The sequence below is a fragment of the Triturus cristatus genome, chromosome 4_1 (genome assembly GCF_964204655.1).
Source record: "Triturus cristatus chromosome 4_1, aTriCri1.1, whole genome shotgun sequence".
NCBI lineage: Eukaryota > Metazoa > Chordata > Amphibia > Caudata > Salamandridae > Triturus > Triturus cristatus.
This window is the reverse complement of record NC_140585.1, coordinates 198,270,247-198,414,425: the sequence shown is the minus strand read 5'-3', so window position 1 is coordinate 198,414,425 and position 144,179 is coordinate 198,270,247. Positions and strand designations below refer to the sequence as shown.

At 46.0% G+C, this 144,179-nt stretch overlaps 2 protein-coding genes and 1 pseudogene across 3 annotated transcripts; all 3 read right to left on the bottom strand.

Annotated features, from left to right (window-relative positions):
* Window positions 1–36,595: 36,595 nt before the first annotated feature.
* On the bottom strand, window positions 36,596–81,060 carry LOC146854017 (proto-oncogene Mas-like). Its single transcript, XM_085650472.1, has 2 exons — window positions 80,851–81,060; window positions 36,596–38,466 (listed from the first exon to the last, which is right to left on the bottom strand). Exons 1-2 carry the CDS (start codon window positions 81,042–81,044, stop codon window positions 37,470–37,472), a joined length of 1,191 nt encoding a protein of 396 aa, XP_085506598.1. The 5' UTR covers window positions 81,045–81,060; the 3' UTR covers window positions 36,596–37,469.
* A 2,398-nt stretch (window positions 81,061–83,458) lies between these two features.
* On the bottom strand, window positions 83,459–128,668 carry LOC146854015 (mas-related G protein-coupled receptor member H-like). Of its 2 annotated transcripts, none has more exons than XM_085651877.1 (2): window positions 128,426–128,668; window positions 83,459–86,739 (listed from the first exon to the last, which is right to left on the bottom strand). In XM_085651877.1, the coding sequence occupies exon 2, from the start codon at window positions 86,718–86,720 to the stop codon at window positions 85,707–85,709; it is 1,014 nt and encodes a 337-aa protein (XP_085508003.1). In that variant the 5' UTR covers window positions 86,721–86,739; window positions 128,426–128,668; the 3' UTR covers window positions 83,459–85,706. The 2 variants fall into 2 exon arrangements, with proteins under 2 accessions (XP_085508003.1, XP_085508004.1); XM_085651878.1 differs by lacking the exon at window positions 128,426–128,668 and adding an exon at window positions 111,457–111,542.
* LOC146854016 (proto-oncogene Mas-like) lies at window positions 115,851–116,847 on the bottom strand (annotated as a pseudogene).
* Window positions 128,669–144,179: the final 15,511 nt, after the last annotated feature.

Below are 144,179 nucleotides of genomic sequence, written 5' to 3'. Positions count from 1 at the left end.
AGGAGTGCAAGGGGAGTGACGGGGTGCTTGCTGGAGTGTATGGATACTGACTAGGGAATTGAAGGTGTGAAAGACAAGTGTGTAGGTTTTTACAGGACTGCATGCATAGTGGATAGGCGTATGAAGCAGTCCATGTGCTAAGGCCTGGCTCGTTGCATGAGTAGTTGGAACCTGACTGAATGATTAGAGTACGGCAAGGAAGGTGCCTGGGTGAATTTATAAGTATTTGTGTTTTGGCGCAGTGAGTGGATTAGTACACTGTGCTGAATGGGTCACTAGAGGAGTGCAAGGGGAGTGACAGGGTGTTTCCTGGAAGTGTATGGTTACTGACTGGGGAATTGAAGGTGTGAACGACAAGTGTGTAGGTGGTTAGAGGACTGCATGCATAGTGAATAGGGGTTTGAAGCAGTCCACGTGCTAAGGCCTGGCACACTGCATGAGTACTTGGGTACTGACTGAATGATTAGAGTAGTGCAAGGAGAGTGCCTGGGTGAATTTATAAGTGGTTGGGTTTTGGCACAGTGAATGGATTAGTACATGGTGCTGAATGGGTCACTGGAGGAGTGCAAGGGGAGTGACAGGGTGTTTGCTGGAGTGTATGGATACTGACTAGGGAATTGAAGGTGTGAAAGACAAGTGTGTAGGTAGTTACATGACTGCATGCATAGTGGATAGGCGTTTGAAGCAGTCCATGTGCTAAGGCCTGGCTCGCTGCATGAGTACTTGGAACCTGACTGAATGATTAGAGCACTGCAAGGAGAGTGCCTGGGTGAATTTATAAGTGGTTGGGTTTTGGCGCAGTGAATGGTTTAGTACTTGGTACTAAATGGGTCACTAGAGGAGTGCAAGGGGAGTGACGGAGTGCTTGCTGGAGTGTATGGATACTGACTAGGGAATTGAAGGTGTGAAAGACAAGTGTGTAGGTTTTTACAGGACTGCATGCATAGTGGATAGGAGTTTGAAGCAGTCCATGTGCTAAGGCCTGGCTCGCTGCCTGAGTACTTGGATACTGACTGAATGATTAGAGTACTGCAAGGAGAGTGCCTGGGTGAATTCATAAGTGTTTGGGTTTTGGCGCAGTGAATGGATTGGTACATGGTGCTGAATGGGTCACTGGAGGAGTGCAAGGGGAATGACAGAGTGTTTGCTGGAGTGTATGGATACTGACTAGGGAATTGAAGGTGTGAAAGACAAGTGTGTAGGTTTTTACAGGACTGCATGCATAGTGGATAGGAGTTTGAAGCAGTCCATGTGCTAAGGCCTGGCTCGCTGCCTGAGTACTTGGATACTGACTGAATGATTAGAGTACTGCAAGGAGAGTGCCTGGGTGAATTCATAAGTGTTTGGGTTTTGGCGCAGTGAATGGATTGGTACATGGTGCTGAATGGGTCACTGGAGGAGTGCAAGGGGAATGACAGGGTGTTTGCTGGAGTGTATGGATACTGACTAGGGAATTGAAGTTGTGAAATATAAGTGTGTAGGTGGTTAGAGGACTGCATGCATAGTTGATAGGGGTTTGAAGCAGTCCATGTGCTAAGGCCTGGCTCGCTGCATGAGTACTTGGATACTGACTGAATGATAAGAGTACTGCATGGAGAGTGCCTGGGTGAATTTATAAGTGGTTGGGTTTTGGCGCAGTGCATGGTTTAGTACTTGGTACTAAATGGGTCACTAGAGGAGTGCAAGGGGAGTGACAGGGTGCTTGCTGGAGTGTATAGATACTGACTAGGGAATTGAAGGTGTGAAAGACAAGTGTGTAGGTTTTTACAGGACTGCATGTATAGTGGATAGGCGTTTGAAGCAGTCCATGTGCCAAGGTCTGGCTCACTGCATAGGTAATTGGGTTTTGACTGAATGATTAGAGTACTGCCAGGAGAGTGCCTGGGTGAATTTATAAGGGGTTGGGTTTTGGCGCAGTGAATGGATTAGTACATGGTGCTGAATGGGTCACTGGAGGAGTGCAAGTGGAGTGACAGGGTGTTTGCTGGAATGTATGTATACTGACTGGGGAATTCAAGGTATGAAATACAAGTGTGTAGGTGGTTAGAGGACTGCATGAATAGTGGATAGGCGTTTGAAGCAGTCCATGTGCTAAGGCCTGGCTCGCTGCAGAAGTACTTGGGTACTGACTGAATGATTAGAGTACTGCAAGGAGAGTGCCTGGGTGAATTTATAAGTGGTTGGGTTTTGGCGCAGTGAATGGATTAGTACATGGTGCCAAATGGGTCACTAGAGGAGTGCAAGGGGAGTGACAGGGTGTTTGCTGGAGTGTATGGATACTGACTAGGGAATTGAAGGTGTGAAAAAGAAGTGTTTAGGTGGTTAGAGGACAGCATGCAGAGTAGATAGGGGGTTGAAGCAGTCCATGTGCTAAGGCCTGGCTCAGTGCATGAGTACTTGGGTACTGACTGAATGATTAGAATACCTCAAGGAGAGTGCCTGGGTGAATTTATAAGTCGTTGACTTTTGGCGCTGTGAATGGATTAGTACATGGTGCTGAATGTGTCACTGGAGGAGTGAAAGGGGAGTGACACGGTGTTTGCTGGAGTGTATGTATACTGACTAGGGAATTGAAGGAGTGAAAGACAAGTGTGTTGGTGGTTAGAAGACTGCATGCATAGTGGATAGGGGTTTGAAGCAGTCCATGTGCTAAGGCCTGGCTCACTGCGTGAGTACATTGAGTACTGACTGAATGATTAGAGTACTGCAAGGATAATGCCTGGGTGAATTTATAAGTGTTTGGGTTTTGGCGCAGTGAATGGATTAATACATGGTGCTGAATTGGTCACTAGAGGAGTGCAAGGTGAGTGACAGGGTGTTTGCTGGAAGTGTATGGATACTGACTGGGGAATTGAAGGTGTGAAAGACAAGTGTGTAGGTGGTTAGAGGACTGCATGCATAGTGGATATGGGTTGGAAGCAGTCAATGTGCTGAGGCCTGGCTCACTACATAAGTACTTGGGTACTGACTGAATGATTAGAGTACTGCAAGGAGAGTGCCTGGGTGAATTTATAAGTGGTTGGGTTTTCGTGCAGTGAATAGATTAGTACATGGTGCTGAATGGGTCACTGGAGGAGTGCAAGAGGAGTGACAGGGTGTTTGCTGGAAGTGTATGGATACTGACTGGGGAATTGAAGGTGTTAAAGACAAGTGTGTAGTTGGTTAGAGGACTGCATGCATAGTGGTTAGGCGTTTGAAGCAGTGTATGTGGTATGGCCTGGCTCACTGCATAAGTACTTGGGTACTGACTGAATGATTAGAATACTGCAAGGAGAGTGCCTAGGTGAATTTATAAGGGGTTGGGTTTTGGTGCAGTGAATAGATTAGTACATGGTGCTGAATGGGTCACTGGAGGAGTGCAAGAGGAGTGACAGGGTGTTTGCTGGAGTGTATGGATACTGACTAGGGAATTGAAGGTGTGAAAGACAAGTGTGTAGGTGGTTACAGGACTGCATGCATAGTGGATAGGCGTTTGAAGCAGTCCATGTGCTAAGGCCTGGCTCGCTGCATGAGTACTTGGAACCTGACTGAATGATTAGAGCACTGCAAGGAGAGTGCCTGGGTGAATTTATAAGTGGTTGGGTTTTGGCGCAGTGAATGGTTTAGTACTTGGTACTAAATGGGTCACTAGAGGAGTGCAAGGGGAGTGACGGGGTGCTTGCTGGAGTGTATGGATACTGACTAGGGAATTGAAGGTGTGAAAGACAAGTGTGTAGGTTTTTACAGGACTGCATGCATAGTGGATAGGAGTTTGAAGCAGTCCATGTGCTAAGGCCTGGCTCGCTGCCTGAGTACTTGGATACTGACTGAATGATTAGAGTACTGCAAGGAGAGTGCCTGGGTGAATTCATAAGTGTTTGGGTTTTGGCGCAGTGAATGGATTAGTACATGGTGCTGAATGGGTCACTGGAGGAGTGCAAGGGGAATGACAGGGTGTTTGCTGGAGTGTATGGATACTGACTAGGGAATTGAAGTTGTGAAATATAAGTGTGTAGGTGGTTAGAGGACTGCATGCATAGTTGATAGGGGTTTGAAGCAGTCCATGTGCTAAGGCCTGGCTCGCTGCATGAGTACTTGGATACTGACTGAATGATCAGAGTACTGCATGGAGAGTGCCTGGGTGAATTTATAAGTGGTTGGGTTTTGGCGCAGTGAATGGTTTAGTACTTGGTACTAAATGGGTCACTAGAGGAGTGCAAGGGGAGTGACGGGGTGCTTGCTGGAGTGTATGGATACTGACAAGGGAATTGAAGGTGTGAAAGACAAGTGTGTAGGTTTTTACAGGACTGCATGCATAGTGGATAGGCGTTTGAAGCAGTCCATGTGCCAAGGTCTGGCTCACTGCATAGGTACTTGGGTTTTGACTGAATGATTAGAGTACTGCCAGGAGAGTGCCTGGGTGAATTTATAAGGGGTTGGGTTTTGGCGCAGTGAATGGATTAGTACATGGTGCTGAATGGGTCACTGGAGGAGTGCAAGTGGAGTGACAGGGTGTTTGCTGGAATGTATGTATACTGACTGGGGAATTCAAGGTATGAAATATAAGTGTGTAGGTGGTTAGAGGACTGCATGAATAGTGGATAGGCGTTTGAAGCAGTCCATGTGCTAAGGCCTGGCTCGCTGCATAAGTACTTGGGTACTGACTGAATGATTAGAGTACTGCAAGGAGAGTGCCTGGGTGAATTTATAAGTGGTTGGGTTTTGGCGCAGTGAATGGTTTAGTACTTGGTACTAAATGGGTCACTAGAGGAGTGCAAGGGGAGTGACGGGGTGCTTGCTGGAGTGTATGGATACTGACTAGGGAATTGAAGGTGTGAAAGACAAGTGTGTAGGTTTTTACAGGACTGCATGCATAGTGGATAGGAGTTTGAAGCAGTCCATGTGCTAAGGCCTGGCTCGCTGCCTGAGTACTTGGATACTGACTGAATGATTAGAGTACTGCAAGGAGAGTGCCTGGGTGAATTCATAAGTGTTTGGGTTTTGGCGCAGTGAATGGATTAGTACATGGTGCTGAATGGGTCACTGGAGGAGTGCAAGGGGAATGACAGGGTGTTTGCTGGAGTGTATGGATACTGACTAGGGAATTGAAGTTGTGAAATATAAGTGTGTAGGTGGTTAGAGGACTGCATGAATAGTTGATAGGGGTTTGAAGCAGTCCATGTGCTAAGGCCTGGCTCGCTGCATGAGTACTTGGATACTGACTGAATGATCAGAGTACTGCATGGAGAGTGCCTGGGTGAATTTATAAGTGGTTGGGTTTTGGCGCAGTGAATGGTTTAGTACTTGGTACTAAATGGGTCACTAGAGGAGTGCAAGGGGAGTGACGGGGTGCTTGCTGGAGTGTATGGATACTGACTAGGGAATTGAAGGTGTGAAAGACAAGTGTGTAGGTTTTTACAGGACTGCATGCATAGTGGATAGGCGTTTGAAGCAGTCCATGTGCCAAGGTCTGGCTCACTGCATAGGTACTTGGGTTTCGACTGAATGATTAGAGTACTGCCAGGAGAGTGCCTGGGTGAATTTATAAGGGGTTGGGTTTTGGCGCAGTGAATGGATTAGTACATGGTGCTGAATGGGTCACTGGAGGAGTGCAAGTGGAGTGACAGGGTGTTTGCTGGAATGTATTTATACTGACTGGGGAATTCAAGGTATGAAATACAAGTGTGTAGGTGGTTAGAGGACTGCATGAATAGTGGATAGGCGTTTGAAGCAGTCCATGTGCTAAGGCCTGGCTCGCTGCAGAAGTACTTGGGTACTGACTGAATGATTAGAGTACTGCAAGGAGAGTGCCTGGGTGAATTTATAAGTGGTTGGGTTTTGGCGCAGTGAATGGATTAGTACATGGTGCCAAATGGGTCACTAGAGGAGTGCAAGGGGAGTGACGGAGTGCTTGCTGGAGTGTATGGATACTGACTAGGGAATTGAAGGTGTGAAAGACAAGTGTGTAGGTTTTTACAGGACTGCATGCATAGTGGATAGGAGTTTGAAGCAGTCCATGTGCTAAGGCCTGGCTCGCTGCCTGAGTACTTGGATACTGACTGAATGATTAGAGTACTGCAAGGAGAGTGCCTGGGTGAATTCATAAGTGTTTGGGTTTTGGCGCAGTGAATGGATTGGTACATGGTGCTGAATGGGTCACTGGAGGAGTGCAAGGGGAATGACAGGGTGTTTGCTGGAGTGTATGGATACTGACTAGGGAATTGAAGGTGTGAAAGACAAGTGTGTAGGTTTTTACAGGACTGCATGCATAGTGGATAGGAGTTTGAAGCAGTCCATGTGCTAAGGCCTGGCTCGCTGCCTGAGTACTTGGATACTGACTGAATGATTAGAGTACTGCAAGGAGAGTGCCTGGGTGAATTCATAAGTGTTTGGGTTTTGGCGCAGTGAATGGATTGGTACATGGTGCTGAATGGGTCACTGGAGGAGTGCAAGGGGAATGACAGGGTGTTTGCTGGAGTGTATGGATACTGACTAGGGAATTGAAGTTGTGAAATATAAGTGTGTAGGTGGTTAGAGGACTGCATGCATAGTTGATAGGGGTTTGAAGCAGTCCATGTGCTAAGGCCTGGCTCGCTGCATGAGTACTTGGATACTGACTGAATGATAAGAGTACTGCATGGAGAGTGCCTGGGTGAATTTATAAGTGGTTGGGTTTTGGCGCAGTGAATGGTTTAGTACTTGGTACTAAATGGGTCACTGGAGGAGTGCAAGGGGAGTGACGGGGTGCTTGCTGGGGTGTATGGATACTGACTAGGGAATTGAAGGTGTGAAAGACAAGTGTGTAGGTTTTTACAGGTCTGCATGCATAGTGGATAGGCGTTTGAAGCAGTCCATGTGCCAAGGTCTGGCTCACTGCATAGGTACTTAGGTTTCGACTGAATGATTAGAGTACTGCCAGGAGAGTGCCTGGGTGAATTTATAAGGGGTTGGGTTTTGGCGCAGTGAATGGATTAGTACATGGTGCTGAATGGGTCACTGGAGGAGTGCAAGTGGAGTGACAGGGTGTTTGCTGGAATGTATGTATACTGACTGGGGAATTCAAGGTATGAAATACAAGTGTGTAGGTGGTTAGAGGACTGCATGAATAGTGGATAGGCGTTTGAAGCAGTCCATGTGCTAAGGCCTGGCTCGCTGCAGAAGTACTTGGGTACTGACTGAATGATTAGAGTACTGCAAGGAGAGTGCCTGGGTGAATTTATAAGTGGTTGGGTTTTGGCGCAGTGAATGGATTAGTACATGGTGCCAAATGGGTCACTAGAGGAGTGCAAGGGGAGTGACGGAGTGCTTGCTGGAGTGTATGGATACTGACTAGGGAATTGAAGGTGTGAAAGACAAGTGTGTAGGTTTTTACAGGACTGCATGCATAGTGGATAGGAGTTTGAAGCAGTCCATGTGCTAAGGCCTGGCTCGCTGCCTGAGTACTTGGATACTGACTGAATGATTAGAGTACTGCAAGGAGAGTGCCTGGGTGAATTCATAAGTGTTTGGGTTTTGGCGCAGTGAATGGATTGGTACATGGTGCTGAATGGGTCACTGGAGGAGTGCAAGGGGAATGACAGGGTGTTTGCTGGAGTGTATGGATACTGACTAGGGAATTGAAGGTGTGAAAGACAAGTGTGTAGGTTTTTACAGGACTGCATGCATAGTGGATAGGAGTTTGAAGCAGTCCATGTGCTAAGGCCTGGCTCGCTGCCTGAGTACTTGGATACTGACTGAATGATTAGAGTACTGCAAGGAGAGTGCCTGGGTGAATTCATAAGTGTTTGGGTTTTGGCGCAGTGAATGGATTGGTACATGGTGCTGAATGGGTCACTGGAGGAGTGCAAGGGGAATGACAGGGTGTTTGCTGGAGTGTATGGATACTGACTAGGGAATTGAAGTTGTGAAATATAAGTGTGTAGGTGGTTAGAGGACTGCATGCATAGTTGATAGGGGTTTGAAGCAGTCCATGTGCTAAGGCCTGGCTCGCTGCATGAGTACTTGGATACTGACTGAATGATAAGAGTACTGCATGGAGAGTGCCTGGGTGAATTTATAAGTGGTTGGGTTTTGGCGCAGTGCATGGTTTAGTACTTGGTACTAAATGGGTCACTAGAGGAGTGCAAGGGGAGTGACAGGGTGCTTGCTGGAGTGTATAGATACTGACTAGGGAATTGAAGGTGTGAAAGACAAGTGTGTAGGTTTTTACAGGACTGCATGTATAGTGGATAGGCGTTTGAAGCAGTCCATGTGCCAAGGTCTGGCTCACTGCATAGGTAATTGGGTTTTGACTGAATGATTAGAGTACTGCCAGGAGAGTGCCTGGGTGAATTTATAAGGGGTTGGGTTTTGGCGCAGTGAATGGATTAGTACATGGTGCTGAATGGGTCACTGGAGGAGTGCAAGTGGAGTGACAGGGTGTTTGCTGGAATGTATGTATACTGACTGGGGAATTCAAGGTATGAAATACAAGTGTGTAGGTGGTTAGAGGACTGCATGAATAGTGGATAGGCGTTTGAAGCAGTCCATGTGCTAAGGCCTGGCTCGCTGCAGAAGTACTTGGGTACTGACTGAATGATTAGAGTACTGCAAGGAGAGTGCCTGGGTGAATTTATAAGTGGTTGGGTTTTGGCGCAGTGAATGGATTAGTACATGGTGCCAAATGGGTCACTAGAGGAGTGCAAGGGGAGTGACAGGGTGTTTGCTGGAGTGTATGGATACTGACTAGGGAATTGAAGGTGTGAAAAAGAAGTGTTTAGGTGGTTAGAGGACTGCATGCAGAGTAGATAGGGGGTTGAAGCAGTCCATGTGCTAAGGCCTGGCTCAGTGCATGAGTACTTGGGTACTGACTGAATGATTAGAATACCTCAAGGAGAGTGCCTGGGTGAATTTATAAGTCGTTGACTTTTGGCGCTGTGAATGGATTAGTACATGGTGCTGAATGTGTCACTGGAGGAGTGAAAGGGGAGTGACACGGTGTTTGCTGGAGTGTATGTATACTGACTAGGGAATTGAAGGAGTGAAAGACAAGTGTGTTGGTGGTTAGAAGACTGCATGCATAGTGGATAGGGGTTTGAAGCAGTCCATGTGCTAAGGCCTGGCTCACTGCGTGAGTACATTGAGTACTGACTGAATGATTAGAGTACTGCAAGGATAATGCCTGGGTGAATTTATAAGTGTTTGGGTTTTGGCGCAGTGAATGGATTAGTACATGGTGCTGAATTGGTCACTAGAGGAGTGCAAGGTGAGTGACAGGGTGTTTGCTGGAAGTGTATGGATACTGACTGGGGAATTGAAGGTGTGAAAGACAAGTGTGTAGGTGGTTAGAGGACTGCATGCATAGTGGATATGGGTTGGAAGCAGTCAATGTGCTGAGGCCTGGCTCACTACATAAGTACTTGGGTACTGACTGAATGATTAGAGTACTGCAAGGAGAGTGCCTGGGTGAATTTATAAGTGGTTGGGTTTTCGTGCAGTGAATAGATTAGTACATGGTGCTGAATGGGTCACTGGAGGAGTGCAAGAGGAGTGACAGGGTGTTTGCTGGAAGTGTATGGATACTGACTGGGGAATTGAAGGTGTTAAAGACAAGTGTGTAGTTGGTTAGAGGACTGCATGCATAGTGGTTAGGCGTTTGAAGCAGTGTATGTGGTATGGCCTGGCTCACTGCATAAGTACTTGGGTACTGACTGAATGATTAGAATACTGCAAGGAGAGTGCCTGGGTGAATTTATAAGTGGTTGGGTTTTGGTGCAGTGAATAGATTAGTACATGGTGCTGAATGGGTCACTGGAGGAGTGCAAGAGGAGTGACAGGGTGTTTGCTGGAGTGTATGGATCATGACTAGGGAATTGAAGGTGTGAAAGACAAGTGTGTTTTAGTGGTTACAGGACTGCATGCATAGTGGATAGGCGTTTGAAGCAGTCCATGTGCTAAGGCCTGGCTCGCTGCATGAGTACTTGGAACCTGACTGAATGATTAGAGCACTGCAAGGAGAGTGCCTGGGTGAATTTATAAGTGGTTGGGTTTTGGCGCAGTGAATGGTTTAGTACTTGGTACTAAATGGGTCACTAGAGGAGTGCAAGGGGAGTGACGGGGTGCTTGCTGGAGTGTATGGATACTGACTAGGGAATTGAAGGTGTGAAAGACAAGTGTGTAGGTTTTTACAGGACTGCATGCATAGTGGATAGGAGTTTGAAGCAGTCCATGTGCTAAGGCCTGGCTCGCTGCCTGAGTACTTGGATACTGACTGAATGATTAGAGTACTGCAAGGAGAGTGCCTGGGTGAATTCATAAGTGTTTGGGTTTTGGCGCAGTGAATGGATTAGTACATGGTGCTGAATGGGTCACTGGAGGAGTGCAAGGGGAATGACAGGGTGTTTGCTGGAGTGTATGGATACTGACTAGGGAATTGAAGTTGTGAAATATAAGTGTGTAGGTGGTTAGAGGACTGCATGCATAGTTGATAGGGGTTTGAAGCAGTCCATGTGCTAAGGCCTGGCTCGCTGCATGAGTACTTGGATACTGACTGAATGATCAGAGTACTGCATGGAGAGTGCCTGGGTGAATTTATAAGTGGTTGGGTTTTGGCGCAGTGAATGGTTTAGTACTTGGTACTAAATGGGTCACTAGAGGAGTGCAAGGGGAGTGACGGGGTGCTTGCTGGAGTGTATGGATACTGACTAGGGAATTGAAGGTGTGAAAGACAAGTGTGTAGGTTTTTACAGGACTGCATGCATAGTGGATAGGCGTTTGAAGCAGTCCATGTGCCAAGGTCTGGCTCACTGCATAGGTACTTGGGTTTTGACTGAATGATTAGAGTACTGCCAGGAGAGTGCCTGGGTGAATTTATAAGGGGTTGGGTTTTGGCACAGTGAATGGATTAGTACATGGTGCTGAATGGGTCACTGGAGGAGTGCAAGTGGAGTGACAGGGTGTTTGCTGGAATGTATGTATACTGACTGGGGAATTCAAGGTATGAAATATAAGTGTGTAGGTGGTTAGAGGACTGCATGAATAGTGGATAGGCGTTTGAAGCAGTCCATGTGCTAAGGCCTGGCTCGCTGCATAAGTACTTGGGTACTGACTGAATGATTAGAGTACTGCAAGGAGAGTGCCTGGGTGAATTTATAAGTGGTTGGGTTTTGGCGCAGTGAATGGATTAGTACATGGTGCCAAATGGGTCACTAGAGGAGTGCAAGGGGAGTGACAGGGTGTTTGCTGGAGTGTATGGATACTGACTAGGGAATTGAAGGTGTGAAAGAGAAGTGTTTAGGTGGTTAGAGGACTGCATGCAGAGTAGATAGGGGGTTGAAGCAGTCCATGTGCTAAGGCCTGGCTCAGTGCATGAGTACTTGGGTACTGACTGAATGATTAGAATACCTCAAGGAGAGTGCCTGGGTGAATTTATAAGCCGTTGACTTTGGCGCTGTGAATGGATTAGTACATGGTGCTGAATGTGTCACTGGAGGAGTGAAAGGGGAGTGACACGGTGTTTGCTGGAGTGTATGTATACTGACTAGGGAATTGAAGGAGTGAAAGACAAGTGTGTTGGTGGTTAGAAGACTGCATGCATAGTGGATAGGGGTTTGAAGCAGTCCATGTGCTAAGGTCTGGCTCACTGCGTGAGTACATTGAGTACTGACTGAATGATTAGAGTACTGCAAGGATAATGCCTGGGTGAATTTATAAGTGTTTGGGTTTTGGCGCAGTGAATGGATTAGTACATGGTGCTGAATTGGTCACTAGAGGAGTGCAAGGTGAGTGACAGGGTGTTTGCTGGAAGTGTATGGATACTGACTGGGGAATTGAAGGTGTGAAAGACAAGTGTGTAGGTGGTTAGAGGACTGCATGCATAGTGGATATGGGTTGGAAGCAGTCAATGTGCTGAGGCCTGGCTCACTACATAAGTACTTGGGTACTGACTGAATGATTAGAGTACTGCAAGGAGAGTGCCTGGGTGAATTGATAAGTGGTTGGGTTTTGGTGCAGTGAATAGATTAGTACATGGTGCTGAATGGGTCACTGGAGGAGTGCAAGAGGAGTGACAGGGTGTTTGCTGGAAGTGTATGGATACTGACTGGGGAATTGAAGGTGTTAAAGACAAGTGTGTAGGTGGTTAGAGGACTGCATGCATAGTGGTTAGGCGTTTGAAGCAGTGTATGTGGTATGGCCTGGCTCACTGCATAAGTACTTGGGTACTGACTGAATGATTAGAATACTGCAAGGAGAGTGCCTGGATGAATTTATAAATTGTTGGCTTTTGGCGCAGTGAATGGATTAGTACATGGTGCTGAATGGGTCACTGGAGGAGTGCAAGAGGAGTGACACGGTGTTTGCTGGAGTGTATGTATACTGACTGGGGAATTGAAGGTGTGAAAGACAAGTGTGTAGGTGGTTAGAGGACTGCATGCATAGTGAATAGGGGTTTGAAGCAGTCCACGTGCTAAGGCCTGGCACACTGTATGAGTACTTGGGTACTGACTGAATGATTAGAGTACTGCAAGGAGAGTGCCTGGGTAAATTTATAAGTGTTTAAGTTTTGGCGCAGTGAATGGATTAGTACATGGTGCTGAATCGGTCACTGGAGGAGTGAAGGGGGAGTGACAGGGTGTTTGCTGGAGTGTATGGATACTGACTAGGGAATTGAAGGTGTGAAAGATAAGTGTGTAGGTGGTTAGCGGATTGCATGCATAGTGGATAGGGGTTTGAATCAGTCCATGTGCTAAGGCCTGGCTCGCTGCATGAGTACTTGGATATTGACTGAATGATTAGAGTACTGCAAGGAAGGTGCCTGGGTGAATTTATAAGTGTTTGGGTTTTGGCGCAGTGAGTGGATTAGTACATGGTGCTGAATGGGTCACTGGAGGAGTGCAAGAGGAGTGACACGGTGTTTGCTGGAGTGTATGTATACTGACTGGGGAATTGAAGGAGTGAAAGACAAGTGTGTCGGTGGTTAGAGGACTGCATGCATAGTGGATAGGGGTTTGAAGCAGTCCATGTGCTAAGGGCTGGCTCACTGCTTGAGTCCTTGGGTACTGACTGAATGATTAGAGTACTGCAAGGAGAGTGCCTGGGTAAATTTATAAGTGTTTAAGTTTTGGCGCAGTGAATGGATTAGTACATGGTGCTGAATGGGTCACTGGAGGAGTGCAAGGGGAGTGACAGGGTGTTTGCTGGAAGTGTATGGATACTGACTGGGGAATTGAAGGTGTGAAAGACAAGTGTGTAGATGGTTAGAGGACTGCATGCATAGTGGATAGGTGTTTGAAGCAGTCAATGTGCTAAGGCCTGGCTCACTACGTAAGTACTTGGGTACTGACTGAATGATTAGAGTACTGCAAGGAGAGTGCCTGGGTAAATTTATAAGTGTTTAAGTTTTGGCACAGTGAATGGATTAGTACATGGTGCTGAATGGGTCACTGGAGGATTGAAAGGGGAGTGACAGGGTGTTTGCTGGAGTATATGGATACTGACTAGGGAATTGAAGGTGTGAAAGATAAGTGTGTAGGTGGTTAGAGGATTGCATGCATAGTGGATAAGGGTTTGAAGCAGTCCATGTGCTAAGGCCTGGCTCGCTGCATGAGTACTTGGATATTGACTGAATGATTAGAGTACTGCAAGGAGAGTGCCTGGGTGAATTTATAGGTGGTTGGGTTTTGGCAGAGTGAATGGATTAGTACATGGTGCTGAATGGGTCACTGGAGGAGTGCAAGGGGAGTGGCAGGGTGTTTGCTGGAGTTTATGGATATTGATTGGGGAATTAAAGGTGTGAAAGACAAGTGTGTAGGTGGTTAGAGGACTACATGCATTGTGGATAGGCATTTGAAGCAGTCCATGCGCTAAGACCTGGGTCGCTGCATGAGTACTTGGAACCTGACTGAATGATTAGAGTACTGCAAGGAGAGTGCCTGGGTGAATTTATAAGTGGTTGGGTTTTGGCGCAGTGAATGGTTTAGTACTTGGTACTGAATGGGTCACTAGAGTAGTGCAAGGGGAGTGACAGGGTGCTTGCTGGAGTGTATGGATACTGACTAGGGAATTGAAGGTGTGAAAGACAAGTGTGTAGGTGGTTACAGGACTGCATGCATAGTGGATAGGCGTTTGAAGAAGTCCATGTGCTAAGGCCTGGCTCGCTGCATGAGTACTTGGAACCTGACTGAATGATTAGAGTACTGCAAGGAAGGTGCCTGGGTGAATTTATAAGTGTTTGGGTTTTGGCGCAGTGAGTGGATTAGTACATGGTGCTGAATGGGTCACTAGAGGAGTGCAAGGGGAGTGACAGGGTGTTTCCTGGAAGTGTATGTATACTGACTGGGAAATTGAAGGTGTGAAAGACAAGTGTGTAGGTGGTTAGAGGACTGCATGCATAGTGAATAGGGGTTTGAAGCAGTCCACGTGCTAAGGCCTGGCTGTCGTGTACCCCACAATGCTTACCTCGGCTTGTGGAGTGATTCCGCAGAGACGACAAGAGCGCCCGCCCCTGTACCCACCTACCCCTTAAGGACAGTAGAACCCAGCGGGGATGAGATGGACGCAGGGAAGGGAGCCAGTGGGAAAGTAGAAGGCGGTGAGTTGGGTCTTTGGACAGTGGCTGGAAGACAGGGAAAAGACCTAGTTAGCAGGTAACCCCCGCTACCTCTTGTTCCACACCCCGTTATCCACACACAAAGAAGAACCCCGTGTTCCTCTTCTGAGGACTCACCAGCGCTGGACAGGCTACGGGCTTCAGTCCTGATGTCGCTCCGGGCGAAGAAGGTGAGGGGCTGTAACGCTTGTCACTCCCAAATGCCCTCCAACTGTACCTCGCTTCTGAAGGCGCACGACGGCGCTAGGGGAACAAGTAAGAATGGGCACTTCCCCTTAGGTTGTGGTGAAGCTAGAGGATCCTTCAGCGCTCCTGCGTGGTGGATACGGAAGGTCTATCGAAGGCGTAGCCACACCACTGTAAGGCGCATGCAGCGCGAAGCAAAATAAGTAAATAACCAGAAAGCGCTCCTGCGCGGTACTAACAAAATAACTACGAGGTGCTCCTGCGCGGTTCTAACAAAATAACTATGAGGCGCTCCTGCACGGTGATAAAACAAAACAACCTGAAGGCGCTCTTGCGCGGTGAAAGCAAAAACAAGCCCCGCAACACTCCTGTGTCTGCCAGACTCCAGGTGCGAGGTAGAAGAAATACCTCGCCTTGATGTTCGGCGTCGAGCTGTCAGAAGGCTTCCCCAACGGTTCTCCAGCAGGAAGGGTCAGCTCTTGATCGACGCGGCTGGGCTCCGGAAACAATCCCCACTCCTCGGGAATCATGGAGGAATTCGAAGCAGTGAGTCGGCGGGAAGACGCGATGATATGCGTTTTCCCCGGAAGTGTTTCCCATGACCTTACGTCCGTGGTGAGGACTAGACCGGGACCCTACTTCCAACTGGAAGTGAGTCTCCCGATCGTTTCTGTGTGTGTGGATGCGGGAGCACCGGCAAACGCCGCGAACACGACAGCACCCCCCACCGAAACAGGTCCCCCACCCGTACCTCCGGAAACCCCAAAAGAGGAAGCAGGACGGGGGCTCAAGGGGTGACCCAGATGGAAAGCACGGACTAGATCGGGAGCATGGCGAACATGAGACAAAGGCTCCCAAGACCGTTCGTCCGGGCCATAACCTTTCCAGTCTACCTGGTAGTACAGCTTACCCTTTGTACGACGGGACCCCAGGATGGCCCTGACCTCGTACTCAACATGATCCTCCACTACCACCGGAGATGGAGGAGAGAGATCAGCTCCACCCGGGTGGACCGGCTGAAGAAGGGACACATGGAAGACTGGGTGGATCCTCATGTGCGGAGGCAACGAGAGCCGCATAGCCACGGGGTTAACCACTCTCTCAATGAAAAAGGGACCCACGAAACGGGGTAACAGTTTCTTGGGACCATGCACGTTGAGGTGCCGAACAGAGAGCCACACCTGATCTCCCACGCTGTACACAGGTTCTTTTTGACGATGAGCGTCGGCATGAGTCTTGTATGTGTCCTTCGCCTTGGCCAACTCAAACCGTGCTTGCTGCCAAAGGCTGCGCAGGGCATCGTGGTAGGCACGCACTGTCGGCAACAAGCTGGCCCGGGGCACCTCCCACGATGAGGTGCGGGGGTGATGGCCGTGGAGACAAAAGAAGGGCGACATGCCGATGGCTGAATGTTTTCCGTTGTTGTAGGCGTATTCCGCCATACAGAGTACTTCGGACCATTCCTTCTCGACCGTTAGTAGCAAACAATGGAGGTACTGCTCCATGGTGTGATTCGTTCTTTCGGCCTGACCGTCGGTCTGGGGGTGGTACGCAGAGGACAAGCGCACCTCCATGTCGAGGATCTTGCACACCTCCCTCCAAAAGCGGGACACAAATTGCGAACCCCGGTCCGTTATAACGGACGAAGGGATGCCATGGAGGAGCACCACCTCCTGTACGAATATCAAAGCCAGCTCTGCCGCCGTGGGTACCTTTGCCAAGGGCACGAAATGCGCCATCTTTGATAGGGGATCGACAATGGTGAGTACCGTGGTATGCCCTGTCTTGGTGAGGGGTAGGTCCACCACGAAGTCCATGGAGATCGTGTGCCACGGGTATGGTGGCACAGGGATGGAACGCAGAAGACCAACCGGGGGTTCTGATCTGTTTTTACTCAAGAGACAAATGGTACAGTTCTTTACATGGTTCTTTGTGTCAGACACCATAGACGGCCACCAGAACTGTCTCCGCACGAGCTCAAGCGTCCTATGGAAGCCGGGGTGGCCAGATAAGACATGATCATGGCACAGACTGACCGCCGTCTGCTGGCTGGAACACCCAGGAAGGTATAACCTGGCTTCTCGGTACAGCAATCCGTCCACGCACGTTACCCCATCGTGTTCTGCCACCAGAGCTTCCCGGTTTGACTGCTCCGTGTCCTTTTCCACCTGAGCCAGGAACTCCGAGGATGTCACAACTCCCTGGAAGCGATCCTCCGAGAGTATGGGACCCGGCTCGATGTGGTCGGGTTCCTCGTCGGACTCCCCTAGGCGTGATAGGGCATCGGCTTTGGCGTTTTCCCTCCCGGGGCGAAACGTGATGACGAAGTCGTATTCATTGAAGAATAAGGTCCACCGAAGCTGTACGGCAGTGAGGGCACGTGCCGATCGTAGGAACTGGAGGTTCCTGTGGTCCGTGTAGATGGTTACCGTGTGTTTTGCGTCTTTCAGGAAGTGGCGCCATTCCTCGAACGCGGTTTTGATAGCCAGAAGTTCCCGGTCGGACACTGTGTAGTTGCGTTCCGCGGGTTGGAGTTTCTTGGAATAAAAAGCCACCGGATGTAATAGTCCTGTGCTGGTGTTCCGTTGGGAGAGGACCCCTCCTAAGGCGTCTTTTGAGGCGTCTGCTTCCACCACGAAGGGCTGTTCGGTGTCAGGGTGCATCAGAACAGGGGCTAGGGTGAAACGTCTCTTTAGTTCCCGGAACGCGTTGTCCGCTTCCTGATCCCAACCAAACAGCACACCTTTGTGCAACAAGCGTGTAATCGGGGCTACCATCTCCGAGAAACCTGTGATAAACCTCCGGTAGTAGTTTGAGAAACCGAGGAACCGTTGAACCCCCTTTACGGATTCAGGAGGGGGCCACGATAGGATGGCGTCCACCTTCTTGTCGTCCATATGGATACCTGCAGGAGTGATGATGTGCCCCAGGAACTCAACAGAGGTGACAAGGAAAGCGGATTTTTCCAGTTTAACGTAAAGACGGTGTTTCCTCAGTTGTTGAAGGACGGAACGGACATGCTGGACGTGTTCTGCGGTGGACTGGGAAAAAATCAGGATGTCGTCTATGTAGACAATACAGAAGATGTCTATGAAGTCCCTCAACACCTCATCTATGAAGTACTGGAATGCTGCGGGGGTGTTACAGAGTCCGAAAGGCATGACCTGGTATTCGAACAGACCAAACTTCGTCCGAAAGGCGGTTTTCCATTCGTCACCCTTTCGGACTCTGACAAGATGGTAAGCACCCCGCAGGTCCAGCTTCGTGTATATGGTGGCGTTTTTCACCTGTTCCAGTAGGTTGGTAATCAAAGGCAGCGGGTAACGGTTTTTCACAGTAATGGTGTTCATTGCTCGAAAGTCAATGCAGGTTCTTAAATCACCCTCCTTCTTCGACACGAAGAAAAGAGGAGAGGAAACCGGGGACCTGGAATGGCGAATGAACCCGTTGTCCAGATACTCGTCCAAGTATGACCGTAGGTGGCGATTCTCTTTCTCTGCAAGGGAGTACATTCTGCTGCATGGCAGCGTAGAGCCGGGAATCAGGTCTATTCGGCAATCGAATGACCGATGTGGTGGCAGAGTGTTGGCCCCCTTTTTGTCAAACACATCGGCTAGGTCCAGGTATTCCTCTGGTATCGCTGCTTGGGACACCACCCCCATACCTTGTAACGGCAGCGAGCGTGCTTGTATGGAGCGATCTCCCAGGATGTTGTCCGTAACAAGTTCCACAACAATGTTCTGAATCCAAACGTATCACTCTGGTCACCCAATCAATGCGGGGGATGTGTTTCACCAACCATGGTAAACCCAATATCACCTTGAATTGAGGTGCGTCAATGACGTCAAAGCTGATGGACTCAGCGTGGTGATTTGCAAAGGACATAGTCATGGGCTCGGTTTGATGTCTGATAGGGCCGGAGGTCAGGTCCGTTCCATCAACAGCCTTAACGTTTTCGGGTTGGGCCTTCGACACCTTGTTCATGCCCAAGGCCCTCGAGTAAACGGCATCAATAAAACAGCCCGTAGCACCGGAATCCACCATAGCAGTTACCTGCCAGGTTCTGCCCGCCTGATTCTGTAATGAAACTTCCACCCCCACGTGGTGGCTACCGTCGAAAACGGCAGGGATCGCTATGGAGCAATACTGAGAACCCAGAGGACGGATCCCTTTGTCTACTGGGTTACCTCGTTTCCCTTCTGGTCAACCTTGGTGATGGGCAGGGCAAAGGGCCTTCGACCCCGAGGTTTTGATGGCTTTACGGGACATTTCCTGACGAAATGTCCGCTTTTGCCGCAGTATAGGCATTGGTCCTGCTTCCTCCTCCGTTCTCGTTCTTGACTAGTCAAGGGCCCTCTTACGCCCCCGATCTGCATGGGTTCCGTCGCCTCTCCCTGGGGAACGGGTTCCTCTCTGGTTTTGTCCGTTCCTCTGTCTCCAAGGGCCAAGAACCGGTTGTCACTGCCCTTTCCCTTCTCTGATCTTCGTTCCTGGAGTCGGAAATTCATTTTCACTACAAGATCGATGAAGGGGCCGATTTCGTCCGGTGGGTTGGGTAAATGTGAGATGAGATCCTTCAGGTCATCGCGTAGTCCCCGATAGAACACCGATACCTTTTTATCCTCGGGCCAGTGGGACTCAATCACCAGTCTGCTGAACATGGTGATGTAGTGAAGCAAATCCTGGTTGCCTTGCTTTAGGTTCAGCAACTCATTGTCCGCTGCTTGCACAAAGGTGTGACGAGCGAACATACGTCGCATGGCTTCCTTGAACGTTGGCAGATGGTGTAGCATGGGATCATCATGTTCAACCAGCGCTATGGACCATTGAGCAGCGTCTCCACCCATGTACGACAGGATGTAGGCAACCTTGGACGTGTCGTCAGGAAAGGTTGCGTTTCTGGCCATGAAATGAAGGTGGCATTGATGGATGAAGATACCATACTTGGTGCTGTCACCGTAGAAACGTTCGGGTGGTGCCAGCTGTACGGGATGTGGGGCAATGACTTGAATGGCACTGTTCGGGTTGGTGGTAGTGGAGGACCCCCCAAAGGTGAACGTGGGCTGTCTCAAAAGGCCTTCTTGCACGACCCTAGGACTAGGGGTGGTTCCCCACGGGTTGGTGACCCCAGCTGCCACCTGGCCCTGTAGTAATTTGAGGTTTGCTGCCTGCATGGCAGCCAACATAATGGCTATGTTGTTTAACGTAACCTCCGGGTCGCCCATGTCGTCCAGGTGGAATGGTAAACGTGGGCTTCGAATTCTGTCGTGTACCCCACAATGCTTACCTCAGGCTTGTGGAGTGATTCCGCAGAGACGACAAGAGCGCCTGCCCCTGTACCCACCTACCCCTTAAGGACAGTAGAACCCAGCGGGGATGAGATGGACGCAGGGAAGGGAGCCATTGGGAAAGCAGAAGGCGGTGAGTTGGGTCTTTGGACGGTGGCTGGAAGACAGGGAAAAGACCTAGTTAGCAGGTAACCCCCGCTACCTCTTGTTCCACACCCCGTTATCCACACACAAAGAAGAACCCCGTGTTCCTCTTCTGAGGACTCACCAGCGCTGGACAGGCTATGGGCTTCAGTCCTGATGTCGCTCCGGGCGAAGAAGGTGAGGGGCTGTAACGCTTGTCACTCCCAAATGCCCTCCAACTGTACCTCGCTTCTGAAGGCGCACAACGGTGCTAGGGGAACAAGTAAGAATGGCCACTTCCCCTTAGGTTGTGGTGAAGCTAGAGGATCCTTCAGCGCTCCTGCGTGGGGGATACGGAAGGTCTACCAAAGGCGTAGCCACACCACTGTAAGGCGCATGCAGCGCGAAGCAAAATAAGTAAATAACCAGAAAGCGCTCCTGCGCGGTACTAACAAAATAACTACGAGGCGCTCCTGCGCGGTTCTAACAAAATAACTATGAGGCGCTCCTGCGCGGTGATAAAACAAAACAACCTGAAGGCGCTCTTGCACGGTGAAAGCAAAAACAAGCCCCGCAACACTCCTGTGTCTGCAAGGCTCCAGGTGCGAGGTAGAAGAAATACCTCGCCTTGATGTTCGGCGTCGAGCTGTCAGAAGGCTTCCCCAACGGTTCTCCAGCAGGAAGGGTCGGCTCTTGATCGACGCGGCTGGGCTGCGGAAACAATCCCCACTCCTCGGGAATCATGGAGGAATTCGAAGCAGTGAGTCGGCGGGAAGACGCGATGATATGCGTTTTCCCCGGAAGTGTTTCCCATGACCTTACGTCCGTGGTGAGGACTAGACCGGGACCCTACTTCCAACCGGAAGTGAGTCTCCCGATCGTTTCTGTGTGTGTGGATGTGGGAGCGCCGGCAAACGCCGTGAACATGACACTGGCACACTGTATGAGTACTTGGGCACTGACTGAATGATTAGAGTACTGCAAGGAGAGTGCCTTGGCGAATTTATCAGTGTTTAGGTTTTGGCGCAGTGAATGGATTAGTACATGGTGCTGAATGGGTCACTGGTGGAGTGAAAGGAGATTGACAGGGTGTTTGCTGGAGTGTATGGATATTGACTAGGGAATTGAAGGTGTGAAAGACAAGTGTGTATGTGGTTAGAGGACTGCATGCATAGTGGATGGGGGTTGAAGCAGTCCATGTGCTAAGGCCTGGTTCGCTGCATGAGTACTTGGAACCTGACTGAATGATTAGAGTACTGAAAGGAAGGTGCCTGGGTGAATTTATAAGTGTTTGGGATTTGGCGCAGTGAGTGGATTAGTACATGGTGCTGAATGGGTCGGGAGTGCAAGGGGAGTGACAGGGTGTTTCCTGGAAGTGTATGGATACTGACTGGGGAATTGAAGGTGTGAAAGACAAGTGTGTAGGTGGTTAGAGGACTGCATGCATAGTGAATAGGGGTTTGAAGCAGTCCACGTGCTAAGGCCTGGCACACTGCATGAGTACTTGGGACCTGACTGAATGATTAGAGTACTGCAAGGAGAGTGCCTTGGTGAATTTATAAGTGTTTAGGTTTTGGCGCAGTGAATGGATTAGTACATGGTGCTGAATGGGTCACTGGAGGAGTGAAAGGAGAGTGACAGGGTGTTTGCTGGAGTGTATGGATATTGACTAGGGAATTGAAGGTGTGAAAGACAAGTGTGTATGTGGTTAGAGGACTGCATGCATAGTGGATAGGGGTTTGAAGCAGTCTATGTGCTAAAGCATGGCTCGCTGCATGAGTACTTGGATATTGACTGAATGATTAGAGGACTGCAAGGAGAGTGTCTGGGTGAATTTATAAGTGGTTGAGTTTTGGCGCAGTGAATGGATTAGTAAATGGTGCTGAATGGGTCACTGGAGGAGTGCAAGGGGAGTGACAGGGTGTTTGCTGGAGTGTATGGATACTGACTAGGGAATTGAAGGTGTGAAAGACAAGTGTGTAGGTGGTTAGAGGACTGCATGCATATTGAATAGGGGTTTGAAGCAGTCCACGTGCTAAGGCCTGGCACACTGCATGAGTACTTGGGTACTGACTGAATGATTAGAGTAGTGCAAGGAGAGTACCTGGGTGAATTTATAAGTGGTTGGGTTTTGGCGCAGTGAATGGATTAGTACTTGGTACTGAATGGGTCACTAGAGGAGTGCAAGGGGAGTGACGGGGTGCTTGCTGGGGTGTATGGATACTGACTAGGGAATTGAAGGTGTGAAAGACAAGTGTGTAGGTGGTTACACGACTGCATGCATAGCGGATAGGCATTTGAAGCAGTCCATGTCCTAAGGCCTGGCTCACTGCATAGGTACTTGGTTATTGACTGAATGATTAGAGTACTGCAAGGAGAGTGCTTGGGTGAATTTATAAGTGGTTAGGTTTGGCGCAGTGAATGGATTAGTACCATGGTGCTGAATGGGTCACTGGAGGAGTGCAAGGGGAGTGACAGGGTGTTTGCTGGAGTGTATGGATACTGACCAGGGAATTGAAGGTGTGAAAGACAAGTGTTTAGGTGGTTACAGGACTGCATGCATAGTGGATAAGCGTTTGAAGCAGTCCATGTGCTAAGGCCTGGCTCGCTGCATGAGTACTCGGAACCTGACTGAATGATTAGAGCACTGCAAGGAGAGTGCCTGGGTGAATTTATAAGTGGTTGGGTTTTGGCGCAGTGAATGGTTTAGTACTTGGTACTAAATGGGTCACTAGAGGAGTGCAAGGGGAGTGATGGGGTGCTTGCTGGAGTGTATGGATACTAACTAGGGAATTGAAGGTGTGAAAGACAAGAGTGTAGGTTTTTACAGGACTGCATGCATAGTGGATAGGCGTTTGAAGCAGTTCATGTGCTAAGACCTGGCTCGCTGCATGAGTACTTTAAACCTGACTGAATGGTTAGAGTACTGCAAGGAAGGTGCCTGGGTGAATTTATAACTGTTTGGGTTTTGGCGCAGTGAGTGGATTAGTACATGGTGCTGAAAGGGTCACTAGAGGAGTGCAAGGGGAGTGACAGGGTGTTTCCTGGAAGTGTATGGATACTGACTGGGGAATTGAAGGTGTGAACGACAAGTGTGTAGGTGGTTAGAGGACTGCATGCATAGTGAATAGGGGTTTGAAGCAGTCCACGTGCTAAGGCCTGGCACACTGCGTGAGTACTTGGGTACTGTCTGAATGATTAGAGTACTGCAAGGAGAGTGCCTGGGTGAATTTATAAGTGTTTAGGTTTTGGCGCAGTGAATGGATTAGTACATGGTGCTGAATGGGTCACTGGAGGAGTGAAAGGAGAGTGACAGGGTGTTTGCTGGAGTGTATGGATATTGACTAGGGAATTGAAGGTGTGAAAGACAAGTGTGCAGGTGGTTAGAGGACTGCATGCATAGTGAATAGGGGTTTGAAGCAGTCCATGTGCTAAGGCCTGGCTCGCTGCATGAGTACTTGGATATTGACTGAATGATTAGAGGACTGCAAGGAGAGTGCCTGGGAGAATTTATAAGTGGTTGGGTTTTGGCGCAGTGAATGGATTAGTAAATGGTGCTGAATTGGTGACTGGTGAGTGTGAGGGGAGTGACAGGGTGTTTGCTGGAGTGTATGGATACTGACTAGGGAATTGAAGGTGTGAAAGACAAGTGTGCAGGTGGTTAGAGGACTGCATGCATAGTGGATAGGGGTTTGAAGCAGTCCATTGCTAAGACATGGCTCGCAGCATGAGTACTTAGATACTGACTGAATGATTAGAGTACTGCAAGGAGAGTGTCTGGGTGAATTTATAAGTGTTTGGGTTTTGGCGCAGTGAATGGATTAGAACATGGTACTGAATTGGTCACTGGAGGAGTGCAAGGGGAGTGACAGGGTGTTTGCTGGAGTGTATGGATACTGACCGGGGAATTAAAGGTGTGAAAGACGAGTGTGTAGGTGGTTAGAGGACTTCATGCATAGTGGATAGGGGTTTGAAGCAGTCCATGTGCTAAGACCTGGCTCAGTGCATGAGTACTTGGGTACTGACTGAATGATTAGAGTAGTGCAAGGAGAGTGCCTGGGTGAATTTATAAGTGGTTGGGTTTCGGCGCAGTGAATGGATTAGTACTTGGTACTGAATGGGTCACTAGAGGAGTGCAAGGGGAGTGACGGGGTGCTTGCTGGAGTGTATGGATACTGACTAGGGAATTGAAGGTGTGAAAGACAAGTGTGTAGGTGGTTACACGACTGCATGCATAGTGGATAGGCGTTTGAAGCAGTCCATGTCCTAAGGCCTGGCTCACTGCATAGGTACTTGGTTATTGACTGAATGATTAGAGTACTGCAAGGAGAGTGCCTGGGTGAATTTATAAGTGGTTGGGTTTTGGCGCAGTGAATGGATTAGTACATGGTGCTGAATGGGTCACTGGAGGAGTGCAAGGGGAGTGACAGGGTGTTTGCTGGAGTGTATGGATACTGACTTGGGAATTGAAGGTGTGAAAGACAAGTGTGTAGGTGGTTACAGGACTGCATGCATAGTGGATAAGCGTTTGAAGCAGTCCATGTGCTAAGGCCTGGCTCGCTGCATGAGTGCTTGGAACCTGACTGAATGATTAGAGCACTGCAAGGAGAGTGCCCGGTGAATTTATAAGTGGTTGGGTTTTGGCGCAGTGAATGGTTTAGTACTTGGTACTAAATGGGTCACTAGAGGAGTTCAAGGGGAGTGACGGGGTGCTTGCTGGAGTGTATGGATACTGACTAGGGAATTGAAGGTGTGAAAGACAAGTTTGTAGGTTTTTACAGGACTGCATGCATAGTGGATAGGAGTTTGAAGCAGTCAATGTGCTGAAGCCTGGCTCGCTGCATGAGTACTTGGATACTGACTGAATGATTAGAGTACTGCAAGGAGAGTGCCTGGGTGAATTCATAAGTGTTTGGGTTTTGGCGCAGTGAATGGATTAGTACATGGTGCTGAATGGGTCACTGGAGGAGTGCAAGGGGAGTGACAGGGTGCTTGCTGGAGGGTATGTATACTGACTGGGGAATTAAAGGTGTGAAAGACAAGTGTGTTGGTGGTTAGAGGACTGCATGCATAGTGGATAGGCGTTTGAAGCAGTCCACGTGCTAAGGCCTGGCTCACTGCATCGGTACTTGGGTTTTGACTGAATGATTAGAGTACTGCAAGGAGAGTGCCTGGGTGAATTTATAAGGGGTTGGGTTTTGGTGCAGTGAATGGATTAGTACATGGTGCTGAATGGGTCACTGGAGGAGTGACAGGGTGTTTGCTGGAGTGTATGTATACTGACTAGGGAATTGAAGGTGTGAAAGACAAGTGTGTAGGTGGTTAGAGGACTGCATGCATAGTGGATAGGCGTTTGAAGCAGTCCATGTGCTAAGGCCTGGCTCAGTGTATGAGTACTTGGGTGGTGACTGAATGATTAGAGTACTGCAAGGAGAGTGCCTGGGTGAATTGATAAGTGTTTGGGTTTTTGTGCAGTTTTTACAATTTTTGGGGTACTGGTGGTAACTGACTCTGACTAACCAGTCCTAGAGCCAGTGCTATGCTAAAAGACACTTAGCATACAATTAAAACACCTACATACACTAGGAAACACTATGTTTGGGGTACCCCTGTGATTAGAATGACCTCCTCTGTAAGCCCGTAGTACATAATATGGCAGGGGGATTAAAACTACCTCTTAACACGTGCCACAGGGTGTGTTTGCACACTGGTGAAGGGGGGGCTTAGCTGACTTGTGCAAACACGCCCTGTGGCTGTTTTAATTTGGGGGATAAAGTCTTCTTGAATCCTGAGTGTCCCTTGGGTCCAACTAGCCCACCAGGTATCTCCAGTTAGCACCACAGAGCTGCGTTGCAGAGAGGTGTTAAAAGTGGCACGGCCTGGACCTTCTCTCTGCAACGCAGCGCAGTGGCGCTTCTTGGAAGCACCTGGTGGACTAGTTGGCCCCCAGGGTCCCTCAGGATTGAAGGGGAATTATTTCCCCATGTTAAAACCCGCCACGTGGTGCGTTTTAAGTTGGGGGATTAACTCCCCTTGAATCCTGAGGGTTCCTGTGGTGCGACTAGCCCACCAACTACCTCCATTAAGTGCCACAGAGCTGCGTTGCAGAGAGGTGTAAAAAGGGGCATGGGGTCAGAACACCTCTCTGCAACGCAGCCCCCTGGCGCATACTGGAGGTTCCTGGTGGGCTAGTTGGCCCCAAGGGACCTCTAGTATTCAAGGGGAATTCGTTCCCCATCTGCAAACGCTCCAGGGGGCGTGTTTGCAGAGTGCAGCAAGGAGGGGCGTGGCCTCCGGCGAGATCCCGTTTAAAAAAAATAATACATTAAGAAGGGGGCGGTGTGGCCCCCCTTCTTTTCCTAATTTATTGGCCTGGGGGACCCCATCCCCCAGGGCCTGCCCCATTTTTTGTTTTAAATAAGAGAAATTTGGAAGGGGGCCGCGTGGCCCCCCTCCCGAGGCCTTAATCTGCCCCGGGGACCCCATCCCCTGAGGCATGGCCCTTTTGTTGTTTTTTTACATGTTTTGGAGGGGGCTGTGTTGCCCCCCTCCTCTGGCCACTTATGGCCCCGGAGACCCCATCCCCCGGGGTCGGCATTTGTTTTTTTTAAATTTAATTTTTTTACAAATTTTGGGGAGGGGGGCCGCATGGCCCCTCTCCCGGGCCACTTGTAGCCGCGGGGACTCCATCCCCCGGGGCTGGCCCTCTCCGTTGGGGGCCGTGGAGGGTCCCCAATCCCTCCACGGTCCCGCCGGGTCCTTCGGGAGCCGGCATTGCATTTCCACATGGGGAGCTGCTAAGATGCAGCTCCCCGTGTGGAAAAGCAATTTGGTTTGAATTTTGAACGAGAGAGCAGGTTTCCTGCTCTCTTTCAAAATCCAAACCGAGTTTGCTATGGCAGGGCGGGAGCCTCGGCTCCCGCCCTGCCATAGCAAACTACAGTGTCCCGGGGGTGGGCACCCCGGAACACTGCAGGAGCCAGCCCTGGGAGGTGGCGGTCCCCAGGGCCACGACAAGGCTCCAGGAGAAGGGCTGTGCGGCCGCCCTCCCACAATCTACAAAGCCCCGGGGGATGGTGGTCCGTAACGGACCCCCTAATTTAAATATTTAGAGCCCTGGGGAGGTGGTGGTCCCCGGGGCGTGTGGGGGGGCTTGAGCCCCCCCCCACAGGTTTTCTATGTTTTAAAAAAAAAAACAGCGTGATGTAATAATAGAAAAAAAGAAAAGCAGGGGTGCCCTGATGGAGCCCAGATCTCCCATTTAGCTTTGGACATTGCAAAATGACAAAAGGTGTTTTGAGCTACAGACATGAAGTTGCATTTGAAAAGTGGCATGCAAGTAAAAATGAATGAATGAGACCTGCTCAGATGCTGATGCTTTTAGTCTGATGGGTAGTGTAAGGAATGCTCAAGTAATTAATTCATGATTGATTTGAGTGAGTGTGTTTAATTTGGATTTAACCTCGCAATATTACGTGTATTTAATTTGGAAAGGTGTTTCAAGCATTTCAGCCAGAGTGTATTTATGCTGAATGAAAAAGGATTTTCAAAGTTCAAAAACACAATTCGTGATTCAGTTTGTTTTGGCAGGCTTACTGCGGCCTTTGGCCTTGTGATAAGAAATTGAATTTTCTCCCTGTTCCTCACGTCTTCATGAAAAGACCGTTCTTATAATTTACGTTTGTGGCTAACTTTTATCAGTTTGCAGTTGGTTAAAAAAAGCTTACTTCACTTCATAACGTAGAGAGAAAAATGTAAGGCACACATTTTACTTCTTGATTATTATAATATGTATTCTCTGTTTCCGTATGATTAATACCTTTTTATTGGAATAGGTTGCTAGCTGTGTTGTGGGGGGGTTTCCAGGAAGCTTGCATAATATGCAGCCTTTTTTTCCCTTGAGTTCTTCAGACAGGGAAAGAGATGGAGGAATTGTGCAGCTTCTGAGCACAAGCACAGAGAGACCGTTGTGATAAGAAGTGCGGAATGAGGACAGAATTAGATGCTAGCAGTCTAAGTTTCATGTTTTGACTAAAAGGCTTTGTAAAGTTTTCATTTGTCCTATGCTTTTATTTCTCTTCATGGGAGATTTTGCAATTATTAAATATTGATCTAGCTATATGTTGAACACATCCTTGTATTATATTTCACGACTGACTGTCCTTAATGTCTCATTTTCCATAGAAAACCGTTTTTTCTTCCTTTATGGGGTACTTTGTGTACAATATGCTTTGTGTGAGCATGGTTGAGCTGTTGTTTCTATTTTTGCTGTTTCTTCTCCTGCCATGTTGCCCAGGATGTGTAGGCCATGGCACACTTTGCTTTCCTTTGTCCCCGCCATTTGTGGCTATTATGACAGCTAGTGCCCCTGACTCGCATATTGCCTCAGCGTCCTTTTTCGCTAACGTGTATACTTGTGGCATGGTCAACAGTAATGATAATGTCTGTTAATTCTGTTGCTACTCCTGCTGTGGGTTTTCATCCCACAATATTAGTGAGTACTGGGACACAGGTATGTGGATTTGAGGATAGCGACTGGGCAAAATTTGAAGAACGTGTGGGTCCGTACGTGTGATCTGAAGTGGGAAATGCAGGAAAGAGGGTAATAACTAATAAAGGTGCTCAGTGGGTTCGTGTGGTTGGTATGTGGAGTGTGCTAGACATAATGAGCCTTTTGTTCAACAGGCTGTTCTTAGGAATATGACCGCTATGTTGCTTGGTTTCAAGGAGCAGTGTTTTCAACGATGCTGCACAGCAGATTTTGTGCAATATTAACAGGGATACTTATTTTGTTAGGCCGCATTGTCATGTATTTGGCTAATGTAAGTCAATGACTTGTTGCCAGAGGACATATGAGAGTGTTTCTGAGGTTTTTACTTGACTTAAAGGTGTTCTTAGATTATAGTGGGCAAGAGTTTCCTCCTGAATGGGGATTTGATTGTTTGCCCATTGATTTGTTACTAATGTGTTTTCTGAAATAGCGGCCTGGTTGTAGACATTTGAGAGTACTTGATCTACTTGCCCCCACTTGAGTTTTGCAGATGCGCCATTCACTTATTGGCCAACAGGCAATGCACAGGTGGGATTGTTACAGATATCCCAGGTCTTGATCTAAGCTATAGACAATGCTATCTTGCCTTGTATCTCTTATTGTCGGAGACAATGAGCGGGGCAGCGAGCCTTGTTGTGTATGATACAGGATTTGGTCGAGAAAGGTGTTGGTGAGGAGACGACTGTTAAATTGTAATAGCCCCATTATTTTGATTGTGTCTACAATTTTGTGACTGATTGGTGTGAAGCTCATGAAAACTCATGTGGTTTTCCAACCTCCTGCTGTTCTAGCTATTGCTATGCTTCTGCTAATGGTTCTTTCTGCTGCTCAATATTTTTCTATCACTGATCTAAAATACATTCTTAGGCGGTACTATTTATTTCAATAATAGGTCTTTGTCCGTCTGGATTCACATTGACTGGTAGGAGTCATAGGCTCTGCTGTGTTTTGTTAGGACTATGCAGAAAGACAGAGCATCTGTAAATAGTTTAAAAAGGGTAGTTACTTGCTCATCGTTTCAGACACACAGCAAAGTTGTAGGAACAGTACGGTTAAATAGTGTTAGACATGGCATCCTTGGTGTGGTTTTCCCTGCCTTTTTGCCTGTACCTCCTATGTTTTTGATGCTGTGCTGGATTTTGTTTTTGCTGGCTTAGATGCTTTGGGCACTTTGCCACTGCTGCTCAGTGTCACAGTGCAAGTGCTCCCTGTGTAAATTGATATTGTGATTAGATATCCCTGATTGGCATATTAGTTTTACCAGTAGATACCTAGTAAAGTGCACTGAGTGTGCCAGGGCTGGTAAATCAACTGCTAATAGTGGGCTTGCAGCGCTGATTGTGCCACCCACATGAGTAGCCCGGAAAAGACGTCTCAGTCCTGCCACCGCAGTGCCTGCATGCAGATTGTACATAGGACAGAATGGGGAATGCTTTGTAACATTTTACAAGCATATCTTCCCATAGGAATAAGAATGAAAATTGGGGTCTGGTATCCCGGAACTCAGAATTTGATAACACATCTTTTAGTAAGGATGGTTTTTAAAGTCTGTGTTTGAAAATAGCACATTTAGAAAGTGGCTATTTTCTTGTTCAACCTTCCTGTTTGCCTCTGCCTGTTTGTGGATTGACTGTTTGATTTCAGTGTGACAGCGACCGAGGAGGTGCATTTGGTGTGGTGTCCTTTTGTGGTGTTTTCACTGTGTTAATGTGAGTGTTGGTACAAATACTTTACACATTGCCTTTCGGATAAGCCTGTCTGCTCGTGCCAAGCTACCAAGGGGATGAGCGGGGGTTATCTAAAGTGTGCATCCCCCTTACCCTGACTTGAAGGAAGGGTCCCTATTTGGGCAAAAGTACCTACCTCTGCCAACTAGAGACCCCCATTTCTAACAAATAGTTATTGCATTTAGCTTTGAATGGCCAGGGAGTATGCTTTTCAAAGGGGTAAGTATTATCAACAGGAGGTTTCCCAACTTAGGTCACCTACTGTCGAAGGGGGTAGGAGATTAGCTCCTTGGTGAACTAACACATTAAATGAGGTGCATGGGGTGCATGAGATGCATGAGACTTTACCCTGAGTCTTTTGGGCAACTACCCCTTGTGCAACTAACAAACTGTGCTTTCTTTGGCTTCTGTGCTTGGTACATATATTGTTGCGTGCTGTTTTGGGTTGTGAGTACACACGACAGCTTGTTGTGCACTTTCTGTCTTTGATGCTACTGCAAGAGCTCTCCCGAGCTGTCTGGGGGGGTCATGACGGTGGCCATCTCCATAAGACAATCGATTGGACTCGTTTTAGCCACTGATCTTACAGTTATGGTACACCATTCTGTGAACATGTCCTTGAATAAAGAGAGACACAACACCTCACCAGTGCACGTCTAACCGGCTATAAATTAACATTGTTTGCCAAAAATGTCATGATTAAAAGATGTGTCACCTTGAAGTCAGCCATGTTACTGTCCCTCCCTTCTGTTAACTGATGGCATTGGAAAGGAAAAGGAGATGAAAGGACAGGTAGACTAGACTGATGTTCCCTTATCTGACCCTCAAGGGGAACAATATGTTGATGGCTCTTGTTTAAATTCCCATGTGACACCACCACTATTGCTCATGTTACCACAACACTACATACAGTCGCAGAGACATCACAAGTCCCTTATTAGGTAGCCTGAGTAACTGGGTTGTGAATTGTAAGTAAGTGTAGTGCCCACCGGAAACCAACTGCTGATGTGGGAAGGGATAATGTGTCTGCAGATCAGACAGTTAAGGAAAATGACCAAGATGAAATTAAAAGAATGTTTGTAGCAGGCCCTGCTGGTGGGTACCGGAAGTCACAATGTTTGAATAGAAAGTATGGTACAATTGAAAGGACAAGGGATGGTGAATTGATAGTTCAGGGAAGAAAAAAGAATGTTACCAGATGCATATGTATTTACCGTGGTTATGATGAGACGTGTACTGTATGGTGCGCATGACGCACAATACTAGGAAGGGTACCTGTATGCCCCCGGTAATTTCGCACCACTCATTTTCCCTTTTTGATGTTCTTCATAAGAATAATATAGGAATAGGCAGATATAGTAATTCAAAGGATGTCCTGATTATTCTTGAAGAGTTTGGCAAATGGATTGAGGCTTACCCCCCCTATTTAGTGTGGAAAGACAAAAAATAATTATATAAATATTTATCCTTGCCAGTTAACTGAAAGTTTGCATTCTATTCCCTAATAGTTCGGGGACGCCCTGCAGTCACATCAGAGGGCCCCGGACGCGAAGCACAGCCTGGCTGATCATTATGGACCATCCACTTGAATAAGATTGAGGCAGAGCTGCAGAGCAAAGAAGTGCTGTACGAGGCGGGACCAATTGTAAAAGGAAAGAAAGAGGGGCTATCCAGGAGCCCCAACCTGTTGGTCCACATGTGCTTCAGTCTCAGCCCATTGAGGCCCAGCCTGTGGGCTCACCTGTGTTTGAGCCCCTGACCTTGATCCCCTTGAGTCTGACCCTTTTTTTCCTGACCCTTCTTTGCCTGGAGTGTTGAGGTACAATTTGCGCCCCTGCAGGTGGAACAGTGGACCAAAGGGAGAGTCAGATTAGTAGCGATGGATGGACTGTATTGCTGAAGAATAGGGTGTATGTACCCTGCCCATGGTACCAACTATAGTGTAGGGAAAGGGAGATTGGTGCATTGTTTGGACAGTCGAAGAAAGAAATACCTTGCCCTGCAACGTGGGATCTGTATCCGAGCAAGACGAACAGCTCCACCGCCGGTGCCCAACAGCGCCTACGCCTAATGAACCATAGAGGTCCGCCAGCGGGACCCAGATGGATGCTGGGAACTTTGTCCCATTTCCTTGCTTTATCCCCATTGGCTCCATTGCATGTTCTTTCCTCTGAACACATTTTTGATACTTTGTCTCGTCACAGAGGGGAGCACAGGAAGGCATTCACTGATAATTCAATTGTTTAGATTGGTGCACATTCAATTCCTTTTCTCCTGTTCCAGATATGACACTTATTGATGTTCGCACATACATTGGGCAGATGTCTATAATGATGGTTAATATGGCAGTATGTTTTGTATCAAGGGGGTGAGGGGGACTAAGATAGGTTGGAGCTCATGTGACTTCACTTATAGCTTGCTTGACAACAATTCTGTCTTGGATCTTACTTCATAATATTTACTTTCACATTTATCTTTTGCCTATGAGGGAATGGTCTGACAGATGTTGCCTCTCTTTTCTTTTTCACTAATACTTGTTGCCTTGTCTATGTATCATAAATTCTATTAGCTACCACGTGAAAGTATGTTTCTGCCCTGAGCCAAAAAGGTTGCTGACACGAAGAATATATCCCTGTATACACTGTCTCCCAGCCTGTTGTGCCTGCTGTGTATCAATGCTGTCACCACGCGCGTTTAGCCTCAAAGAGTATTTAGTTCTGATGGATAGTTCATAAGTTAGTAACAGTAGCCTGTGATTGAACAGTTTTTTTCTACCTTTAGAATTGTAAAGACCCTTACCTGATAGCAAGAATAAAGGCATTAGTGTTAGCTAATAAAGTTAAAAGGAGAGTCTGTTAGAATTGAGACATGTTGAGGTCACTTCACTCATGCTTTACATTGTATTATGTTAGCATTTATGTAGCTATTTCATAATAATCTTTATTGCATACATATGTAACCAATCCCTGCAAATATTGTGAGATTAAGTTAGCATCTGTGCCGCCATTTTCTCTCATACAGCCTCCATTTCGCCCTATGATTGAAACTAAGCTTTTGTCATTTGCTGTTTGCCTCAGCAGAAAGCTGCTGGGATGCATTTACATCTCCAAGGTTAGGCCTCACTGAAGTATGAGAAAGTTGCTCGTTAGTGCATACATTTCCTTGCAGATAGAGGTTTGCTCCCACTGTTCCAGCTGCAGGTACGGACTCTATGACTTTGCCAAAGAGATAGTTTGTGCCCGGTATCAGACTCTTAGCTCATCTCTGTGTGCCCCTTTGTTCTTTGCTGCTCTCTGTGGAAAGTTACTGGGTGGGTGTGTCTTGTGCTGATGCTCAAACGTATAATTACTCCCTTTATGCTTGTTAGAGTCAGTCCCTCGCCAGCCATCATAGGAGACTGGTCAGACTGGACTCCGCTGCAGTGTGTTTTGTTAATAAATCAGTTTGATTGCATTCTCTACTGGGCTATCGACTCTTCATTTCTTGGAAGGCTAGTGGAGGTCGAGAGTGACCCGGTTGACCTTATTTAGGTCACTTCTTTAAGTATGGAGTACGTCATTTTACAGTGCTTAAACTACCCCCCCCCCCCAGGCCACAATATGTATCTCAGAGTACACCAGTGATTGACTGAGATTTGATGGAATTTGAAGGACCTGGGGGTTCCCCCTTCCACGCTGTTAAAGTCCCACCTTATGATTCTCATGAATTGTTTTTCTGATGTGCGGGGGATGAAATGTTAGCTTATTTAGATTCCCTTATTCTGAGTATCAGGCAACTACTTTTGCAGCCGATCACAGGTAGGCAGGCAAACTTGCATTGGTTCGATAACCACTATTCTGCAGTCAATCATAAACTTAGGAAAGCCCTTTCTAACATCCCAAATGACCCTGTTGGTGTGTGTGAGGCCCATCAGATTTATAAAAAAACTCTGAATGCTAGAAAGAAAGAGTTGAGTAGGGGGGACTGGGAGCTCTTGGAAAAAGTTGTCCCTCTCCAAGAACAGAAAGATCTTTTGGGACACTGTCCGAGGTCCGCTGACACTGACACTGGACCTCTCTGCCACCGAGGTCCACTGACACTGGACCTCTCCGTCGCTTTTGACACCGTCTGCCACCGCACACTACGCACACGCCTCCACACCATAGGGATCCGATACAAGGCTCTGGAATGGACCACCTCCTTGCTCTCCGGCAGAACCCAGAGTGTCCGCCTCCCCCCATTCCGATCCGAAGCCTCCGAGATCATCTGTGGCGTACCTCAGGGATCTTCCCTCAGCCCGACACTGTTCAACATTTACATGGCCCCATTCGCACACGTCGCCCGACAGCACGACCTCAACATAATTTCCTACACCAACGACACTCAACTGATCCTCTCCCTCACCAAGGACCCCGTCACCGCCAAAGCCAACCTCCATGAAGGAATGAAGGCCATCGCCGACTGGATGAAGATCAGCCGACTGAAGCTGAACCTGGACAAAACGGAGGTCCTCATCCTCGGCTCCAACCCTTCAGCCTGGGACGACTCCTGGTGGCCGACGGCACTGGGGGAAGCCCCGACACCCACCGACCACGCACGCAACCTGGGAATCATCCTCAACTCAACGCTCTCCATGACCAAGCAAGGCAACACCGTCTCCTCCTCCTGCTTCAACACCCTCCGCATGCTCTGCAAGATCTACAGGTGGATCCCGACAGATACAAGAAGAACAGTCACCCAAGCCCTCGTCAGCTGCAGACCCGACTACGGAAACGCCCTCTACGCGGGAGGCCCGACCAAGCTCATCAAATGACTACAACGCATCCAAAATGCCTCGGCACGACTGATCCTCGACATACCACGCCACGGCCACATCACCCCCCACCTGAGAAACCTGCACTGGCTCCCCGTCAACAAGAGGATATCCTTCAAGCTCCTCATCCACGCACACAAGGCACTCCACAAGACCGGCTCAGCCTACCTCAACAGATGACTTTCCTTCTACATCCCAAACCGCCAGCTCCACTCCGCCGACCTTGCACTCGCCACCGTCCTGCGCAAGACCTGAAACACCCTCCCACTGAGCCTACAATAGACCCAAGACTTGCTGACCTTCAGGAGGCTACTCAAGACCTGGCTGTTCGATCAGTAGTGCCCCCCCTCCCAGCACCTTGAGACCCTCACGGGTATGTAGTGCGCTCTACAAATGTTTGATTGATTGATTGATTGATCAATAAGCTTCAACAAAGGGAATCTCCTTTCAAATTGCAGTGTTCCAGTCACAGTCTGGGTTACGCTCTTCACAGTAATGTATAATTTGGTGGAAAATGGGTGCTTGAGGGAAGAGTTGAGGGGACAATTATCCTATTCACTAGCTTTGTCCATCACTTTGCAGAAGGCTATAAAAGCTATTAGGCAAAGTCCGAATGGAAAAGCCCCGGGGCTGGATGGGATCGCCATAGATCTAATTAGGTTCAACATGGATCTTTGGGGGTCCGTGATATCAAATGTGTTTAATAATTCCTTAAGCAATAAGATCATTACTTCCTGGTCCCTCTCCACAATAGTTCATATTTTCACAAAATGGGATCGTATGTCTCCGAAATGTTGTCACCCGATCTCCCTCATTGATAGTACGGTTAAGGTATTTGAGGGTGTAATATTCAATTGATTGAAGTTGTGAGCAGATTCTAATGCCATCCTGTGTTCCTTTCAATTTCCGACAGGGGCTGGGTATAGTGCTTAAACCTAAACCTGATTATGGGCAAATATACTATAGCTAAGCCCTGTCCACTGTACATGGCCGTTATGGAGAAATTCTACCTAAACTACCTTATATTACCAACCATAGCTACTTACCTAACATACCTACTTACCTACCATACCTAGCTTAGCATACCTTCCAACTTATCTACCATACCTACAATAGCTTAACTGCTATTCTACATGAATATACTACCTACCATAACTGATCTACCATTAAGGGGCTTTTATTTAACCTGCCATACTTACCAACCACATACATCTAGCATACCTGCCTACCATAACTAAGCTACAGCTCCAACCAGACCTAACTTACTATAGATATCATAGATAACCTACCTTACCTAATACTTATCTAGCCAACATGTCACACGTTGGAAAGAACAGGCTTGTTTTGGATGAGCAAAGGGTTCATGGACTGGTGTTGTTTGATATTTATTTTTTGCACAAATGCATGGACTCTGTTATAAGTACACGTTTGCACTAGACAAAGAAACTTACATCTAAAACTGGAAATTGAAGTAATCTGCTGGACTGATTGATAGTTTTTTCTACTCAGAACAAAATGGATATCTATCTGTCTCACCAAGTCAAGTCTCTAGATCTTTTTCAACAGCTCGCTTCTCATGTCTACTCAGGAGAGATTCTGTTCCTCGAGGCAAATAAAGCAACTATTACTTTTGACCCTTATATGCAGGAGTCGTATTTTCTTTGCATTCTGATATGTTAGTGTTCTACCAGACAAGGGTAAGGTTTGATTGGTGACGGTCATGCTTTTGCACCCTCTCTCCTGCTCACTCTCATGCATACAGTATATTTTGTATGTGCTATGTGTTCTGATATCCTTCTTAGTCTCTTTAACCTTATCTAACTTGCCTTAATTACCAACCACATATATCAAGCATAGCTTACCTACCATACCTAGGCTACATGACCTACCAGACCTAACGTACTGTGCATATCATACTTAACCTACCTTACCTAATCTGCCTTCCACCTCTGCAGTGTATATATCTTATGTCTGTGCCAAGATGGCAGTTTTGTGAAAAAAAGGAGCAAGTCTCTTTGAGGCACACAACATATGAACCTATAGTAGATGCCTTTTGCCTGAGAATCAATGGAGCTTTTCAGCCTCCCCTATTTAGAGGACACGCCTTACGATGAGCCAATGAAGATACATAAGTTCAGTGTATTAGTTTAGCAGGGAGATCACAGAAAGTCTTGTCTGGTACTTAAAATTTACATTTCCACTAATCAGTCATTAGGAAATAAGTGGAAAGTCCAGTCTAACTGATGTTAGACTCTGTGGTGTCTCCCTCTTCATGGTGTTTTGGCACTCCTTTTTCTCCTTCCTCTTTGTCTTCCTCTTCTCCAAAGACCTTTTTGAGAGCTTTCTCCAGGAAGTCATGGACTCCTTGCATTTTCTGCCTTCCCACCAAAAAGTAGATGTAGGGGTTGACACTGCTATTGATTGAGATACACATATAAACCGCAAAGAAGAAAGCAGCGGCAGAGAAAGCTCTCACAGGTGCTACTGAAATGAGAAAGACGATGACAGTTGCCACAATGACAATGACAAGTTTTGGTGGATGGTTTTTCTTTGAGGATTTTTTAACCATGATTAGCATAATCAGGCTGGATATAACCATAGTGGGTATAATCAACAAGAAAACTAACACTGATAAAAATGTGTGGACTGCGGTACACCGCACCGCCACTGTACCAAATAGCTCTGGGGGACAACCTATGTTGTCAACCAGAGTCACAAGAATTGAAAGACCCCAACTTATAACACATAAAAGCAAGGACTGGAACTTTGGACGGTTGTGACGATGCCAGATGGGGTGACAGATGGCCGAACATCTCTCCACACTAATGGCAGTCAGTAGAAACATTCCAGCATAGTTTCCAAGGCCGAGTATGATCTCTAGTGCAAACACTACTGTCAGTGGGTGCGCTACCGGTGTTTGTTTTAAAAAAAGAAGTATTGTGATGCACATCTCCACAGAGATGAAGATGAGATAGATTAAGTCAGCGACAGCAAGGTTGATGATGTAAATGGTGTACTTGGTCCTTTTGATTTTAAAACATAGATACCAGAAAACCAAACTGTTTCCAATGATCCCAAAGAAGCTGATAAACAAAATGAAACCAGTTGCAACTATGAAACTGGTGGCAGATTCCATTACTGGATTGTCTTCCTCTGTCTTATTAAAACCTAGAGCATTGGTGATGTTACGGTTAATGCTTCCTGTATCTGCCATGGTGGCGTTTTCAAGTGCCCTATTGGGAAAGAAGATAAAACACTTTTTAGTTACAAGAATATTAATTACAATAACAAACTCAAATACAAAGGTCATGCACAAATTTTAGGAATATGGTGGAATGCAAAAAATATAAATTCATGTCGACTGATCTGGAATTGAGCCTCTGATAGTTCTGACTCTAACAAAATGAGTTGTGAATTAGTAGCCAAGGGTTTCCCAGGCACAGTGGTTAACATCAGATTGCAAATGTCATTTGTACAGAGTATCATTTCCATCAGCAATGAAAAAGTTGGGAACTATAAAGTAATTACTTCTTGACCGACACTTCAAACAAGCATTGGCAAAGCCAATACGGCTTGTTTTATCAATGACTTTTTGCTGCCACAATTGTAATTTCCAGTGCTTGAAGAGTGGTGCTAGCGTTGGCAAAGCCGATAGCAATACGAGGTAATTTCTTTTGGCAGTTTTATGTAATGCAAACTTGGCCCCAGGACAATAGAGTATTTTACATGAGCACCAGATCACTTTACACAACATCTGATTCATTTTTTGAGACACTGGGGGATCAAATGATTTCCCCAGAATCACAGGATGTTTAACCAATGTGGTACTCGAACCAGCTTCCCAAGTTTCAATGTTGGCAGCTCTGATCATTAGGCCACATCTTCTCCCACATCTTGAAATGCTATTTTGTAAAAGTAAAGGCTGACTGTAACATTGCATCTAGATTAAATATAACTCCGTCTTGGAATGCTTTAACAATTAGTATAAAAACACTATTGTTATTCTGTTACAAATTGGCTGCCATGTTGCCTATCGCGAAAGTATATAAAAATAACATTTCAAGATGGTCACCTGCCACTGTTGGCTTTACCAGCGCTTGCAAAATCACCACATAAGGATTGGTGAAGCCATTGGTGGTGGATGGTCATTAGGCAAAGCATGGTGGCCATCTTGAAAGCATAGAAAATAATTTCCATGATGTACATCCACTGCAATTGGCTTTGCCAATGTTTGCAATTGTTGTAGAATGGCGCCATAAGCACTGGCAAATGTAATAGCGGCAGGCGGGCCCTCTTGGATTGCTACTCTGTATACTTCCAAGATGGCCACCACTTTGCATTATGACACAATGCACCGGACATTTTGGAAGAATAATAACCATTCAAGATAGATGCCCGCTGCTTATTGCCTTTGGCAATGGTTGTGATGAAATACTACAAACACTACCTATAGTGGCTGTAGCAGGTAGCAACACTGCTCATTATTAGTAGAGAGTGGTTATGGAGAGAGGGGGAAAGAGTGTGATAGAAGTCAGTGGGCAGCAGAGGAAATAGAGAAGCCATGATAACTAGGGATGATGGTGAGATAGAAAAAGGGTAGTAGAGAACGAGTGGGATAATAGGAGATATACAGAGAAAGAGAGATAAGGGGAGAAAGAGAGAACAAAATAGGACATGCACTCCCATCAAGTGCCTCAACTCAAATGCCAGAGCAACAGGTAGAATAAATAGTTCTGTGATATCAGCAGTGGAAGTATATTCTCAACCAATGAAAATACAGGATGGAGATTAACTGCTCCAGGGGTAAGACAAACAATTGGATAGGGGGGTAAGCCATTGATTCAGGAGCAAGGCATTGAAAAGGCGCATGCAAGCCATCCAATCATAAGCAAGAAGTAGGCCCAAAGCCCACCCTAAATATGTGTCAAAGTATTGATTACAATGCTGTCTTCGACAGACAGTTAAAGCTGTCTGTCTCGAGACCCCAAAAACTAGGTAGGAAACCAGTGTCAGTGGAAATGCGTGGCCTTTACTTGGATACTAACCTCCGCAGGGGGTTAGAGAAGTCTGGGTTACAATGTTCATCTTAATTTTAAATATAGTATGTAGATTTGTGCATAATGAATGAGGTTTCATTTTATTAAAAGTAAAGCAGGGATTGGACCCTCTTTTATCAAGGGATATTTGACTGTCCGTGCCCTAAAGGCATGGATGTCCTTAAGGGATCACACATGTGTGAGAAGGTGGCCTAATATATGCTGTCCACTAGTTCTAGTGGGCACCTTGTATCAGTCCAAACAACCCCTTATGGTGAATGGTTAAAGACAACCTTGATTGAAAGCTATCCTAGTGGTAGCTATGGAGAGCAGCCTTCAGGCTAAGTCTTGAAGGAATGTAAAGCAGCTTGTTTTACCAGTCTATAATCTATTGAATGATCAAATGAAAGGACAACCACACCAGGTATATATTCAAAATATATGTATTTATGATAAAATGTAAATATTCTTTTATTAAGCGCGAACTGTCACTCTGCAAGGAGCATCCTGGCGCTAAGGAATAGAGGAGGGGGGGTCCAATGGGAATTACGCCTGAGATCTGTTTAGATTAACGCAAAGCAATGGACATCGGGGATGTTGTATATACATGTTTTTAGTGCCTTCCTAAAAAGGAATTCCGATGCCTGTAGTCTTAAGTTGATCGGAAGTGCGTTCCAGGCTTTAGGCCCCAGGAAGGCAACAGTTTTACCTCCCTTTGTGGTTCGCTTAAAGGTGGGTGGTCTCAGGAGATTGGCTTTGGATGACCTGAGAGTCTTGATGGTGGTATAAGGGGAGAATCGAGTTGAGAGGTACCTAGGTCCTGCCTTGCGCAGGGCTCTATGAGTAATTAAAAACACACCCCTCTAGTCTCTTTATGATACTGGAGTTTGAAGTACTTCATTTACAAGTTAGCAATCAACAGTAATAGCACAAATACACGTTTGGGCCCTAGGGGTGTACCAAACCATATGCCAAAAAAGTAGTATAAGAACCACGACTGAATTAGACACAAGGCCTAGAGCCTGTAGAATCGCTGGTACCCCAAGGAACCACCCAAGGTAGTACCACAGGGGACCTACGGGGACTGTATGCACTGTGTAAACACAACCGCGAGTTCCCGTTAGCTTCTATGGGCAATGTCACGGTTGGAAATTTAGAGATTAGGGACACTGAGAATTGAGTCAGGACCAAACCCTTTTGGACTTAAGAAGTTCTAGGGCTAGCACCCACAGGAGCACCGGAGTACTCGAGTTACCTCACCCACGGAAGCTGGGTGCATAGGTGTCTTTTGGTGTCGGGTCGCGTCGTCGATTACAATGGAAGCTGGCGAAGAACTGCTGCCGTGAAGAGGAGAAGTGTCCGAAGAGATCCAAGCCTGGATCTAGGATGTAAGGAACCTGAAAGCAGAGTGGACAGAGTCTGGGTCACTAGCCAGTGACAAAGGGCAGGATGGACCAATGCCCACAGATGTCGGGTGCTTCAGCTGAGTTGATGGGTGTCTTGACTCTTCAGCCACGAGGTCCAGAAGGTGCCAATGGCAAACAGAAGCTGGATTTGAGCTGTCCCACAAAGTCTGTCGAGTGCTGCGGTGTCGGCGACCAGATTGGACCCAACAAGCCTTGGCAACGGCAAGTCACTGGAAATCAGAGAAAGGACTGCGGTGCAGACCAGCAAGGTCTGAGGGTCTCGCCCAGCAAAGGTAAGTCAGGGCATATCTGGAGCAACCAGAAAAGCCCAAGTAGAAGAGGAGTTCCCTTCGTGGGGACCTACTAGCCAACAGGCTAGCGATCGCAAAGGAGCCTCAAGCGGTCGTACTTGAAACTGGCCCACGGGTCACTCGTGGAGTGGAGGCCAGCAATCTTCGGTGCAGGAGGTGATCAAGGCTGGGGCTACTCGGAGCCCAAAGCACAACTTCGAGGAAGTCCCAGAAGATAGTCGAGATAGAAAGTTGAAGGTCCAGGATATATGTTGCAGAGTTTCATCAAGGGTAATCTAAAGTTGCAAGGACTGGGTTCCCATACTTATACGAAGTTTGGGGGTTGGACATACTCTAGGGACCCACCTCTGGGAGGGTTTGGAAAGAGGGGTAGTTATACCCATTTCCTTTGTCCGTTTTCTCGCCAGTGCAGGGGCAGGTAGCCCCTGCAACCGGTTTGAACTGGACTATGCACAGGGACACCAAGTGTGCCCCCAGTGCAGGACTTCAAAGCACCAGAGAGTGCTCCCGCCCAGCCCCAATACACATCTGCCTGTCTGGGGAGGTGGTTACACCTCCCTTCGACAGGAAACCTATTGTACCGGCCTCCCCTGCCGGAGTTTCGGTCAGCAGCAGGAGGCCAGACCTGTGTCTGTGACAGAGGCATCCATTTTGTGATGCCAGGGCTCAAGAAAGTGCTACCGGGTTAGACCAGTGTGAACATATCTCTCCCTCTAGAAGGGTGGAATGCTACCCCCGCTGCCAGAACTGGTGGGGGGGGTAGTATTCCGAAGCATTTGACACCAAACACGACATGTTTCCGTGCAGCTGTCCCAAAGTTAAGAGTATATGGTCAGGCTGCACCACAAACAGCATCAGAGGAGATATTCCGAACGCTGCAGAGGGGCTCTGCTCATGCAGGGGCACCCTCTCACATAAAAACCAAGCACTCTGCCTTCAGGATTGTTAAGGCCTGCCATAGGAGTCACTTATATGTTTTATATGTGTGTGCAATGGTAGTGATATAGGTAGCCTATATCACTGTAAGGGGTGCAAGCACCCCCTTACCCAGGCTGCAGTAGCAGACCTGTGGTGCCATTTTGGAGTGCTTCCCAGGGGTGGCATGATACATGCTTCAGCCCCTGGTAGGCCTCTGAGGTACCTATGCCCTAGGTACAAAGTATACCATATACTAGGGGCTTCTAAGGCACTCCAGAATCCAATTACATATGTACCGTATGTACATGCAATCTATTTTAGAGAGAAAGCAGCTAGGCTGTGGTCCTGATTAGCAGGGCCACAGCCAGACTAAGGTCGAAAAACAGTGAAACACCAGCAAAAAGTGGCGGTACCCATGTGAAGCAGATCCTACTCTCCTACACAACCCCCCCAAACGCAGGGACGTTAAACTAACCTTGACCAGTTGAGTCTTCATGTTCTAAGTGGAAATACCTAGAGAGTCCATCTGCATTGGCATGGTTACTCCCAGGTCTATGTTCCACTGTAAAGTCCATATCCTGTATGGAAATGGACCACCTAAGCAGTTTGGGGTTTTCACCCTTTATTTGTTTTAGCCATAAGAGGGGCTTATGGTCTGTCTGAACAAGGAAGTGAGTACCAAACAAGTATCACAATGAGGTGAACAGTTCCTGGGGGACAGGGCTAGGGACAAGCAGGTCTTTCTTCGTAATGCCCTCACACATCCCAAGGGATGTCATGCTTCATCATTTGGGCATTTGCCCCTCGTCGGGCTGGCGCTGCAATGTCTGATGGGCTCCCGTTACCGGGGCTCTTTTTCGGGGATCTTTTGAAGAAGCCGTAGGGTGCGTGTGGGTGTGAGGGCTAGGTAGTGCGCGGATATAGTGATTTATTAAAAAGGGTTCAGAGCAGTCCTATTCAAGTGAATTTTATTGATTGGGTAGCTCTTGCCTGGTTAAAATTGGTGAAAATGCCCTTGCGTTGGAATAATGTTCCTAAAGGGCTGTAATGATGTGAGAGGTCAACATGTTTCGTGCCCTTGCTGCCCGAACGGGTCAATTGGCACTTCGTCAGGACCATAAACTAAACGTGGTGTGTGCACTACCATCTGGCCAAAGGGGTTTGAAGGCCAGAGGCGGTAGGATGTATACTAACTAGCTAGTGCTGGGGTATACTTGAAGACCTGTGGTAAAAGGAGGAAAAAGTATATATATGGGGGAGGGAGGAAAGAAATGATGGGGAACAGACAACCAAATAAGGGTGTTTAGTATACAATAGTTTTTGATATCAATACAATAATAACATTGAATGACACCATTTATCATCAGGATTCATAAAATTAAATGAACGGTATGGTGCAAGTTTAGAGTAAAAGAATTGTTTAAGAAAACACTTCATGCGGATACATAATGATGGCGCCGATGCCAGTGCTCCAGGCTCACTGTGAGGACAGGTAGACGCTGATCGACATCCCTCCATAGTCATGTGAACGCGTGACGGTTAGATCTAAGGTGGCTAAGTGTCCGCCGAGGGTGATAAGTCATGTGGGGGTGATAAGTCATGTCAAACGCCAAATTGGCGCCCTCACAGACAGCTCATTTTCGCAGAAATATACACTATTACTAGAACCAGTAAAAGATGGTCAAATACTAACTCCAGGAGGTCGTGTGGTTAGAGTCGTGTGGTGATAAAAAACTCGTGTGTTGCAGTTACCAGGCGCGAGGCAACGAAGGAGGTGATTAAAAGGGGGGATTAAAAAGGAGGGGAACCGTGGTGGTCGAGTAACCGGTACTGGTCAAGATGTATGGGTAGCTCGGTTCGTTAAGTGGTATAGATGGAACGTGACCAAGGAAGAAAGTAAGAAACGAAGCGGAACGCGAGTGTACATCCCTTCGTGACTGGACAATTAGCAGGTTAAACGCAAGGGCGACTAAAACAAATCAAATTGCTGAATGAGGCGTCGGTACTAAAATGATGGGCTTCGGGTGGCGGGTGAGGCAAACAAATCCAGAGTTAAAATTGAAATTAGACTTCATTTTCAACAAGCGCACTCACCCCTAGCTAACTAGTCCAGGCTGACGGGGAAAACACGGAGCACGTCGTTGCTCCGATTGCTGCTAGGAGACATCAAAACAGGCTACAGTTTAGATCCCGAGTAGCAGACAGACACACAAACAAGCGTAGCTTACCGGTACTAGGAGGCTTGTTGGCTGATACTCACTCGGTATAGGCGGGCAACTAGCGATCATCCTACCCGGTGCTCGGATCCCCGTATGGAAGCCTTTCAGCCGGCCAGTTAAATCGAGGAGTTGTCATGACGTCAAAAAGCGTGTTGGCCATTTTGGATAGGGATAGTATGTTGATTCTACCTCGTGAATAAAACTTTATTTATTAATGCCGTGTGAGAGTTCAATTGGGTGGAACGATGATGCCTCACTACTGGTATATGAGTAGCATGTGAAGGACCTCAAGCTGTGGTGGTATTGTTTGGCATATGAAGTTTTAAATTTGCATCAAAAGAAAATCTTCTTGTGGGGGAGAGGGAGATTCGGGGACCTGCATTAGTGCACTTCCTTGATAAGGAGGAAAGTGTCACGGAAGTCCTGTAGTGATTGTAGGAATAGTAGAACTGTGTGATTCACTTGGTGTTCCTATAAACCGAAATAATTAATTGTTATTATTGCGTGTAAGTATGGTAGTGGCACCTATGGCGCTAGCGATGCAGTTCTGCCCAAGGGATATCGTCGTTGAGACCCCCTATGTGGCCACCCAATTTGAAGACCCAGCACTGTTCTTTCCTAAACAGGGCTTCTTTTGTGATAGAGGGGAAGGCTTCTAGGATGGTCCATTGTAGATCATTGGGGGTGTGTTTTTGTTCAACATAGTGTGAACACATTTTTGTGTTGACTTTTTTACAGCGCAGATTGCTTCTGTGTTCGGTGATTCTAGTCTTTACCGCTCGTGTCGTCATACCAATGTATTGGCGATGACAAGGGCATGTGATTAAATAGATACAATTGCGTGTGTTACAGTTGGTATGTGTCTTTTGGGTCCAAATCCAATTGTCAGTGAGTTGGATAGTTTTTGTCGCTCGTGTAAAAGGACAGACAACGCATTGACCACAAGGGTAGTGCCCGGTCACAGGGGGTAGATTCCATAATGTTGTATGACCAGTAGTGGGCGGTTTCTTAGGTCTAGTGTGGATCAGTAAGTCCTTGATGTTGGAAGTGCATTTGAAGGCGAATCTAGGTTTTTTAGTGAAAGGTCGCCTGTGTCAAGTATTTTCCAATGTTTGTTAATCGCCTGTTTCACCATGTTGGACTCAAGGGTATAGGTAGTGACACAGGTTATCTCGTCGGTGACAGGTTTGGTATGTGTTTCGAGAAGACAAGATCTGTTAGTATTCCGTGCATGGTTTTGGGCGTTGGTGATAATCCTTGTCTTTTAATCAAATGGTCACTGAGGTCTGATGCTTGTTTTTTGTAGTCTGTGATATTGCTACAATTCCTTCGTATACGTAAGTATTGGCCATATGGGAGGTTCTCCCTGAGAGCCTTGGGATGGAAACTTTGGTACAGTAGAGGACAATGACTGTCGGTCGTTTTTTTGTATATTATGGTTATCAATCTATCGGGTTTCTTGATAATTGTTAGGTCAAGAAAAGGAAGTTCAAATTCAGAGCAGTTTGCAGTGAAAATGAGGTAAGGATTCAATTGATTGATCCATGTTAGGAAATTTGGAATCACGTCTTTGTTACCCTTCCAGAAGATCAAGATGTCATCGATATAACGTTTCCATAGGAGAACGTTATTCGAAAAGGGGTTGGTGTCTATGAGTACATATTAAGATTCAAAGTCTGACATGTAGAGACATGCCAGGCTTGGCGCGAAAGTACTGCCCATCCAAGTGCCCTGTGTTTGATGGAACCACTGATTTTCAAACTGAAAGAAGTTTTCAGTGAGCGCAATGTGGGCACATTCCATGATGAAACTGATGGGAGTGGGGAGTCCCAGGTGGTGTTTAGTAGGATGGTTTCCACTACTTCAAGGGTGTTGAGTTGAGGGATGTTGGTGTAAAGAGCTTCCACGTCCAGTGTAAGAAGTACATCAGGAAGTGGACCCTTCTCGTTGGTAGTCTCTATAAGCCTTCAGACATCTCTAGTGTCTTAGAGGAAAGTAGGGGTTCTTCGGACCAACGGCCGTAGGAAGTGGTCACAGAATTTGGATAAAGGTTCTAGGATGGAACCTATACCAGAGACAATGGGTCTCCCAGGTGGGGGGGGGGTTATTCCTTTGTGAATCTTTGGCAAGGTATAGAAATATGGGGGTCTTGGATTGTGATTGATGAGGAATGGCATCAACTTCTTCAGAGCCCAAACCACAGCAAAGGCCCCCCTCTCAATGGCTGACCAACGTTTCTCTCTAGGGGTCAGCCTTCTGCTTATGAAAGCTACTGGCTGATCCTGACCTTCATCATCCAATTGTGACAGTATAGCCCCTACCCCCAATTCAGATGCATCTGTTTGGACAATGAACTTCTTGGCGTAGTCAGGACTCTGCAGAATGGGAGCAGTGCACATGGCCTGCTTCAGGTCATCAAATGCCTTTTGACAGTTAGCTGTCCACTGAACCTTTTTGGACATCTTCTTAGAAGTTAAGTGATTCAGGGGTGTCACTATTGATCCATACCCCTTGACAAATCTCCTATTATACCCAGTCAGGCCTAAGAAGGCTCGCACCTTAGTCTGGGTAGTTGGAGCAATCCATTCCATTATGGTGTGGATTTTGCTCTGCAATGGTTGAACCTGGCCTCCACTTACAAGGTGGCCCAGGTACACAACCTGACTCTGCCCTATTTGGCACTTAGTAGCCTTGATAGTTCGGCCTGCTTTTTGCAGGGCCTCCAAAACATTCCTCAGGTGGACCAGGTGATACTCCCACGCGGAGCTAAAGACAGCAATATCATCTAGATATGCTGCACTAAAGTCTTCCAGGCCTGTAAGAACATGATTCACCAACCTTTGGAAAGTTGTAGGTGCATTCTTCAAACCAAAGAGCATTACCACAAATTGATAGTGCCCACTAGGGGTAGAAAATGCTGTCTTTGGCTTTGCATCATCAGCTAGTCTGATCTGCCAGTAGCCAGCTGTCAGATCAAATGTGCTTAGAAACTTGGCTGAGGCCAAAGTATCTATTAGCTCATCTTCCCTGGGGATGGGATGGGCATCAGTCCTAGTGACTGCATTGAGACCCCTGTAGTCTACACAAAACCTAATCTCTCTTTTCCCACCACTGGTGTGAGGTTTAGGTACCATGACTACTGGACTAGCCCAAGGGCTAACTGAGGGTTCAATCACACCCAAATGCAACATCTTTTGGACTTCTGTCCTTATACAGTCCCTGACATGGTCGGGTTGCCTGTAGATCTTCTTCTTCACAGGTAGACTGTCCCCAGTGTCCACTTCATGAGTGCACCAGGTGGTTTGACTTGGAGTCAGAGAAAATATATGTCTAAACTGGCTGAGAAGGATTCTGTAGTCAGTTTGCTGCTAGGCAGTGAGGATGCCTGCCAAGGCTACACCATCAACTGACCCATCATCAGGGTTCTGAGAAAGCAGGTCAGGGAGTGGGTCACTGTCTTCCTCCTGTCCTTCATCAGTAGCCATGAGCAAGCCCATGTCTGCCCTGTCAATATATAGTTTAAGTCTTTTGACATGAAGTACCCTATGGGGACTCCTAGGGTTTCCAAGGTCTACCAAGTAGGTAACCTCCCCTATCTGTTCAACAATTGTATGGGGAACACTCCATTTGTCCTGGAGGGCTGCTGGGATCACAGGCTCCAACACCCACACTTTCTGTCCTGGCTGGTAAACAGTCAGGACAGCCTTTTGGTCATGCCAGGCTTTTTGCAGTTCCTGGCTAGCCTCAAGTTTTTTGTTTGCCTTTTTCATGTACTCAGCCATCCTGGAGCGGAGACCAAGTACATAGACCATTATGTCTTGCTTTGGGGGCTTGAGAGGTAACTCCCATCCTTCCTTCACCAAACACAATGGACTCCTGACAGGGTGTCCAAACAAAAGTTCAAATGGGCTGTAACGAACACCCTTTTGAGGCACCTCCCTGTATGCAAATAAAAGGCAGGGCAAAAGTAGGTCCCATTTGCGCCTAAGCTTCTCTGGGAGTCCTTTAATCATGCCCTTTAAGGTTTTGTTGAACCTTTCAGCTAAACCATTGCATTGTGGGTGATAGGGTGTGGTGAACTTGTTGTTCACCCCACACTCCTTCCACATAGCAGTCAAGTAACTAGACATGAAGTTTGCACCCCTGTCAGTTACTACCTCCTTAGGAAAGCCTACTCTTGAGAACACACTCAAGAGAGCTCTTGCCACCAAAGGTGCTGTAGTGTTCCTTAGGGGAATTGCCTCTGGGTACCTGGTGGCATGACCCACCACCACCAGTATAAACCTGTGCCCCGATGCTGTTTGGGGATCCATGGGACCAACTATGTCAATCCCTACCCTTTCAAAGGGCACCCCCACCACAGGTAGTGGTATCAGCAGGGCCTTTGTAGTGCCACCTGCTTTGCCACTGGCTTGGCAGGTTACACAGGAGTGACAAAACTCCTTTGTGTCTTCAGACATGTGGGGCCAGTGAAAGTGAGGAACAATTCTGTCCCAAGTCTTGTTCTGGCCTAGGTGTTCTGCTAGGGGAATATCATGGGCTAGTGTCAATAGGAAACCCCTAAACCTCAGAGGTATAACTAACCTCTTGGATGCACCAGGCTTGGCGTCTCTACTCTCTGAGTATAGGAGTCCATCTCCAAATAAACCTTATGGGTGCCACTAGCATTCCCAGCAGCCTCATCGGCAGCTTGCTTTCTGAGGGGTTCAAGAGAGGGGCAGGTTCTCTGCTCCTGGCTCAGATCAGACCTGGAAGGGCCCCCTGTCCCCAAGAACTCAACCTGGTCAGGTTCAAGCTCCTCTGGGACAGTTCCTTCCTCAGGCTCAAGATCATCTCCCTGAGGAGACTGATCAGTATTCTGAGTCAGGTGGGAAGGCTCTGCCTTAACCCTACTGCTCCTCCTCTTGTGAGGCACCTGGTCCATTATTCCAGAATCCAGGGCCTGTCCAGTTTTAGACATTTTGGCCTGTGACCTAGTCACATCAAAGACATGTGCAGGGATCCCTAACATTTCTGCATGTGTCCTGAGCTCCACTTCAGCCCAAGCGGAAGTCTCTAGATTATTGCCAAGCAAGCACTGTACTGGTAGGTCTGCACTTACCACAACCTTCTTTAGGCCAGTTACCCCTCCCCAGGAGAAGTTAACAACTGCCAGAGAATGGTCTGTTCTGACATTGCTAGCATTGGTCATTTGGTACATTTCACCAAGTATAATCTGCCCAGGATCCACAAGATCTTTTTTCACCATTGTGACACTTGCTCCTGTGTCCCTGAATGCCCAAGATCTACTCCATTTATCAAAGGCTGTTGTCTGTATTTGCCCAGATTACTGAGACTCACACAGGGGGACATATTCATGCTCCCATCACAGACAAGCACAGCCTGAGTTGGAACTCTGACTAGGCCAGAGTCCATCTCAGAACCCAGGGTCAACCCTACTACACCCTTATTCTGTGTATTCCCACCACCAATTGTAACTGCACTAGGGGGAGCAGGTGCCTTAGGGGCATCGGTGGGGGCTGGAGTATTCACTTTGGCCTTGGTGCAGTCACTGGTCCAGTGAGTTTTCTGCTTACAGATTTTACACCAAGGTTTCTTTTGGCCTTTTCCCTTACTCAACTGTGACTCCTCATTAGAAGAAGATTTTTGGGGCCATTGAGAAGACTTCTGGTCTTTACCCTTGTCCCCATCCTTGTCAGAGTTCTTAGAATCCTGCTTCTTTGGGTCACCACCTTGGTTCTGTACCTTTTGCCTCACCCTGGTTCTGACCCATTTGTCTGCTTTCTTTCCCCATTCTTGGGGAGAGGTCAGATCAGAGTCTGCCAGGTACTGGTGCAAAAGCTGGAGCTCCCTCATTATCAGATTGTACAATCCTATGAAGTCACACACTTTACTGCCAGTAACCAACCTTCCAGAGCCTTAGTAGCACAGTCAACAAAGTCAACCCAGTCTTGATTTTGTGCTTTTTGGGTGTCTCTGAACTTTAACCTGTATTGTTCAGTGGTTAGGCCAAACCCATCTATCAGTGCACTGTTCAAGACCTGGTAATCATCAGCATCCTCTTCTCTTACAGTGAGGAGCTTGTCTCTACCTTTGTCTGCAAAGGAGAGCCATAAGATTGCTGCCCACTGACCTTTTGGGACCTTCTGTACTTTACATGCCCTCTCCAAGGCAGTTGTCCATTTGTGGATGTCATCCCCACTCTGGTAGGGAGGGACAATCTTACTTAGGTTTCTATGGTCATAAGACCTCTCCCTATCTCTAGGGAAGTTGCTGCCACCAAGGGACTCTAGTCCCTCCTTTTTACTAGCTCAGTAGAGCTCTAGGGCTTCCCTATCTAAGGCCATCTGCTGCTTTCTGAGGTTGAACTTGTCTTGCTCATACATCAGCAGTCTCTCTCTCCTCTCCTGGGAGGTTTCCCTCCCTCTGTGAGAAGAGAAAGAGGTCCCTATAGAGGAGTTAGACTGGACAGATCCCCTTGACAGAGATCTATCCCTTCTAGCCCTATTTTCAGTTCTACCTGGAGGAATAAAGGAAGGAGCGTTGTTGTCATCCTCCTCATCTTCATCCAGGAGAGCTGTGTTCACCAGATTCTGATCATTGTCATCAGTCTGGTCAGCATTAGAGGTAGGGTCAGGGGAATTGCTACCCCTAGGCCCACCCTCACCTGCTGCCCCACCCATACTGCCTACCCCATCAGAACCACTAGGTCCTGGGAGATCACCCAGCTTAAGTATCTTTATGAGATGCTGGGTGGTTGGGCTTTTGCCTGTCTTCAGCTTCCTAATGGAACATAAGGCCCTAAGCTGAACAAAGGAGAGATCCGCATATCTATAGGGAAGGAGCTCACTGGTTCCTGGTAGGGACCCACTGGTTCCTGGCTGGTTAGACATTACTAATGTGGTGTAGTGTATTGCACTACCTACACTAGTGTGGCCTACTAAACTCTCTTGAGTTGTAGAAAGGGTGTGCTATCCCTTCACACACAGCTCTAAGTTCAGTAGAACTTGCTGTAACTAAACTTGATATTATATGTACCTTAGGTACCTTTAGTGGTTTTCAGTTATCAATTCAATTGAGATCATCTGGTAAAACAATAGCAAGCTGGAATCCCACACGCTGCACAGCAATTTGAGAAGATGGCCTGATATATGCTGTCCACTAGTTCTAGTGGGCACTGTGTGTCAGTCCAAACAACCCCTTATGGTGAATGGTTAAAGACAACCTTTATTGAAAGCTATCCTAGTGGTAGCTATGGAGAGCAGCTTTCAGGCTAAGTCTTGAAGGAATGTAAAGCAGCTTGTTTTACCAGTCTATAATCTCTTGAATGATCAAATGAAAGGACAACCACACCAGGTATATATTAAAAATATATGTATTTAGGATAAAACACACCCCTCTAGTCTCTTTATGAGACTGGAGTTCGAAGTGCTTAATTTACAAGTTAGCAATCAACAGTAATAGCACAAATACACGTTTGGGCCCTAGGGGCGTACCAAACCATATACCAAAAAAGTGGTATAAGAACCACGACTGAATTAGACACAAGGCCTAGAGCCTGTACAATTGCTGGGACCCCAAGGAACCACCCAAGGGAGTGACACAGGGGACCCACGGGGACTGTATGCAGTGTGTAAACATAACCGTGGGCTCCTGTTAACTTCTATGGGCAATGTCGCGGTTGGAAATGTAGAGATTAGGGACACTTAGAATCGAGTCAGGACCAAACCCTTTTGGACTTAAGAAGTTCTAGGGCTAGCACCCACGGGAGCACCGGAGTACTCGAGTTACCTCACCCAGGGAAGCCGGGTGCATAGGTGTCTTTTGGCGTCGGGTCGCGTCGTCGATTACAATGGAAGCTGGCGAAGAACTGCTGCTGCCGTGAAGAGGAGAAGTGTCCGAAGAGATCCAAGCCTGGATCTAGGATGTAAGGAACCTGAAAGCAGAGGGGACAGAGTCTGGGTCACTAGCCAGTGACCGAGGGCAGGATGGACCAATGCCCACCGATGTCGGGTGCTTCAGGTGAGTTGATGGGTGTCTTGACTCTTCAGCCACGAGGTCCAGAAGGTGCCGATGGCAACCAGGAGCTGGATTCCAGCTGTCCCACAAAGTCTGTCGAGTGCTGCAGTGTCAGCGACCAGATTGGACCCAACAAGCCTTGGCAACGACAAGTCACTGGAAATCAGAGAAAGGACTGCGGTGCAGACCAGCAAGGTCTGAGGGACTCACCAGGCAAGGGTAAGTTGGGGTATGTCTGACGCAACTAGGAAAGCCCAAGTAGAAGAGGAGTTGCCTTTGTGGGGACCTACTTGCCAACGGGCTAGCAATCGCGAAGGAGCCTCAAGCGGTCTGAATTGAAACTGGCCCACGGGTCACTCATGGAGTGGAGGCCAGCAATCCTCGGTGCAGGAGGTGCTCGAGGCTGGGGCTACTCGGAACCCAAAGCACAACTTCGAGGAAGTCCCAGAAGATAGTGTTGCTTCAAAAGTTCACGGTGTCCAGGGGTCATGGTTCCACATCACCCACGATAGCCACGGGCCTCAACTTTGCTGTGGACTCAGGGTAGCCACTGGGGAAGTCTGGAAATTCACCTCTGGTGATGCAAAGACTTCGGCGTCTGGCGGGACCTTCAGCAATGCAGACCGGTCAGTTGCTTCTTTGGTGCCAGCCAAGCAGTGGAGTCACTCCTTGACCACAAGGGAGATTTCTTCCGTCTTCTAGTCGAGATAGAAAGTTGAAGGTCCAGGATATATGTTGCAGAGTTTCATCCAGCGTAATCTAAAGTCGCAAGGACTGGCTTCCCATACTTATACTAAGTTTGGGGGTTGGACATACTCTAGGGACCCACCTATGAGAGGGTTTGGAAAGAGGGGTGGTTACACCCATTTCTTTTGTCCAGTTTTGCACCAGAGCAGGGGCAGGTAGCCCCTGCAACCGGTTTGAACTGGACTATGCACAGGGACACCAAGTGTGCCCCCAGTGCAGGACTTCAAAGCACCAGAGAGTGCTCCCGCCCAGCCCCAATACACATCTGCCTGTCTGGGGAGGTGGTTACATCTCCCTTCGACAGGAAATCTTTTGTCCAGGCCTCCCCTGCTGGAGTTTCAGTCAGCAGCAGGAGGCCAGACCCTTGTGTCTGTGACAGAGGCATCCATTTTGTGATGCCAGGGCTCAAGAAAGTCCTACAGGGTTATACCAGTGTGAACATGTCTCTCCCTCTAGAAGGTTGGAATTCTACCCCCACCGCCAGAACTGGTGGGGGGGGGTAGTATTCCAAAGCATTTGACACCAAATACGACATGTTTCCGTGCAGCTATCCCAAAGTTAGCATTTACCGCAAGGTTATAATGCACTTAAGAATATATGGTCAGGCTGCACCACAAACGGCATCAGAGGAGATACTCCGAACACTGCAGAGGGGCTCTGCTCATGCAGGGGCACCCTCTCACATAAAAACCAAGCACTCTGCCTTCAGGATTGTTAAGGCCTGCCATAGGAGTGACTTATAGGTTTTATATGAGTGTGCAATGATAGTGAGATAGGTCGCCTATACCACTGTAAGGGGTGCAAGCACACCCTTACCCAGGCTGCAGTAGCAGACCTGTGGTGCCATTTTGGAGTGCTTCCCAGGGATGGCATACTACATGCTTCAGCCCCTGGTAGACCTCGGAGATACCTATGCCCTAGGTACATAGTATACCATATACTAGGGTCTTATAAGGCACTTCAGAATCCAATTAGATATGTACCTAATGTACATGCAAACCATTTTAGAGGGGAAGCAGCTAGGATGTGGTCCTGATTAGCAGGGCCACAGCCAGACTAAGGTCGAAAAACAGTGAAACACCAGCAAAAAGTGGGGGTACCCATGTGAAGCAGATCCTACTCTCCTACAATGGGGTTACAGCTGTGACCTTGAGATTGCACCTTGTGAACTCTGGCACTGCGATTGTGACCCCTGGCCTCAGATGCGGCAAAATCAGTGCCAGATACACAGGAACATCTCGTTCTTATGAACCTCACTTAGGGTTCTACCTTTCTTGCTTTCAGTCAGTTTTGTATTACACTAATGGAGATAAATATGATTTTATACACTGTGTGTGTAATAAAAAAAATGGAGTGCAATTAGCTGGAATATGACCCTATCTGGCAGCTGAGGTAAGTAAAAATATGTTTTTCAATTTGTGTGTGTGCTTGCAAGTCAGAGTGTGCTTATGTAAGAGAGAGTATGTGTATGAGTGAATGTTTGTGTGAGTTAAAGTAAAGGTCAAATGGTTTGTGATGTCACTTCAGCTCCCCCAGGTATTTTGGTGAATTGATGTCCATGCTTCTAAGTGTATAGCCCTCCTCACCTCCCTGAGTAAACCTTCAACATGCTTGGCTCGCTATCCTGAGTCATATGTAAAAGGCTTATACCTGGTATTCATTTTTTGGTCCAACAATATGGTTATGGGACACTTGTTGCACAGTTACAACAAGTTGCATTCAAAAATATGTAATAGCCCTGCATCTATGTTTTATTCTGATACAATTAAGCCACTTGCACCTGTATTTAATCCGTGGATTTCTTAAAATTTCCAGATACCTTGCCCTAACAGCTCCACTAAATGACCAGTTATGGTCATGGCTTTGACTTAGCGGCTGGTACTACCTATGCTCTTCCGCTTTCACCTCAACTCTAGTTTCATGGACAAATGGTATGCCATTCTCAACAAATGTTCGCTTGACCTCATTCTGTTGATCATAGAAGAACTATCCAAGACGATTAAAGACCTTGAGGATGAAATTTACACCCTTAAGAGTGAGCTTCAAATATGAATGGAATCTGACTCCTGGAAACTTCAACTCGAAGTTTTGAATCAAAAATTAGAAAAATATGAGAAAGAATTGCAAGAGGGTAAACTCCATAAATATAGGAGGGACACAATAGACTATAAATTACATGAAGTCTACACCTGGGCTGATATATATACTAGAAAGCAATTTGACAACCGAAAAACACCAACATCATCCGATGAGAGTTCAGTCTCAGACAAAGATACAACAATAAGCAGAACACCCGCTTCCTTAATCGCGCTTTCTCAACCAGCTGGTCCATCAACCTCATCAGGCGCATCTACTTCATCAACTTCATCTTTTTTGTCACAGGCCATGGACCATGGGCGTCCGCCAGCCCCTCTAGATCCAATCTCGTTATCACAACACGAAAAACACGCAGAGGTCAAGGAAGCAAGCGGCAAATCACTTCGCAGTGGAAAAACAGTAATCTAGTTATAAACATCTCTTCTAAGTCACTCAACCCACAAGAAACAGCTGTTTTAGCCCGCGGTTTGTCATTTGTACCTACAACAAATACTACCTCTTTACAAACACAGGGAGAATTTTTCAAATTCATGCTGACACTCAGGTTAAAACATTTTTTTACTAATGTGATAACTCCGGACCAACAAACTAATGAACCATCTCCACAGCTTTTCAAACCAAAAAGCACGCTCATCCCTCCAGTCTCGCATAAAACATTGGACACTTTTGAAACTCTTGTCAACAAGGACCTTCAAAAGTTACTTTATTAATCCAAAAAACATGACAATTTATCTATGCTTAGCCTTGTCTTTGCCTGCCCATTGGGTTGCCTGTACGCCGATTTCTTGCTTTAAGCGCCGGGACGCCCCTTTGCTGGGGCAGCTGTGCGCTATACAAATCCGGCTAACATAACATAACATAACATAAGCATGAGAGAAACATCGTCAAAAGTTTAGCTAACAACACTGATATTACCATGCAACCAGCTGATAAAGGAGGAGCAATTGTGGTAATGGACACCGTATATTATCAAGCCAAAGTGTCAGCTGATGTTTCAGACACTAACACCTACATGAAGCTCACTTATGATCCCACCAATCAACTCCAAGTGATGCTCAATAACCTTTTAACGGAGGCATGTGACAATGATTGGATTAACGATTCAACGCGATTCTTTCTTACGACTACTAACCCTCGTAGATCAAAACTATACATGATTCCAAAAATACGCAAGGACCCAATTAACCCACCATTTCGTCCTATTGTGTCCGGATGTGGATCTATTTTTGACCCAGTTGGTAAATTCCTTGATTTTTATTTGCAAAAGTTTGTACAACGTTGGTGTACGTATCTTAAAGATACTACACACTTTCTTCAGAAACTACGAGATACACAGATTGACTCACAGATAACCATCTTTCTATGCACGATTGATGTCACTGCTCTATATACTTCAATGCCCCACACAGTAGGACTAGAAGCCGCAGAATGGGCACTTCTCCAAACGGAAGACATAGATATAGAAAAGATGTTTATTCTCCAACTACTAAAATTCTGTCTTCACAACAGTTATTTTGAATGGCAACAACAATATTTTGCACAACTCACAGGAACATCTATGGGTTTTTCGGGAGCCCCAGCATATGCAAATACCTTTATGTCTCAATATGAACAGGAGAACATTATCACTAATGCAAACTGGTGGTCTCAAATCATCCTTTACTGTCATTATATTGATGACATTTTTCTAGTCTGGAAAGACACTAAACTAGCCTTCATAGGCATGATTGAGTCTCTTAACAATGTCAACCCACACATCCAATTGACATACAATATTCATAAGGAAACTATCCACTTTCTTGATGTACAGGTTGTAAAAACAATGTCTAATCACTTCGAGACATCAGTCTACCATAAACCTACTGACCGCAATAGTGTTTTGGCATATTAAAGTTTTCACCCAAAAAGCCTTATAAAAAACTTACCACTTTCTCAATTCATAAGGATTCGCAGAATTTGTTCTAACTCTCAAACTAGCATGATGAATTTACATGAGTATAAATAACGATTCATATCACGAGGTTACCCAGAAGATGTCCTCAACAACTGCTAAGCAATGGTTAAATCTCGTACGGATCTTCTCACACAGCAACCGCGACACCCAGAGCAACGGCTGGTTTTTGTATCCAGATTTTCTACTACATCATCATCTATTATGAATATTATCAATTCCCGATGGGAATTATTACAGCAGGAAAATGACTTCAATGGTTTGTTTCATACTAAACCTTTATTTGCTTACACCAAAGGACAAAACCTACGAGTTTTATTAGCCACTTCAAACCCTAGTTCTAAGCTAACTGATCACCAAGGCACTAAAAAATGTTCTGCTTGTACCCATTGCAACAATGTCATGACAGGGAATATTCTAACCCATCCATAATCAGGTTCAAAAATTAAACTAAGACACACTAGCGACTGTAACTCATCTCATGTGATTTATGGTATCAAATGTCCCTGTGGGAAAGCATATGTGGGCAAAACTGAACGGAAAATAAAAATTCGCATTACTGAACATAAAAGCAAAATCAGGAACAAAAACACCACCTCGAGTATAGCCACACACTGGTGTGAAGCCAAACATACTATATCTCAACTACGGTTTCAAATTATTGAAAAAATGGGTATACGTCCAGGTATTGATGTTACAAAAACTTTATTGCCCAGCGATAATCTCACGTTAGCTAGTTGATAGGGACTCACAAACTTAGCCATGATATCCACCTTCCACAGGATATCATGGCTAAGTCAGTCCTGAAGCAGGCGTAAGGAAAGTAGCGATAACCAGGGTTATCGCTACTTTTCCTGCCGCTATGCTTCACAGCATTAGGCTTGCTGATAGGAGAAATGTCGCTTAGCGACATTTCTCCTGTCATGCCAGGTCAGGAACGCCCACTTTGCATCTCATTAGAGATGCAAAGCTGGGCGTTAGGAATCCTGACTCTAACGCAAGGTTTCACGCGTTAGCGTGACCTTGCTGATTAGGCGATAAAATTATCGCCGCTTTTCGGCCGAAAACGGCCGCAAAAGCGGCGATAATTTTATATCGCCTCGTTGTTGATATGCCCCTAAGCATCATGGCTGATTGTTCAATGCTGATGCCTGTGTGTCTGCACTCAAATACATGCTGTGATGTCTCTGCTCACCTTAGCATTCAGCCTTTTGTTGAACTCCTCTTTTGCAATCAGAGTTTGAGCCCTATTGGCTTTAAATGGCACTCCCAGATTATTTCACCGTCCTGTCTCTGTGTTCACCCCTTCCAATCACTTAACATCAATCACCACATGGAGTACCACAAGGTTCCACACGTGCTGCAACACTCTTAAGGAAAGAAATCAGAGAACTAGGCAAAAACTGATGATACTTTTATAAATCAATTATGTACGAGATGTTATTAACTTAAGAAAGCTTTGGCAAAGCCAATCGGTCTGGCTATTTTAAAGCTCAAAGTGCTTCTCCATTGATTGGTGAGTATATGTGTTGGTTGTGTGTATGTGCGATGGTGTGTATGTGAAAATAAGAGAGTAGGCGAGTAATTACTAAGTGCATTAATGAAAGTAGGAAGGATTGAGTGATATGGTTATGTGACAGCATATATGAATGTTTGAATAATGAATGCACAGATGGATGGGAAGGTGACGGTATAGTTGGCTCCATACATCAAAATGATGTGGGATTAATCTTAGATTCCGACAGTGATCCATTGAGAGAGATAGTAGAAGTCAGCAGGCTAGAAAACAATAATAAAATGACTAACACACTGTTAATAGAGTTCCCAGTAGTGAATATACGACAGAAACAGGCATGGGACCAAAAACCGCTGCTCCTTTCCTGTGTTCCTAAAAAATCATCACTTAAGGTAATCTATCTATATCTGTATGTACTCTCTAAATGCGCCTGCTGCCAAGATGCAACCCTTTGAACAAGGACAATCAATGTACACAGATTAGAGGTGCCCTACCATCAATAACATCATGTTAATAAAGAATCCTCATTCAAAATCCACAATGTCTCCATTTCTTTAAAATGGCAAGTATGTCAGAATTGTTTGCAAACCTGGCGACAAGATAGTACAATTGTGCAACTGTACTGACAGGCAATATCCACAGAAATAATTGTGAAAGCCTTTAAATCGTTAGGGGCTTGCCAGCTCCTCAAATGATCAAATTAATTGTTAGCTTAATTATAAGCATAGAATTTAAGAAAATGATCCAAATCCACTTCTTCACTCTTGCAATAAAACAGCATCAACTATGAGTGGTCAATGATCCTTTCTGTTCTTTTGGACATGTTTTCAAAACAGGAGACAGCACATGGACTTCTGCTTTGATTGTAATGCTATTAAAAGCACTGGGCCCAATTTATCAAGGGTTGCTTCACGTTTTCACCACTCAAACACAAACCCTGAAATGTGATTGATCAAGCCATGCAAAGCCACGTTGCGTGGCCCTGAGTGGCTTGATAAATCAGGAGTAATGCAATGCAGTGCAAATCGCTGCGTTGCATTGCTTTGCCCTGGGAAGGTATTCTACGTGCCGATTCCCACTCAACTCCAATGGATTTTAACGCATTCCTAGATTTACCATTGCTGGTAGAACTGGGAATGCACCAAAAATGATACTCCTTCTCAGGGGAGGCCTAACAAGGGGAAATACCTTTATTTCTACCTGTTCCTTCCTCTTTGTATGTGTGCTGCATTATTTAGCACACATCCTTCCTGCACAAAAACAATCCTGCATGCAAACCAGGCATCCTTGCCCCATGGAGCAAGGGTGCCAGCATTGGCACCCAGGCAGCCCATTGTGCGCCAGTGCTGGGAAAAGGACAGGAATGCACCATATTGTAATACATAGGGCACATTCCTGCCCTTTTCATATAATGTAGCACAGCGCAGCAATGGAACTTGCTGCGCTGTATTACATTTACATCACTAGGCCCTAACATTTCTGACAGTGATGTAAGTTTGCACTGCTACAAGTCATAGTGGGTGTCCTACTATAATTTACATTGGGTTTTATTGATAATTTGTTGAAGAAAGTGATATTGTGGTAATGGAAGATGACATAGCTGAAATCATGGCCCATGTTTGATAATCAGGGCAATTTTGAATTTGTAAAGACACGGGCCGATTCACAAAGGGCCACTCTACTCACAGGGGAGGCCCACAGTGGTGGCATGGTGGGCCGTACTCGTGGCAGGGGCCTCGCAATCGGTAACTGCAGTACGGTGGTCTCACCACGAGTGTGAATAGGGCCCACGCTGTTTAAGTGTTTTCCAAGGTATGGAAGACTGCATGGGGTGCCGTTCGTTGTGGGAGTCCTGCGTGTTTTGCTCAACCCTGCTGTGTGCTCTTACCTGAGTTCTTGCCCTGGAACTGACACCACAAATCATTGACTGCTGCTGGCGGGTGGACGCTGTGGACGGGACTGCGAGGACCAGCAGCCCAGTAACTCGTATCAGCTGCCTCCTCTTCCCGCCCCTTCTACCTGTGGCTATATAACCTCTCACGCCCCCGCTTTGCGGGTGCCGTTCGTTGTGGGAGTCCTGCGTGTTTTGCTCAACCCTGCTGTGTGCTCTTACCTGAGTTCTTGCCCTGGAACTGACACCACAAATCTTTGACTGCTGCTGGCGGGTGGACGCTGTGGACAGGACTGCGAGGACCAGCAGCCCCCGTAACTCGCATCAGCTGCATCCTCTTCCCGCTGCCTGTGGCTATATAACCTCTCATGGCCCCCGCTTCGCGGGAGCCATTCGTTGTGGGAGTCCTGCGTGTTTTGCTCAACCCTGCTGTGTGCTCTTACATGAGTTCTTGCCCTGGAACTGACACCACAAATCATTGACTGCTGCTGGCGGGTGGACGCTGTGGACGGGACTGCGAGGACCAGCAGCCCCGTAGCTCGCATCAGCTGCATCCTCTTCCCGCCCCTGCTATTTAATTAACAGACTTATCCGCTGCGCGGTCGCGCGCGGTCGCGCGCCGGGAGAAGCCCGGGACAAGGGCGGGGCCATTTGAGGCCGTTAGCAGCCGGAAAGGCCGGGCTGGGCCACCCCCTTTGAGCCTACCGCACTTGAGTGCTTGCAGGCAGGGATATTGCTATATACCTATTGCTTTATACTATTGACAGCAGCACCTAAGGTAACAATTGTACTATAGTTCCCTGAGACTGACATTATTGCGCTGTCCATTGTATTATTCACAGTGTTGGTCTAGTTGGTGTCTGCTATAAGCATAGCACGCTTGTTACTAGTAGCCATATTTGCACGTATAATAGTATACTAGTGAAAATATGGGAAAGCACCGTCTTGTATCATCTGTTCCCGCTTCAATGCAAAAAGCGGCTCCTATTCCCCCTTTGCCTAGCTTAACTGCAATAGATCGCATGTTACAGAAGACAATTGGGGTGGTAGCTAATGCCATTGAAAGTACAGAACGCCGTCTTTCACTTTCCCCTGGCTCCCTACCCCCCTTCCCGTCTGGAAGTGCATCGGAGTTTAACCCAAATTTACAGGATCCGCTTTTAGTGCCATCTTCTGTTGCTCTCCCAGGGGAATATCAAGGCCTGATTAATCAGGATACAACTTCTATTATGGATAGCACATCCCTTGAGTTCTTTCCTTTACCTACAAGGCTATCACTAACACCTAATTTTCGCCAAAATGAAGTTACCCCGGATAGTTCTTTTTTGGTTGTAGACCCTATAGCCAATAGGCGTTCGGAGACCCCATTAAGCCCAATTCTGGTTCCTGATTCAAGGCCTAGCTCAAGCCATGGTAGTTCGTGTGTGATCACTAGAGGGCAAAAGGCTAGGCGTAGGCCACAGCTCACTATTAATAAGGAATGCCCTAATTTGAAACCTGATAAAGGGAATAAAGGTGGCAATAAATCCAAGAATGTGACTGCTAAACAGAATTTGTTAAAAGAAGTGAACGCTGCTAATGGTAAAGTAATCAATATAGCACCCACTCTAGATAATGGAAGTGGCATATTAGTTGATGTAAACTTTTGGGAAAGGATGGAGGCTATTGTCAAAACATTTTGTAATGCCCCAGTAAGCAGTAGACCATCTAGTGTTAATATTGTTCCGCTGCCTAATGATAATCCAAATATAGAGCATCCATCAGGTGCCGCCAATGAAATCCTCTCTATCGCCCACATTGAGCAAATTATGAAGTCTCTTATATTGCCAGTGCTTGAGAGGATTAAAGTTTTGACAGAGCGATTAGATCGTTTGGAGCAAGGTACCCTTGATAATTTCTTCTTAGTTAAATCTTTAATTAAATTACACTCTAAAAGTGATCCTGATACTGCTGTACAGCAACGAACTACTATGGTGGACCTCCCTAAAACAGGCAATTACGTATCTCCAAACCAACAAGATGTATCTGAACCCCGGTGTGGAAGTAATTCTCTAGTCTTGGCCACACAAAATGATATAGGCATCAAATCAACAACACGACCATCGCCTAAGGGGAACAAGGGAACTTGTGGGTGTCTACCTAAATCTAGCCAAAAAGGTGGTCATATTTGTAAGTCTGTATCAAGGCAGGGGGAAAACTTATTCAGATCATCTTCCAAATCTGCTCTGGTTGATAATGTTGACATTACCCCTTCACATATCAATTTGCCCCCTGCTTGTATGCCCTATGTAGTTGTCTTGACGGGAGTCCCACGGCTAGCACCGGGCAAACTGGAATCTTTTAGTGAGCTTAAAAATAAAACTACATTCTGGCTTAATAACAACAGACCCCTCTCAAGGCAACTGGATGGTCAAATTCTTTTTCTTAGACGAATTGGTTGGGTGGGGAGTAGGACTAAAGATATTTTAGGGGATTGTATTGTTGTCAATTTTAGGGATGTTCGTGTTGTAAGGTCCATCTGTAACCAGCAGAACGCTTATGATGGTACTGGAATTGGCACATTTGGGTTGGGTTATTTTTATCCTCAGCCCCCATACCAACAACCAAATTTAAGCAATGGGCAAAATTTGGGGGAAGGCTTCCTGAGGATTCTGAGATATATTTATCCGCTACCCCTTGTAGAGGTATAGCTCGTTGTCACAATGGAGATTCTGGGTATTGACCCAGTGGCTATGCATCTCCCCTTTCTTTGCCTTTTGCCAAAGATAAGACACACTCTCTATGGACATCCCCTATCCCTTCCATTCTATCTCCCCTTAGTGTAACTAGATTAGGGGCTGGTCCTTCCCTAGCACCTCTAAATACCAAGTATAACTGTCAGGGTATTGAGTTGGTGGTTTTAATTAACAAATCTGAATCTGAGATTGGGCCAAATTTGCTGATCATACTGCTATTAGCTTGACCCCAATATCCCAATCTGCTGCCCAGATTGCTGCCCCTCTTTCGAACATTCCTCCTTCATTGCCCTCGGCACTAGAATTAGTGGCTGTGTCGACGAATTTATCTAGTGCAATGACCAAATGCCCCCAGGAGTCAGTAGTGGCCGATCCAATATTGAAGATAGTTAGCTGGAATGTTGCAGGCATCTCCAGGAAGTTAGATCTTCCTGAGTGGAATATCTTATTGGAGCCATTTCAGATTTGTATCTTCCAGGCGACTTGGACCTTAGAAGCTAATCATAGAGTTGGCTACACAACATTTTTTATACCAGCAGTACCCTCAACCTCTGGGAAGGGTCGCCCTTCGGGTGGACTCCTTATTTGGGTCAGTATCTCATTGGGTTGTATTATCAAACAAAATCAATCTAATTCACCAGATATTCTAAGGATTACTCTTAGAGGTCCCATTAGGGGTAAATCCCTTGACATATTTAATATATATGCAAGGGGAAGTAAAGGTGGGTCCCCTTCCCTGGTAGTAGCAATGCTAGAAAGTGAACTTAGAAGTTGTTACGTTGATACACAAGTCTTGGTCGCAGGAGATTTCAATTGTACATTTGAGCCCCTTGCATCAGACGATATTTTAGATCTTAATGTGGATGATGCAAGGAGGGGTATACACTTGTTAACACTCCAACCAATAAAAAGATGGACACAAAGCCATCCAGCTGAATGGACTAACTATGGAGTTTGGGTTACGAGCAGCAAATGGTCGTACTATTTCAGATGCTTCCGGGGCACATACATATAACAGGGTGAATCATTCGTCGAGGATTGATTATATTCTCCTCGACTTTGAACTCTGGCAGTATATGATGGACATGGCCATATTACCTACCGTAGACAGTGATCATAATCATCTTTCCCTGAGCCTAAAGCACTTATGGCCGAATGTACCTGGCTTAATAGCACCAATTGAAGTAAAGTCTACTTCGAAAGTCACTTTGTCTAATTGTGGCAGGTGCCTTAAGTGGTGCAAAGTTGTTTTGCATGAAGGGAAAATCCAGTCTATAGGAGCCTTGTTGGCAGTTTCACAAAATGAGATGGATGTGATCTGTTCAGACCGCTATGATCCCTCAAGGATAACGGCAGTATTTCAGAACACCACCAAGATGGTGGGAAATTGCTTTTTGGTACAAACACGAGGTGGGGTTGGGAGTGGTACTAAGAGGTCCGTGGGGGGGCAAAGATGGTATACTTCCAAATACAGGAAAATGAAGACCGCTTTAATTAAAGCACTAAAGGCAAAGTCACAACCTTTGATACAACTAGCTAGGAAAGAGTATAAGTTGGTGACAACAAATGCTAAAAGGGAGTGGGAGGACCAGTATTGGCAATCTTTAAAGGAGGCCAGTGCAGGGAGGGATTCGGGCCTTTTTTGGAAAACTATTAGAGCTAGGAATAGCCCTGATAGCAATTTTATCACATGTAACATCACCGCCCAGTCATGGGTTGATCATTTTTCCAAATTGTATGTGTCCCACCAGGGTGTTGCTGGTGACTTAGATATTTCCAGTTTATATATACCCCCAGGTGACACTACATCGTGCCCGTTTTCTGTGAAGAAAGTGGAGAATGTGATTAGTCGCATTGTGCCCCAAAAGGCAGCTGGCCCGGACGGTATTCCTGGAGATTTGCTCCGTTTTGACCTGTCCAAATGGGGGAAACTTATTCATACGCTACTAGTAGCCATTGATAATGGTGCCCCCATTACTGAGTCCTGGAAGGGGGATGAGGTCGTCCCTATTTTTAAAAAGGGGAGTAGAGACGACCCCTCCAACTATCGTCCAATTAGCCTATTAGATTCTTCTCAGAAGGTTATTGGCAAAGTGATACTCGAGAGAATCTTACAATGGGTTGAAGAACACAAGATTCTTTCTGAGTACCAAGCGGGGTTCCGGGCTGGAACTGGGACAATAGAGCAATCCTTTAGATTATTGTTAATCTACTGGAAAGTTGTTGTTATAGGCAAAGGCAGCCTCTATCTTGCATTTATAGATTTAAGGACTGCCTTTGACCTTGTACCCCGAGAACGTCTTTGGGGAGTGTTGTCTGATATGGGGATCCCATCAAATATCCTATCAATCTTAGTGAGGCTTCACAAAGGTAACTTTGCACAAGTGAGGTGGGGCACCGAGGGCCAAAAAACTACCAGAATTCCAGTGGAAAGAGGGGTCCGCCAGGGATGTGTTCTCGCTCCCACCCTTTTCTCATTATATGTTAATGGAGTGGTAGAGCATTTGTTGTCAATGCCACCTGACGCACCTTTCCTGGCGGGCGAGTGAATTCCTACCCTCTAATTCGCTGATGATACACTTTTAATTTCCAAGACCCCGGTGGGCCTCCAAAGCCTCCTAGATAATTTCCAGGCCTTTTGTAGTAAGCGAGGGCTTGTAATAAACACAGATAAGACCAAATACTTGGTACTGAATCCTCCGAAAAAACTTGGGCGTCCCCCAGTACTTAACCATGTATCTCTAGAAAGGGTCACTGTATTTGATTATTTAGGTATACGTTTATCAGATACTATGCAGTGGTCCCCGCATCTTGCCAAAATGTTGTTAAGTCATAAGAGGGTTACGGGGGCGCTCCTTAAGGAACAGCGTTCCTCCCTAATTAGACCAATTGCCCCTGTTATTGACATCTATAAAGCAAAGGGTGTAAGGTCTGCCCTTTATGGGGCCGAGCTGTGGGGTATGTCTAATATTGATCAGTTGGTAAAGATGGAAAATAAATTTGTAAGGGACCTTATGCTACTCCCTCAGAGCACGCCAATGGTACCCTTGCTGCTTGATCTAGGTTGTCATTCTATCAAAGACCTAGCAAAACTTCGGCCATTGCTCCTGTGGGCTCGTCTTTGACGTGTCCCGGAACTTGCTTCTTATGCTAAGGGCTTATCAGATGTTATGTCACTTGTAGGCTGGCATAAAATTAAATGGCTAAGTGATGTTAAATTTTTACTTGGTGAACTGGGTTTAACCGAAGCCTGGTCAAGTAGGTCCTCTCTCCCTAAGGCAACACTTAAAACGCTGTATTGGAGGTGGGTTGCATTGAGAGCTAGCTCTGAATCAAATCCTGGCAGGCTAACGGAAGAATTCCAAAAAATTAAGGATGTGGCACTTTGGGAACCTTACCTAGACTTTGTCTGGAAACCCGTCGATAGGGCTTTGTATTTTAAATTTAGGGTGGGGACTCTTCCAGTGTGTGCATTTACTGCCCGCTGGAAACCCCCATTCCAAACATCACCATACTGTCCTATCTGTAAAAATAAAGTAGAAACTGTTGCCCATATTCTGTTTGCCTGTCCGGTTTATGTATCTCCATGGAAAAGTTGGCTGAAACCAATTTGTAGATTGTTGGGTACTAGGCATCATAACGAGGCACTTCGTATTCTAATGTCGGATACACAACCTTTGTTTGTCTGTGGTCTTTCAAAGTTTTTATCATGGACTTGGTCCATCAGAACAAAAAGGCTAGATCAAAATGTTTAATATCTATCTTAAAATTTATGGTTAACTTGTGATTTAATCTAAGCAACCAATCCAATTTTATATTTGATCCAAATATGTTCTTAAACTTTGTTTTTGTACACATGTGTAATGTAATTTTGTGCTGCTTTTAAGATATGTTTATTGTCGAATAAAGCCTTATTGACTGACTGGCATGGAGTTGAGCTGACTGCAGGTACTATTTGTTTTACTATCAGGGAATTCAACAGTAAATCCCAGCCCAGCAGACCACAAAACAGGCCCACAAATGGACAAAAAAACAGCTCCCAGATTGACCTGTATGACCAGTCCATCGGGCACCGCCTGTTTGTCCTATAGGCCAGTCCAAACCAGAGTAAAGGCCATCGATCCGAGACCAACCCGCACAGGAGTGAAAAGAGCCAAACAAGGTGGACTCTAGCAACAAAATAGGAGAAAAGCACGAAGTACTCACGCTCCTTCAATGGAATCACTATCTCAAGTCAGTGAAGAGGCAGCAAAACATGTGGTACTGCGGTGCACAGTTTGGAAAAGCAGTATGCAACGTAGTATGCGCAAAGCATAACTATAAAAAACAAATGGTGTAAGGCTGATAAATTTAGAGAGAGCCATACCCTTGAGATGATAAGACAGAGAGTATCTGTAAGAAAGTGGCTTTGTATATACTGTTCCCAAATAGGTACAGTGTGCACAGATTCCACAGTCCCCAGAGGTTTGGCAGAGGCTAAAGTTAGATATAACCTTACTCTCTAAAGTGGTAGCTTGGTCGAGCAGTAAGGCAGTATCAGAGGGCAGTGTAAAGCATTTGTTGTACACACTCAGTCAGCAAATGGTCTCACGCACTCAAGAACTGAACTCTAGGCCAATGGTTTTGTGTAAAAATATATAGTTGTTTTATTTTAGAACCAACAGTAGGTATCAAAATATACTTTCTCAGAATGAGATTCTTTAGATAAATACTTTCAATAGGCAATAGACTTTTGAATGCAATAGATACAGTTGTTGCAATGGGCAACATAATCATACATTGAGCTCAATGGGAATTTCTAGTTAAATGCAATTGATTACTTTTTGGATTACTTTTCTTACCACAGGACTGGATCCTAGATTCAGTCCTGGGACATCTCCTGTAAACAGTTGAAAGAATGTGCTTTTGTTATACAGGCGATTTTTAACGAATATTTGTAAGTTTGCAAAATCAACACAGAAGAATTTCTGGCAAAAACCAGGCATTGTTATCCTAAAGAGGAAAATCAAGTTATAGGTAAGTACGGTTGTAATTACTTTTCAGGGTCAGTGCTGGGCACCAAGATCCAGCACTTGGATCTCTACTAATAACAGGTGAGTAAATTCATTTTCGTAATTCGGCTGATTTTAGATGAATATTTTAAAGTTTCAAAACTCGACACTTCGAAGAATTTGAAACCAGTCAATGTTACCCTATGGAGGAAAAGTGAGTTATCGGCTTTTGGGTATTTACTCGACTGGCAGAGTTAAGGTTCTGGGCATAGACTCAGGGATTTCCCAGGGTCAGGTAGGTACAGTTGTTACACCCTCAGCGGCACAGGGGCAGCCGGGTGCAGAGTGAGTTAGGCCCATTGTTATCCTATGGGAGGCAGGGGGCCTTTGGTTGGTGGCTGCTGGCTAGCAGGCCACGCGGCTGTGGGAGCTAGGCTCCTGGTCATTTGCTCAGGGTAAATGGGGAAGTAGATTAGAGTAGAGGTTGCACTGCCAGGGACACTTGGCCGGCTGGGTGCAGGGTGCTTTTGAGCCGTCCGGCGTTCAATGGATTTCAACGGAGAAGCTCAAGAACGAACAAAGGCTGCAAGCTCAGGGACGAAGATTCTTCAGGTGCGACCACTGCTTCGAGAGGTAAGTTAGGTAGTTGGATGATAGGTAGGCACCCAGGAGTTGGGCACAGGGGGCCGCAGGGCGCCGGGTGCAGGGGTGCCTTTTGGCATCAGAAAATCTTACCCTCTGCTGGTCGCGGTTGGAGGGGTCCCTGGTTCTGAGGCTGCAGGCGTCATCAGGAACGTCGAGGTGGGTACTGGATTCGGGGTCACAATTGCCGAAGGACGTCCTTGTGGTCTTTGTCCACTCCGGCACAGGCCAGGCTTGGCGGGTGCAGAGTGTGCAGGGTTCGCTGTTCCTGGCTGATGATAGGGGTCAGTTACTTGCTTTGAGCAGTACCACTGCTCGTGGGAGTCCCAGTTAGTTAGAGTCACAAGGCAGTCAGGTCCTCCGGGGTTTTTGAGGTTGCTGACCACTGGAAATGCCGGGGTTTAGCAGGAGCAGGTTCGACGGTTGACAGGCCTGTAGGGGCCAAATCAGTTGGTGTCTTCCTCTTGTTAGCAGCTGCACGACAGGTCTTCTTGTTTCTTGATCTTCTTTCTTGTTTCGGAATCTGGATCTGAGGAAGGAAGGTTCAGGGTGCCCCTAAATGCTAAATTTAGGGACATTACAGGTAGGTAAAGGGCAGGGACCAATGGGTCCCTTCCCTGGGGCGGGTACACCCCCTATCCTGCCACTCTCCTGTGGGAGGGGGGCAGTAGCGAATCCTGATTGGGCAGGGCTCCCCATCTTCAAGATGGCGAGAGCCCGGGGTTGTGCTTCACCTCGCCTCCCCCAACTGATGGGTGGGGTTGGCAGAGGCTAGCACACCCTCTTTCCTCACTTAGCTTTTCCCGCCGATCTTCCCGCCAGAGAGGGGGTCAGAACCGGTGGGGGCCAGTTGCTGAGTACAGCAAGTGGCCTGGAGAAGCTCACAAAGGCAGCATTCCTTTGAAGCTTCCCCTGCCCATCCTGGGGGAGGAAAACCTAGCACCTCACCCAGGATGTGCTTTGTTGCAGGCCCAGGAGAGCGGATGGCTCTCTACCCAGGGGTCCAGCTACATGTCTGCTGTGTGGCAGCCTAGGCAGCCCCTCAGACAAGAAGTGGATTGTAGGTTAGGTTCAGTGGGCAACTTTAAGTTGCCCTCTGTCATGCATCTTACAGTAAATCCCACACTGGCATCAGTGTGGGTTTACTGTGCTGAGAAGTTTGATACCAAACTTCTCAGCCTTCAGTGTAGCCATCATGGTGCTGTGGAGTTTGTACTGACGACCTCCCAGCACCATATACTCTTAAATGGCAGCACTGCACTTACAGTGCCCAGGAATGGACCTGGGTACTGAAGGGGCACCAGGCTCATGCACCTGTACCCACACCACTGGCATAGGGCACCCAGCTAGAGGGGTGGCTGATGTATTCCAGGGCAGTGTGTGTTGTGGGCATGGCAGGCCCTGCTGTCTTAAAAGAGGCAATAGCCAGATTTTCCTTAGTTCTGAGAACAACTTGCAAAAGAAAGCTGGGTGGATAGTGGACTGCTCTGAATGGGAATCACACAGACACAGAGGTAACAATCTTGACCAGTCATTCATTTTAGGAGTAGTCACTAATCTATGTACCGTGCCCAGTCTAAATCTTATCATTAGCATTCTGTCATAGCCGCTTGGGACAAAATATAAATAAGGTTCCATACCCAGAGAAGTAAGCCTTAACTGATGTTGAATAACTATGGGTTTGGTGGCTTCATCTGCTATTCTCAGAGAACCCAACATTTCAAGGGTTTTTCTCGAGATTCGAGCCATAGTGCTGGGGTTTGAGTAAAAATCTGGGTGTCCAAGATCATTCATGAACTAATAAACATACTTGAGCCAGGGAATCTTCAACGCCCCGTCCAATCTAATACTATCGCGCAGGATATCTCTATTTAAGTGTGTCTGATCACTAACTCATATTCTGTGCCAGAGGAGTATTGGCTCGAGTTTGATAAGATCTGCTAGATACGGGAGACGTACCAGGAGGGACGGAAAGAATGTACCGGAGGAAGGCATTTTCAACAGTTTTTAAAGGGGAAGAATTTGGCGATGCCCCACACCCCTGCTCCGTATATCGCTGCTGAAATACACTGGGCCAGTTTCTTTGCAAAGATGGCAAGAGCACTAGTTGATCTACTAAAGCCCAGTTTTTTCAGCTCAATTGAGCGGGACCATGCATCATTCTGGTTAAATAGACGCCGAGATACGAGAAAGTACTTGTCGATGCTAACTTCCTACCATCCAGGCAGATGTCCCTACCCGTGTCCCTACGAGTCCCTGTGCCACAGCTCATTATAAATGTCTTGGAAAAGTTGTTACTTAAGCCCAGGTCAAGCATAAAAGTGTTAAAGCTGTACAGAACCCTCTGTAAACCATTTCGTGTACACGCCATTAAAATGGCATCGCCTCGTATAAGAGAGCCGGTATAGGTCTCCCACCTGCTTGAGGAAAATCTTGTCCACTCTTTAGGAGTGCCTCAGCCAGCCCGTTAATGTAGAGATTAAAAAGTAAAGGGGCCATGACACAACCCTGCCTGACCCCTCTTCTGACAGGAAAACCTTCTGTGCGCTGACCCTCCACCCCATATCTAACGCTGGCTGAAGCTCCCTCATAAAAACACTGCAGAAAGACAATAATATTTGGGTCCACCCCTAAGTCAGCAAGGATTTCCCATAACCTGGCATGGATTACAAAGTCAAACGATGTGGTTAAATCAATGATGGCTAAGTAAAGACTCCCCTTTTTGGCTCTTGTATATTTCCCAACGATAATAGCCAGATTTAAACTCTGTTCAATAGAGTTCAAACCCGTACTGAAGGTCAGACAGAACGTGTTTATCTGTTGCCCAGTCCTGTAATCGCTGCAGGATGACTCGACTTGCCACCTTCACCATGGAGTCAAGAAGGGAAATTGGTCTATAACAACCAGGATCTTGACGATTTCCCTTCTTGAATATTGGAACAATATTAGACTCCATCCAGGTCTTCGGGAAGGTAGAACAATCGCTGGCATTAACCAACTGAGTCAGTAGTGGGCCCCATAGCAGGACGTTTGACTTAAATAAGTCAACAGGCACCCCGTCGGGCCCGGACCCTTACCCCCTGGCTACGAGCAAGAGCCAAGTCCATTTTGTCCAGCATTACAGGAAGGTTACCATGATGTATAAGGTGAGCCCCCTGGAGTAACTGTTCATCGGAGGCTGGTCCATTGTATAGTACAGAAAAATGACTTACCCAGTCTTTTTCTGGGATCGCAATCTCAATGGAGGGGCCTCCTCCCCCACACAAGGGCGGGGCCCTTACAATCTTCCAGAAGGCCACAGAATCCTTCTTTTGGGCAGCTGCTTGAAGCGACTCCCAGGCTTCCTCCCTCAGTGACCTCTTTCTTTCAGCAATAGTTCTCTTATACAATGCTCTAGCCCTCCTTACCCCCTCACGCGATCTAGGTTGTCAATGAAGCTCAGCCTTCAGATTAGAGTAGGCCTTAGTACAAGCACTGTTAAACCAGCCATGGATTTTCAGCCCATTATGGCATTGGACACTCAGTAAGCTTCTAACCTCTTTGGTTATCTCAATGAAGGAGTACACTATGTCATCTGCAGTGGAAAGCTCATTCAGACAGGTGTCAAAGGCAGTTTTGCAGGATAGAATGAGCTGTTTGGTCAATACCTCAGGGTCAACTTTAGACCAGCGAAGAGCATACCCATTCATTTTTTTCCGCTCTAAGGTACCCAACACCCGATTCGCTTGGTTCTTCCCCACAGAGCTTTGGACAGATAAATGTAACTTAAGGCAAAGCGGATAGTGATCGCTCAGTGCAATGGTCCCTATCATAAAAGATAGCAAGCTCGGGGCAAAGGAATGTGAAACCAGCATGAAGTCGATGGTGGAGATAAGGCCTCTACCGTTAAAGGTCGGGCACATAATCACTGGGGTGGGAACGAGTTCATTCACAAATCCCAGATCGTATCGGGACATTAATTCATTAAAAAGGTCCCCAGCCTTTGTGTGTGAGAAATGACAGTTGAGGACCCCCTCATCGTGTGAATACCACATATTTTCAAATTAGGTGATTTACACAATGCGCAGTTAAAATCCCCCAACAGAATAATCACAGTGTCCATAGATCTCGAATTACAAATAGCATCCAAGGCCTCACCAATCCTTAAAAGCTCCTTCCCCAGCTCTCCCGCAGGAACATTATTATAGAAATTTACCATGAGCACTCTCTTTGAGTTTTTTTTATGTACAATTGAATAATTTGGTAGTAGCAATCCCCAGCACAAAAAAGAATCTTATCCACCACTAGCATGTTAGAAATATACAAGCACATCCCTCCCTTAGGCCTTCCTCCCAAACCCTTCACCGCAGGGGTGTTGAAAGTCATGTAGCCAGTGACATGCACGGGCTCCAGCTCCCATGTTTCTTGTAAACACAAGATATCAGTGCTATCTATAAACTCATAACCATAGTGGATTTAAAATCTTAGCACGCAACCCCGCAATGTTCCAGGAGATGATACTAGTTTCTATCTTTTCTTTGTTAGAAGTAGGGCTCACTGGGAGAGTGGGTAAGTGGTGACTTGCACTGTGAGAAGACCCTTCAGTGATGCATGAAGCGCTAACATTATTTCTCAAAACTTCTATATGGGAATTACTGCGGGTAAACTCCATACGGATACTCGCGACAGTGGCAGAAAGTGAGCTGGTGGCAATACTAGGGATAACTGTCCTACTACACTAAGCTTCAGGACGGATGTATGACGTTACAACGCACACTTTTACAACGCATGCACTTACAACGCATAATCCATTACAACGCATGACATTACAACGCATGACACTACAACGCATTTTTAAAAAAATACCTTTACAACGCATTACCATTACAACGCATACTACCTTTACAACGCATACCATTACAACGCATAATATTAAATTACATTTAAGGTAAGTATTAGATAGTATAGGGGTAAAAATTACTATTCTAACTCCAGGGGGTGCAACAGTAGGGTAAGTGTTGGATAGTATAGGGGTAAAAATTACTATTCTAACTCCAGGGGGTGCAACAGTAGGGTAAGTGTTGGATAGTGTAGGGGTAAAAATTACTATTCTAACTCCAGGGGGTGCAACAGTAGGGTAAGTGTTGTATAGTGTAGGGGTAAAAATTACTATTCTAACTCCAGGGGGTGCAACAGTAGGGTAAGTGTTGGATAGTATAGGGGTAAAAATTACTATTCTAACTCCAGGGGGTGCAACAGTAGGGTAAGTGTTGGATAGTATAGGGGTAAAAATTACTATTCTAACTCCAGGGGGTGCATCAGTAGGGTAAGTGTTGGATAGTATAGGGGTAAAAATTACTATTCTAACTCCAGGGGGTGCAACAGTAGGGTAAGTGTTGGATAGTATAGGGGTAAAAATTACTATTCTAACTCCAGGGGGTGCATCAGTAGGGTAAGTGTTGGATAGTATAGGGGTAAAAATTACTATTCTAACTCCAGGGGGTGCATCAGTAGGGTAAGTGTTGGATAGTATAGGGGTAAAAATTACTATTCTAACTCCAGGGGGTGCATCAGTAGGGTAAGTGTTGGATAGTATAGGGGTAAAAATTACTATTCTAACTCCAGGGGGTGCATCAGTAGGGTAAGTGTTGGATAGTATAGGGGTAAAAATTACTATTCTAACTCCAGGGGGTGCATCAGTAGGGTAAGTGTTGGATAGTATAGGGGTAAAAATTACTATTCTAACTCCAGGGGGTGCATCAGTAGGGTAAGTGTTGGATAGTATAGTGTAATATTATGCGTTGTAATGGTATGCGTTGTAATGGTAGTATGCGTTGTAATGGAATGCGTTGTAAAGGTAGTTTTTAAAAATGCGTTGTAGTGTCATGCGTTGTAATGTCATGCGTTGTAATGGATTATGCGTTGTAAAAAATGCGTTGTAATGGTAGTGCGTTGTAAAAGTTGCGTTGTAAAGGTTGTTCCCCCTTCAGGACAGGCCACATGCATGCCAAGCCTCCCCTCTGTCATTTTAAAAAGCTGCGTTGGAGTCCCCAGTCAGTCTACCTCATCCAAATTATAGAGAGGTGCATAAAAGTTGCTAACGAAAATTGGGTAACTGAGAGGTGATGGACCTCCATAGAAGCCCTCTGCATGGCGTTGGAAAGGTCTTGCAGGATGGTAAAAGAAGCCCAACGGGACAATGATGACTCCCTGGCTTCTAACTGGCCAAAAGCCCACCCTGTTCATAATTGTGCAGACAAGTGCAGGGGATGCAAAAGAAAGAACCACACAGTCTACCATAAGGGACTTGTCGGAATATCCCACCCACCCTATCCTACCAGCCATTCTAAATTCACAAAAAAGCTCGGTTGTCAAGCCTGTTTTCCCTCTTAAATAGTGCAAAGGTTTATTGCGTAAGGTAGACCAGTGTTCAGACTCCCCTTGTGAGAGCGGGGGACATTCACCAGGACTATTGTAAGTTGTGTAGCTTCCGGCGGAAGATGAAGTACCTTTGGGCCCATGGCTCCCCCCCTCTGCCCCCTGGGGTCCTGAATCTATACAGGACGGCTGTCCCAGAGTCACCTTTTGTGACGGCTGTTTGTTGGAATTAGATGTTAGTTTGGCAAGGCACAGCTTGCCCTGCTGCCGATTAGAGTGGGTAGGGACCGAGTAGTCTGCCAGAGTTTGGGGAAAAACACCCTCAGAAACTATACAGTCTGGGTTAGGTTGCGGGCAAGCACAAATAGGGTCCCCTGGGGTAAGGGGGTCTGGTTTAGTGCTCTGGTCTGGAGAAATTTAGGCACAGAGGCGTCCAGAAGACTGGGTGGCGCCCTAGGGACATATTGACTAGGACCTTGTGATATTACAGTGGGGAGTTTAATAAGACTTTCCAGATTCGCTAATCTGTCCTCAATTTTAGTAAGGGTAGCTTTTAAAGGGCTGACAACCACTGTAAGTATTTCCTCCAGCTTTTGCCAGAACTCTCTCATGCACGAACCTGTAGGGCCGATAGTAGCCGCCTCTACGGAAGGTGTAAGCTCAGGAAGCAACATTTGTGGCCCAATATTTATCAAGGGTTCCAGAGGGATAGATTGTTTATTGTTATTTAGCCTAGTATTGGCCATGGTCTTCCTTTTCTTCCCCGTGGTTTCATACAGGATGGTTGGGTATTTTTATCTCTTTGGGCCCTTGTGATGATTTTAGGCCTCGCACCCTCCTTAATTGTTTCCTGAGAATCATGTGGAAGGATTACCGGTGGCAGGAGTACAGATATAGGAGATGTCGTAGGAGAGCTTACGACAGATGAATTAACTTCCTGAGCACACAAATGAGGATGTAATCCTGCTACCAAGGGTTCAATAGACAACCTTCGTTCTGTTTGCGCTATTTCGTTTATTAGTACTGACTCTAGCCGAGACAAGAAAGCATCCAAGGTACCCACCACCCCCTTCCCCATGAGTGACTTTCTTTTTGTCATAATAAAGGATCCCTAATTATATACAAGTGTATAGGTACAAATCTGCTATGGATAGCAAGTTTTGAGTCCCGGTCACACAATTAATATACCTGAGAACAAAAAATATATATCTAAAAAGATAAAGGGGCACATCGAAGTGTCACCATTTGAATATGCAGGGTAAAAAGTGTCAATGGGGTGGCCCTGCCTGGCCTCTTACGGCCCCTGGCGGGCGCAGATGGGCCCACCCTTGGCCCAGGCTTTGCCTGGACGCGGCCTGGGCCTGCCCGCGTGCGTCCCGTGCTGCGGGTGCCCTGTTCCTCTTTTAAGCGCCTCCCGGCACTGTCAGCTGGCTTGAGCGGCGTGCGTGCCGCCTGGGATGCTGGGGTTTGTAGTCTCTTGACCCTCACTGACTCCGGCGGTGGTGGCGGCAGGAAAAGCAGCAAGCATCAACCTCCTCCAGTGGGCAATGAGCACGTCCAAGCAAGTGTTCAGATAAGCGTCCCAGCTGCGGGAGCCCTGTTCCTCTTTTAAGCACCTCCCGGCGCTGTCAGCTGGCGCGAGCGGCATGCGAACCATGTGGGATGCTGGGGTTTGTATTCTCTTGACTCCCACTGACTCTGGCGGCGGCGGCGGGAAGAGCAGCAAGCAGCAACCTCCTCCAGTGGGCAATAAGCACATCCAAGCAAGCGCTCAGATAAGCGTTCCATCATCAGATACCAGGATTAAGTACAATTGCTAAAAAGACTGATCAACGGTGTGTGATTGGGAAAAATCTGTAGTTATTTATCACACAAGTAATAACTGCTTTTGTTTAATCTTTGTTATGCTTAAAAGAGGCATGTATCTTATATCTGATAAAGTCAACCAGGAACAGCACAATGACCTCACTGGAACTCATGCACTTGAGTCTGGCTAAACCCTCACAATGAAAGAGAAGAAACACCCATGACCATCTGCCTCAAAAAGTGTGGAAAGACCAGTTTCCCAATGTAAATATACAAAGGAAATTCACTTACAAAATGTTTCATGATTTCTCTACCTATTTCTCTACCTATTGTAAATCACTATAGCATTGACTGACTTGGCCGGCTCTGTGTAAAACTTCAAACAAGGGGGCAGATTTATGTTGCACTTGCACCACTTTTGCGCCGCCGTTGCGTCACTTTTGTGACGCAGCAGCGGCGCAAATCCTGCGCCATGGTGCGGGGTATTTACAACGTGACGCATCTGGGAGATGCGTCACGTTGTAAAGCCCTGCGCCACATGTAGGCGTTCCAGGGCAGGTGGGGGCGTTCCGGCGCAGGAACGCCTCCTAAAAGTGGCTGAGTGAAATCTACAAGATTTCACTCAGTCACTTTTAGGCCCATGCTGCGTCAAAACCCTGCGCCTGCTTGAAGCAGGCGTAAGGAGTGACGCAGCATTGTACAGATAGGGCCCCCCAGAACATTGCTGGAGCTGCGTCGCGCTTGCGACGCAACTCCAGCAATGCGCCACTTTTACGGCACAGATGCGTCACGCATCTGTGCCGTTTTTGCCCCATGGTGCGCCGCATTTATAATGCGGCGCATCCATGGTGGCGCAGCTGTGGCGCATAATAACTGGCGCATCCCTGCTGATATGCAGGGATGCGCCAGTTAACATAAATCTGCCCCTATATAAATAGCCTCCTTGATATGAAGTCATCTGATAACCTTAGGTGCAGAAATATTGTCTCATGAGTCACATATTAGAGTGGGTGTGCCTACAACCAATTTCTGCCAGGACTGCATCGTCATACATCTTATCTGCCCCAAGTCCTCAGGTCACCTGACCCACTCTCAGCCAATCAATTCAGAAAGAATGTTGATGGGATTGCCTATTTCAGCCCACTGATTGGAGAAGCTTCCCCCCACCAGCAGCAATTACGGTACCTCTTTGCAATGGTCAAAGATTCAAAAACAGCTCTTTTTGAAAGCATACATGGATTCAAAATAATATTTATCTCAGTTCACGACCGCAACGGGACAGGTACTCAGGGAAATCCACACGGAACAATCCAGGTGTACCCGAGTTTCAAGGGGACATTTTGGGGCAGATTTATGTTGCACTTGCGCCACTTTTGCGCCGCCGTTGCGTCACTTTTGTGACGCAGCAGCGGCGCAAATCCTGCGCCATGGTGCGGGGTATTTACAACGTGACGCATCTGGGAGATGCGTCACGTTGTAAAGCCCTGCGCCACATGTAGGCGTTCCAGGGCAGGTGGGGGCGTTCCGGCGCAGGAACGCCTCCTAAAAGTGGCTGAGTGAAATCTACACGATTTCACTCAGTCACTTTTAGGCCCATGCTGCGTCAAAACCCTGCGCCTGCTTGAAGCAGGCGTAAGGATTGACGCAGCATTGTACAGATAGGGCCCCCCAGAACATTGCTGGAGCTGCGTCGCGCTTGCGACGCAACTCCAGCAATGCGCCAACTTTTACGGCACAGATGCGTCACGCATCTGTGCCGTTTTTGCCCCATGGTGCGCCGCATTATAAATGCGGCACATCCATGGTGGCGCAGCTGTGGCGCATAATAACTGGCGCATCCCTGCTGATATGCAGGGATGCGCCAGTTAACATAAATCTGCCCCTACGTATCTTAAAACACAACAACCTCCTATGTTTTTCCCAGAGTGTATAGCGCAAGCCCTCAGGAACAGCTTTAAATGCACACCAACAAAAATTGAGAGACACAACACCCGGCCCCAGGAACTCACTCAGACCTTAAAACACAAACATGGAAAGAGTCACTTGAAGAGGTCATGCGGACACACAGGGTCCGAGACACTGTGGAATCACTGAAATACACATATGAATAGGCACAGGGATATACCAATCATAAATGCTGGGAAACAGGTCCACATGACCACTACACACAAACTAACACCACACTGAAATACCACTTACATTCAGATGTACAAGGGGGGGGGGGGTGAGCTTCAGATCTCCCGACAATCAGTCTGGCATAAAATCTTGAAATACATTATACGACAAGGAGGGTGCGTGACAGGGACCTACAGGACGGTGGAAGGGGAGAGGAATGCAGATTGGTAGGAGTACTATGAGAGACAACACAATATTTAGTAAAATAACCAATATTTTTGAGCATGTTCACAACAGAGAGGGAGGGAGTGTGTGTGCATTTTTGTCTGTGTGTATTTAAAAATTCCTTGTGAAATCTGACATACTCCTCTCCATACCCGACTGAAAGCTCCTGTAACCAACTACTTATCAGAAAATACATTTGCTGTAACACCCCAAACACCCCCGAGCAACGCCTCTGGATGTACACACACACACACACACACACACCCACTCACACACACACACACACACACACACACACACACACACACATATGAAAAGATAATACTGACCCAGAGAGAGAAATGCAAACCCGCACTGATGACACAAACTAAAGCCGACAAGATTGACTACGCAGACATGTGCACATTAACTCAAATCCTTCCTTTACTATTGGAAAACGTGACGTGTCTCTCTCTGTCTCTCATACACAATCATATGGGTGCACGTAAACACACACACACACACACACACAGGAATACCATACAGAAAAACACACAGAGACAAAAACACAGACGTTCACGTAATATACACATATTGTCAGTCAAAGTAACAGATAATAGACAATAGCAGTGCTGACCCCCAAAACCGTGCAGTACCTTTCTCGCTTGCACTCTAACCAGTTCTCTGGCTTCCCCTCAATGTCGTTTCTTTGCCCCCTTCTTCCTCTGCTTCTCCAGGCTGGGTTGTGGCCTCCACTACATCTGGACCCCCAGGGAGTTGGAAGACAATGATGTGAGAGCAGCTCCTGCCTGAGCCACAGGGAAGGTACTTCTGAGCCCTGGATCTTCATAGGCTGCTCTGAAGAGGCTGCTTTTAGGTTTAAATATCTAGAGTCATCCTCTGACATCAGCGGCCAGGCAAGAGGAGGAAAAGCACAGAGGTATTTGTTACCAACCATGTCTTGGATTGAACCCCACACCCCAGGGCACTTCTCTATTATTCAATGCAGTAATTATCTTCGATGATTCCCTGCTTTCATAGTTCAATCACTCCTGATATTTTTCTTGGCTGGTTCATAGGGGTGTCGGCTGTGGTTGAACCTGCCATACCTGCCCATTGTGTCTGTCATACTGAATGTTTGGAAAATGCTGTAAACCATCTGCATATATTTTCAATGGAATTACTCATTACAGGAAATAAAAAGGCAGCTATCAAACTCTTAAAAGTTTCGGTAGATTCAATTGTTGGTTATCCAATGATACAAGTAGGACTCCTCGTGCCTGAATGCAAAGAAAAAACTAAACTGAACAAGATACTCACACTGGCCTGGGACATCTTGCAATCCGTTTCTCTGTCAAGGTACAATTCTGATTGTTTGAACAGATGGCAAAATAAAAAAAGTTGTATTTAGGGCCAGAGTTAACAAGGGATTGTGCTTGCCCTGTGTCATGTAGGGTGTTGCGAGGGCAAACGCAATCCATATATCGGAATTACCAAGCAACGTAAGGCTACCCTGCGTGGCCCTGCATTACGTGGTAAATCTGGAGTAACGCAAGGCACCACAAGCTGCTGCCTTATATGTCACTTTGCTCTGGGAGGGCGTCCCATGAGTGGAGCGTGAGTGTGCCATGCACACACCCCTGGATTTTGGCACACTTCTAGATTTACCAAGACAGGTAAGCCTGGGAATGCATCAAAAGGCGACACCTTCGCCAGGTGAGGCACAGCAAGTAGAAATATCTTTATTTCTCCTCGTTGTTTCCTCTTTCAAAATGTGCTGCCTTCTACAGCACTCTATGAAAAAGGAAAATGCCTCTGAGGATATTTACTGCGCAGGAAGTTGCCCCTTCCTGCACCAAAACAATCCTGCCTGCAACGTAGGTACCCTTGCACCCACAGCACAAGGGTGCCTGCATTGGTGTGAGACAACACATTGTGCACCAGCACAAGGAGAGCACAGAAATGCGCTATATAATGCTAAACATGGTGCATTGCTGCTCTCGCCCTTTCATGCAGCGCAGCAAGGTGTTTTGCTGCCTGCGTTGCATGCAAGAATGATAAATCCAGCTCTTAAATATTTTTACTCCAACCAAGCTAGGGATCACATGCATACTGCACATAGCTGATGGACAGTACTGAACTAGGTTAGGGAATGTAAAGCAATGATTGAATGAGTTAGCATTTGATATGGGGTGAAATATATCGGTTGCCACCTACACTGGAGGGCAAGAGCAAGCACCAAATGGTTATAAGAAAGTGTAATAGAAAGGCACAAATCTTGGAATCTGAGGACTTTGTTCTCTCGTTGCGGGACACCTCCTAGTGATAGCCCTCTTGTTAGAATGATGGGCTGTGGGACAGGCACATGCAAGACATCCTGAACAGGGTGAGATACCACTGGGCAGATCCTTGCGCTTGTCTCCCAATCAGCTTCACTGGTTAGGTCAGTACTTTGTTCAGCGGATAGATCTCCATGCCTGGTAGGGTGAGAATGTGGATCCCCCAACTCTACCAGATGTATTACAGGACCGTGTAAGGGTGAAGCTACTCGCAAATTTCATGGTCCATCAGGCTGAAGAAAATCAAACACAAACCACTGTCTTGTGTTACAATCACTTGGGCATTTCTCTGCCACATAATTACAAGGACAGGAAAAGTCACCTTGCGTGGCTTTTCCTGTCCTTGTAAATACGGCCCCTTTACACGCAGCACTTTGCATGAAAGGGGCGTTCCATGGGAGTTGCTGTGGGAGTTCCCACGCAACACCTTTGGAACCAGACACATTTCCAGATTTACGAGGAATCGTAAACCTGGAAATGCTTCAGTATGCTATACCACCCTAGAGTGTTTCTCTGCCCCATATTTACAAGGACAAGAAAAGCCACCTTGCGTGGCTTTTCCTGTCCTTGTAAATATGGCCCCTTTACACGCAGCACTTTGCATGAAAGGGGCGTTCCATGGGAGTTGCTGTGGGAATTTCCACGCAACACCCTTGGAACCAGACACATTTCCAGATTTACGAGGAATCGTAAACCTGGAAATGGTTCAGTGTGCTGCACCACCCAGGGGAAGGCACAGGAATGGGACATATCATTGTAAATATGTCACATTCCTGTGCTCTGAAAGTGCTGCAGTGTGGCGCAGCCAAAGTGCTTGCGGTGCGGCGCAGCAGCACTTTTTTGTACATCTGCCCCACTGTGTCCTTGCAGTGGTAGCCATTCACAAATCACGCAGGTATGTATCAACACTATACATATTGTACAACCATCACAATATAACTTTTATTTCTTAGTGTATTTCATGATAATAAAATTATGTTTCAAAAAGTCTCCAGGCACATCTGCGGGGCATGTTAGCACAACAGAGTAATAAAATATACACTACAGTGTAATAAAATAAAATGCACAAATGGGAGTTTAGAAATTGACAAATATGACAAATATTTATGAAGGCACATGGAATATGGTGCAAATAACCACAAAGTTAGGCAATCTGGCAGCTTTTGTGGATTGGAGGGGTTAGTAGACTGCATCTCACAAGATTGGAGAAGCTATAGTGAGACTAAGTGTAAATGCAATTTCCTCAGTTCATTAAAATCCACATGTCGATGGTTGAGATGATTTTTAGAAGTCATAGCAGGGAATATAAGAGCAACATCAATAGTTTCAGAAGTGGTTGAGCGTGTAGAGTTGGTAAATTTTCTTGGGCAACAGTGAGGATGAAGTTGTGTCAAAGGTTCCATGCACAACCCGTGGACCACCCCCTTGATGCAAGGTAACACAAGGCAGCATATTGTACAGCTTAACATCACTTTTTTTTACAATCCAACACAAATTACAATTTGTGTTGGATTGTAAGTAGCACCACTCCGTTGTTTTGCTGCGGGTTTGCTTTGAAAAAGTAACACAAACCTGATGCAAAGGGTTTGCATATATAAGCAAAAGCTCCTGATCATTGTTCAGGTTATGTGCTCAAATATCATTATTTTAGAGTGCAAATTCACAAAAGTGATTTACAAAATGTGAATTTTCTCAGAACACGTTTTAAGAATGTGGCAAAATGCTCCATTGCAAGTAAATCTCGTATTTCAGTGTGGGCACCACCTCTGTCAAAATAGGTGGACTTGCAAGTATGGGGATAAACACAGATACATGGTAGGCACATTTGTATCGTCAGCTCAGTTGTCGATTTACTCCTGTGGAGGATAGTATTATGCAAATGTTTAGGGAAGGTGGTGGGGAGTAAACCAATTCAAAATGTGTGTGGATGTAGGGGACATGGTGTCTTAATGGGTCATTTGTCATTACTGCAGCATTTGTTTCACATGCACATGTCCAAAAATTTGCCAATAAGAGGTCACGTTTTGGAGAAAATATTAGGCATTGAACTTCTGTAGCTGGAGCAAGTTTGATTATTCTGATTGCCCATATGCTATGAACCCGATAATCAAAGTATTGATTATATACACAATGTGAAATTAAATCAGGGGTATATTTCTGAAGCTAAAGATCTTCCACTGTATAATGCATAGGGCTTGCTGTTACTACATTTAGAGGAATCAAATTCATTAAAAATATTATCCAATAGCGATGAATGCCGTGATCCAGGTTCCAAGTCAGGTACCGTTGAGAGACCTTGTGGTAACATTAAGAAACCACCCCTTCCCACTATTTCTTTCATATACAATATGTTATGTCAGACCTTGGCTTATAGAACAAGAGACATCATTTAAAAAGCTTTTGAGTAGGGTGTGAGCGAGAGATGCCAATGAGACTTCCTGTGATCTGAATTGATTTATTTCATGGGCAATGTCCCGGGAAAATATAGATTTTTCAAGTTCTGGGCCAAAAATGTCATCTCTGCAACAAAGGCACTCTTGCACTTTGGTGCAAGGGCATCTGTGTTGGTGCTGGGCCGCTATGTTTATCTACAGTGCTAGGAAAAACACAGGGGTGCGCCACATTCTTGTAAATACGGCGCATCCCTGCATTTTGGAAATAGCACAGCGCAGTGCTGCAAAATGTGCCGCAGCACTACCCCATTTCCTTTTACATATGCACTTAGATCCTTCACTACAGCTGCTTTCTCATTGCTGCTCAGGAGAGGATCTGCTCTTTCAGACAAGTTGGGCAAATATTAGTTTTAGTCCCTTTAGGCAGGAGCCATATTTTCTTTACATTCAACTATGTTGGTGTTCTACCAGGCAAGGGCAACGTTCAGATGGTGTTGATCATGCTTTTGCATGTCCTCACATGCATACAGTATATTTTCTATTTGCTAAGCATTATGCTCCCCTTTTAGCTTCCTGAGGGCGTATAATACACTGAGGTATTTTCCCAGAGAGCCAATAGACCTTTCCAGTCTCCACTGCATACAGAGAGAATGGGCCTCATGATGAGCCCATGAAGATATCTGATGTATCAATTTAGCAGAGACTACAAAACGTCTTGTCTGGTACTTAAAATGAGTATTTCCCCTCATCAGTCTTTAGGAAATAAATGGAAAGTCCAGTCTAACTGATGTTGGACTCTGTGGTGTGTCCCTCTTCATGGTGTTTATTCACTCCTTTTTCACCTTCCTCTTTGTCTTCTTCTTCTCCAAAGACCTTCTTCAGAGCTTTCTCTAGGAAGTTCCGGACTCCTTGCATTTTCTGCCTTCCCACCAAAAAGTAGATGAAGGGGTTGACACTGCTATTGATTGAGATACACATATAAACCGCAAAGAAGAGAGCATTAGAGACATCTGTTGGAAGGACCTGCAGGTAAAGTAGCAACCATAATACTCTGACGGGTGCTACTGAAATGAGAAAGACAATAACTGTTGCCACAATGACAATGATAAGCTTTGGTGGATGGTTTTTCTTTGAGGATTGTTTAACCATGATAAGCATAATCAGGCTGGATATAACCATAGTGGGTATAATCAGCAAGAAAACTAACACTGATAAAAATGTGTGGACTGCGGTACACCGCACCGCCACTGTACCAAATAGCTCTGGGGGACAACCTACGTTGTCCACCAGAGTCACAAGAATTGAAAGACCCCAACTCATGACACACACGATCAAGGATTGGAAGCTTGGACGTTTGTAACGATACCACATGGGGTGATAGATGGCCAAACATCTCTCCACACTAATGGCAGTCAGTAGAAACATATCAGCATAGATTCCAAGGCCGACTATGATCTCCAGTACAAACAACACTGTCAGTGGGTCCGCTGCTGGGCTCTGATTTAAAAAAAGAAGGATTGTGAGGCACATCACCACAGAGATGAAGATGAGATAGATTAAGTCAGCAACAGCAAGGTTGATAATGTATATGGTGTACTTAGTCCTCTTGATTTTAAAACATAGATACCAGAAGACCAAACTGTTTCCAATTATTCCAAAGAAGCTGATAAACAAAATGAAACCAGCTGCAGTGATGGAACTGGCGGCAGATTCCATTACTGGATTATCTTCCTCTGTCTCATTAAAACCTGGAGCATTGGTGATGTTACTGGAAATGCTTCTTGTATCTGCCATGGTGGAGTCTTCAAGTGCCCTATTGGGAAAGAAGATAAAACTATTCTTAGTTGCAAGAATATTACTTTCAATAACAAACTCAAACAAAAAGGTCATGCACGAATTTTGGGAATATGGTGGAATGCAACCAAATTAAATTCACGTGGACTGATCTGGAATTGAGCCTCCAATAAATCTGCCTCTAACAAAATGAGTTGTGAACTTGTAGCCAAGGGCTTCCCAGGCACAGTGGTTCACAGCAGATTGCAATTGCTGTTTGTACAGGGCATTTTTTCCATCGGCAATGAAAGAGTTGGGAAATGTAAAGTAAGAACTTTGTGACCGACAATTAAAACAAGCATTGGCAAAACCAATGGGTCTTGTTTTATCAATGACTGTTTGCTGCACAATGTATTTTCCAGTGCTTCTAGAAGAGTGGTGCTAGCATTGGCAAATCCAATAGAAGTAGGAGTTCATTTTTTGGGACAGTTTTATGTAACGCAAACTTGGCCCTAGGGTATTAGAGTATTTAATTTGAGCACCAGATTACATTACACAACATATGATTTTTTTTTTTAAGACCCAGGAAGATCAATTGACTTTCCTATATTTACGGGATGTTTAACCAATGCTGGGACGCAAAACAGCTTCCCAAGTTTCAATGTTGACACCATTAGGCCACATCTTGAAATGCTATTTTGAAAACGTATGGGATGACTGTCATATTGCATCTAGATTGAATGTAACTCTGTCTTGGAATGCTTTATCAATTTGTATGAAAAACAATATTGTTATACTTTTGCAAATTGGCTGTCATGTTGCATATCATGGTAGTCATCTTGAAAGTATAAAAATATAACATTCAGAGATGACCACAGGCCACAGTTGGCTTTGCCAGCACTTGAAATGCACCACAAGCATTGGTAAAGCCAATAGTGATGGATGGTTACTAGGCAAAGCGTGGTGCCTATCTTGAAAGTATAGAACATACCATTCCAAGATGTACATCCACTGCAATTGGCTTTCAATGTTTGTAGAATTGCGCTGTAAGCACTGGCAAAGATAATAGTGGCAGGCGGGCTCTCTTGTATACTTCCAAGATGGCCACCACTTTGCATTATGACACAATGCACCGGATATTTTGGAAGAATAATAACCATTCAAGATAGAGGCCCGCTGCTCATTGCCTTTGTCAATGGTTTCGATGAAATACTTCAAGCACTGCGTATAATGGCAGCAGCAGCCGCCATCATATCAGGATAAGGAGAGAGAGAGAAAGAGAGAGAGAGAGAGGGATCGAAAAGTTATTAGCAGAGAATGGGTTTCGAGAGCGGGGGAAATAGCGGGGGAAATAGTGTGATAGGAGCCAGTGGGCAGTGGAGGAAATATAGAAGTGAGGATAAAAGGGGATGATGGTGAGGTAGAAAAAGGGAGGGATAACAAGAGAGACACAGATAAAGAGATAATAGGAGAGAAAGAGAGAAAGAGAGAAAAGAATAGGACATGCACTCTCATCAAGCGCTACAACTCAAATGCCAGAGAGAAATGGAGAATAAATAGATCCCTGATATCAGCAGTGGAAGGATATACTCAACCAATGAAAATACAAGATTTAGCTTGAATGCTCCGGGGTGAGACAAACAAAGGGATAGGGAGGTAAGCCATTGATTCAGGAGCAAGGCATTCAATGGGCAAGCAAGCCATCCAATCAGAAGCAAGAGGTAGGCCCAAATCCCACCCTAAATATGTGTTAAAATATTGGTCACAATACTCGAGACCCCAAAAACTAGGTAGCAAACCAGTGTCAGGAAATGCTTGGCCTTGGCTTAGATACTAATCTCCGTAGGGATTTCGAGAAGTTTGGGTTACAATGTTCATCATCATTTTAAATGTAGAATTTACTTTGTGTATAATGAAGGATGTTTCATTTTATGAAAAGTAAAGCAGTGATTGGACCTTCTTTTATCAAGGGATATTTGTCTGTTGTACTGACTTGTACACATGGAAGTCATTCAGGAGTCACCAGGGGTTGCAGCTGCGACCCCTAGATTGCACTTTGTGAACCCTGGCACTATGATTACGGCCCCTGGTCTCAGAGGTGGCAAAATCAGTTCAAGGGATACAGGAACAGTTTGTCCTGATTACCACTTTTTGGATCTCCTTGCTTTCAGTCAGTTTTGTATTACACTATTAGTGGTAAACACGATAATATTGACTGTTTGTCTAATAAAAAAAATGGAGTACAATTAACTGGAATATGACCATACCTAGCATGTGTGGTAAGTAAAAAGATGCTTTTGAATGTATGTTGTGTGTGCTTATGGGTCAGAATGTGCTTATGTTAGAGAGAGTATGTGTATGAGTGAATGTGTGTGTATTTGTCAGTATGTGTGTGTGAGTAAAAGTAAATGTCAAATAGCGTGTGATGTCACTTCCACTACCCCAGGCGTTTTGGTGAATTGATGTCCATGCTTCTAAGTGTTGAATCTGCATCGCCTCCCTGAGTAAACCTTCCACTTGCCTGGCTTGCTATCCTGAGAGTTATATGTTACAGGCATATACTTGATATTCATTTTTAGATCCAATAAGGTTACGGCACACTTGTGTAAACTACTCCAGTCGTTACAAGTGGCATTCAATAACCTCTAATTCACCTGCAACAATCTTTTATTCTGCCACAATCAAGACACCTGCACCTATATTTAACCCATGGATTTTTTTAAATTTCCTGATACCTTGCCCTAACAGCTTCGCTAGATGACCAGTTATGGTCATGGAGCTGACTTAACGGATGGTACTGCTAACAGCGCTCCACCCGTGCAGCTCCGCTAGCTGTGCCTCAACAGCTGCCTCTTCCACCTCTCTGATCAGTAGGGACTCGAGTCTGTCTTTTGTGTCCCTGTGTCCTTTTGTGTTCTATTCGTTTGTTTTAATTTTCTTTTGCCCCCTTATCTACTTCTGCCCCTGTTCCTGTTTCATGTCCTCTGTGCCTGTTTTTTGCCGCTGCTGCCCCCGCGGCCCCTCCACCCTGCCAGTTACCACTCCTGCCTCCCAAATACACTCCCCTTCCCCCTTTACCCTATTTAATGGTGGGAAGCCCGTCTGAGGCCGTCTGCACCTGTCGACACCCGTCTGTGCCCATCTGAGCTTGTCTGCGACCAGCAGCAGGGACCCTGGTCCTCCAACCACCCACCGGTACAAATCAACTTTCCCCCTCACACTCAACCCCGGAACGAATAACAACTGCCAGCCTTCGGCGCAAAACACCACCCACGGCCAGTTCTCCTGCCACCACTGCCACCGAACCTTCACCACCCTCTGCACCACCATGGCTGCCACCCCCACGCCAGACGCCAACGACCCTGGAACCCTGAAGTTCATTCTCCTCAACGTGTGCCCCCTGCACAGACATGCCGTAGAAATCTGGGACCCTCTCACCATACATCGCCTTCTTCACAGAAACCTGGACCAACAGCTCCTACACCCCTGACATCGCCATCACCATTCCTGACGGTTACAAGTTCCATAGGAAGGACTACCCCAACGGCCCAGGAGGAGTACTCGCCATTGCACTCAAGAGCTCCCTCCGACTTTCCAGTACCACTTAAAACAACCTCTTCACCACCACTGAACACCACCACTTCTAGATCCAGACACACCCTAGAACCACACCCCGTGGCACCCTCTCCTACAGACCCCCTGGACCTCGTGCCTCATTCGCCAATACCATTGCTGACCTCATTGCACCACACACCATCGCCTCCATAGACTGCATACTCATAAGAGACCTGACCTTCCACCTCGACAACATCAGCGACCCCCAACTCCACTGCCCTCCTGGGCAACCTTACCAACCTTGACCTCATCTTCGCAGGTGGGAACAACATCTGCTTCAGCCACACCACGCAGCCCCTCTGGATGGACCACAACTGCGTACACTTCTCTTTCATCACCATCACTGCTCTCAAACCCAGTCCTCACCCTCCACGAAGGAACTGGAGCAAGGCCACAGATGAGCACCTCAACTCCACCCTCATCCATGACTCCCCCGCCTTGACTGACGCCAACTCGGCAGCCAATGAACTACACTGCTGGATCGCCAACTGCACAGACAAACCCACTCCCCTCGGCACTGCCGACAGACAACGCCCTCTGAAGGCCACCTGGTTCACCACCAACCTCCAAGAAGCCAGACGCTCCTGCAAAGTCTCAAAAAACGATGGAGAAAAAGCAAAACCACAGAAGACCTGACCACATACAAGAACGTCATGACAGAACACCACCAACTCATAAGATGCACAAAAAAAGACCTTCATCCGGAACAACATTCTCTCCAACTCCAGCAACTCAAAGGTACTCTTCAACATCATCCGGCAATTCACAAAACTCCACAGCAAAGCCCCGGATGGCACTCCCTCCCAGTACCTCTGCAACAAGTTTGGATGCTACTTCCACCTCAAAATCAAGGCCATCTACGACAAACTCAGAGAGCAGACCCCAGTAACCACTCATCCCTCCAGCAATCCGGCCGGATCTTTGCAGATACCCCGTGGATCCATAGAACCAGGGTGGTTGGAAGAGCAATCTCCTACACCATGGCCAGAACCTGGAACAAGCTCCCAGTCAACATATGACACTCCCCTACTCTGCACACCTTGAAGAAGAACCTCAAGCCTGGCTCTTCATCTGAACCGGAGCTGCACCCCCCACCCCCAGCACCTTGAGACCCTCACAAGTGAGTCACCACAAATAACAGGGGAACCCTACACACAACGGAACCAGGGTATTAGTTATATTTGAGAAAACAATGGTTCCAGTGGATAAAAGGAAAAATGATTTAAGCAATGAATATGCACAATCGCAATAAATGTTAAAAGGACCTGGTAATGTCAGAGGGCAAAATTAAATTTCTACACAGTTTACTCAATACAGTATTTTATTTAAAAAAACACAGCGAATAGTATATACACTTCTTTTAAGTCAAAAGCACAAAACTTTGTGCATAGTGTCCCCAAGTGAAAGTTGGAACCAAAAAGTGACTGTACAAGGTGTAATATTTTGTAAAGGGTTTCCATAAGTTATAAATAACAACCATTCAAATACACTTTTTTCAACAGTCTACGTATACAGTGATACAGGCTGGGTGATGGTCCGTTCTATGTGCTTGTCGATGGCGTTTCGACCCTTCTGTGAATGTGGGGTCTCTTCAGGACTAACGATGTAGGGACATCTAAAGTAATTTAATAAAGGTTAGCATAAGGCCCATATACCGGCACAGATGCGAGAAACTATAGTGAAAGACTACTGTTGAAGGTGGTTACCTGGATTGTTAATAGTGCGCAGCCTTAGTGAACGTGAAGTGCCTCAGTGGAAAGTGAAAAGAAAGAACTCACGTGAGGACCCAGCCGGGTTCTTCAATGGAGGGTTCAGAGGGAGGAAAGACAATGGTGGATGATTAGCGCTGTGTGAATGTCTGATTGCTAATCATACCCTTACTGTATACAGTTATAGTGGTGCCGGAAGGTTAAAACTGAAGGTTACCTCACGGTGTGGAAGGCCGGCTCTTTAGGATAAGAATAGGCCGGAGGGCTCTTCGAATGTCTCGCTACAGCCGTAGCGAATAACTTCCCATTGTGGAACTGGGTTTAAATTGGCCAAGTGTTCAGGGGTACTCTGTGTAGTAGTACCACGATTGGATAGCTGCAAAAATAAGGGGTTATTATCAGGTATAATTCATGGAGGCGAGGGGTGGTGAAGCGGCACTAACAGGCAGTGCACGCAGGCACTTACTAGGGAAAGACGAGCGGACGAATCTCCGAGCGTAGCGCTTCAGCTGCCTGGATCTGCTGCAGACTGAGTGTGCGAATGCGTTCCTGGTACGATGACACTGAGTGATGGCTGTGTGCTCAGTTATAAACCGTTATAAACCGAGATTCCCGCCTCCTCTGCCTGCCGACCGGCAGGTAGTGGTGTGGAGCGCTGATACACCGTACGATCCGGTGATCGGTGAACTGATGGCATGAAAACTGAAAACAGGCTTGCCTCTGTGGCGGAGGAGGTCTGATTGGTAGAACATAGAGTGAATGAGTAAAGTAGGTGTCTCAGGACAACACCTAAGAGGTGTGTAGTAATTGTATAAACAACACTTTCCTACGTCTTATTTGGCCTGGATATAGGATGTTAATCATTATATTCATGACAGAATGGCCTGTGGCAAGATTGTAGATACATCGTAATATATCAACATGTTCTGCATTGTACACAATCTACATCAGCTATGAACTTTGCATCTGTCATATACCCCTGTTAGGAAGTTTCATGCTCACATTCTATATATTGACATTTCTTTCGTGGAGCAAACATTTACAATAATATGAGAATGGTGTTATACATAGCGTGATAAGTAGAGATGTGTAATGTACAAAGGTGTCACCGCCGAAGAAACAGAATGGGCACTGAACTTTTCTCAGATGGGCAGCTTGTTAATGCAGTCTGAGCTGTTGCGTGGGTGGTGTGCACAGCGTAGTGGTGTATGGCTGCTGAGGGGGTGCTAAGTAGCGGAAACGTTAATGGGTTGGACATCAGACAGATGGTGCACAGGGGGTGCGAGTATCTTAATGTAGGGTAGTTACATAGCCTCTCTATTCTTAAGCGGAATTAAGGCCCTCTTTAATTGAATTGACCTTGTCTATCCATCTGCATTCGATGCGCTGCAGTATGTTTGTTAAATCACCTTCTCTCTCTGGTAGGGAGGCGATGTCAATCACTTGCCATTTCAGTTCATCGGCCGTGTGGTTTTCCTCATTATAATGAGAGACCAAAGGGGCATTGAGAACAGATCTGCGAATGCGGCTTCGATGCTGGCAGATCCTGGCCTTGACAGGTTGTTGAGGTTACACGGACACCAAATGCAGTACACAACATTCCGTGTATTGCAATTGGAAAAGCTTTCTAGGGTGTGTTTGAGGTTGTCATGTTCAAAGGTGGAGGTGTTGAATGTGAACTCGCAGGACACGCAATTACCAAATTTGTGGTGTCCCTTAATTTTGGGTAGGCCCCATGCGTTGGTAAGAGTATTGGGTGAGTTCGCTTTTTTATCCGTGGCAGATCTTACGAGATGGTCTTTTATTTTTTCCCCTCTTTTATAGGCAAAAAGCGGTGTTTCAAAAGTCGGGTCTATACTTCTGATGATGCTCCAGTTTTTTGTTATGAGGTTGCGTACTTGGTTTGTGTGCAATCCGAAAGTGGTGACGCATACTATTTTCTCCATGTCTGATTTCTCTTTGGTTTTCAGTAGATCTTCCATTGGACAATTCCAGGCACGTTTGAGTGATCTTTTGACTAGTCTGTTTGGATAGCCTCTGTTAACTAGTTTAACTCTGAGTATCTCTGCTTCTCTCATGTAGTACGCTTTGTGAGTGCAATTGCGGCGGATTCTGAGAAACTGCCCGAATGGCAGGCCGTCTCTGAGGGCCCGTGGGTGGTGGCTGCGGTATGATAGCAATGTGTTCCTTTCCGTGATCTTTCTGTGAAGGGAAGCGTAAAGTGCCCCGTTCTCATGATTAATGTTAAGATCTAGAAACGCAATGGTAGACACATGCGTGGTGGATGTAAATGTAAGATGCGTCTGAACAGTGTTCAAATGCGTGACAAAGTTACTGAAATCTGTGGCAGTGCCTGTCCAAATAACGAAGATGTCGTCGATGTATCGGTTCCAACATTTGATGTTGGAGCGGTACATATTGTTGTCGTTGAGGCCCAACTTATGCTCAACGTGGTCCATGTAGATATTCGCCAAATTTGGAGCAGAAATTGCTCCCATGCTTGTGCCAGAGCACTGTTGGTAGTAGTGACCTTCTGAAATAAAATAATTGCTCTGTAGGGCGATGCGTTGTAAACCGATGATGAAACTGGTGGATACCTGTATTGGCCTGGGTCTTTTCTCTAGGAGACTCTCTATGATCTCAATGCTATCCTCCTGAGGTATGTTAGTGTAAAGTGAGCTTATGTCCAGGGTGGCTAATAGGTCACTCCCTAGGTTAAACGGCATGCCATCCACTAGATTTATCATGTACATTGTGTCTCTCACGTATGTGTCTTGTAGAGGAGCAAAGCCTTTAATGAAATGGTCTATGTATGAGCCTATAGTTTCCAACATGGAACCGCACCCTGACAGTATAGGCCGGCCAGGGGGATTGGTGGTACTCTTATGTATTTTTGGTATGGTGTACAGGACCGGGGTCCTGGGGTTGTCAGCATTAAGAAATTCAAATTCCTTTTTGGTAATGTAGCCCTCTTCTCCTGCTGCAGTGGTGACCAACACTTCCCTTCACAGAAAGATCACGGAAAGGAACACATTGATATCATACCGCAGCCACCACCCATGGGCCCTCAGAGACGGCCTGCCATTCGGGCAGTTTCTCAGAATCCGCCGCAATTGCACTCATAAAGCGGACTACATGAGAGAAGCAGAGATACTCAGAGTTAAACTAGTTAACAGAGGCTATCCAAACAGACTAGTCAAAAGATCACTCAAACGGGCCTGGTATTGTCCAATGGAAGATCTACTGAAAACCAAACAGAAACCAGACATGGAGAAAATAGTATGCGTCACCACTTTCGGAACGCACACAAACCTAGTACGCAACCTCATAACAAAAAACTGGAGCATCATCAGAAGTATAGACCCGACTTTTGAAACACCGCTTTTTGCCTATAAAAGAGGGAAAAACATAAAAGACCATCTCGTAAGATCTGCCATGGATAAAAAAGCGAACTCACCCAATACTCTTACCAATGCATGGGGGCTACCCAAAATTAAAGGACACCACAAATGTGGTAATTGCGTGTCCTGCGAGTTCACATTCAACACCTCCACCTTTGAACATGGCAACCTCAAACACACCCTATAAAGCTTTTCCAATTGCAATACACGGAATGTCGTGTACTGCATTTGGTGCCCGTGTAAACTTCCGTACATAGGCCAGACTCAACAACCTGTCAAGGCCAGGATCTGCCAGCATCGAAGCTGCATTTGCAGATCTGTTCTCAATGCCCTTTTGGTCTCTCATTATAATGAGAAAACCCACACGGCCGACGAACTGAAATGGCAAGTGATTGACATCGCCTCCCTACCAGTGAGAGGAGGTGATATAACAAACATACTGCAGCGCATCGAATGCAGATGGATAGACAAGGTCAATTCGATTGAAGAGGGCCTTAATTCCGCTGAAGAATGGAGAGGCTATGTAACTACCCTACATTAAGATACTCGCACCCCCTGTGCACCATCTGTCGGATGTCCAACCCATGAACGTTTCCGCTACTTAGGACCCCCCCAGCAGCCATACACCACTACGCTGTGCACACCAGCCACGCAACAGCTCAGACTCCTTTAACACGCTGTCCATCTGAGGCAAGTACAGTGCCCATTCTGTTTCTTCCGCGGTGACACATTTGTACATTACACATCTCTACTTATCACGCTATGTATAACACCATTCTCATATTATTGTATATGTTTGCTCCACGAAAGAAATGTCAATATATAGAATGTGAGCATGAATCTTCCTAACGGGGGTATATGACAGATGCAAAGTTCATAGCTGATGCAGATTGTGTACAATGCAGAACATGTTGATATATTACGATGTATCTAAAATCTTGCCACAGGCCATTCTGTCATGAATATAATGATTAACATCCTATGTCCAGGCCAAATAAGACTTAGGAAAGTGCCGTTTATACAATTACTACACACCTCTCAGGTGTTGTCCTGTGACACCTACTTTACTCATTCACTCGATGTTCTACTGTACTGTATTCACAGGTTGGTGTTACGTCACATAATTCAGATCGGCTGTACTTTTTTACGAACACTAATTTTACACCAATCTCGGTTGCATACATTCCACCGTAGACATACCAATTGTTCCCGAATCAGACCTCCTCCGCCATGGAGGTAAGTCTGTTTTCAGTTTTCATGCCATCAGCTCACCGATCACCGGATCGTACGGTGTATCAGCGCTCCACACCGCTACCTGCCGGTCGGCAGGCAGAGGAGGCAGGAGTCTCTGTTTATAACTGAGCACACAGCCATCGCTCGGTGTCATTGTACCAGGAGCGCATTCGCACGCTCAGTCTGCAGCAGATCCAGGCAGCTGCAGCGCTACACGCGGAGATTTATCCGCTCGTCTTTCCCTAGTAAGTACCTGCGCGCACTGCCTGTTAGTGCCGCTTCACCACCCCTCACCTCCATGAATTATACCTGATACAAACCCCTTATTTTTGCATCTATCCAATCGTGGTACTACTACACAGAGTACCCCTGAACACTTGGCCAATTTCAACCCAGTTCCACAAAGGGAAGTTATTCGCTACAGCTATAGCGAGACATTCGAAGAGCCCTCCAGCCTATTCTTATCCTAAGGAGCCGGCCTTCCACACTGTGAGGTAAACTTCAGTTTTAACCTTCCGGCACCACTATAACTGTATACAGTAAGGGTATGATTAGCAACCATACATTCACACAGCGCTAATCATCCACCATTGTCTTTCCTCCCTCTGAACCCACTGTTGAAGAACGCGGCTGGGTCCTCACGTGAGTTCTTTCCATTCACTTTCCACTGAGGCACTTCACGTTCACTAAGGCTGTGCCCTTTTAACAATCCAGGTAACCACCTTCAACAGTATTCTTTCGCTATAGTTTCTCGCATCTGTGCCGGTACATGGGCCTTATGCTAACCTTTATTAATTTATTTTAGATGTCCCTACATCGTTAGTCCTGAAGAGACCCCACATTCACAGAATGGTCGAAACGCCATCGACAAGCACATAGAATGGACCATCACCCAGCCTGTATCACTGTTTACGTAGACTGTTGAAAAAAGTGTATTTGAATGGTCGTTCTTTATAACTTATGGAAACCCTTTACAAAATATTACACCTTGTACAGTCACTTTTTGGTTCCAACTTTCACTTGGGGACACTATGCACAAAGTTTTGCGCTTTTGACTTAAAAGAAGTGTATATACTATTCGCTGTTTTTTTATAAAATACTGTATTGAGTAAACTGTGTAGAATTTTCATTTTGCCCTCTGACATTACCAGGTCCTTTTCACATTTATTGCGATTGTGCATATTCATTGCTTAAATCATTTTTCCTCACATGTGAGTAGCATGCTCTAAACCCCCTGATTGATTGATTGATTGATTGAACACACGGCCACATTCCAACCAGTAATGTACCTCATTGGCTGTTCAAGAAAATTACTGTCCTCAGCCAATTAATCAGAGCTCTGTGTTAAAGATATTCACCATTTTATATTGCTTTATTTTATGTTATGTTAACCTATCTTATCTTATAATATCTTTGGGGCTGATTCACAGAACTAATCTGAGACAAAATCCTAAACTTACTACTTTTGGTATTCACAGAATGCATTTAGTAGTAGCAAAGTTAGGATTTTGTTTTAAGACAGCTTAAGACAGACTTAAGACAGACTTAAGACAGACTTCAACCTCAGAGAGCAGACCCCAGTAACCACCCATCCCTCCAGCGATGACAGCCAGCCCCCTCCATCACTGCCTGGACCCTGGTCACCACCGAAGATACCACCACGACTGTGAAAAGCACACTCAGGAGCCCCCACGGACCACTGTCCCCTGCAATCTTCCACAGAGCTGCCACCACCATAGTACCCGAGCTACGATGCACCATCCACGCCTCCTTTGAATCTGGCTATTTCCCCGTGACTGGAAGCAGTCAGGAGTCAAGCCCCTCCTCAAGAAACCCTCTGCAGACCCTACGGACCTGAAGAACTACTGACCCATATCTTTCCTTCCCTTCGCAGTCAAAGTCACCAAGAAGATCAGCAATGCCCTATCTTATATCTTTGGGGCCGATTCACAGAACTAATCTGAGACAAAATCCTAAACTTACTACTTTTGGTATTCACTTTGTCTCAGATTACTTCTGTGAATCGGACACTTTATTTGTATAGCACCAGACTCACCCAGTAGGGCATACTGGTACCGATCCTTTGAATGCACTTCAGGTTCTGTTCACACAATACCCATCAGCACGGTGCAGCCATTTTAGTAGACACAATGGGGCCGAGTCACAGAACTAATCTGAGACAAAATCCTAAACTTTCTACTTTTGGTATTCACAGAAGGCATTTAGTAGTAGTAAAGTAAGGATTTTTACTGCTACTAAATGCCTCTGTGAATACCAAAAGTAGTAAATTTAGGATTTTGTCTCAGATTACTTATGTGAATTGGGCCCATTTTGTTTACTCCTAACTTAAGAAGTGTCAGTCTTCAAAAGTTTCTACCCTAGTGTTTAACCTTGTCATATTATCTACAAGCACCTGATTGTTGCCTTGGAACAACTAAGCTCCATGCCTGATTGTTCAAAGTGATGCCTGTGTGTCTGCATTCGAGTGCATACTGTGTTTTTGCCGTTCACTTTACCATTCAGCCTGTTGTTTAGATTGTCTTTTGCAATCAGAGGTTGAGCCCGAATGGCTTGATATGGCACTCCCAGATTATTTCTCATTTCTATCTCTGTGTTCACCCCTTCTAAGGTTCCATACTTACACTCTTAAGGAAAGAAATCAGAGAACTAGACCAAAGTCGATGATACTTAGATAGATTTATAAATCAGTTCTTGACAAGATGTTTTTAACCTAAACAAGCTTTGGCTAAGCCACTCGGTCAGGCTATTTTAAAGGTCAAAGTGCTTCTCCATTGATCGGTGAGTATATGTGTTGGTTGTGTATATATGCAGTGGTGTGTATGTGAAACTAAGTAGGTGGGTGAGTAACTATTTTGCGAATTAATTGAAGGATGAATGATTGAGTGACATGTTTATGTAACTGTATGTATGAATGTTTGAGTAATGAGTGAACAAGTGGATAGGAAGGGGACAGTATAGTTGGTGCATGCATATAAAGGATGCAGGATTAATCTTAGATTCCAACAGTGATCTGTTGATGGAGATAATAGAGGTCAGCCAGCTGGAAAACAATAATAAAATGACTAACACACTGTTCCCTGAAGTGAATATAAGAAAGAAACAGGCATCAAACCAAAAATCACCGCACCTCTCCTGTGTTCCTAAAAAATCATCACTTAAGAGAATCTATCTCTTTCTGTGTGCACTCTCTAAATGCACCTGCTGCCAAGATGCAACCCTTGGAACAAGGACAATAAATGTATACAGACTAGGGTTGCACCACCATCAGTAACATCATTTCAATAAAGAAACTTCATTCAAATTCTAAAATATGTCCAGTTATTTTCTTATTTTTAAGCCTTTAAGAACATTATATGTTTGCAGCGGTCAGCCAACACGTTTCATTTATTAAAATGGACTTCTTCTGTGCATATATAATTTCAATATCAAAGAACGTGTAGGAAACACCACTTGTAGTCCGAGTGATGAAGTCTGGTGATCACAATCTGTCTTAAAACAGTGCCACTTCCAAAGCTACTGGGATCAACATGTGGGTAAATAATTTCAAACTGATCAGCTATGTACACCAATAATATCTAGGGATGTCCAATCTTCTTGTGAAATCCAACATTAAAATCCTTTATGCTGTACATCACGTAAATAATCTCAGTAACTTTACAAGTTATAAAGCTAGAAATGCCCAGTCTGTCCCATCTTGTTACTGCGATTGGAGCAGTCAGCCACATAGAAACACTCCCCTCACAACCGACGTACAGACTACAAGTGGTGTTTCCCATATGTTCTTTGATACTAAAAATACGTTCTTTGATATTGAAATTATATATGCCCTGAAGAAGTCAATTTTTATGGACGAAACACGTTGGCTGTCTTTGCTGCAAATGTATGATGTTCTTAAAGGTGCACAAATTGTGGAATTTGAATGAGGATTCTTTTTTAACGTGATATTATTAGCCGGGTCTAGTGGCTCAGTGGACTAATGCATCCACTGCAGGGCCTGTGTTTGACCTCATGGTCACAAGTTCAAATCCTGGTGGGTCCACTCAGCCTTTCATCCATCTGAGGTCGATAAAATGAGTGCCATGGAGTTGGGTAACAATACACATCTGTTATTCAGCGCCAAAATACCCTGTTCGGGTTTAACGTGAGCTCTACAAATACACATGCAATGTTATTGATGATGGTGCACATCTAGTCTGTACAAGAAGAGTTTCCTGAAGTGTTTGAGGATCAGCTAGGCTGTCTTAAAGGATGTACTAACACAAAAGTATTAAAATAAGGAGTCTGTCCATTTGTAAGGTGGGTAAGAGGTTGCCGTTGGCAGTAAAAGATGCCATCTGGGTACAATTGGAAACAATTTAAAAGCTTGGCTTAATTGAAGAGGTGGAGACTGAATACTTGAGCAGTGAGTGTATGTATGAATGAAAGGATGTATGAAAGGGTGAGTGAGTGATTAATCGGGAGCATCACTGTGTCTGACCATATTGTGTATTTCTATCCCAGTTACTCTATGTGTGAAACATGAACCTCACTGAACAGTTAATAGATTGTCCCAACACAATGTCCATCGCTTAACAGTGAATAAAGGTGGGAAAGCACAAAGGGTAGATTTACTAAAAGATAAGGCAACACCAGGGTCATATTCATTAAATAAGGCCTGCTCCTGTTTTTTCCACCTGTGCTGGCTTGCATACAGGCTGCCTATCACACACCTTCGCACCATTGTGCAGAGGTGAATGTGTGCTGTGGGTCACCATAGGTTTGTACTGGAAGCATAAACTTAGAAAACAAAACTCTATGCCGACACAGTTTCTAAAGCATTTCACATATTACATGTGTGTTGTGGAGTGCAGTATACATGCACTCCATGGACTGTCGAGAAATAAATATATTTCACCAAATTTGGGCTTGCGTTCTTTTTGACTCAAAGCATGGTCTGACAATTTTTGCAGATTTTCATAAAAACATAGGCACTTCCTCTGGAATGCCCAAGTACCATCCATGGAACACTCCATTGATGCAAAATAGTATAAAGCCACACAAAGCACTAAAAAAGGGTACTTATCCAGGTCAAAAATATTTTCTGCACTGGAAAATGAATAACGTTTCAAGATTTTTGCACTGCTTGGTGTGGATTTCTGGAGGCACACATTCATCATATATCTGCACAAATGTACCTAGCTGAGTAGAAGTGTATTATCACACACCCATCAGCACATATAAATACCTATGAATGTATCTGCATCTCTGAGCCAATGATCTAATGCCACAAGTTACAAGTTAACAAATGCCAATACCAAATTGCACAGAAGAGGAAATTCGATTTCAGCATTATAAAAATGTGTGTCCTAAGCTTTTATAGTGCTACTTTTTGCTGGAAAAATGTATGGTCAAAGCATATAATCCTCAAATAACTTCAGCCATTTCTTTAAGATGACAAGTATGTCAGAACTGTTTGCAAACCTGACTACAACGTGTAAGAATATGCAACCTTGCAGCATCATTTTTTTCGAAATATTTGATTGCTTCACAATTGTTACAGGTCATGTACCGAAGGAGGTTGGATAGTCAAAGAAATCCTATGGACTGAACAACTTCAGTGATATATAGTTTTTTTAAACAAAATAATACAACTGTGCAACTGTGCTGACAGGAAATATCCACAGAAATTATTGTGAAAACCTTGAAATCGTTAGGCACTTGCCAACAACTCAAAATACCAAATTAATTGTTAGTTTAATTACAGGCATAGAATTTTTGAAAATGATACCCAGCCATTCCTCCGCGCTTGTAATAAAACAGAATTGACTATTCAGTGGTCCAAGGATCCTTTCTGTTCTTTTGGACATGTTTCAAAACTGGAGACAGTACATGGACTTCTTCTGGTCTGATTGTAATGCTATGAGAAGCAAAGGGCCCTATTTGTCAAGGGTTTGCTTAGTGTTTGCACCATGCAACTTTGGTGCATGCACAACGCAAACCCTAAAGTGCGATTTATCAAGCCATACAAAGCCACATTGTGTGGCCCTGCGTAGCTTGATAAATCAGGAGTAACACAACGTAGCACAAATCGCCGCTTTGCAATACATTGCTTTGCCCTGGGAGGGCATTCTGCATACCTTGTGTGAGTATTTTCGTTCATCTCTCATAGATTTTGATACATTCTCAGATTTATCATTGGTGGTAGAACGAGGAAGGCACCAAGAAGATACGCCTTCTCAGGGGAGGGATAGCAAGGAGAAATATCTTTATTTCCTTTCGTTACTTCCTCTTGAAATGTGAGCTGCATTCTGCAGCACACATAAAAAGGAGTATGCCTCTAAGGATTGTTTTCGTGCAGGAAGGTGCTCCTTTCTGCGCAAAAACAACCCTGCATTCAACACAAGTTCCCTTGCACCAGGGAGCAATGGTGCCTGGATTGGCCTCTAGGTAGGTCGTTGTGCTCCAGTGCTGGGGAAAGGACAGGAATGCACCGTATTGTAATACATTTCGCACATTCCTGCACTTTCCGTGTAAGGCAGCACTGCGCAGCTAGGGGACTTGCTATGCTGTGTTACGTTTACATAAATAGGCCCCACTTATTCTGACAGCAACGTAAGTTTGCGCTGCTACAAGTCGTAGTGGGCGACTCACTATTATTTACATGGGCTTTCATTGCTCATTGTTGAAGAGAGTGATGTTGTCGTAATGGAAGCCAATATAGCTAAAAAAAAGCGGAGCAGTTTTTAACTTGTAAAGGCACAGGGGCCAATTGGCGAAGGGTCTCGCACTCATGGGGGAGGCCCTCAGTCATGGCGGCGGGGGCGCACTCGTGGCAGGGGCCTTGCAATGGGTAACTGCAGTACGGAGGTCCCTCCATGACTGCGGACCCTCCGGCATGAGTGCGGAGGCCCTTTGTGAATCGGGCCCACGCTGTTTAAGTCTTTTGCAAGGTATGGAGGATTTCATGGAGTTGAGCTTGCTGCAGGTGATATTTGTTTTACTATCAGGGAAATCAATAGTAAAAATCCCAAAACAGGTTCATAAACAGACAGAAAACATCTCACTGACTGACCTGTCTGACCAGCCCGTCGGGCACTGCTTGTTAGTCCTAAAGGCCAGTCCAACCCAGATCAAAGGCCATCATTCAGAGTCCAAAACCATGAAGTGCTCGCGCTTCTTGACTTCAATGGCATCACCCAGCTAAAGGCACCAACACTTGTGAAACTTCAAAGCACAGTTTGGAAAAGAAATATGCAACACAGTATGCGTAAAACACAAGTATATTTAAAAAGACCATTGGTGCATGGCTAATACATTTATTGAAGGGCATCTAATAATATTTAAGTAAAAAATTAATTTACAGCACATAATAGGATCTTATAAGAGAGAAGCACACACTCTACTATTGCGTCACAGCCATACCCTTGAGTTGATAAGACAGAGAGCAAGATAAGACCAGGCAAACCCTGGCTGCCCATGGCTGTTTTCCAACAGCCATTTGTGCCTGAACAGCCTCGCAGCAGTGTGGGAGGGAACGCAAATAAATGTTAAAACACTGTTTATAATTGCTCAAATAAAAAAGGAAAAGTAAGAAAACGCACTGTCCCACAACCTCTGGCATTTAAAGGAGCTTCTTTTTTGGCGGATGTGCACATGTGCCAGAGGGCAATGCGACCACTCACAGTGAGGAGAGTCAGTGACCCACTGTCCCTGCTGGATGCTGTGGTGGATGGAAGCAAAATGTGAGTGACAATTTAACAGACCAATAGCTGAAGACCGCTGCCCTAAAGCTCCTCTGTGTATGTATATCCACGTCTGTGTTATTTAAAATGTATATATTTTCTAAAACAGGAGGTTCTGGCAATATTTAGTTCTCTAGTACGCCCCTGAACATCGAAGCTAGAATATCAAAGTATACAAGTAGCGAGGACAAAATATTGAATCCAAATACAAAAAGGTATGTTTAGATTTTCTATACGTAACTCCACATATATGTTCCGTAACGATATACATATCTTCAATGTACGTAAATGTGGAGTTCGCAATAGTAAATCTATTCTTCCTCTACAAGCTTTAGTCTTTGAAATTTTGTAAACGATATTCTTATAGCTCAATGTTCTTAGCCCTGATATTCAGTTGTACAATATAATTCTCTCTAGACTAAACTGTGGAACTGTTCTACACACTGGTCTTCCACAATACAGGATCACTCCTCCAAAACTAGCCCCCATTCTCAGCTACGGGACTCACTGCCAATTGCCAAAAAGACAGATCAACTCGTGGCAGTACTAACATTTCTGGACTGTTTCCAATGAAGAAGGGGTGCACACTCCAAACAACAGTATCATTTACCAAGTGCCACATTTTAAAACCTAGTCCATCCCCGAACAGAACCTAGAAATCCTAGAAGAAGCCAGAGATTTGAGCTGCAACAAAGGGCTGGTGCTACAAATCCCAACATTTTCCAAACAAAAAACTTTCAACCAGACCTTCTTTGGGCAGCACACAAAACTTGGATCAACATCTTATAGAACTTACGACTACACATTACACAATTTGTGCAGGATTGGAAAACAATCCGTAGTTATCTATCACACAAGGAATAACTGCTTTTGTCTAACTTTTATTATGCACACCCGTATGCTCAAGAGGCCTGTATCTTAAATCTGGTAAGGTCAACCAGGAGCAGCACCATGACCACCCTGGAACTGATGTACCTAAGTCTGGTTAAACTCTTACGATGAAAGAGAAGATACATCCATGACCATCTGCTTAAAAAAATTGTAGAAAGACCAGTTTCACAACGTACATAAACACTGGAAATTGTACCGACTCATATTTCACTTATAAAATGTATTTTTTGACTTATCTACCTATTGTAAATCACTATAATATTGACTGACTTGGCCGGCCCTGTACAAAACCTCTAAATAAATAAATAAAGTGCCTCCTTGACGTGGTCATCTGTTAACCTTAGGTGCAGGACAATTGTTCACTCAGTGACATAATAGAGTGGGTGTCCCTGCAACCAATCTCTGCCAAGAGTGCATCGTCAGACGTCTTATGTGCCCCCCAGGTCCAAATCAATATTTATCTCAGTTCACGGCCACAACAGGACATGTTCTCAGTCACAATAATTGGAAAGCAACCCAGAATAACCCAGGTGTACCCATGTTTCACTAGGACATTAGTTAACTTAAAGCAAAACAACCTCCTTTGTCTCCTAGAGTGTATAGCACGAGCCCTCCTTAGTAACAGCTGTATATGCACACCCACAAACACCAACAAAGACTGAGAGACACAACACCCGGTCCCAGGCACTCACTCAGACCTTAAAACACATACTTGTAGAAAGATACACAAACATGGAAAGGTCATGCGGACACTCAGGGTCCGAGACACTGTGTAATCACTGAAATAGCCTATGAATTGGCACAGTGATATGCCAATTATAGATACCAGGAAACAGGCACACATGACCACTACACACAAACCGATATCACACTGAAATATCACTTACATTCATATGTACAAGAGGGGTGAGTTTAAGATTTTCCAACAAACAGGCTGGCATATAATGTTTAAATACATTATACAACAAGCAGGATGCATGACAGGGGCCTACAGGGCAGTAGAAGGGGAGAGGAATGCAGATTGGTAGGAGTACTAAGGGGCTCTTTACGATGGCAGGCAGACTTAAGTCCATCCACCATCGTTTCAGATTTGGTACCAGCCACCTATGAGTCGGCCTCCCCACAATCCGAATTACGATGCCACAGCCACCACAGCGGTCGCATCACCTATACTTTGCATTGTGCTGGGGATGCGGTTAGCAGCGCCACCGCAATGCAAAAAAAAAAAAAAGGCACCTGCATATTCCTGCACTATGTGGCAGGCATCATGCGGTGCCTGCCACATGATGCAGGGATATGTAGGGGGGCACCATAGGTGCCCTCCAATGCCAATGCCCCAGGCCCAGGGATGAAGGGGGGCCCGCTACGGGCCCCCAAATCTGTTTCCGCCTCCCTTTTCGTGGTGGGTTGACTGCTGCGAAATGACTGGCAGAACGGGATATCATAATCCCAACGACGGTGCATGGCAGGCAGCACCACAATGCTGGCCAATGTTGCTGCTCCGACAGGTGTTGGAAAAGACCACCTGTCAGAACCGCGGCGGTCACTCTTTCTGACCGCCACGCTTCCCCCCTGCCTTCATAATATGGCCGGGGGAAATTTGCGTTGCGATGGCGGTGTGCCTGCCACCGACAGGCTGTCGGTGGCAGGCCTTCCGCCATCGTAATCAGGCCCTTAGAGAGGCAACACAATATTATGTAAAATAACCAATATTTCTGAGGATTTTCAAAGCAGAGAGGGAGAAAGTGTGTGTGCGTTTTTGTCTGTGTGTATGTGAACATTCCTGGTAAAATCCAACCTACTCCTCCCTTACCTGACTGAAAGCTCCTGTACCCATTTAGCAGAAAATACATGTATTGGGGGGCTGCAACACCTCAAACACCCCCTTGAAGCTACCTCTCTGGATGTATATGAAAAGATAATACTGTGTTAGAAATGGGATCTCAGGTTGGCTAGGGCAAGCGCCTAAGCCAGGCAGAAACCACCACTCTAGTCTGGGCAAGTAAGTTACACACCAAAGATAACCCCTGCTCACCCCCTCTGTAGCTTGGCACGAGCAGTCAGGCTTATCCCAGAGGCAATGTGTAAAGCGTTTGTGCAACACATACACAGCAGCAACACACAAAGCGCACCATAAAAGAAACTCCACCCATGGTTATATCAAAAATAACCTTTGTATTACTCATAAAATACATTAGAGCACAATCACATATATACACTGTGCCACCTGGCACTAGGTATTACTTTAAAGGGGATTTTATACATTACAGGGCCAATCGGACCACTGTCATCACCATCATAACACACAAGTAGTGAAACTAAAGAAACAACCAGTAACTATTGGTAACCTCACAGGTAGCATAAACATATTATGCATAAATAATGAGCATGAACATCATAACAGGACTCAGCATAGCGTATTATGCAGAACCTCAGCAGTGCACCCTAGTACCCACTAGTAGTGTGCACATATTACCAAACAGCATAGAAACATTACGCATAAATGCTGGGTGCCTCAGCACCAACCCTGATCAGCAGCATACCGTAGTATAACCCTTATAGGGTGGATACAATACCAAGTGAGCCCCACAATCAGCGGGGCCCTATCCTGGGCTCGCCCCACAATGCCCTTGTCTCAAAGTGAGGGCTCTCCCCCCGGCTGGTCCCTTCTGCAGACACGGGGCTTCCAACTAGCCCCCTGCAGATCTGCTGGCCAGCTGAATATGGGGGAGATCTCTCTGGATCTCGTGCCATCAATGTCGTGGTAATACCCTCAGTACTCACTCCCAAAAGGGCAGTGCAAGGCCCCTCAGGGCGGGAAGACCTCGCTTGGGGCCCCTCTATCTCCTCGAAAGCAAAGCGATGGCCAAAAAGCGGCTGCCGGCTACTCTGCGGTGTGGCTGCCACTGGGTACACAAGGGGAGACATGGATTCCCCTCCAGTCAACCCCTCCAGACTCACCCTCACTCCGGGGAGCCTGGGAAGTTTTTCCAGTGTCATTCGGCCTCTCCTGAGTTCCCTCACTCCCAGCGTCCTCAGTGGAGCCCTCACTCGCCGGCAACATATGGGGCTCTCCGCTTCCTGGGATAGAGCCCAACCACAATCAGGTTTTGCCTGCCTGGCTGCCTCTTATCTGGAGCACACATGGAGCGAAGCCTCCGTCGACCCTGGCTCCTTTCAGTTCTCAACCAGGCGTCGTTCTGACTTCCGGTGTTTCAGGCAGCTTCCTTCGCGTTCCTCAGTCGAGCCTGCTTTCCTCTGGCACAAGAATGCGGGGTAGGCTCCCACCCAAATGTTATATCTGCGGCGTCTCCCACAGCCCACTCAGCTGGTGAGCCTGCTCATCAGGCTCCAGTGCCAATTTCCGCCCCCAACCCATTTCTGCTCAACAGAGGAGATCCAGCAAAATGCTCTTCCCTCCAGGGTCAGGAAATCGGGTAAAATGTGCAGCGCTCAGCCTGTCTCCCAATTCCAGATAACAGCCAGGAGCAGGCAGCGCTTTTCCAGGGAAGGGGCAAGGCAGAGATGGCACAGGCAGGCCAGCACACTGAATCTCTTTGGCAGGACAGCAGATCCTTCACCTGCCAGGCAGGGCAGCAGGCCCAGTGGTGACACACTTTCATGGAGTCACAGCCCCAGTACTTATACTATGTCAGTCTTTGTCCTCCCCATGGCACAGGGCTCTGTGCCTAGCCCAAACCAGTTCTGGGGGGCACCTAATATTTTATTTACAGTGCACAAAACACCTGCTTTGTCAGTGTAGGCTCTGACCCCAGACAGACCAGAGGGGGACGGAGCCAGCATTATGTAGTTCAGGCACAGTCCTATTCAGGCCCAGGTGCTACTCCTTCCACTACTGCAATTGCCGATCATGCCCATTCAGCCTAGCGCTGACTCACCCAGTCCCCTTTGAGCCACTGCACCTCCCCACTCTCTGTCACTCCAGAGCCAGACATGCAATAGACAACAGGCAGGCACAAAGACACATAGCACAAAGAAATGACAACTTCTAAAAGTGACATTTCTAAAATAGTGATAATAAATCTGCTCACAGCACCAAGCAGCATTTATTACCACTATTCCAAACATACCAAACTTGATCATGCTAATCCTCTCAAATCAGGAATTACCACCGAAACACATATCAGAGAATCCCCAATGTATTCCTATGAGAGGGCAGCGTGACAGTAGTAAGAAACCAAAATGGTTGTTTGTCACTACCAGGACATGCCACATACTTAAGGCACCTGTTCTACCTTTTATTGAACAACAGGAAACAAGCTGTGCTTCTAGATGAGCATACATCCTCTCACTTTGTTATGCCATGTGGGGTGCCTCAGGGATCGGCACTCTCACCCACCCTATTTAATATATACGTTTCCCCATTGGCTAAACTCATTCGCTCCTTTGGGTTCAAGTCCATTTGTTACGCAGATGACACACAAATTATCGTCTCTTTAGCCACAAATCCAGAGACTGTGGCAGAGCGTTTCAAGCTCTGCATGAGTCAGATTATTTGCTGGATGCAGAATAATTGTTTAAAATTGAATACCGGGAAGACGGAAGTAGTTATGTTCGGAGGAGACACGTCACTCTGGGACTCAAATTGGTGGCCCGCGACAGCAGGGCCATGCCCCCAGCCCGTAAAGGAGGTAAAAAATGGTGGAATCCTGATTGATGACCATCTTTCACAATCAGATCAGGTAAATAGCATTACCTCTTCCTGTTTTTATACACTTAAAATTCTTAAGAAAATTCTTCCTTTTATTCCTATGTCCTTGAGGAAAATGGTTGTTACGGCATTGATTCTGTCAAAAACTGATTATTGTAATTCACTCTATATTGGAGCAAAAAAAAGTGTGATTAAAGAACTCCAGACCCTGCAGAATGCAGCGGCTACTATTGGATCTACCTAAATTTAGTTCCATTAGCCAAATTACTCGAGAACAACTACACTGGTTACCCATATCCACTAGGATCCAATTTAAATCAATGTGTGTGCTACATAAGAGTCTGCACGGGATGGGACCTATGCAGATGGGTCAATACTGTAAGCAATACACTCCACTGAGAAGTCTACGTTCTGCGTCAGCTTACCTGCTTGTGGTTCCAAGAGTAATGACGATGAAATGGGGTGGCAGAAGTTTCCGATACCTGGCCCCTAAGTTTTGGAACACTATGCCTTTGCATCTTAGAATGCAGTTTAGAAAGGGACTCAAGACTTGCCTATTTACATGTATCTCCTCGATGTCTTAATTTTTCTCTCCGTTTTAATTTAATGGCAGCAAGCGCTAAGATGCCACGGCAAATATGCGCTCTACAAAAACCCATTTTCATTTCATTTCATTCATTCATTTCATTTCATTTCATTTTATCTACATTGCACCCTGCCTATGGGGCTAGCTAGGGCCTACCTTAGTGGTGACTGATATGTAGTTAAAGGGAAGACACAGACGTGGCAACCACTTTACGTTCAACGTCACAGCGGCAGTAAACTGCATGTGCAGGCCTGCAATGGCAGAGGCCTGAGACAGGTTTGAAAGGCTACTTTGGTGGGTGGCGCAAGCAGCACTGCAAGCCTACCAGTAGCACTTAATCTACTGGCCCTGGGTACCTGAGATATCACTTTACAAGGGACTGATAGGTAAATTAAATACGCCAAATAGGTGTAGACCAATCTTACCACGCTTTACCACAGAGAGCACCTGCACTTTACACTGGATAGCAGTGATAAAGTCCCAGAGTCCAAAAACCACCAACGCCAGGTCAGACAAAAAAGGAGTAAGGCTAAAAGTTCAGGGATAACCCTGCAAAATGGACCAAGTCCAACACTGACCTAGAGAGAGAAATGCAAAACCACAGTGACAGAAACTGAAGCTGACAAGACTGACTAAACAGGCATGTGCACCTTAACTCAAATCCTTCCTTGCCCATTGGAAACGTGACGTCTCTATTTCTGTCTTCTATACACACTCACACGGTGCGCGTAAACACACACTCAGAAATACACAGGTACACAGAAACACACCTGCAGAGAAACACACAGAGACAAAAAAAACACACAGAGACAAAAAAAACACACATGCTCTCAGAATAGACTCATATTGCCAGCCAAAATAACAGATAATAGACAATAGCATTGCTGCCACCCAAAATCATGCAGTACCTTTCTCGCTTGTACTCTGACCAGTACCCTGGCTTCCTCTCAATGTAGTTTCTGTGCCTCCTTCTTCCACTGCTTCTCCAGGCTGAGTTGTGGCCTCCACTACATCTGGACCCACAGGGAGGATGGAAGACAATGATGCGAGAGCAGCTCCCGACTGAGCCACAGGGAAGTTACTTCTGAGCCCGGGATCTTCACAGGCTGTTTCTGAAGAAGCTGATGTAATGTTTAAATATCTAGATTTATCCTCTGACATCAGCGACCAGGCAATAGGAGGAAAAGCACAGAGGTAATTGTCACCTACTATGTCTTGGATTGAAACCCCACGCCCGACACACTTCTCTATTATTCAATGCAGTTATTAGCTTCGGTGATTCCCTGCTTTCATTGTCCAATCTCTACTGACATTTTTCTTGGTTGTCTCATAGGGGTGTCGGCTGTGGTTAAACCAGCCATACCTGCCCATTGTGTCTGTCATACTGAAAGTTTGGCTACAGTACTGAGCAGAAAGCCCAAAGGAAAATGCTGTAAATGTCTGAATATATTTTCAAACGAATTAATCACTCCAGGAAGTATAAAGGCAGCTATCCAACTCTTATAAGTTTTGGTAGATTTCGTTTTTTCCATAATACCAGTAGGACTTCTGGTGCCTGAATGCAAAGAAAAAACCCGAACTGAATAAGGTACTCACACTGGCCTGGGACATATTGCAATCCATCTCTGTGTAAAAATATGAATGTTTGAGAAGAAGGCAAAATGCAAAATTTGCACTTAGGCCCAGATTTATCAAGGGATTGCATTGCCTTTGAGTGATATAGGGTATTGCTCGGGCCATGCAAACCCTAAGTCAGATTTACCAAGCAACGGAGTAACACAAGGCACCACACGTTGCTGCGTTGAGTTACTTTGCCCTGGGAAGGCGTTCCATGGGTGAGGTGTGGGCCTTCCCACGCATCCACCTATGGATTTTGGCACATTCTCAGATTTACCAAGACAGGTAAGCCTGGGAATGCATCACAAAGCTACGCCTTGCCTTCCCAGGGGAGGCACAAAAAGGAGAAATATTTATATTTCTCCTTGTTTCCTCTTTTCATTACATTCTACAGCACACTACAAAAGAAGAAAAAGCCTCTGAGGATCGTTGTTGTGCAGGAAAGTGCCCCTTCCTGCACAAAAATAATCTTGCTTGCAACGCAGGTACCCTTGTACTACAGAGCAATGATGCCTGCGTTGATGCAAGACAGCACATTGTGCCCCAGCGCAAGAAGATCACAGAAATGCGCTATATAATGTTAAATATGGTGCATCCAGGTCCTCTACCTTACACACAGCGTAGAAGGTGTTTTGCTGTGTTGTGTTGGATGAAAGTATGGTAAATCCGGCTCTTAATTATATTTACTTCAACCAAGCTAAGGAGCACATGCATACTACAAAAAGCTGCTGGACAGGACAGAACTAGGGTGGAGAATGTAAAGGAATGATTCAATGAGTTAGCATTTCATACGGTGTGAAATGCATCGGTTGCCACCTACACTGGAGGCACCAAATGGTCATAAGGATGTGCAGTAGAGAGCCACAGTCCGTACAATCTGAGGACTCTCTTCTCTCATTGTTGGAGAGCTCCCAGTGTTAGCCCTTGGGTTACACGGATGGACTGTGTGACAGGCACTTGCAAGACATCTTGAGTAGGAGTGAACTACCACTGGGCAGAGCCTCACCCTTGCCTGCACATCAGCTTCAAAGGTTCAGTCAGTACATTTGTTCAGTGGTAGATCTGTATGCCTGACAGGATTAGAATGTTGATCCCCAACTCTACCAGATGCAGTGTAGGACCCTTCAAGGGTGAAGCTACTCGCAGATTTCCAGGGCCATTATGCTGAAGAAAACCAAACGCGAACCTCTGTCTTGTGTTACAATCACTGTGTCCTTGCAAAGGAAGCCATTCATAACTCACGGGGGTACTCAAGCATGTATCAATACTATGCATGTTCTACAACCACCACAATATAACTTTTATTTATTAGTGTATAACTAAGAATGAATTAGGTCCCAACGATTGTTCATGCACATCCACAAAGCATGTTAGCACAACAGAGTAATAAAACATACACTAAAATGTAATAAAATAAAATACACAAATGGGAGTTTTGAAATTGACAGATATGACAGATATTTTTGAAGGCACATAGACTTTGGTCCAAATAGCCACAAAGCAGATTCGAAAGACTGAAGCAATCTGGCAGATCTTGTGGATTAGAGGGGTTGGTAGGCTGCAACTCACAAGATTGGAAGAAGCTATTGTGAGACGAAGTGTAAATGCAATTTCCTCAGTTTATTCAAATCAACATGTAGATGGTTGAGATGATTATTAGAAGTCTAAGCATGGAATATAAGAGCAGCATCAATTGTTTCAGAAGTGGTTGAGCGTGTAGAGTTAGTACATTTTCTTGGATAACAGGGAGGATGAAGTTGTGTCAAATGTTCCATGCACAACAGTTGAAACACCCCCTTGATGCAAGGTAATGCAAGGCACCACATTGTTCAGCTTCACATCACTTTTTGTTATATCCAACAGAATTCACAATTTGCGTTGGATTGTAAATATCACAACTACATTTTTTTTTCAGTGGGTTTGCATTGAATAAGTAATACAAACATGATGCAAAGGGTTTGTAAATCTGAATGAGAGTTACTAATCCGTGTTCAGGTTCAAATACCATGATTTTAGAGTGCAAGTGCACAAAAGTGATTTACAAAATGTGCATTTCCCAAGAAAACAATTTAACAACGTGGCAAAATGCTCCGGGCTACAAAATCGCGTATTTCAGTGTGAACACCTCCGCCAAAATAGGTGCACTTGCAAGTTTTGGGATAAACACATATACATAGTAGGTACATTTGTAGCTTCAAGTCAGTTGTTGATGTACACCTGTTAAATATAGGATTATGTCAATTTTCTGGGTAGGTGCTGGGGAGGAAACAAATGCAAAATTTGTATGGATGTAGGGGATATGGTGTCTTCATGGGTAAGAACAGTTTGTCATTACTGTAGCATTTTTTCACATGTACACTTGAGAAAACATACATGCCTTTAAGAGGTCACATTTTGGAGAAAACATTAGGCATTGGACTACTGTAGATGAAGCAAGTTTGACTATGCTACTTTCCCATATGCTATGAACCTGGTACACAATCTAATGAGTGTATACACAATGTGAAATTAAATTAAGGGTTTATTTCTGAAGCTAAGGATCTTTTTTTTAACAACGTTATTGGCTTTTAGTATAACATATGCAAACATTAACAGGAATAGTCTGAAGCTAAGGATCTTACACCGTATTATGCATACGGCTTGCTCATAGTAAATTTAGAAGAAGCAAATGCATTCAAAATAATATCCAAAAGCGATAAAGACCATGATCCAGATTTCAAGTCAGGTACTGCTGAGCTACCTTGGGGTGACAGCAAGAAAACAACCCTCACCCCAGTTTTTCTTTGACATACCATATGTTATGTTCAAACGATGGCTTATAGAACCTTAGAAAGCTTTTGAGCTGGGTGTGAGAGAGAGATGCCAATGTGACTTTTTGTAATCCAAATTTAATTCTTTCGTAGGCAAAGTCCAGGGAAAATATATATTTTTCAAGTTATTGGCCAAGAATGTCATCCCTGCAATGCAGGAACTCTTTTGCTATTGTGCAAGGGTGTCTGTGTTGGCACTAGGTAATCAGCTCCTTCAGACAAGTAAAGCAACTATTTGTCAGGAGCCATATTTTCTTTACATTCATCTATATCGGGGTTCTACCAAGCAAGGGTAAGGTTCGGATGGTGTTAGTCATTCTTTTGCATCTCCTCACATGCATACAGTATATTTTCAATGTGCTAAGCATTATGCTCCCCTCTTAGCTTCCTGAGGTCATATAATACACTGAGGTATTTCCCCAGAAAACCAATTGAAATTTCCAGCCTCCATGGCATACAGAGAGGATTGACCTCATGATGAGCCCTTGAAGATAATTGTGTATCATTTTAGCAGTGAGATCACAGAACTTCTTGTCTGGTACTTAAAGTGTGCATTTCCACTCATCAGTCTTTAAGAAATAAATGGAGAGCCGAGGCTAACTGATGTTGGGCTCTGTGGTGTCTCCCTCTTCATTGTGTTTTGTCACTCCTTCCTCTTTGTCTTCCTCTTCTCCAAACATAACGTAATATGTTGGGCTCTGTGGTGTCTCCCTCTTCATGGTGTTTTGTCACGCCTTCCTCTTTGTCTTCCTCTTCTCCAAACATAACCTAACATGTGTATTTGTAGAGCACATGTTCACCATCTTGGCACTGAATAACAGATGTCTATTGTTACCCAACGGTACTCAATTTATAGACCTCAGATGGATGAAAGGCTACATGGACCCACTGGCATTTGAAGTTGTGACCATGAGGTCAAACACAGGCCCCTGCAGTAGATGCATTAGCCTACTGAGGCACCGGACCCAGTCAAAGACCTTCTTCAGGGCTTTCCCTAGGAAGTTCCGGACACCTTGCATTTTTTGCATGCTCACCACAAACTGCTGTTGATTGAGATACACATGGAAACCGCAATTGAAAAAGCAGCAGAAGAGAAACCTGATGGAAGGCCCTTCAGGTAAAGTAGCAACCACAATACTCTGGCAAGTGCTACTGAAATGATAAAGACAATCACTGTTGCCACAATGACAATGACTTTTGTGGATGGTTTTTCTTTGAGGATTTTTTAACCATGATTATCATAACCAGGCTGGATATAACCATAGTGGGTATCATCAGCAAGAAAACCAACACTGATAAAAATGTGTGCATTGTGGTACACCGCATCCCCACTGTACCTCTGGGGGACAACCTACTTTAACCACCAAAGTCACAAGAATTGAAAGACCCCCAACTTATGACACACACAAGCAAGTGTACCCATTGGCCGTTTGTAACGATACCAGATTGGGTGATAAATGGTCAAACACCTCTCCACTTTAATGGCAGTCAGTAGAAACGTATCAGCATAGTTTCCAAGGCCGAGTATGATTGATCTCCAGTGGAAACATCAATGGCTTTGGGTGCGCTACCAGTTCATGTTTTAAAAAACGAAGGATTGTGTGCACAGCACCACAGAGATGATGATGAGATAGATTAAGTCAGCGACAGCAAGGTTGATGATGTATATGGTCTACTTAGTCCTTTTGAGTTGAAAACATAGATACAAGAAGACCAAACTGTTTCCAATAATTCCAAAGAAGCAGCTAAAAAAATGAAACCAACTGCAATGATGAAACTGGTAGCAGATTATATTACTGGATTGTCTACCTCCATCTCATTAAAAGCTAGAGCATTGGTGATGTTATGGGGAATGTTTCCCGTATCTGCCATGGTTGCATCTTCAAGTGCCCTATTGGGAAAGAAGATACAACTCTTTTTTGGTTACATGAATATTCATTTTAATAACAAACTCAGACAAATAAGTCATGCACAAATTTTAGGAATATGGTGAAATGCAAAAAAATATAAATTCATGTGGACTGATCTGGAATTGAACCTCTGATAGTTCTGACTCAAACAAAATGAGTTGTGAATTTGTAGCTAAGGGCTTCCCAGGCACAGTGGCTAACAGCAGATTGTAATTGCCATTTGTACATGGCATCTTTTCCATTGGGAATGAAAGAGTTGGGAACTCTAAAGGAAGAACTTCTTGACCGACACTTCAAGCAAACTTTGGCAAAGCCAATGGGGTTTGTTCAACTACTGTTTGCTGTCACAATTGTATTTCCCAATGCTTGTAGAAGAGAGGCACTAGCACTGATGAAGCCAATAGCAGTTGGGGGTCATTTTATTTTAGCTGTTTTATGTAACAAAACTTGGCCCCAGTGCATTAGAGTATTTTACATGAGCACCAGATTACACTACATAACATCGGATTACTTTTTTTAAGACACGGGGAGATCAATTGATTTTCTCCGAATCACAGGATGTTTAACCAATGGCGGGACTCGAAACAACTTCCCAAGTTCCAATGTTGGGAGCTCAGACCATTAGGCCACATCTTCTGCACACATCTTGAAATGCTATTTTGTAAACATATAGGATGACTGTCACATTGCATCTAGATTAAATGTAACACCATTTTGAAATGGTTCAACAATTAGTATGAAAAACAATATTGTTATATTTTTGCAAATTGTCTGTCATGATGCATATCATGGTAGTCATCATGAAAGTATAAAAATATAACATTTCAAGGTGGCCACCTGCCATAGTTGGGTTTGCCAGCGTTCGCAAAATTACACCACAAGCATTAGTAAAGGCAATAGTGATGGACGCTCATCAGGCAAAGTGTTGTGCCTATCTTGAAAGAATAGAAAATGCCGTTCCAAGATGTACATCCACTGCAAATGGATTTGCCAATGTTTGCAATGATTGTAGAATTGTACCGTAAGTACTGGCAAAGATAATAGTGGCAGGGGGGCTCTCTTGTATACTTCCAAGATGGCCACCACTTTGCATTATGACACAATGCACCGGACATTTTGGAAGAATAATAACCATTCAAGATAGATTCTAGCTGCTTATTGCCTTTGTGAATGGTTGCGATGGAGTACTTCAAGCACTGCTTATAATGGCAGCAGCAGCCAACATTTCGGGGAGAAGGAGGGAGAGCGAGAGAGAGAGAGAGAGGGCAAGAGAGGGAGAGAGAAAGATCGAGAGAGATCAAAAAGCAGCATTGCTAGGTAAGGAGAGAGGGATAAAGAGTGTGATAGGAGCCAGTGGGCAGCAAAGGAAATACAGAAGTGAGGATAACTGGGGATGATGGGAAGATAGAAAAAGGGTAGGAGAGAAAAAGTGGGATAATAGGAGACACACGGAGAAAGATAGAAAAGGAGAGAAAGAGACAAAAGAGTAGGACATGCACTCCCATCAAGCGCTAAAACTCAAATGCAGAGTAAATAGTTCCCTGATATCAGCAGTTGAAGGATCTAGTCAACCAATGAAAATACAGGATGGACTTTAAATGTTCGAGGGGTGAGACAAAGAAAGGGATAGGGAGGTAAGCCATTGATTTAAGAGCAAGGCATTGAAATGGGCAACCAAGTCATCCAATCATAAGCAAGAGTTTGGCCCAGAGCCCACTCCAAATATGTGTTAAAGTATTGGTTACAATGCTGTCTTTGACAGATAGTTAACGCTGTCTGACTCCGGACCCCAAAAAACGAGGTAACAAACCAATGTCAGAGTAAATGCTTGACCTTGGCTTGGATACTAACCTAGGAAAGGAGTCAGAGAAGTCTGGGTTACAATGTTTATCCTAATTTTAAATGTAGTATTTGGCTTTGTGTATTATAAAGGAGTTTTCGTTTCATTAAAAGTAAAGCAGTGATTGGAACTTCATTTATCAAGGGATACTTGGCTGTTTCACTGACTTATACACATGGACGTCCTTTAGGGTTGCAGTTGCAACCCCATAGATTACACCTTGTGAACCCTGACACGACGATTACGACCACTGGCCTCAGAGATGGCATAATCAGTGCCAGGAACACAGGAACAGCTCTTCGTTATGAACATCACTTGGGGCTCTACTTTCCCTGCGTTCATTCAATTTTGTATTACACTAATAGAGGTTAACATGATATTATTAACTGGTTGTGCAATAAATGACTTACCTCCTTGAGTGCTCATGACGGCTCCCGGCAGTCATGAGTCACGGTGGGCATGTGCTAATGACGGCCGGGAGCCGTCCGAACGTTGCCGCTCCGCCCACGCGGTATTAATTCCCTGCCTGTGTGAGAGAATTAATCAGTGGGCGGAGTTCGGACGGCTCCCGGCCCTCATGAGCACACGCCCACCGTGATTTATGACGGCCGGGGGCTGTCCTGAGTACAGGAGCGCCACGCCCAAAGCCGCCCCCTCTCGCACCGCGGCGGAATTTGACCCGCGGCGAAGGGGTTAATGGCTGGTATTGCTTACAAAGGGCCACATCCCAACCAGCAAGAACCTCATTGCCTGTTCAAGAAAAGGACTGTCCTCAGCCACTTCCTCAGAGCTCTGTGTTAAAGATAGTCGCCATGGTATGTTAGTGCAGCCACCTTTTTATGCCTAATTAGAGAGGTGGCAGTCTTCAAAGGTTTCTCCTCTAGTACTTAACGTTGTCATATTATCTACAGGCACCTGATTGTTGCCTTGTAACAACTAAGCTCCATGCCTGATTGTTTAATGCTGATGCCTGCACCTCTGCACACACGTGCATGCTGTGCTGTTGCTGTTTATCTTGCCATGCAGCCTGTTGTTTAACTTCACTTTTGCAATCAGAGTTTGAGTCTGAATGGCTTTAAATGGCACGCCCAGATTATTTCTCTGTTGTGTCTCTGTGTTCACCCCTTTCAATGACTTAACATCAATCACCACATGGAGTACCACAAGGTTCCACACCTGCTGCAACACTCTTAAGGAAAGAAATTAGATAACTAGGCAAAAAATGCTGATACTTAGATAGATTTATAAATCAATTATGGACAAGATGTTATTAACTTAAAAAAGCTTTGGCAAAGCCAATCGGTCTGGCCATTAAGAGGTCAAAATGCTTCTCCATTGATTGGTGAGTATATGTGTTGGCTGTGTGGATGTACAATGGTGTGCGTGTGAAAATAAGCGAGTGAGTGAGGAATTACTGAGTGCATTAATGGAAGTTAATGGAAGTGTACAAATGGATGGAAAGGTGAGAGTGTAATTGTCTGAATACATCAAAAGGATGTGGGATTATTCTTAGATACCAACAGAGGTCTGTTGATTGAGATAGTAGAAGTCAGCAGGCTAGAAAACGATAATAAAATGACCAACAAACTGTTAATAGAGTTCCCAGAATTGAAAATAAAGAAACAGGCAGTGAACCAAAAATCTCTGCACCTCTCCTATGTTCCTAAAAAATCATCACTTAAGAGAATCTATATCTTTCCATGTGCACTCTCTAAATGCACCTGCTGCCAATATGCAACCCTAGCAACAAGGACAATACATTTATAAAGACTAGAGGTGCAACACAATCAATAACATTAACAATAAGGTGGGTAAGGGGTTCTGTTGGCAGTAAATGATGCCATCTGGGTAGAATTGGAAACAATTTAAATGCTTGGCTTAATTGAAGAGGTGGAGACTGAATACTTGAGCAGTGAGTGCATGGATGAATGAAAGGCTGTATGAAAGGGTGAGTGGGTGATTAATCAGAAGCATCACTGTGTTTGACCATATTGTGTATTTCTATCCCAGTTACTCTACGTGTGAACCAAGAAGCACACAGAACAGTCAATAGAATTGTTATAACACAACGCCCAACAGTGAACAGACGTGTGAAAGCACAATGGGGAAGATTTACTAAAATATAAGGCAACACCAGAGCCATATTTATAAAATAAGGCCTGCTCCTGTTTTTTTCACCTGTGCTGGCTTGCATAAAGGCTACCTATCACACACCTTTGCACCATTGTGCAGAGGTGAATGTGTGGTGTGGACCACCATAGGTTTGTACTGGAAGCATACACTTAGGGGCATATTCACAAGGACTTATCCGTGATTTATCTCCACCATAGTGCATTAAAAGTGGAGACAGACGTAACACCCCATTCACAAGTGGGTGCCAACTGCAGACTTTGCCGCTATTCCCGCGATAACTGCCCCAAAATTGGGCACCACCAACTAACCTTAATGAGATGCAGAGTATGCGTTCCCGTGCAAAAACACACGAAAAAACCACAACACCACTTTCACAACAAACTGCCAGATCTGCGAAGCTAATCAAAAACAGGCGATAGCAGGTGTAAAGAGGGACGACTAGCTGCAGTAGGCAACGGAGCTCCGCACACAGCCACACCCGAAGAACAAACGCCGCCATGGAGCTACTCATCATGCAACTCAGAGCCCCAACAGGGCCACAACACTCACCGCCACCACCCCCAGGACTGCCACCACCCCTGGGACCCGGACCTCCTCCCCCCGGACCACCACAGAGGCAGCGCAGAGTAAGACAGCGGACCTACTGAAAATGGACAACTCTCACAGACCTAACGCACGAGGAAGTCATTCCCCACTACAGGCTCAAAAGGGCAACCATCCTCCGCATCATGACCCACATCACCCACAGGCTGACGGTCCCAACACAGCGGAGAACCAACATCTCTCTACAGACAAAGCTGCTGGCTGTGCTGCGCCTGTTGGCCTCTGGTACCTTCCAACCAACAACTGCCAGAGTCAGAGGGGTCTCACAGCCAGCCCTATCAAAGTTCATCACACCTGTCCTGGATGCCATCCTCAGCTTCATACCCCAGTACCTTCACTTCCCCCAACACTGTGCAGGAACAGCTGGAGACAAAGCAAGGCTTCTACGCCATAGCCAGATTCCTGGCCGTGTTGGGGGCAATCGACTGCACACATGTCCCACTTGTGCCCCCTGCGGATACTGCACACCACTACCGCAATAGAAAGCATCAGCATTCCATCAATGTGCAGGCAATAGTGGACCACCGGGGACTCTTCACCAATGTCGTTGCCAACTACCCAGGCAGTGTGCATGATTGCTTCATCTTCCGACAGTCCATCATCAACCAGGGCTTCCAGGAGGGCACATATGGAACGGGACTGCTTGTTGGTAAGTGCCAAATCAACACATCACACACCCCAAAGCCACCAACACACAATGCACAACTGTGTGAATGCACATGTGACCAAACCACATACAACATGTCAAACTACACGACCACCTACCAGACACGAAAACACCACTCCATTGTCATCCTGGGCTACCCCTGTGCCCAATACAGACATTTCATGGCCCCACAGCCACACAACAGCTAAATGTGTGGAGATGCGGAATGCAGCCATGTGCGAGGATGCAAGTGACCCGTGAGTGGGAATGTACACAACGAGAAGTGAGGCATGGATGTGCAGGACAGATATGGCTATGCAAACCACTGATATTTCCATGCAGACCACAACTGCTGGTGACTGGAGAGTAGTGAGCAGTGGACGCAACCATGTCACCCCAGGCCGTGGGAGAGATAGTGGAAGTGTTGCACGCTGCGTCCCCCCGGAGTTCGTGAGCGTAGTGGGTTGGCCCCAAGTACGCTAGGGCTGCGCAGGGGTATGTTGAAAAACCCTGTTGCGCAGAGCGTGGTTCACTCACGGGAAGGCCAACGTTACTGACAGTGTGGCGCCACGCAGCCTGCCACAAGGCTGACGCCATGAGCAGTGGGGCCTGTGAACGTGTGCGCCTGCTGCACCCCAGGACGTTGATGCACAGACCAGGCCTGCCCACCCCAGCGCACCAGGGCCGCACTGCTTACCTGCCAACACCATCATGTGTCAAAGAGGGCCCAACACATGCTGGTGCAAGCTCCAAGCCCCAGTCCTGTGACCTCTTCAGCCTCTGTAGACCATCGCTGACCCCCCCCAATGCTGGTCCACATCACTCCTTATTATTATGCTCCACCGGCGTCCTCTTTGGCCCAGTAGGTCCCACATGTGGAACAGTGTCCTGAGTCCTGAATGTCAGTGACCCCAAGTCCGTGGCAGTGGCCACAGCACCAGACTCCCTTCAATCAGTGAGGCATAATTCCATATCGCAGGCCTGCGACACGTAGTGCCACTAACCCTGTGCTCCATGAGTGACCGTCATCCTCCGGCGGAACATCGTTGGTGTCTGAGCCTATGGCCTGAGGGTTGTCATCAGCAGCGGGCAGGTACGGACCTGGTGTCTGGCCTGTGTCTGTGGCATTCATATCTGCAGTGTTGCCGGACACAGCTGGCATGTGCCCTCTGCATCATGCCCTGGGGGCAGGCCTCCCATTCTCCCCCGTGAAACTTCATGAAAGGCACCTATGACACATGCGAGGCCCTGCTCTGCCTTCCTGACCCTACCACAGTCTCCCGCAGCTCAGCGTCCCGTGGCGGTGGGCCCGTGTCGGCCGCTGTGCATCTGGTGCCACTGGCCCTGCGTGACTCGAGTCAGTCCCCCTTGTTGTACTGACATTGCATTTCTCAGTGCCTGATGACTGTTGGAGTTGTTTCCAGCACCAGCTATTTACTGAGGGCTGGCTTACACTCACCCCACACACAGCCAGCACAGACATCACTGTATTAGTGGGCCTGCCATCACATACTGCCGAACCAAGTATTGACTCTTTTCTCCCTGCACTGTCACAGGTGATCAAGGATATGCACTCTGCCCTTGGATGATAACACCCCTCCGAGATCCGGACACACCCATCCAGATGCAGTACAATGCGGCCCACATACGCACCAGGGGCATAATTGAACGCACATTTGGCGTGTTGAAGTCATGTTTCAGGTGCCTGGACGGCACAGGTGGAAAGCTCCTGTACAGCCCAGACATCGTGTGCAAGATGATCATTTCATATTGTGTGTTGCACAACATCTGTGTTCGCACCAATGCCCCATGGATCCCAGTTTCAGAGGTACTGGACAATGATGGTGGTGATGGGGCAGGTGGCCCACAACCCACTGCAGCTGGGGCAGGAATGGCCCATAGGAACTTCATCATTGACACTTACTTCTCATGAGCACGTCACATTGTGGTCGTCCATGGCAATCATGGGACAATAGAAGATGCCCAATTGCACTGCATGTGTGATTGAAACATATTTGCAGGTTACAGGTTGTACTTGTACATTGTCATGTTACATTTTTCTGCGGTTTCAGATGTGATTTGCCATGTTGTGCACATTTGCGGAACCAGTTGTGTCCGGTGTTCTGTTGTGGAGGGGCTGCTGTTTATACCGGGATGTTGTCAATGTCGAGGTGCACTTATGCTTATGTGCGTATGCTGCATGGTGGGCGAGTTGCTCCTTCGGCTCTGATTTGTCTGCCATTGCTCTCTTTCATGCGGTGTGCCTGTCGGTTCTGTTCTTCCACGGTGCTTGTATGTTGTGGTGTACATGTTGTCCTCTGCAGTCGGTCAGGGTGCATCCGTGGTACTCCGCTGTTGATGTATTTTTTTCTGTGGCATTTTCCGTATGCTGTTCTTGTGCTTTTTCACGCATTACGCGTGAGTATTGCTGCCCTTGCGCTGGTTGTCACTGTTTTCTTATCGTGCTTTGGCCCATCACAAGTTTTTTGGGTGTTGTGGTTTGTGTTTTTATCTCCATTGAGGTGGTTGTATCGCGGACATTGTCCGTGGTTTCGGCAGACTATCGCATCGTACTGCCTTGTTGTGAATTCCACGTCGACACTGGGTTATTTACCCACGACGATGTGTAAAGTTGTGTTAACATTTTTTGGTGATGTTTAGCACACGTTCTTGTGAATATACCCCTTAGAGTACAAAACTATACCAACACAATTTCTAAAGCATTTCACTTATTACATGTGTGTTGTGAAGTGCAGTACACATGCACTCCGTGGACTGTTTGGAGAAATAAATATATTTCACCAAATTTGGGCTTAGGTTCTTTTTTACTCAAAGCATGGTCTGAGACTTTTTGTAGATTTTCATCAAAAAACATAGGCACTTCCTCTGGAATGCCCAAGTACCTTCCATGTAACACTCCATTGCTGCAAAGTAGTATAAAGCCACACAAAGCACTAACAAAGGGTACTTATACAGACCAAAGAAATGTTCAGCACTGTTAAATAAAAAACATTTCAAGATTTTTGCACTGCTTGCCGTGGATTTCTGGAGGCACACATTCTTGATATAGCTGACCAAATGTACCTAGCTGAGTAGAAGTATATTATCACACTGCCAGCAGCACATATAAATACCTATGAACGTATCTGCGTCTCTAAGCCAATGATCCATGAACATCCTCTCTCTAATGCCAAAAGTTACAAGGTAACAAATGTCAATAACAAATTGCACAGAAGAGGAAATTGGAATTCAGCATTATCAAACTGTATGTTCTAAGGTTTTATAGTGCTGCTTTTTGGTAGAATGATGAATGCTCAAAGCATAGAATCCTCAAATAACTTCAACCATTTCTTTAAGATGCCAAGTAAGTCAGAACTGTTCTCAAACCTGGCGACACCCTGTAAGAATAGGCAGCCTTGCAGCATCAATTCTCTATAAATATTCGATTGCTGCCCAATTGTTGCAGATGATGTACCAAAGGAGGTGAATAGTCAAAGAAATCACATGGGCTGAACGACTTCATTGATATGTAGTTTATTAAACAAAATAATGCAACTGTGCAACTGTACTGACAGGAAATATCCACAGACATATTTGTGACAACCTTTAAACTGTTAGGGGCTTGCCAACTCCCCAAATTACCGAATGAATTGTTAGTTTAAATACAGTCACAGCGTTTTAGAAAATGATCCCCAGCCATTCCTCCGCGCTTGTAATAAAACAGAATTGACTATTCAGTGGTCCAAGGATCATTTCTGTTCTTTTGGACATGTTTCAAAACTGGAGACAGTACGAGGACTTCTTGTTTGATTGTAATGCTATTAAAAGCAGAGGGTCCTATTTATCAAGGGTTTGCTTTGCATTTGCCTGCACGAGGCACACCCTAAAATGCAATTTATCAAGCCATGCAAAGCCACTTTGCGTAGCTTGATAAATACGTTGCTTTGCCCTAGGAAGGCATTCCAACGGTGTTGCATGAGTATTCCCACTCAACTCTCATGTATTTTGTCTCACTCCCAAATTTACTGCTTGTGGTAGAAGTGGAAAAGCTCCAATAAGATCCTCCTTCTCAGGGGAGGCTTAGCAAGGAGAAATATTGATATTTCTCCTTGTTTCTTCCAGTTTATATGTGCGCTGCATTCTGTACCACACATACAAACAGGAATATGCAGCTCAGGATTGTTTTTGTGCAGGAAGGTGCCCCTTTCTGCACAAAAACAATCCTGCATGCAATGCAGGCATCCTTGCCCCATGGTGCAAGGGTGCCTGCATTGGCCTCTAGGTAGCCCATTGTGCGCCAGTGCTGGGAAAGGACAGGAATGCGCCATACTGTAATTAATAAGGCACATTCCTGCCCTTTCCGTGTAATGCAGCACAGCAAGGGGACTTGCTATGCTGCTTTACATTTACATAAGTAGGCCCCACAATTTCTGATAGCAACATAAGTTTGCGCTATTACAAGTCGTAGAGGGCGTCTTACTATTATTTACATGGGCTTTCCTTGACAATTGTTGAAGAGAGTGATGTTGTTGTAATGGAAGACAACATAGCTAAAAAAGTGGCCCATGTTTGCAAATCAGAGCAATTTTGAACTTGTAAAGATACAGGTTCCTATTCACAAAGGGTCCCGCCCTCATGTGGGAGGCCACGCAATCGTGGCAGGGGGTGAGAGGGGGTCGCACTCGTGGCAGGGGCCCTGCAATGTGCAACTGCAGTACGCAGGTCTCCTCATGACTGTGGGGCCTCCGCCATAAGTGGTCCATGCGGTTTAAGTGTTTTGCAAGGTATGGATGATTGAATTGATTTGAGATTGTTGCAGGTAATATTTGTTTTACTATCAGGGAAATCAACAGTAAAAACTGACCCACCAGACCATAAAACAGAAGTATGCAAACATAGTATGCGTAAAGCACAACCATATTTAAAAAAACTATTGGTGCAAGGATATTAAATTTAGTGAAGGGCATTTATTAATATTTAAGAAAAAATTAATTCAAAGCAACTTTAGGATCTTATAAGAGAGCGACACACACACTACTATTGTGCCACAGCCATACCCTTCAGATGATAAGACGGAGAGCAAGTTAAGAATAGGCAAACCCTGGCTGCCTGTGAGTGTTTTCTGATAGCCATTTGTGCCCAATAGAGGTGTGTGGGGGGGGGGTGCAAGGCCTGCATAAACAGAAAATAAATGTTACAACAGTGTTTAATATTGTTAAAAATAAGGAATTAAAATAAGAGAACACACTGTCCCACAACCTCTGGCATTTTAAGGAGCTTCTTTTATGGCGGATGCCCACATGTGTATGAGCGAAATGCCACCACTCACACTGAGGAGTGTAGTGTAGTTCCTATTTCCCTTAAAGGCTCTGCCCCAAGTCCTCAGGACTTTTCTTGCTAAGGTCGAAGAAACAAAAACAGCTCTTTTTGAAAACATTCATGTATTTAAATTGAGATTCATCTTAGTTCAGGACCACAAAGGGACAGGTTCTCAGTTACAATAATGGGAAAGCAACCCGGAACAAACCCGGTGTACCCGTGTTTCACAAAGACATTCCGTAACATAAAAGAAAACAACCTCCTAAATTTCTCCTAAAGTGCATAGCACAAGCCCTCTTTAGTAACAGCTCTATATGCACACCTACAAAGATTGTGAGACACAACACCCGGCCCCAGGCACTCACTGGGTGTATGAGAGAGGACTGCAGGGCAGTGGAAGGGGAGAGGAATGTGAAATGGTAGGAGTACTAAGAGAGAAAACACAATATTTTGTAAAATAACCAATATTTTTGAGGACTTTCAAAACAGAGAGGGAGAGAGTGTGTGTGTATGTGCCAAAAATCCTGAATTTTCTGAAATCCGACAGACTCCTCCCCATACCCAACTGAAAGCACCTGCATCTAACTGTTTATCAGAAAATACATTTATTAGGGGGCTGTAACACCCCAAATTCCCCCCCCCCCGAAACTATGCCTCGGGGTGTATATACACATATGAAAAGATAATACTGAGCCGGAGAGAGAAATGCAAAACTCCCTAACACAAACTGAAGCAGACAAGATTGACTACTCACACATTAACACAAATCCTTCCTTTCCCATTGGAATATGGGAGGTCTCTATCTCTGTGTCTCTTATACACAGTCACACAGGCATGCTCATGCATACACACATACACACACAAAGAAATGCACACGCACACACATACAGAAAAACACACAGAGACAAAAAACACGGACACTCACAGAATGTGCATAGATTGCCAGTCAAAATAAGAGATAATGGACAACAGCAGCTGCCACCCAAAACCGTGCAGTACCTTTCTCGCTTGTACTCTGACCAATACTCTGGCTTCCCCTCAATGACGTGTCATTGCCTCCTTCATCCACTGCTTCTCCAGGCTGGGTTGTGGCCTCCACTACATCTGGACCCCCAGGGAGTTGGAAGATAATGATGTGAGAGCAGCTCCTGCCTGAGCCACAGGGAAGGTACTTCTGAGCCCTGGATCTTCACAGGCTGCTCTGAAGAGGCTGCTCTCAAGTTTAAACATCTAGAGTCATCCTCTGACATCAGCGACCAGGCAAGAGATATAAAAGCACAGAGGTAATTTTTACCTACTATGCCTTAGCATTAATCCCCACGCCCAGAACATTTCCTAGATTACTCAATGGAGTAATTATCTTCGGTGATTCCCTGCTGTCATTGCTCAATCACTTCTGACATTGTTCTCGGTTCTTTCATAGGGGTGTCGGCTGTGGTTGAACCTGCCATACCTGCCCATTGTGTCTGTCATACTGAACGATTGGCTACACTACAGATCAGAAAGCCTGCAGAATAAGCTGTAAATCTCAGCATATATTTTCAATGGAATTACTCATTCCAGGAAATACAAAGGCAGCTATCCGACTCTTATAAGTTTTGGTACATTTCGTTTTTTCCCTATCATAAAAGTAGGACTCTTCGTGTCTGAATGCAAACAAAACTGAAGAAAGTACTCACACTGACCTGCGACATCCTGCATCTATCTCTCCATGAAAGTTGAATGCTGATTGTTTGAACAGATGTACTTAGGGCTAGATTTATCAAGGGACTGCATTACCTTTGTGTCATATAGGGTGGCACAAGGGCAAACGCAAATCCTAAGTCAGATTTTCGATGCAACGTAAGGCCACCCTGCACGGCCCTGCAGTACTTGGCAAATCTGGAGTAACAAAAGGCAGCACAAGTTGCTGCCTTACATCACTTTGCCCTGCGAAGGCGTTTCATGAGTGGAGCCTGGGTGTACTCATGCATCCACCCATGGATGTTGGCACATTCCCAGATTTACCAAGACAAGTAAGCCTGGGAATGTGTCAAAAAGCTAGGCCTTTCCCAGGGAAGCACAACAAGAAGAAATATCTTTATTTCGCCTCATTTTCCTTCTGCAGCACAGTGCAAAAGAGGAAATTGCCTTTGAGGATCGTTGTTCTGCAGGAAGGTGCCCTTTCCTGCACAAAACAATCCTGCCGGCAACGCAGGTACCCTTGCACCCACAGCACAAGGGTGCCTGCATTGGTGTGAGACAACACATTGTGCACCAGCACAAGGAGAGCACAGAAATGCGCTATATAATGTTAAATATGGCGCATTCCTGTCTTCGCCCTTTCATGTAGCGCAGCACGGTGTCTTGCTGTGTTGGGTTGAATGGAAATATGATAAATCTGGCTTTTCATTTTTTTTTAGTTCGACCAAGCTAGGCAGCAGATCCATACTGCACATAACTGTAGGGCAGTACTGAACTAGGTTGGGGAATGTAAAGGAATGATTAAAAGAGTTAGCATTTGATACGGAGTGAAATCTATTGGTTGCTACCTACACTGGAGGGCAAGCCACAAATGGTCATAAAGAAGTGTATTAGAGAGCCACAGCCCTTACAATCTGAGGACTCTCTTCTCTTGCTGATGGACAGCTCCCAGTGTTAGCCCTCTGGTTAGAAGGATGGGCTGTGGGACAGGCACATGCAAGACATCCTGAACAGGGTGAGATACCACTGGGCAGATTCTCACCCTTGCCTCTCCATCAGCTTCACTGGTTAGGTCAGTATTTTGTTCAGCAGTAGACCTCCATGCCTGTAGGATGAGAATGGGGATGTATTACAGGACCCTGTAAGGGTGAAGCTACTCGCAGATTTCCAGGTCCATCAGGCTGAAGAATACAGAAAGCAAACCTCTGTCTTGTGTTACAATCACTGTGTCCTTGCAGAGGAAGCCATTCATAACTCACGGGGGTACTCAAGCATGTATCAATACTATGCATGTTCTACAACCACCACAATATAACTTGTCTTTCTTAGTGTAGTACTAAGAATGAATTAGGTCCCAAAGAGTGTCCACACAGATCTGCAAGGCAGCACAACAGAGTAATAAAACATACACTATAATGTAATAAAATAAAATACACAAATGGAAGCTGCCCGGAGTCGGAGAGATGATTGCTCGGGCCTCAGTTCACACTTCATTCATACCACGCTCAAGAAAAAAGCAGCGTTGGTTTGGCTACTTATTCGGTAATCGGTAGGCGGCACCGGCACTCTCTGCCTTTATTATTAGGCCTGCTGCTGCTGCCCTCTCGATGTCGTGCTGAACTGCTGATCACAGTGACGTGCAGTGGGTGGCGTTTTGAAAAACACCTACGCACGCCACCGCAGCTATTACCCCCCGCAGAACCAAAACCCGCCCACCAGCAACACTGAGCTGAGGGTCACCGCCTAAGGCAAATCCGCATGGAGATGGCTGGATTTATATTGTCTCTCAACACTCTTTACTGAGGCATAACTGCCAAGGTTTCAGATTGCTTATGTGTGACATTTTCAGCAAAATCAAGCAAAAAAAGATGAGGGAAACATCTAAATATCAGAAATTACAACTATTTGAAGAACGAGAAACTAAGAAAATCTTAAAACTGCTGCAAAGCACCAGAAATGGAAGATCTTCAATCAATCAATCAATCAATCAATCAATCAGTTACATTTATAAAGCACGCTACTCACCCGTAAGGGTCTCAAGGCGCTGGGGGGAGGTCAGTGCTCGTAGAGCCAGGTCTTCAGCTGCCTTCTGAAGGAGAGGTGGTCCCGTATGGCGGGAAGGTGGCTGGGAAGGGAGTTCCAGGTCTTCGCTGCCAGAAAAGAGAAAGATCTTCCTCCGGCGGTTGCTTTGCGGATGCGGGGTACGGCTGCCAGGGCTTGTCCGGTCGAGCGTAGGGTGCGCGGAGGAGTGTAGAAGGAGATGCGGTGGTTGATGAGTTTTGGTCCGAGGTTGTGCAGGGCTTTGTGTGCGTGGGTGAGGAGTCTGAAGGTGATCCTCTTGTTGACTGGGAGCCAGTGAAGTTTCTTCAGGTGTCCGGAGATGTGGTGGTGGCGGGGTATGTTCAGGATGAGTCGTGCGGCAGCGTTCTGGATTCGTTGCAGTTTCCTCTGCAGCTTGATGGTGATGCCGGCGTACAGAGTGTTCCCATAGTCCAAGCGACTGGTGACGAGGGCGTGGGTGACGGTCTTCCTGGTGTCGGTGGGGATCCAGCGGAAGATCTTGCGGAGCATGCGGAGGGTGTAGAAGCATGCCGAGGTCACCGAGTTGACCTGTCTGGTCATGGAGAGGGATGAGTCCAGGATGACATCGGGCTTAAAGTGGGATGAAAAAATTGTGTGGGGTGGTCTCTAAAAGGGGCATGCTTGGCCTATGTTTTTAAGCTTATGGTTTAAACACAAACAAAACCTCTATGATTTCCATAGTGTGCTGTCCGGCCAGTAATTTGGTTTGTCTCTGAGCTTGACAACTGGCATATCTCTAAAACCAGCCAGGACTATTGGCGTTCTCAATGGTTGTTAGCAGTTTAAGATAAATTAGTAAAAACAATTATTTTGTTGTAAATAATATTGAAAAATTATGAAACAGTGAGACTCTGCATTAAACATTGCTGAGGGCTGTAGAAATGGTAGGGGTCTTCTGGGTGTCTCAATCACTCCATTTACGTTCAACTTGTTAGTCATGTGTGTCCCTTTCATCCTTTTTCTCTCCACATCTGCATAGCTTTCACAGGTGTAGTACCACTAGAGTGTACTTGCTTGTGTCACTTTTGCCTTGTACTTTTCATACCCATTGAAATGGACAAATTCGATAATTGGACTGGAAGACAGTGCACACAGACATATGATGGGGTGGTGGCAGAGGCAAAAATGGACAGAACATTTAGACCTATTCCTCACAGTGAGCACGAGACTTACACTCCCAAAGGACGGTGGAAGCAACGCGTTTGCACCTTGGACAATTAGACTGACATATTAACCAAGGTGAGCATTTTTCTCTACCTGAAAACTCTGTAAAGGAGGTAATGTGTTTTGGGGTACTTACTGATGCTGCTATCGTGTACATGGGATGTCCACAGTGGTGTACAGAATAACAGTATGAGTTGTGTAAAATACGGGGTGGAAAGCCTCCCCACCCACCAGGTGCATGGTGAGGATGTCTGGACCTTCAGGCAGTGAAGGGCCCGTCACTGTAGCGTCAGAGCAGACCAGCTAACAGTCTGAGCATAGGCCTAGAGAGAGAACAGTCCTTATCAGAACAGCGATCTAGTTTTGCTTATTTCAACGGAGATCTAAAACGAGATTGAGACAGCAACTCTTCAGGAGTTTTAAATTGGTGCCTGTACTAGGAAGTTCCGTCCATCAGTACACTCCACAGCCCTCTCCCCTCCTGCCTAGCATCACTTTGTCCCCGCTGCTACGCTCCCAAACTACCTCAGCTTGCTCAACCAAAAATCATGCAGTTTTTAGGCAAAGCAGACCCTCGCGATTTTCTTACTCTAGGAGGCCGTAGGGGAAGGAGCCTCCTGGAAGACCTCTTTTAACGCCCGGCAACACTCAGACACGGAATGCAAGTGTGCAACTTTTCGCTATTGGGGATTATGCTGGCTTTCAGGAGAATTACACTGGCACTTCAAGATACTGCACTGGAAAGCATCATTGGAAAATAAAACCACTAAGTTTGGTGGGAGGGCAATGTCACGGATCCGGGCTGCAGAGAACCAGCCAAAAGTGCCATCAACAACACTGTGCGGAACCGGTGTCTCATGTTATGCCAATACTCAACGGTTGATGAAACTCGACAATGATTTCTTACATTAGTTGGTTTCCCTTCCTGTTTACATAGTTGGTGGGGATCTGTTAGGCAATCTTCTACTATTCATTTCTTTTGCAGTGTAGAGCGCAAACTTGACCAGAAGGTATCAGAGCGCTTTACACGCGCACCAGTTGCATTACAGATGGCCTGGAAAAGTGGAGACTGGCGGCACGGCCTACTTAGCAAACCATTAATAGAGACTTACACTTACTCGGCCAGCTGCAAGAACTCCCGGCACCGTCCGATCTGAGCAGCACTGCGGCCGCAGACCCTCACGCCTCCGGCTGCATTCACGACTGCACCAGAAGTGAGAGGACTGCAGTGCAGGGGGGTCTGGCTGGGTTGCACACACCACCACAGCGGCCGTGCACGTCCGAATCAAACACAAACTCAAAGTGCGCCCTAGTTCAGTGCGCATGTCTGCTGACTGTTGATTGAACAAATTAAATTATGGGACCCAGTCTCGACCTCAGTGACTGCGCGGTGAGTGAAGAAATATTGTAGCTAGCCCTGCCTGAGCCAGCAGTGAGGACTGTGAGGCGAACAATACTGTCTTCGCCAGTTTCGCCTGCAGTGAATGAGGTGATTATATTTAGTTTGCCATAGAAGTGCAGACAAGTGGTGTAGACCCCGCCCTGATAGATAAGTGCCGGTGCTAAGCACCGGAAAGCACTAGCATAAATTAAGCACTTATTGTACAGCTTAACATCACTTTTTGGTACAATCCAACACAAATCAACATTTGTGTTGGATTGTAAATAGCACCACTCCACTTTTTTGCTGCCGGATTGCGTTGAAAAAGTAACACAAACCTGATGCAAAGGGTTTGTACATCTGAGCGAGAGTTACTAGGCAGTGTTCAGGTTATGTGCTCAAATACCATGACTTTAGAGTGTAAATTCACAAAAATGATTTACAAAATGTAAATTTCTCAGAAAACATTTCAACAATGTGACAAACTGCTCCATGCTAGCAAATCTTGTACTTCAATGAGGGCACCTCTGCCAAAATAAGTTCACTTGCAAGTTTTGGGATAAACACACATGCATGGAAGAAATATTTGTAACATCAGCTCCGTTGGAGATTTAATTCTGTGGACGATAGGATTATGCACATTTTTAGGGTAGGTGCTGGGAGGAAATAAAATGCAAAATGTGTGTGGATGTAGGGGAAATGGTGTATTCATGGGTAAGAATCGTTTGCCATTACTGCAGCATTTTTTTCATATGCACATGTACTCATGAAAAAAGATATGCCTATAAGAGGTCACATTTTGGTGAAAACATTGGGCATTGGACTTCTGTAGCTGGAGCAGGTTTGACTATGCTGATTGCCCACATGCTACGACCCTGACACACTGAGTTGAGTATATACACAATGTGAAATTAAATCAGATGTATATTTCTGTAGTTTAGGATTTTCCATGCATAGGGCCCACTGCCCAGGTCAGTGCTGTTGTGTACCTTTAACTGATCTTTGCTATATACTACCTCACAGTCTTGCATGCTTTGTTGTGTTTTACACCATGTGAAGAATCTTCACCTTTTGGATACTCGCCAGGCATCAGACTAGAACTGAAAACCTTTCAGCAGTACCTTTGAGCGCCGGTAGGAGGCACCATGCAGCTCCACCCTAACACCGTTTCACTATGGAAATTATGTGCGGAGCCTATATAATCACCACTCCTGAGCTCTAATGTCAGTTCCTTTTTTCGCTGTCACCAGACGTGAATCAGGAGCTTCCGCAATAAAATCAATGAAGTGGCTTATAAAGCACAACTACTCACCCATAAGGGTCTCAAGGCACTGGGGTGGGGTGTGGGACTTCAGATCTGTCGTGAGGCACAGTGGTTCAGTTAAAGAGCCCGGTCTTGAGGTCCTTTCTGAATGGGGCCAGTGACGGTGATTGACTTAATGGGAGAGGCAGTGTGCTCCAGGTCTTTGCTGAGAGGTAGGAGACGGATCATCCCCTGGCCATGGTCTTGCAGATTTGTGAGATGGTGGCCAGGTCAGTTGGGCAGAGCAGAGGTCTCTGGTGGGTGCGTGGAACTAGAGGCAGTGGTTGAGGTATGCAGAAGCTGTGTTGTGTAGGTCTTTGTAGGCGTGTATGAGGAGCTTGAAGGTGATTCTTTTGTTGACTGGGAGCCAGTGGAGGTCTCACAGGTGGCTGGTGATGTGGCTGTGGTGGGGGATTTTGAGGATGAGTCTGCCAGAGTTGTTCTGGATTCCGTGCAGTTTCTTGAGGAGTTTCTGGGGGATGCCTGCATAGAGTGCGTTGCTGTAGTCTAGTCTGCTGCTGATCAGTGCGTGGGTGACCGTTTTTTTGGACTTAGCAGGGATCCACTTGAAGATCTTTCGGAGCAGGCATAGTGTGTGGAAGCAAGATGATGAGACTGCGTTGATCTGACAGTTCATGGTGAGTGAAGAGTCCAAGATAATGCAGTGATTTTTGTACGTGGTCTGTGGGTATGGGGGTAGGTCCTAGATCTGCGGGCCACCAGGAGTCGTCCCAGGTGAAGGGGGTGGACTCCAGGATGAGCTCTTCGGTCTCTCTGAGTTTAGCTTGAGGCAGCTGTCCTTCATCCAGGTGGCAGCAGCTGACACGTGTTTCATCCTCCTGGACTTTTTCAAAGCTGGTTATGGTCTCAGTAATACAGTAATTATAGTTGCTATGAAGCTTGAGTGAGCAGAAAAGAGGAGTTCTAAGGCGACGCTTCCATGGCATATCTTATTGTCCTAATGAGGTTAGTTTTACCTTGTCTTGGCTATTGTAGTGGCCTCATTGGCTGCCACTACCAATCATCTTAATATATTTAAAGAGAGTCACAATCCATTGATATGTTAAGTGGCAAGACCTTGATAAGTCTGCGATTCTTTTGTCAATCACGACCCCAAAGGAACGCGGTCCACAAGTGGAAGTCTCACTTTGGGGTCGAGAGGCGTTCTAAGATGACGCTCCCATGGTATATCGTAACGCCCTATTGAGTTTGGTTTCAACTTGTCTTGGCTATTGTAGTGGCCTGACTGGCTACCACTACCAAACTTCTTTGTATATTTAAAGAGAGCCACAATACATTGATAGGTTTAGTAGCAGGACCTTGATAAGTCTGCAATTCTTTTGTCAGTCGTGACCCCAAAGGAACGCCGTACACATGTGGACACCAAGAAAGACAAGATTAAGATATACTAATTGGACCGTGTGTGCTGTGGTGCCTTATGTGGTTATTCGTATTACTCTGCACTACATTGTAGTGTAGTGGATTTACAATGAGGGTGGCTGGGTGTTGGCACCATAATAGCACCACCAAGCTGAACAGATATCATACTGTGCTTCTTTTTCTACAGCTGAAAACTGGGGACAGATGTGCAGAAACTAAGCATAACCACCATATTGTAGATGTGTATCTTTGTTCATCCAGGTGGCGACAGCCTTCATCCCATCATGGAAGTTGCTCTTAGCGACTGTGGGTTCATTGGTGAGGGAGAGGATCAGCTGGATTTCATCATCGTTGGAGAAAATGTTGAGTTCATGCTTCCTGATAATGGCTGCGAGCGGGCCATGTAGATGTTGAAGAGATTCCGGCTCAGGTTTCTGTGGTTTCTGAGTGAAACAGTGGTAGCCTGACGCTCTGTGTTCGGCTGGTGAGGAAGGATTGGATCAATTCCAGGGCATTTTCGCGATGTTGTGGAGTCTTGTGCAAAGGGTGTGGTGGGAGACAGTGTCGAAGGCAGCCGAGAGGTCCAGGAGGATGAGAGCTGCAGTTTTGCCTATGTCGAGAAGGGGGAGGATGTCATCTGTGGCAGCGAGGAGGGCGGTCTCCGTACTGTTATTGCTTCTGAAGCCGGATTGAGAGTGTTCCAGGATATGGTTTGCTTTGATGAACTTGGAAAGTTGGGTGTTGATTTCCTTCTTGATTACCTTGGCCGACAAGGGGAGCGGAGAGATGGTTCTGAAGTTCTTGAGGTCCTTCAGGTCAGCAAAGGGTTTCTTCAGCAAGGGGTTGATATCTGCATGTTTCCAGTCTTCCGGGAATGTGGTGGAGTTGATGGAGCAGTTGATGGTGTAGCAGAGTTCGGGGGGATGGAGGTGCTGGATCTGTTGAAGATGTGGTGCGGGCAGGGGTCTGAAGGTGACCCTGAGTAGATGCTCTTCATGATCTTGAGGGTGGCATCAGTGGTGAGGGGAGTCCAACTGATCAGGGTCTAATGGGGTCTGGTATTATTGGGTGCGGTGGTTGCGTGTGGGGTGAGAGGGTCTTGGGTATGTCGGGGGCCGGAGACCAGTAGTTGTTCATGGAGGGAGTGAGTGTTGAGTAGGATACAGCTGAGAGAGTCTGGTCGAATATGTGTCAGTTGTTTGGTGGGTGGGGCTGGTGTGCAGTGGCAGGCAAAGGTGCATCAGCAGTATCCCCAGGAGAAGGGGCCCTGGGTATCATTCAGCGATGCCCGGCGGCAGGCGGTGTGGTGTCCGGTGTTCAGGGAGTGGAGGGTGCTGGCGTTGTAGCGGTGGATGGTCCTCGGACTGGCGTCCATGGTGCTGGGTGCAGTCCAAGTGCTTTCAGTGCACCTGGGGCACGTCAGCTAGAGTAGTATGAGGAGAGAGGGCTATACAGCAAGGGCAGTGAGGTGAGAAAAGGGGAGCACTCTCTGGAGGGGGGGGTGGTGGGGGACTAGCAGGTGCGGGGACACAGCAAGGAAAGGTGCATTGCGGCAGTTGGGAGGAGAGGAGAAAAGGCAGAAAGATGAAGGAGATAAAATAACAGAGGATGTAGAAGGGGAAATAGGGTGACAGAAGAACAGAAAATACGAAAGGATGAAAATAGATCAGATCAGGAGGGGAAGTGGAAAGCCGAGAGACAGAGCAGTCAATGGGGACACTCCCTATCAGTGGGCCCCAGCTGCGTGTGCCAGCATCCACTTATCGACAATCTCAGGTGGATCTTTGGCCCATCAGGGGGTTGCAGCAGCCTACCCGGGGCTCAGGGAGGTAGTCTTCAAGGAGGGAATTCGGACATGCAAGGGCAGGAGGAGGGAAGTAAGAGGGACCACAACAGCCTCCAAGGACCCAAGAGACAGCCAGGGCCTGAGAGACCCTCACTTTGATAAAAAAAAAATGTTTTACTGTGTGCAAGTGACATTTCTCCTTCCAAAATGCCCAGTAAGGGTGTCGCAAACAAATGTCTTTGACAGATCCTCACCAGATTTGCCTGTGGTGCCTGGGGTCAAGCCATGATTGCAAGGCCACCTCTGACTGAGTGTCACAGATGGCCTTGCAATCATAAGGCAATTCAATTCAATTCTTTATTTATGTCTTGGAACTCAGAAGAAGTCCACATCAAACAGGATGTTTAAGCAAGCATGAAATCTGTTGATATAATTGCAAAAACTTTTAACTTTAGTGCGAGTAATCTCTTTTTCTATTAAAAAGAAAAACATTGGCCTCAAACAGGACAGCGCAACGGGATCAGTTCAAAGGGACAGACAAATAACATCAAATAAATACTGAATACCCCTATTACCAAAATATTCCATAGCAACGAGAAATAACACCAAACGTAAATCACATCAATATAAGATCCTCGAATATTTATCCAATGTAAAAACATTTGTGCAAATAAACTCATTTTATTTTTCGGTTGATAAATTCTTGTGCCATTGCACCTGATTTAATATTACTCAGAATGTGATGGCGCTGAAGGATCAGCGACAAAACACATGGTTGAAAAGGTCCTGAATTCCCATTGTACACAAATTTCATGCGTTCCCTTCTTCTCCAGAATTCGTCCAGTTTCCTGTTAGCACATTTAGAGGAAGCAAATACATTTGAAATAATATCCAAAAGCAACGAAGACCATGACCCAGATTCCATATCAGGTACTTTTGAGCTACCTTGGGGTGAAAGCAAGAAACCACCCATTCCCGCTTTTTCTTTGACACGCAATATGTTGTGTCCAAACCAAGGCTTATAGAACCCGAGACATCCTTTACAAAGCTTTTGAGTTGGGTGTAAGACAGAGATGCCAACGTGACTTCCTGTAACCCAAATTGATTTATTGCGTTTTTGCATAGTCCTGGGAAAATATTTATTTCCCAAGTTCTGAGCTAAAAATGTCAGTGTACATGAAGCCCCTCGTAGAATATTCTTTACTATTTTTGATCTGAAAGCCCCACTGGATCACACTGGCCAACCCTTGCACATAACAGCTAATTGAACTACATTCCGACCTTAAGGCAGGGGTCAGGACAGACAAATTAAGATTAGAGAGTATACATAACATTTGCCCTTCCATTTTCTCTGAAAAGTTTCATATCAATGCATTAATTAATTTAATAGCATATAATGATGTCAAAGGAACTTTCACCTTGAAAACTGATAGTAAATTAAGAAAGTGATTCTGACCCATCGCCTTATAGAAGGCTTGTAACTCATTGGCATGCATGGAGACATTGGATGAGCTGTGATTATTATTATTAATATTTATAAAGCGCAACAGCTACTTCCAACGGAAGTGTCCCGGCGCTAGCATCCTATAGGCAGAGAGATGGGGAGAGGGTCGCAGAAGTCACTAGGGCAGCTCAAATAACCAGGTCTTTAGAGCCTTCCTAAACGGTAGTTCTTTCTCAAGCTGTCTGAGATCATTAGGTAAGGTGTTCCATAGCCTTGCCGTTTTAACGGAGAACGCGCGTCCACCTGTCCTAGCCTTTCTAAAAAGTGGAGTAGCCAAAAGATTTCGACTTTGCGATCTAAGAGTTCTCACCGGACGGTATTTCTGGAGCCTCTGTTTGAGATGGCGTGGGCCTACCCCTCTAGTTGCTTTATGAGCCAGCAGAAGAGCTTTGAATTGAACTCTCTTCCTTACCGGCAGCCAATGTAGGCTCTGCAGATGAGGCGTAATGTGATGGCGTAAAAGCACATTTCTTAAGTGCCTGGCTGCTGAGTTTTGGATACACTGCAGTCTTCTCATTAGATAATCCGGGAGGCCAATGTATAGGCTGTGGGGCCTCTGGTTTCCTGGTAAGCAATTCACAACTGGGCCTACCGGGGGCTGGAGGGTGACTGCGCAGCAGCTTGCTGGCACTGGCGCTGAGAGCTAGGTCAGTGAACACGCTGCAACAAAAGGCAGGAGGATACATGGGCCTCAGCTTAGTTCTGGGCTTAGTACCACCTCACTCACTCACACGTGTGACTTTGATGCCGAGTACACTGTAATCCACATACAGGTGAAAGTGCACCTTCTGGACACTGAAAGCAGTGGCCCGAATTCGAGTGTGCTTGGCTGCACCTGAGGGGATCTGGTCTGACTCTGAGGTGAGAAGCACCTGACAGACCTCATAAACAAGACCCAACAGTGTCCACCAAGCATGGGAAAAAACGACCACAAGCAGTCTAAACTCCCATTCAAAAATAAGCGCCTCACTCGAAATATGGAGGCATGCTCAGAACCTGACGTGGAGCAGAACGCCGGGGAAGGTGAAGATAACCAGGAGAATGTCCTTCGTGCCATAATGCTGGACGTCCGCTCAAGTCTAAAGTCCATCGATACTAAAGTAGACGCCCTCACATCAAGGCTAGACAAGGTCAAGAAGCAGGTGGACTCCCATGAGACTTGTTTAGATATGTTGGAAAACCACGTCTCAGAAGCGCACGACTATCAAGCAGAAGAAAAAGAGCAGTTCCTCCAAATGGAAAATATTCTAATGGTAATTAAAGCTAAAATTGACGATTTGGAGGCGTGCTCTAGACGCAACAACCTCAGGATCACCGGAATACATGTGACCACGGCAATACCAAAAATGGAACCCTACATCGAAACACTGCTCCATGACCTTTTCACTACAGATCTCTCCCCGATGCTCATAGTAGAGCGTGCGCACTGCACGCTGGGACCTGGACCACCTGTAGGGGCTCCGCCCAGGCCGATAATTGCGCACTTGTTAAATTACCACGATCGCGACTCCGTGCTAAGGGCGACCAGAGACCGTGGTCCTATAAACCATCAAGGTAACAACATTTCCTTCTTCCCAGATTTTACCCCACTAGTGCAGGCTGCCAGGAAAGAATTTTCTGCCGGTCAAAAATCTCCTGCAGCAGGCTAAAATCCCATACGCCATGCTGTACCCCGCAAAATTGAAAACATCTCAAGGCGGCCAATCTAATTTCTTCACCAATGCGAAATCAGCTCTAAAGTTCGCAAAGCACACAGGCGGCAAGAGGCAGTCTCTGCGTTTCACTCAGAAGTCTGGATCCGAACATGGACTAAATGACAATGATTGACACATCTGTCACCAACAGGCACTATTTGTCAGATCTGGGGGGACACCCCAGGCAGCACGCACTATTTACAACGATAGTTGTTTCGGCTTCTTTAGATATAATGGTTATAAAGTTTGGCCCCTATATGCATACTGTTAGACCTGACATCCTTGGCGTGGGTTTTTCCCCTATCTTTTGCCTCTGCTACCTGGATTTATGATGCTGTGATGGATTTCGTTTTGCTGGTTTAGATGCTTTGGACACTCTGCCACTGCTAATCAGTGCCAGAGTGTAAGTGCTCCCTGTGTAAAATATCGTATTGATTGGATACACCTGATTGGCATATCTGTATCACCAGGAAGTCCCTAGTAATGTGCACTGTGTGTGCCAGGGCTGGTGATGACAGATGCTACTAGTGGGTCTGCAGCGCTGATTGCGCCACCCACCTGTGTAGCCCTAAAACAGTGTCTCAGGCCTGCCGCCGCAGGCCTGCCTGCAGTCCCCGGACTGCCATGTCCTCCTGGCCAGTGTCCACACTGGCCGGGCCTAACCCTTCCCTTTTCGTACACGTCAGTCATCCCTATGGAAGGCCCAAGGTACCCCCCTGGGCAGGGTGCAGTGTATGTAGAAGGTAGAGCATGTACTAGTGCAGGTAACATGTTCTGGTCGTGAACACCGGCCATTTTGTGTGTTCACTACTGCAAGGTTATCTTGTTCCGTAGGCTAAACATGGGGGAGGCGGGTGCCAATGGCTATCCGCCTATCTTCTCATAGGAACAAGATAAGACATGAGTGTTTGATATCCCTGAGCTCAGCATTTAATAACACATCTTTCAGGAGAGGTTGTTTTTAAATCCTGAGTTGGAGAATAGTACTTTTTAGAGAGTAGCTGTTCTCTTGTCTGACCCTTCTGTGTGCCTGGGCGCGCTTGTGGATTGACTGTCTGGTTTGAGAGTGACAGGGGCTGGGGATCCCCCGGGAGGTTGGCTGAGTCAGCCCTCTGCTGAATGGCAACATTTGCAAGGAGAGTGGAGGGAGGAGATAGCACCTGGGATTGAATAGGGCTGTGCCTGCCTGCCACTCTGCTGGCTCCACCTCCTGCTGGGCGGCTGACGACTCTGCCCCTCGCTCTGAAAAGAATGTAGAGGCCAGGAAAACAAAGTGCTCCAGCAACACCCAGAACTGGATCAGACCGGGCTCAGGACCCACTTGCACAAAGACTTCAAAGACTTTTAGGGGTATAAGTATACGACCCCTGACAACAGATTTTTAGATTCGACCATCGAGAGGAACCTCTGCTGAAAGACGGACCGCCGAAGAACTAAAGGAAGATTGCCGTGCTGTGTGCTCTAAAGGCTGACCTGTTCTGCTATGCAACTGAAGCTGAGGAGGAGAAGGGGTCTTGCTGTGTGCTGACCCTATCCACTTGACCAAACAAGACTTTGCTGTGTGCTGTGTCTTCAACTGAATCTCCAAGGGCCTGAGAAGAGCTGGCCTCCTGTTTCGCAACCCAGGGATAGAAAGGTTGCCGAGAACTCAAGACTCTGCTGTGTCCCACCTGCGCTGCTGTGTGCCGCAGGGACCGTGGACTGTTCTACCAAGCTTCTCAACATCTGCCTGTGAGGTGGGCTGGCTGCTCTCTGTCTTGCTGGAGAGTACCGCACCGAACCGGGCCTGACACCGGTTGCCGCATCAAGAAGACCGACGTGCTCATCGGCACGTGCCTTGCCGCGACCCGGAGGCCTGACGCAGACTGAGAGTCGTATTTCCCTGCTCTACGAAGCCGCGCTGTGAGTGGCTGACTCCGGTGACGTCGACATCGTCACTGGGGGCTCGTCGAGGGAGTTGTGGAATCCTTGCACCGAACAGCCCGAGGAGCGCTTGTACAACGAGTGCAGCGACACCGCCGGAGCCACGTAGCTGCCTAAACATCGAGAGCCTACAAACTGATTCATTCTCAGTGAGTATCGAATCACTCAAGAGACTAGAGACTATCATCTTACGATCCCGACCAACCAAGAAAGCGAATATTGTGTAAACCTGCGATGCTTGATTTCAACTGCGGAAACTAGATAAAGATATATTATTTTTGATATAACTCACCTGTGTGGTCTAAGTTTGTGGTGTGCGGAGGGGGGATCATTGTGGTGTCTACGTGCAAATACCTTACACATTGCCTTGGGGATAAGCCTGTCTGCTCGAGCCAAGCTACCTAGAGGGTGAGCAGGGGTTATCTACCGTGTGTGTCCCTGTACCGTGACTAGAAGCAAGGGTCCCTATTTGGTCCAAGGTGTATACCTCAGCCAACTAGAGACCCCCAGATCTAACATTGGTGGTCAGCGGTGCGGATTAGAACCAGTATTTGCACTTGACCTGCAGTGATTCTTCGTACATCACTAATCTAGTAAGCAGTTGCATCGCACGAAGTTTTTGCGAAGACTATTCTTGAAGGATCTACGAAGCATCATGTCTCTGAATGGAGTAGGCGAGGAGCCGGAATTGCAATTCGAGGTGAAAAAGTTGCTCGAGTATAAGAAGGAGCAACTAAAGCAATTCTGCAAGCAGCTTGGATGCCCAGCGAAGGGCAGCGCCAACAAGACGGAGCTACAGAAAGCTCTAAGGGCCTGGTGGGAGGCCAAGAATGGCGCAACCGAGGAAACTACT

Bases quoted from the DNA above. Each gene is read 5' to 3' on its own strand.
- LOC146854017 (XM_085650472.1), bottom strand. From the start codon at position 81,044: ATGAAGATCCAGGGCTCAGAAGTACCTTCCCTGTGGCTCAGGCAGGAG. The intron at 38,467-80,850 runs GTACTGCACGGT...CTTTCCCAATAG, and splicing joins TTAGAGTGCAAGCGAGAAAG to GGCACTTGAAAACGCCACCA.
- LOC146854015 (XM_085651877.1), bottom strand. From the start codon at position 86,720: ATGGCAGATACAAGAAGCATTTCCAGTAACATCACCAATGCTCCAGGT.